The sequence below is a fragment of the Chionomys nivalis genome, chromosome 7 (genome assembly GCF_950005125.1).
Source record: "Chionomys nivalis chromosome 7, mChiNiv1.1, whole genome shotgun sequence".
NCBI lineage: Eukaryota > Metazoa > Chordata > Mammalia > Rodentia > Cricetidae > Chionomys > Chionomys nivalis.
Window position 1 is genome coordinate 10,993,661 of NC_080092.1, and position 142,246 is coordinate 11,135,906.

The 142,246-nt window shown below is 44.6% G+C and overlaps 7 protein-coding genes across 14 annotated transcripts; 2 read left to right on the plus strand and 5 right to left on the minus strand.

The window, feature by feature from the left end:
- Nucleotides 1-6,427: 6,427 nt before the first annotated feature.
- Nucleotides 6,428-41,637, minus strand: Cluap1 (clusterin associated protein 1). 5 transcript variants are annotated; one of them, XM_057774659.1, is made up of 13 exons: nt 41,505-41,637; nt 37,145-37,256; nt 34,681-34,765; nt 33,287-33,466; nt 28,561-28,656; nt 26,783-26,866; nt 22,831-22,964; nt 19,173-19,314; nt 17,764-17,836; nt 13,742-13,849; nt 10,068-10,123; nt 9,808-9,864; nt 6,429-6,846 (listed from the first exon to the last, which is right to left on the minus strand). In XM_057774659.1, exons 1-13 carry the CDS (start codon nt 41,524-41,526, stop codon nt 6,697-6,699), a joined length of 1,299 nt encoding a protein of 432 aa, XP_057630642.1. In that variant the 5' UTR covers nt 41,527-41,637; the 3' UTR covers nt 6,429-6,696. The 5 variants fall into 5 exon arrangements, with proteins under 5 accessions (XP_057630644.1, XP_057630642.1, XP_057630640.1 ...); XM_057774657.1 differs by lacking the exon at nt 41,505-41,637 and adding an exon at nt 40,334-40,476; XM_057774661.1 differs by lacking the exon at nt 9,808-9,864 and having other exon boundaries at nt 6,428-6,846; nt 10,068-10,119.
- Nucleotides 41,638-42,991: 1,354 nt separating this feature from the next.
- C7H16orf90 (chromosome 7 C16orf90 homolog) lies at nt 42,992-44,624 on the plus strand. The gene is made up of 3 exons (XM_057776862.1): nt 42,992-43,037; nt 43,454-43,807; nt 44,467-44,624. Exons 1-3 carry the CDS (start codon nt 42,992-42,994, stop codon nt 44,622-44,624), a joined length of 558 nt encoding a protein of 185 aa, XP_057632845.1.
- Nucleotides 44,625-48,667: 4,043 nt separating this feature from the next.
- Naa60 (N-alpha-acetyltransferase 60, NatF catalytic subunit) lies at nt 48,668-67,823 on the minus strand. Its single transcript, XM_057773777.1, has 6 exons — nt 67,628-67,823; nt 56,221-56,336; nt 53,355-53,484; nt 50,779-50,875; nt 49,853-50,088; nt 48,668-48,950 (listed from the first exon to the last, which is right to left on the minus strand). Exons 2-6 carry the CDS (start codon nt 56,328-56,330, stop codon nt 48,795-48,797), a joined length of 729 nt encoding a protein of 242 aa, XP_057629760.1. The 5' UTR covers nt 56,331-56,336; nt 67,628-67,823; the 3' UTR covers nt 48,668-48,794.
- Znf597 (zinc finger protein 597) lies at nt 67,799-86,299 on the plus strand. Of its 4 annotated transcripts, XR_009057382.1 has the most exons (4): nt 76,013-77,084; nt 77,846-77,972; nt 80,162-81,375; nt 82,107-86,299. XR_009057382.1 is itself a non-coding variant. In XM_057773776.1 (3 exons), the coding sequence occupies exon 3, from the start codon at nt 80,212-80,214 to the stop codon at nt 81,274-81,276; it is 1,065 nt and encodes a 354-aa protein (XP_057629759.1). In that variant the 5' UTR covers nt 67,799-68,117; nt 77,846-77,972; nt 80,165-80,211; the 3' UTR covers nt 81,277-86,299. The 4 variants fall into 4 exon arrangements, 3 of the variants coding, with proteins under 3 accessions (XP_057629759.1, XP_057629756.1, XP_057629758.1); XM_057773776.1 differs by lacking the exon at nt 76,013-77,084 and adding an exon at nt 67,799-68,117 and having other exon boundaries at nt 80,165-86,299; XM_057773773.1 differs by having other exon boundaries at nt 80,162-86,299.
- Nucleotides 86,300-90,728: 4,429 nt separating this feature from the next.
- Znf174 (zinc finger protein 174) lies at nt 90,729-98,424 on the minus strand. The gene is made up of 3 exons (XM_057775930.1): nt 97,405-98,424; nt 96,245-96,461; nt 90,729-92,084 (listed from the first exon to the last, which is right to left on the minus strand). The coding sequence occupies exons 1-3, from the start codon at nt 97,804-97,806 to the stop codon at nt 91,486-91,488; spliced, it is 1,218 nt and encodes a 405-aa protein (XP_057631913.1). The 5' UTR covers nt 97,807-98,424; the 3' UTR covers nt 90,729-91,485.
- A 5,981-nt stretch (nt 98,425-104,405) lies between these two features.
- On the minus strand, nt 104,406-105,344 carry LOC130878043 (olfactory receptor 15-like). The gene has a single exon (XM_057775803.1). It carries the CDS (start codon nt 105,342-105,344, stop codon nt 104,406-104,408), a length of 939 nt encoding a protein of 312 aa, XP_057631786.1.
- A 15,960-nt stretch (nt 105,345-121,304) lies between these two features.
- LOC130877766 (olfactory receptor 15) lies at nt 121,305-122,243 on the minus strand. The gene has a single exon (XM_057775328.1). It carries the CDS (start codon nt 122,241-122,243, stop codon nt 121,305-121,307), a length of 939 nt encoding a protein of 312 aa, XP_057631311.1.
- Between the last annotated feature and the right edge of the window lie 20,003 nt (nt 122,244-142,246).

The window sequence follows — 142,246 nt, forward strand, 5'->3', positions numbered from 1 at the left end:
ATATGCAAGATATTCATCAGTGTGGCTATAGGATAAGGCTAGTTAAGGCACCCTTTCCTCTGCTGCCAAAGAACAAGCTGGGGACATCTCCTTGAGCACCTGGGAATCCCTCTAGAGTCAAGCTTCTTGCCAACCTAAAATGGTTCCCTTAATTAAGATATCTACTTCCCTGCTCCCATATCCACCCTTCCTCCATCCCAACCATCCTCCCCTTCCCCCTTATCTCTCCCCATCTCCCCTTACCCCCACCACACCCCCACCCCAGTGCTCCCAACTTTTGCCTGGCAATCTTGTCTACTTTCAATATCCAGGAGGGTAACACTATATTTTTCTTTGGGTTCACCTTCTTATTTAGCTTCTCTACGATCACGAATTATAGACTCAATGTCCTTTATTTATGGCTAGAATCCACTTATGAGTACATACCATATTCATCTTTTTGGGTCTGGGTTATCTCACTCAGTAAAGTGTTTTCTATTTCTATCCATTTGCATGCAAAATTCAAGATGCCATTGTTTGTTACTGCTGAGTAAAACTCTAAAGTGTATATGAGCCACACCTTCTTTATCCATTCTTCTATGGTTGGGAGGTTTTTGACGAAAGCTTCTATTTCCTTGTGGCTTATAGGTCTATTTAAATTGCTCACTTAGTCTTGATTTAACTTTGGTATATGGGATCTATCTAAAAAAATTTTCCATTTCTTTTACATTTTCCAATTTTTGTAGTAAGACCTAATGATTCTCCGAATTTCCTTAGTGTCTGTTGTTATGTCCTTTTCATTTCTGAGCTTGTTAATTTGGATGTTCTCTCTCCACCTTTTGATTAGTTTGGATAAGGGTTTGTCAATATTGTTGATTTTCTCAAAGAACCAGCTCTGTGTTTCATTGATTCTTTGTATTGTTTTCTGTGTTTCTATTTTGTTGATTTCAGCCCTCGATTTGATTATTTCCTGTCTTATACTCCTCCTGGGTGAGTCTACTTCTTTTTTTTTTTTCTAGAGCTTTCAGGTGTGCTGTTAAGTCACTAATGTGAGCTTTCTCCGTTTTCTTTATGTGGGCACTTAGTGCTATGAACTTAGCACTGCTTTCATAGTTTCCCATGGGTTTGGATATATTGTGCCTTTTTGTTGAATTCAAGGAAGACTTTAATTTCTTTATTTCTTCCTTGACCCAGGGATGGTTCAGTAGTTGACTGTTCAGTTTCCATGAGTTTTAGGCTTTCTGGGAGTAGTATTGTTGTTAAATTCTAACTTTACTCCATGGTGATCCAATAAGATACAGGGGGTTACTCCAATTTTTTTTTATATCTGTGGATGCTTGCTTTGTCACCAAGTAAGTGATTAATTTTAGAGAAGGTTCCATGAGGTGCTGAGAAGAAGGTATATTCTTTTGTGTTTGGGTGGAATGTTATACAGATGTCTGTTAAGTCCATTTGATTCATTACATCTGTTAGTTCTCTTATTTCTCTGTTAAGTTTCTGTCTGATTGACCTGTCCATTGGCAAGAAAGGAGTGTTGAAATCTTCTATTAGTGTGTGGGGTTTGATGTGCAATTTGAGTTTTAGTAATGTTTCTTTTACATATGTGGGTGCTCTTGTATTTGGGGCATAGATATTCAGGATTGAGACTTCATCCTGATGAATTGTTCCTGTTATGAGTATAAAGTGTTCTTCTCCATCTCTTCTGATTGATTTTAGTTTGAAATCAATTTTGTTAGATATTAGGATAGCCACACCCACTTGTTTCTTAGGTCCATTTGATTGGAAAACCTTTTCCCAACTCTTTACTCTGAGGTAGTGTCTGTCTTTGTGGTTGAGGTGCATTTCTTGTAAAGAGCAGAAGGCTGGATCCTGTTTTCGTATCCATTCTCTTAGCCTGTGTCTTTTCATAAGTGAATTGAGTCCATTGATATTAAGCGATATTAATGACCAGTGGTTGTTAACTCTGGTTATTTTTCAGTAGTGTTTGTATGCTTCCTTTCTTTGGGTTATGCTGGTGGGGGGTTATCAGATGTCTGTGCTATTGTGGGTGTAGTTAGCTTCCTTGGGTTGAGGTTTTTCTTCTAGTACTTTCTGTAAGGCTGGGTTTGTGGATACGTATTGTTTAAATCTGTTTTTGTCATGGAATATCTTGTTTTCTTCATCGATGGTGAATGAAAACTTTGCAGGGTATAGTTGTCTGGGCTTGCATCCATGGTATCTTAGTGTCTGCAGCACATCTGCCCAGGACCTTCTGGCTTTCATGGTTTCCATTGAGAAGTCAGGTGTAATTCTGATAGGTTTACCTTTGTTACTTGACCTTTTTCCTTTGCAGCTCTTAATATTCTTTGTTCTGTATGTTTTGTGTTTTGATTATTATATGGTGAGGGGATTTTTTTTTGATCCAGTCTATTTGGTGTTCTGTAAGCTTCTTGTACCTTCATAGGGATATCCTTCTTTAGGTTGAGAAAGTTTTCTTCTATAATTTTGTTGAATATATTTTCTGGGCCTTTGAGCTGGAGTTCTTCTCTTTCTTCTACCCCTATTATTCTTAGGTTTGATCTTTTCATGGTGTCCCAGATTTCCTGAATGTTTTGTGTTAAGAATCTGTTGGATTTAATGTTTTCTTTGACCAATGAGTCTATTTCTTCTATAGTATTTCCAGCACCTGAGATTCTTTCTTCTATTTCTTGTATTCTGTTGGTTATACTTGTCTCTGTAGTTCCTATGGGTACGTAGATTTTCCATATCCAGAATTCCCTCGGTTTGTGTTTTCTTTATTCCCTCTGTTTCAGTCTTCAAGTCTTGAACTGTTTCCTTCACCTGTTTGATTGTTTTTTCTTGGTTTTCTTTGAGGGATTCATTCATTTCTTCCAATTTTTTGTTTGTCTTCTCTTCCATTTCTTTTCTTTTTTCTTTTTTTGTATTTTCGAGACAGGGTTTCTCCGTAGCTTTTTTTGGTTCCTGTCCTGGAACTAGCTCTTGTAGACCAGGCTGGCCTCGAACTCACAGAGATCCACCTGCCTCTGCCTCCCGAGTGCTGGGATTAAAGGTGTGCACCACCACCACCCGGCTTCTCTTCCATTTCTTTAAGGGAGTTTTTCACTTCCTTTTTAAAGGTCTCCATCATTTTCATAAAGTTACATTTAAAGTCATTTTCTTCTACTTCTTCTGAGTTAGAATGATCAAGTCTTCCTGTTGTGTGTCCATTGTATTCTGGTGTTACCATGTTGTTTTTTTAGGATGTTGGAGGATTTCTTGCATTGGTGCCTACCCATCTCTTCCTTCAAATGAGGCCAGCAGTGTCTTGGTGTCTTGGTCCAATCCTTGCTGTGGCTGTTTCTTAGGTCCCCTCAGTATGGAAGCAAGCTGCGTTTCAGGGTTCCATGAGCTTGCAGGCACTTAGGTCCCCTCAGTATTGGAGTAGGCCATGTTTCAGGGTTCCACGGAGCTCACAGGCAAATAGGCGGGTTTGGGGGTGGGGTGGGTTGGGGGCTAGCCCAGTCACGGGAAAACTCGCTGGTTGGCTAAAATGGCTGAGGGAGTTGGGGAGGGTCCCCTAGGTTTTGTCCCACTGGGGAGGTCCCAGGGAGTGGGGTCTGGCCCTCTGGCAGTCCGGCCCTCTGGCCGCTGACTCACCTCTTAGGTCCCCTCAGTATTGGAGCAGGCTGTGTTTCAGGGTTCCATGGAGCTCAGAGGAGAATAGGCCGCACCTTGCTACTCTTATCTCATACTTTTCTATCTGTTGGGGAGACACTCCAGTGGCTCCTCCAGCTTTACTGTTCCCGTCTGTTTCCCACAGCACTGAAGTTGCCATCCACTCTGACAGTCTCTGCTCTGGTTCTGGGTAGTCTGTAGATTTACCCCCCAAGGAAGCTTCCTCTTCCTCCCCATTTCTTCTTTCCCCTTTTCTTCATTCTCCGTCTCTGCTCCCTTCCTCCCTCTGGTTTTACTAGAATTTGAGAAGAATGTATAGAGAAATGAACACATTCTGCCCAAAGGTTTCTCTGGAAAGAAAGTTTGTGTATTTACAGCCATTACTAGACATCACTATGCAGACGCTGGTTATCATAGATTTCCAAAGAGCCTCCACCACTTGCTACTCCCACCTCCTGATTTGCTGTATCTTCTTAAACAAATGCCCAACTGGGATGCCTCACTTCAAGGAACTTTTCAATACAACTGTCCCCAAAGCCTCATCATCCTGCCAGCGTCTCTTCAGACCGGAGCAGGCTAGCCAACAAGCTCCAGTCCACCATGCTGGGGTTATGGGTATGTGTAGTCACACTCAGATTTTCACTCTTATTGTTATATGTGTAGTCACACTCAGATTTTCACTCTTATTGTTATATGTGTAGTCACACTCAGATTTTCACTCTTATTGTTATATGTGTAGTCACACTCAGATTTTCACTCTTATTGTTATATGTGTAGTCACACTCAGATTTTCACTCTTATTGTTATATGTGTAGTCACACTCAGATTTTCACTCTTATTGTTATATTGTAGTCACACTCAGATTTTCACTCTTATTGTTATATGTGTAGTCACACTCAGATTTTCACTCTTATTGTTATATGTGTAGTCACACTCAGATTTTCACTCTTACTGTTATATGTGTAGTCACACTCAGATTTTCACTCTTATTGTTATATGTGTAGTCACACTCAGATTTTTACTGTTATTGTTTGTTTTTGAGTCAGGATCTCACTGAGTAGCCCTGGCTGACCTGGAACTTCCTGTGTAGACCAGGCTGGCATTGAACTCCCAGAGATCAGCCTGCCTCTTTAAAGATAGGCAGTAGCAGGCCTGGCCACACCCAGTTTTTTTATGTAGATTCTGCAGACCCAAACTTAGGTCCTCATGCTGGCATAGAAAGTGACCACACCCACTGAGCCATCTCCCCAGCCAGTGTTTGAAGAGTAAAGTTAATTTTACTTATCTCTTGCTTTCTTTTCACATGGAAATATTTTGAGTACCACTTTACCAAATTAGTTCGGGTTTATTTTTCAAATAAGAAACACAAATCAGTACTGGTGCTTTCCCTTTCTGATGGCTCCTTCAGGAAGACATTCAGGCGCAGGACAGCTACTTGCATCTCTATGCCACAGACTAGCATCTTGTTAGACTTTAGACAAAGCTCCTTTAAGAAATAGCAGCTAGCCAGGCCATGGTGGCACATGCTTTTAATTCCAGCACTTGGGAGGCAGACGCAGGTGGATCTCTGTGAGTTCAAGGCAGACGCGGGTGGATCTCTGTGAGTTCAAGGCCAGCCTGGTCTATAAGAGCTAGTTCCAGGACAGCTAGGGCTGTTACACACAAAAACCCTGTCTCAAAAAAACAAAACAAAAAACTAACAAAAAAAAAAAAAAAAAAACAAGAAAGAAAGAAAGAAAGAAGGAAAGAAAGAAAGAAGAGAAAGAGCGAGCTGGTGGATGAGACACTAGCTGGGAAGGCATTTGCTGTCCAAGTACAAGGACCTGAGTCTGAATCCTCACAAAACTACATAATCTGAATCTCATAAAACTACAAATTCTATATAAAACTGAATGTAGTAAAGTGTGTCTGTAATGAGAGGTGGGGACTGGCCCCCTAAAAGTTTGCGGCCAGCTGGCCTGCACTATGCAACAGTGAACAAAAAAGGTGAAGAATGGGAACTGGCGAGAAGTTGCCCTCCACCGTCCATACATGCACATGGCATTGCACACCAGGAGTGGCGCACACCTTTAATCCCAGAACTCTAAGGCAGAGGCAGACTGGTAAGTTCAAGGCCAGACTGGTCTACGTAGGAGCTCTAGGCCAGCCAGGGCTTCATAGTAAGTCCTTAGGAAACAAATGAAACAAAATAAGAAAGGCCAACTGGGCTGAGGATAGAGTTCATATCCTCATCGTTTATATAGCGCTTGCCATGCAAGAATGAGGGTCTGAGTGCAGTCTCCAAAACCCCCACAAAAATTTCAGGACACTGTGGATGTGTCCTCAAAATCCTGGGTCTGGGAAGGTGGAGACGAGACAGATAAATAGAGCAGACTGTCTAGTCAGTCTAGGCTAACTGGTGACCTCCCAGGTCCCCAAAAGACCCATCCCTACTCCCCAAAAAGGTGGACAGTTCCTGAGGAACAACCAGAGGTTGTCTTCTGGCCTTCACACACACATGCATTCATATCAGCATAAGCATGTATACCTGCTCACACATGAACATGTGCACATGTAACACTCATGTACACACACACACACACACACACACACGGTGGGTGCCTGCTAGTAGGAGTTGGAGCTGCATTTGCTGAGCCGCCCAGCTAGTGGTTCCCGTACAGCCCAGGCTGGGGACTGTAAAGGCGGCATGTCATTTGAAGTGAATCTGCCTCCCAGAAGAATACCAGCCCTCTGAGAGAAAACAAAAGATTAATAATCTAGAGCCTTTCTGTGACCTGAACGTCAAGAAAAATTAATTTAATAATAACAACAGCCAAGACTTACATGGTGTCAGTTTATATTTCTCCTCAAAGCTTTTCTTGTGGATTTGAATTACTTAGAACACATGCATTGCCCAAGTATTAGGAAATAAGATAAAGAGTATCTTTGATGGGCTTGGTTTTGATAATGGTTAAGCCCAGATGATGTAGTGAACAAGATACATGTCACCTTTCCAGTCTGCTGATTCCCTGTTTACCTATAGCTCTGAGGCTCTGAGTCTGCCTGGGTCCCCTGGCAATAAGGTCAGAAGTCATTGTCACTGTCGTCCAGGGGCTCAGGCTTGCGGACCCGTCGCCTGGGCTTAGCTGGCGAGAGAGCGATGCTTTCATCTTCCAGATCGTCGTCATCCTCCTCGTCATCTTCCATGTCAATCTCACTGTCCTCCGAGTCTTCCTGGAGCAGAAAGAGGGCAAATGCAGCTGTGATGCTGGCTCCCCACTGAGTCTTGTCCTTAGAGACCCCACTTTGCTCTCTCAGGGACAGTGCAGTAACAGGGGAAGGTTGTGGGAACACAGCACACTGCCAGCTGGACAGCTCCACTGGACTGGGGATAGAACCAGTAACTCAAACACCAGCCTTTACCAGGGTTGTCCAGCAGGAGGTGGCTTTCCATGGATGTCTCGGGAATACTCTTAGCTCATGCTGAGGAACCTAAGGCTGAACGGCTCCTGCAGTGTAGAGACCCAGCAGACAGCAGACAGCAAGAAGGGCAGGAAAGGGAGGCCAACTCCAGCAGGAGATGGGAAGCAGCGCACAAATGGGTAAGAGGGCAAGGTAAGGGTGCCCTAGCTCCTTCATGCTCTGGATTCAGGGAGCATCAACTCTTCCACTCCATGTATACCAAGATGGCTGGCCACCCAGTCTAGACTATTCCAAGTAGTACATACTCGTTAGAATGTATCTTCTTTGAAGAGCTACCACCTTCTCTAGCTATCCTTCACTGTCTGCTTCTCTTCCAGAAGAAACTCCTGGGAAAGCCAGGCCTATGGTGGTACAAGCCTACGATGCCAGCACTCCAGAGGCTAAGGCAGGAGGATGACTATGAATTTGAGGCCAGTCTAAGCTACATAGAAAGACCTTGTTTCACATGAAAAAAATAAAGAATGAACTCCCTGAATAAATTGCTATACTCAAGTGTCCCCAAGTGTCATATTAAGCACAACAGGCTCTATCCCATAAGCCCAACCTTATCAAGACGGAAAGGATGCCAATCTGGTGGGTTCCACAGAGGTGGGAACCTGTCACCAACCCACCCTTCTTTCCTGAAGTCCACTTCTCCATCTTCCATGCCACTCTGCCCTCTATCCTTAGCTCTCTGCAGAGTACGTTCCAACTCCTTTGCCAGATCCTCTTTAATTCTCTGGCCTCTGCAAGACAGAGGTAGCTCAGGACTGCAGGCCTCCTCTTTTCTCTTCCTGTTCCCCAAACAGTGCAATCACATCTTTATCACGACTTCCATCTAAGTATGGTTGGCTCCCAAGTTCCACTTCTGGCCCAGCCCTTTCTTTTCTTTTTCTTTTTCTTTTTTTTAATAAAATTTATTTATTTATTATGTATACAATATTCTGTCTGTGTGTATGCCTGCAGGCCAGAAGAGGGCATCAGACCCCATTACAGATGGTTGTGAGCCACCATGTGGTTGCTGGGAATTGAACTCAGGATCTTTGGAAGAGCAGGCAATGCTCTTAACCTCTGAGCCATCTCTCCAGCCCCACCCTATTTCTTAAATTCCAAACTTTTCCTAATCTGCCCTCTAAGCTGCTTCAAGTCACCTCTGTCTCAGGAAGTTAAAATCCCAGGCTTTCAGTTAGTTCCACCACTGAAGCATTCTGCATTTCTCTTCATTACCCTGGGTGCAATCAACTAACAAAACAAGATGGGTCCAGTCTCAGAAACACCCAGACTCTGCCTGCTTCTCAGTACTAACACCATTGTGGCCTTGGATAGAATACCCTCCCCTCCAACATAGGCAGTTACATTTGGCACCTCAGTTTCTACCTCCCTGGGCTGACAACTCCCCAACATGGCCTGTCTCCCAGGTCCTCATGGCATCCTGCACATGACTCTGCATTGCCCTGCTGTCTCTCACCTCTCATCAAGTGCCCTCCATCCTGACACCGCCTCACTGTAGGTGTCCACCCCTAGGTCCAGGGGCTCTGCCCACCTCAACATGGCTCACCCTTTCACTCATACAGGTCTGCTTCAATTTCTCAATAGAGGCCTTGCCTGGACGTGTGAAAAGATCCCTTGTCTCTGTGGAATGTCTGCTGGACTGCTACTAGAACACACGATCCCAAAGGCAAGGACTGGTGTTCTCCCTGCTGCACCCAGGACCTGGCACTGACGGAACCCAACTATTCATGTTGAACAGACACATGAAGTCAAGCCCATGACAGAGGAACTGTGTGAACACAGTCTCCATGGAATTAGCAGAAGACACAAGCCACTGCAGACACATTCATCCTGAAGAACATGCAAGCAAATAAAACAGAGCAGACACCACTTTCCACGAAGCACTGGTTCCTGTAGGCCAGACCCTCTCTGTTTCAGACCCAGGTGGACAGGACCTTATGATGAGCCTCCTCTGTTAAAAGAAAGTTATTGTTGAGCTGTCTCTCTATCGACTGGCCCTTGGGAATTCCAGGTACAAGTTTCTCTGTATCCTGCCCAGCAGGATGGGGGCTAGCTTGTTCCTGTGAATCTAGGCAACACCGTGCTGTGGTACTTATTAGCCAAGCCTCATATGAGAGTGTACGTTCCAGTTCTGTCCCGGTTCAGGCACCAGTGCCATGCCCCAGACATAGGTCTGTACCTTACACTGGCCTGGGATTGGTGTCTCTCCAGTAACCTGTGCTACATGGGCCAAGTAACACTGCCAGGGACTGCAGCAGAGCAAGGGCTCGGGAGCCGGCAGGGCATGCTCAGCTTGCCATCCTGAGAACCCCGACATCGCTTTCTGGCTAAGTTCTCTACTCAGTTATCTGCTTGGTGGAGCTCAAGGCGCCAGCAGCCAGGCCTCTCTGAGGCACTGGTCCGAGGAGAACACCTCTTGCCCGTTCCTGCTCCAGAGTTGTGGGATGGTGCTGAAGAAAGGCCATGGCCCTGGCACCAGACTTCATTTCTAGGCTATGGTTCAGGGCCTGACGACTGCCCTGTCTTTCTCATCTTTGGTCTCAGTGTTTGACCCTTCTGTGTGGTAATAGAAGAGGCCACTCCATCTCTCTCACCATAGCATCTACTGAGAGGGCTTCTTGCCCGAGAGAGGAAGCATCGCCCTGCAGGAGAGGGGCTCTGCTGACCCCGAACAGGCCAGCACACACCAACAAACAGATGAGGCAAGAAATGAAAACCAACCTGCTTCCTGGAGCGGGGATTCTTGCATTTACCTAAGAGGGCTGGTGCTGCTTCCGTCTTTGGAAAGCGAGAATGGAAAGAAGAGTGAGAAGGTGGAAAAAGGGCGAGCATTTGTGTGAAGTGAGCAACAAGCAATCACACTGTCACATTGAGGGATGTGTGGGAAAGGTCGTCTCTGACGCTGGCAGACCTGAGCCAATCTACCAGGACAGCCCTAGGACCAAGAGGCAGAGGAGTGGCGAGAAGGTGTTGGGACTTACATCTTCATCAGAGTCTCCACCTTGCATTGTGCCCACGATGCGTTTGCTGGGCCTTCCTGAGAAAACAAAAACATGAATTATGAGATTCTTGGAAAATAAGGCAGGCAATGACATTTAAGACTTGCTTTCCCTTGGAAAACTGGGAAAATACTAAAGTACATATTAAAAAATGTACTTAAGTAAGCTCCAGCTAATTAGAATTACCAACAAATAATAATTTCCTGTAATTCCTACCCCTCTACTTTGAGAAAGAAACTCACTATAGAGATGAGGCTAGCCTTGAACTCTCGATCCTACTGCAGCCTCTAGAGTGCAGCATCACAGGCTGTGCCGCCATGGCCAGCTCTGAAAACCTACCCTGACAGATAAAAAAGGGCAATAAAATTCAGTTGTGACAGTGTACATCTGTAATCTCAGCACTCGAGAGACTGAGGCAGGAGCATTACTTGGAATTCAGAGCTAGCTTGAGGTACACAGTGAGCAGTACTATGTCTCAACAACAACAACAGACCCTCATGGGCTGGCCAGACGGTTCAGCAGGTAGAGGTACTCGCCAGAAAGCATAATGGCCTGAGTTCAATTAGCAGAATGTACACGGCAGAAGGAAAACACTGAGTCCCAAGAGTTTTCTTTGGGTATGGACCCATGCGTGCACATGTCTGTGCACACATACAAATGAATTAATAAAAATTTACATTCAAAAATTATACATAAAAGCTGGGGTATAAATAAGTGGTAGAACATTAATCTCTAGCACCACAAAACAACCATGAACCAAGAATGCTTGTTTGTTTGAGACAGGGTTTCTCTGTGGTTTTGGAGCCTGTCCTGGAACTAGCTCTGTAGACCAAGCTGGTCTCAGACTCACAGAGATCCGCCTGACTCTGCCACTCGAGGCGTGCGCCACCACTTCCCAGCAATCAAGAGTATTTTTAAAACACATCCTCTGAGTAGCTGAGGATACTGAGGGCTCCATTATTAGTTTACATGCAGCAGAACTTCCACGGTATCAGTTGAAAAAAAAAAAATTCTTTTATGAAGCAGTGCCTCCTGTGCTTGAATCTAGGTCTAAGTTTCCAAGTAAAACTTAGGGCCCTTGCCATAGTTTTTGGAACTGGACTACACGATTTTGCTCTGCAAGTTCAGAACTTAAGCAGGGTTTGGAAGAATCATTGCCTTTCTCAGGCTAACACTGAGTCGGCCACACACCTTTTTCTAGTATGGCTCCCTCCATCAAGTGGGAGACACACCATAAACCTCTGCTTGTGTCATGAGACCGTGAAAAAGGTGAAAGGTCACAAAAGAACCCACAGCAACTAATTACCCAACGGGAATCACACACAACAATGACGACCACTGGGCCCAGCATACATAGAACAGCTAACAACAAAAGATAACACAAAATGATGAAAAGGTGATTACACCTCTGAAATTTATTAGGTGTAAACAACTCTCTTTTTGGGTGGTGGGTAAGAAATGTATTTAAAGGCCAATATAGGGCAGTTGAGTAGCAACCGAAATTAGAGTTTACAGCTGGGCACGGTGGCACCTGCAATCCAAGCACTCAGGAGTCTTGTGCTATAAGGACTCTGAATTTGAGGCCATCCTGTGCATGACCTTGTACCAAAAACAAAAATTAAAGTCTATTTAAAAAAAATAGAATATTTGACACAAGAATCCCATTTGAAAGACGTGCACTAAAGAAATATTCACATATATGCAGAAAAAAGTATATACAAGAAAAGGAGTAAAATTAAATATCTAACCCCCCAAAAATTAAGGTTACAGTTATGCAATGGAATGTGATATAGCCATCAAAAGGAATAGGCACATCTATTTACAGTTACTGTAACAGGGCCCCAGGCCTTAGCACAATTGACTCCATGATGGAAGTGCCATTTAGGCTGTAAAACTCAGCAGACAGACAGAAACACCTGCCAAAACTAAAACAAAACAAAACCTAATTCATCAAAGTCCATAGTTATGTGAAAACCTCTAAATGTACTAACCTTGCTTTCTGGCTTCTGTAGTTCTGCTTCTAAGCTCACCCTGAGGAAGGCTCAGTGCTACGCTGGGATTCCGAACACCCAGTGTGGTTGCCGGCCACCTAGTAAAGACTTTCTACTGGCTTAAACCCATGTAAACCCATGTCCAAGCAGTCTCGTCTGGTTAATATCCCACAACAGTTACAAGACATTTAATTTGGGTGTGAGTCTAGTATATGTGTGCTACATGTTCATGTGTGCGAGTGCATGACCATCTGTATGTGCTCATGTGCAGGCCAGGTTGATATCAGTGTCTTCGTATATCACTCTCCATATATATATATTGAGACAGGGCTTCTCTGTGTAGCTCTGGCTGTCCAGGTTGATATCAGTGTCTTCCTATATCACTCTCCATATATATATATTGAGACAGGGCTTCTCTGTGTAGCTCTGGCTGTCCTGGAACTCACTCTGTAGACCAGGCTGGCCTCGAACTCAAAAGATCTACCTGCCTCTGCCTCCCGGGTGCTGGGATCTAAGGTGTGGGCCACCACCACCCAACGAGTCAACAGTTTTAAAGAGAAAAAAATTTAGACAAATATTTGTGCCTTTATGTAAGAATATGTTTTTTGTTTTGTTTGTTTTTTGAGAAAGGGTGTCATCATGTGGCCCTAGCTAACCTGGAACTAACTATATAGACTCAGATGGCCTCAAATTTAGAGATCCACCTGCCTCTGCCTCCCAAGTGCTGGAATTAAAGTTGCGTGCCACCAGCACACGGCTTCATATTTTTTTTTTTTTTGAGACGTGATTCAGTAAGACTGGTTGGTCAGCAAGCCTCAGTGATCTTCCTGCCTCCACCTCCCAGAACTAGGATTTCAGCTAGACACTGCGACATATGGCTTTCCACATGGGTGCTGGGAATCTGAACCCATTTTTTTCATGCTTGCACAGCAAGCATTTTACTGACCGAGCCATCTACCCAGCGTTAATGCATTTAAGTTTCAAAATAAAAGTAAGTTATAGAATTATGCAACCTGGTCTTATTCAGGTTAAAGAATTTTCAGATGATCTTTTTGCCTATGTTTGGTTGGGCAGTATGTGTAAGTGCACCTCACATGTGCATGGGAAGTCAGTGTGCAAGGACAAAGGACCCTCTAGGTTGAACTGGAACATGAGGAAGACCCCATTTTAACATGTTCTTTACAAGAGGCACTCATGTGATTCCTTTATTGTGCTAATTCCTTGGCCACAGGGATGTCACTGCACTGACCCCAAATGGGCATAATACAGAGCTCAGTTCCATAGGCCATTTCTGAGGTATCTGCGGGAAATTTCAGGCCACGAATGTCATCAGCTATTCCCAGGGCCACAGAGAAGAACATTACAGGAGCTGGGCACAGTGGTGTAAGCTGTAATCCCAACACCTAGCTGGTAGAGCAGGAGGATTGGGTTCAAGGTCATCTTGAGGTTGTGAATTCACAGCCAGCTTAGCTACTTGAGCAAAAGAAGTGTTAGAGGCAATGACTATCAATGGGCAGTTTGAGAGAAGATCCAGAGGAACAAAATAAACTGAGGCTGTAGAAATGACTTAAGGGACCTGCACAGTACCCTGCGGATCGCAACGCTAAGCAGCACTCACCCGACCTCGCCCTTGGTGTTCTGAGGAAACAGAAGGAGTTACAGTACCTTGCATGAGCACCTCCATGGCCGTTCGAGGTTTAGACAGCCGTCTCTCCTCCAGCTCACTATCGGACTCATCGTCCTCTTGGATGTCTATGTCTGAGTCATCGTTACCTAGCAGGAACAGCAGAAGGCAGAATGAAGGCCTAGCTCTTTTACTACAGTCGGAGCTCTCCTGTCTACTAGGTGTCAGTGCAAAAGCAGCTGCCTTTCTTAGCCCATTTTCATCTACTAGATCTTACGAGACCCCTGATTTCCTCAGGTACTTTTGAAGTGTTAGCGCAGATCACAATATGCTGTATTTACTTACAGCAATTTTTTAAAGCAAAAAGAATGTGGACCAGATGCCTTAAAAGCATTGGCAGGCTGAATTTTTCACCAGCTGAGCAGCTGGCTGTCAGGGTAGCTGGAAGCCATTGGTTAACGGGGTAAAGCCCTCTGTCCTGTGCCAGGCTGTTACTAACTCAAGAGCCTCGGCCTTAGCAAAGATAAACAAGTGGAGCTGGATGAAAACGAACAAAGCAGGTGGGAGGTAAGGAGGGGGCCCAGCCTTGGCAGCAGAGTGGGCTGTCCTGAGACAGACATTCTTCACTGGGAAAGTTCTAGCATAAAGGCATGCACTGGGTGGGGCTACAGCTCAGTGGTAGAGCATGCCTTATCTTCTGCAAAGCTCTGCAGTCAATCCCTAACACCACACACAGAGAACTAATTAGACAAACTGTTCCAAAGAAATTTTATTTGTTGGGGGGCGTTCATGCATGTAGTCTATAAAAGGCTATTTCAGTGCCATCACTTTTTGTTTTTTGTTTGTTTGTTTTTGTTTTTTTCAGAGACAGGGTTTCCCTGTAGCTTTGGAGCCTGTCCTGGAACTCGCTCTGTAGACCAGGCTGGTCTCAAACTCACAGAGATCTGCCTGCCTCTGCCTCCCGAGTGCTGGGATTAAAGGTGTGCGCCACCACCACCCGGCCACTTTTTCTCTCTCTCCTCTTTCTGTGTATGTGTGTGTGTGTGGGGGGGGGCAGGTCTGTAGAGACCAGAAGAGGATGTTGGGATCCCTTGGAGCTGGAGTTAAAGGCAGTTGTGGGCTACGTGGTGTGGACACTGGAAAGTGAACTAGTGTCTTTTGGGAGAGCAGCAAGTGTTCTTAATCACTGAGTTAACCTCTCCAGCCCTGAAATTATTTACATGACAAAAATACTTGTTTAGTCTTTGTGCCTGTAAGCCGAACATTTTCTAGAAAGAACCAACAGAGGGAGACTAGAATGGGAAGAAAAAGCTCTCATTGCCACAGTGCCTTACTAAACCCAGGGAGTGATGGGGGTTGGGAAGGAGGGACTTGGAGGGGTTTGCAATTGCTGCTCTGACACTGATTTAGAAGTCAGCTTGGAAATCCAGCAGTTGTTGGTCTTTCAAAAGGCTTAGCTTTGTGCCTGTATCAGATAACTGTATTCACCTGTTACGGGATACAGTGATGGGAAGGGAACTTGTTTTCTTTAGTCAGAGAAAGAAGAGCTGTGTTCTTCAGCTCAGGAGGGAAAGCCTGGGAGCTGGTGACAGTGTCATAAAGAACATCCTTCAAGATCACCAACATCTTCTAAAAGTCTTTATACAGAAAATTAATCCATATTAACATAATTTAGTAACTATAACACAAAATTACCACTCATTCAGTTTCCCTCTTACTTCATCCATGAAAATTAGAATACTAAATGCTTACTCCATGCAGTATATAGATCAATTCACTGTCCCACTGACTTCTGTCTTGACTGGCCTAGAACTAAAGCAGCAGGAGCTTCTTGGCTGGAGACACTTTTTAGGTTTTCTAAACCTGCTCTTAGAGGATTCCCAGAAGTCCTTGTTCGTTTTCTTTTTTTTCTTTTTTCTTTTTTGGTTTTTTCGAGACAGGGTTTCTCTGTTGTTTTGGAGCCTGTCCTGGAACTAGCTCTTGTAGACTAGGCTGGTCTCGAACTCACAGAGATCCGCCTGCCTCTGCCTCCCGAGTGCTGGGATTAAAGGCGTTCGCCACCACCGCCCGGCCCCTGCTCGCTTTCTAGGGCTCTCTAAGAGCAGGTACAAAGGGAGACAAACACAAACGGGGAAGGAGCTAGAAGACCAGGTGTATTGTCTTGACCACAGGAATGAAAACATCTCATAAAGAAAACAGAAAGAGCAAGAGAAGTGAGTCAGAAGAGTGCAACTGTGTTGTGGTAGGAAGACCACACAACACAACACAACTATGGTGTGGCAAGAAGACCACACAACACAACACAACTGTGTTGTAGTAGGAAGACCACACAATACAACTATGGTGTAGCAGGAAGACCATACAACTGTGGTATAGCAGGAAGACACACAATACAACACAACTGTGGTGTAGCAGGAACACCACACCACACAACACAAAACAACTGTGGTATAGCAGGAAGACATACAACACAACACAACACATCTGTGGTGTAGCAGAAGACCACACCACACAAGACAACTGTGGTGTAGCAGGAACACACAACACGACTGTGGTGTAGCAGGAAGACCACACAACACAACTGTGGTATAACAGGAAGACACACAACACAACACAACTGTGGTGTAGCAGGAACACACAACACGACTGTGGTGTAGCGGGAAGACCACACACTGCTATGGCTCCCAACGTTGAACTGATGCCCTGGTGTCACCCTGGTAAGCAATGTGAGCTCGTCATGAGGAGTACCTTTCCCAGAATCTAGGCCTCGTGTTTAGCACATTTTTCTATAGCCGAGAGGCTTGCTGAGCACTCTTGGATGACTGTGTACAAGGTTTGCCAACAAACAAGTGGCCCCTTTATTGATACTGTATGCAACAATTGAGTTTTTAGCTTACCCTAAAATGGGACCATTCATACTACTAGGAACAATTTGTCTTTCATAATTATTGATTACATAGAATTCAATCTAACTGAAGCATTTAAACAGACAAAAATGTTAGAGGTATCATTGAAGAATAGACTCTAGTCTGGCAGTAGTGACACACGCCTTTAATCCCAGCACTCAGGAGACAGAGGCAGGTGGACCTCTGAGTTTGAAGCCAGCCTGGTCTACAGAGTGAGTTCCAGGACATCCATCCAGAGCTATATGGAGAAACTCTGTCTTGAAAGACAAAACACCAAAATCCAAAAGCAAAACAAAAAACCCCCAAAACAAAATAGAAGAAAACAGATTCTTCTCTCATACAGTATATCCCAAGCACAGCACAGCTTTCCCTCCCTCCATTCCCCTAGCTCCCTCCACCTCCCCAACCCCATCCATCCCACCTTCATTCCTTCTTCAGAAAAGAGCAGGTCTCCAAGAGCCAAACAGGACACAACAAGACAGACACAAGACAAGGGGAAAGCCCTCATATCAAGGCTGGACAAGAAAACCCAGGAGGAGAGAGCGACTCAAGAGCAGGCAAAAGAGTAAGAGCGACACCCAGCTCCCCCTGTTAGGAGTCTCACAAAACACCCAACTACAGCCATAACATATGACATTTATGCAGGACCTGGTTTAGACCCATGTAAGCCCCGTGTCTGCCATTTCAGTCTTTGTGAGAAGCAAGCTTTTTGAGCAAACTCAAATGGTACCTAATATAAAAGCTGTGAGAAAATTGCTTTCAGAAAAATTTTTTGCATTTCTAGTCAACAATGACAGATTTGCTAGTGTTTAAGAGGGCCAATTACATCTATTGTTCTTATCACAATAAAAATTTGAGAGAAAAAATTTAAAAAATATATATTTTTAAATGTAACTCTACCAGAGAAATACAACTTATTGCGTACCTCCCACACAACCTGCTGACCTGAATTTAATTCTCAGGAAGGAGAAAGAACCAATCACAAAGCTGTCCTCTGATTTTAATGTGTGCTCCAGGGCATTCCCACAGCCGCAACTGCACACTTGGTATATGAGTGTGCATGCACCCCCACCCACCCACCCACCCACCCACATACTGGATAAAAACCTTAAATACACAGTAACTTTCTCAAAGCTGAAAACACTAGTCAGCCTTACTTCCACTCTTGAGCAACCGCTTTTCCTCCTCCTTTAGCTTATTCTGCATGAGACGGAGAGTATTTTCAGCTTCCTGTGGAGGAGAAGGCCCAGATTCAGAATGGTGACCTTTAGTAGACGATCTGATTCTTCACCACTGTGGAATACTGCAGCGTTTGTCATACAAACCAAACAAATAAGACCTTAGGAAGCTGCTTAAGGAGACTGCAGAGATGGCTCTGTGGTTTAGGGCACTGGGTGCTCTTCCAGAAGGCCCTGGATCAATTCCTTGCCACTCATACAGTGGCTCACAACCATCTGTAACACCAATGATGCAGGGAATCTGATGTCTTGTTTTGGCCTCTGGGGGCACTGCATATGGTGCACAGACGTATATGCAGGCAAACACCAATACACAAGATAGACACTCATAAATCCTTAAAATAGTTTTAAGAAGCTTGCCTAGGCAACCTGTGAGGTCCCTAAAGCTGTGCTCTTCCTCTGCCACCTCCCTAGCAGCCTGTGGGAATGTCCCAGCCGTCTGATGCTCTGGCCCCATCCCTCCTCTCACTACCACTTAACTCTGAAAGAAACGAGTGGCACAGCAGAAACCACCACATGTGCCTGCAAGGGCAGTGGGCACAGAAAATACGTCTAACACAGATGGGCAAAGCTCTCTGCTCAGAACAAAAGAAAGTAGAACTTTCTCCATGTTTCTGCCTGTGCTGTATCACCACTCTAATCTAAAGGTGCTAATGGGCAGGTCAGGAAGGCAAGACAACAAGGAGATACTGGCCTTAGTTCCTGGTGTACAGCTAGAAGCAGGCAGAATGTCAGGTATGTTGTCAAACGGAGCCCTGATTAAGCTAGGCATGGTGACATGTATGTTATAGTCCCTGCACTTAGGAGGCTGGAGAAAGAGGCTGGCCTGGGCAACATAGCAACATATTGGCCTCCCCAGCCCCCAAACAGGCAAATTTTGGATTCAAATATAGACTCTGCCTCAATATGTAAGGCAGAGAAGGGAAGATACCAGATGTAAATATCTGGTCTCCATGAGACATGAATGAACATACATGTATACACAGAACACATAAACATGTACACAAGCAAAACACCAATGAAGCTAAATAACTGGCTTTTAAATTTTGTTTGGTATTCTAAGCATTAAAAAAACACCCTTGGATTAGGCATGGGAAAGATAAAAGCAAACATGGGCCCTTCCAGATCACCACACAAGTCACAGTTGACCCATTTCCACTTCTCACTGCCCAAACCCTGATAACACATCAAATATCTGACAACCAAGAATGCATGCCGTGTAGCCAGCTAAGGAGAAGAACTGGAGGAGTCTGTGGACCTGCAGGTTCATACCATATGTGCAAACTGACATGGCTCAGAGCACAGACTAACACGCTAGAAGGACTCACTTCAAACCTCTCCTGCTCCATCCGGTGATGATCTTCAAGTTGCTGCTCCAGGTAAGCCAAGTTCCGGAATTTCTCTAGATAAATGTCGTACTGCTTTTGCAGCTCCTCCTCAGTTTTCTCATACTCGTCCATGAAGGCCGGCCTAAAAGGAGCAACGGAATGAAAGAGAGCTAATATCTACTGTCGTCTGTCACCTGTAGTTCTCCCCAGCTGCAGCAGAGACGGTCCTCCACTCTGACCACCTTCCTCTCCACCCACCAAAGGAAGCTTTGCTTTTAACCATGTGTTCTTTATAACCCTCACCCCCAAAAAACTGAAAGTAGGGGAATTAAGTAAAAGATTACTTATAAACCATCAACTACATGCATTGGATGTAACACACATTCTCCCTCCCCCCACTTTTTTAAAGATAGGGTCTCATGTAGCCTAGGCTGTTCTTGAACTCATGAATTCCTGATCAGGTTCCTGAGTCCTGGGATTTCACATGTGAGTTACCATGTTAAGCCCCTTCCAGATTTCCCCAAATATAAAGATAGAAATGTGTGTGTGTGTGTGTGTGTGTGTGTGTGTGTGTGTGTGTGTGTACTTTGGAGATGGGATTTTACTATATAGCTCTGACTGGTCTGGAACTCACAAAGATCTGTCTACCTCTGTCTTCCAAGTACTGGTATTAGAGGCATGTATCATCATGACACCCAATCAGGAAAGCATAGTCTTAATAAAAATTAAAGAGTAAATCTATTAGCAGTAGTTTTGCAGATTTCATATCAATGGATTACAGGGTCTAATAGGGTTAATATAGTCATGTGCCATACACATTTCTCAAAATCAGTTATTTATTTATTTAGTTTTTCGATGCAGGGTTTCTCTGTGTAGCTCTGGCTGTCCTGGAACTCGCTTTGTAGACCAGGCTGGCCTCGAACTCACAAAGATCCGCCTGCCTCTGCCTCCCAAGTACTATGATTAAAGGCGTGCGCCACTACTGCCTGGCTCAAAAATCAGTAAGTTAAATATATGCATGATCTTAGCTGGTATAATACTCTACTATGGATATGATAAAATGTAGTCTTCCAAATAGGTAAATAGGCCACTGCAAATCTTAGCTGTTTTAAAACAAAATAAAGTTTAAAACCTGCAACATAAAGCCCAATTTCAACTGGCTGGCTAAATCTTCTTTTTCTTTTTTCTTCTTAGTATTAATTTTCCCTTCTCTTTCTCTTTCTTTCCTTCCTGCTCCCCCACGAGCCGGGATTACAGGCATGTAAAATCATGTCTGGCTTTGTTACTGATCTTAATGGCAATGCTCTGCTCTTAAAAAACACGAGGGGTTAGCTATCTTAGCAGTGAGGGCACTGGCTGCTCTTCCAGTGATAAGGGTTCAGTTCCCACCTCCCGCCTGGCAGCTCATGATCTGCGACTTCAGCTCAACGGGCTCTGAAACCTTCTGCCGGATTCTGCACCAGGCGTGCACACGGTACACAGGTATACATGCAGGCTAAATGTTCATACACATACATTTTTTAAAAATGAGAATTAGCTGTAGAGGTATGTGCCTATAGTCCCATCTCCTCTGGACACCCTTTAGTCCAGGAGTTGGGAGACTGAAACAGTTTCTCCCCTCAAAATCTTTTATTGAAAAATCCAAGGCAGGACTGGAGAGATGGCTCAGTGGTTAAGAGCACTGGCTGCTCTTCCAGAGGTCCTGAGTTCGATTCCCAGCAACCACATGGTGGCTGACAACCATCTGTAATGAGATCTGGTGCCCTCTTCTGGTGTGCGGGCATACATGGAGGCAGAATGTTGTATACATAATAAATAAATAAATAAATAAATCTTTTTTAAAAAAAAGAAAGAAAGAAAAGAAAAATCCAAGGCATACACTGCATCTCTTTTCAGAAAAGCTGCTTCTCCTACGGATCCACCTGAGCTGAGTATGTTCTCTTCTCAGATTCAAGTTCCCCTGAGTACACCACAGCCTAGACTTGGGTTAAGCTCTTGGTACCAGTGTCCTAATAGGAATGTTGGATGTCAGCAACCAAGTAAGGCACAGACTTATGGATAGATGTTTGTCCTACACAGCTCCCCAAATTCTTTGGTCCACTTTCAATTTTGTCAGTTTAACTGGAATATCAGTTCTGGCTTCTGAGATGCTTATTCATGGCATCAAGAGAACACATGCCAGTCAGGCGGTGGTGGTGCACACCTTTAATCCCAGCACTCAGGAGGCAGAGGCAGGTGGGTCTCTGTGAGTTCGAGGCCAGAACACATGTCTAAAATATGGAACCATCCTTGTGCAGGGCCATGCTCATTCTATCGTTCCATTTTAGTATATGTGCTGCTGAAGCAAACCCTGCACGGTTTCTAGAATGACACAAGGAGCCCCTAGGGAACGCGGTGTGGGAATGGGGACGGCCCCCACAGCTTCATATATTTGGACACTTGGTCCCTAGTTGCTGAGACTGTTTGGGAAGGATTAGGAGGTGTGGCCTAGTTAGAGACAATGTGTCACTGGGGGCAAGCTCTGAGGTTTCAAAAGACTTATTCTATTCCCAGTGTGTTCTCTTTCTCCTGCTTGTAGATCAAGATGTGAATTCTCAGCTGTTTCTGCTGCCATGACTTTGCTCCATCATGGACTCTAACCTCTGAAACTGTAAGCCCAGTTAATGCTTTCTTTCATAAGTTACCTCGGTCATGGTCACTTTTGTCACGACAGTGGAAAAGTAAGACAGAGAATGAAATAGAGAGGGAAAGAGAGCATTAATCTTTTAAACTAGAACAAAGCAACTTATCTATTAAAAAGGACTTTCAGGGTGTGGTGGTATACACCTTTAGTCCCAGCACTTGGGAAGCAGAGGCAGACAAACCTCTGTGATCAAGAGGCCAGCCTGGTCTACAGAATAAATTCCAAGATAGCCAGAGATACATAATGAGACCCTGTTTTGAAAACACAAACAAACAAACATGATTTCGGGTTTAACTAGAATGAATTATGCTTTAAAGATGATTCTGTTAGTGAGTCCAAGGACTCTCGTGGCAGTGATTTCAGCAGCAGAAACAGCAAGTCCCTGACATGAATGGGAGTGCTCTTGGTGCCTACTGTTTGCCAATGCTCACTCCCAAGACTATGAAAGAAAAGCAAAAAACACTGAGGCCAAGGAGGGAAGATACAAACCAAGTATAGGGAAGAGCACAAAGAAAATATGAGGAATACACAAAGGTTCCGTTGCCATAGGCAATGCTCTGGGCCACTATTACACTTCTCTATTCCCCGGGCCTGTTTTTCCACTGAGTCAGTCATAAGGAAGATAAACTGTTGACAGGTGAGGGATCATCAAAGTGAAAAGTCTAAAATCTATTCAAACCAAAAGATGGATGTATGCTCTGTTTCAATGTAATTTATGATGAGATTTTAGAAGGCCAAGCCTCATACAACTCCCACCATCTGGGTTTACTTTGTCTTATGTTCCAAGACAGCACAAAAACTTTCAACAGGGCTCCAGAGTTCAGCCACGCCGCAGACATACTGAAGGCAGTAAAGAGAGTGAGCGAGTGTAGCACAGGCAGCGAAGAAACTGTGACTCTCTGTGCATGAGGCTGCTTTTTGGTGCTCTCAGGGTTAGTCCCACTTTCGCAGACACCCGCCACTCACGCACTCTACCTGACACTCTGCAGGGTCTGGAGTCGCTTCCGATTTCTTTCCAGTTCTAATTTTCTCTTCTCAATTTTGGCTTCTAAGTTAGCTTCATCAGAGGCCACATTATTGAGCAGGTCTTTAGTCTTCTGAACCTGTGCCTACATTGAATAGGAAATTTAGTGAGATAAAGTGCCAGGGAGGACTGTCACCTGACCCTGGGCACAGGACTCCTTAATATGCTGGGCAAAGCAACATCACACAAACCATACACAAAAGCAAACCAACAAAACACTTTTCCTCCCTGGCTGCAACTTATCTAACAATTTCCAGAGTCAGGAGTGAAAGGAGGATGACCCAGAGGGGAAAAATTACAATTCTTTTCATAAAAAGTGGGTGTTTCTGTCCATGGAAGCAAACAAAAGTGGAAAAAAAAGAATGTTCTAATAAAGACGAGAGGCCTAGGATCTGTGTCCAACCTGTTTGGTTGGACACAGACCAACCTGTACTACCAGCCTGCCTTCACTTGGGCAGCTCCCTGGTTACAAACTACCAACCTAGGGAACAGACACACACAAAGACACACATACTGACACACACAGACACACAGACACACTCAGACACAAACACACACACAGGCACATAGACAGACAGACAGACAGACAGACAGAGACACATACACACACAGATAGACAGACACACAGACACATAGACGCACAGATATACAGACAGACACACAGACACATAGATGTACAGATATAAAGACAGACAGACACAGACACACACACACATAGAGACACACAGATACAGACAGACAGACACATACACAGACAGACAGACACAGACACACAGAGACACAGATACAGAGACATATACACAGAGGGTTGGTTCAGGAGGGGACCAAAACCAAAACCCTCATGAACCAGCCTCAGCTCTGACCCACTGTCTGCTTTGATGGACAAAGACGATTCCTTTTCTCTCTACAGTAAAGCAGCTTCACTAAAAACTAAAACTAAACGGAGAAACTGTTTAACTGGTGAAGTCAGTGCAAACGTGGCTCGCACAGCAGTAACTAGACATTCTGGTGAGGCGGAGCTCTGAGAGAGGGTCCAGGCACAATGGGACAGAAGCTCTGGGCTGCTGGCACCACAGGTGTCAAAGACCCTGGCTAGTCCACAGACATTCCTGTCTTTCCAAGAACAAGCTCGGCTGAAGTGGACATGGTGAGAACAAAGGTGCTGGCCTCTTATTTACACTGTGAGAAGCTGGCTGTTGGGAGCCTCGTGGTTCAGAGCACTGAGTCCACAGGAAGCAGGAGCACAACCTGGGTGTGGACGAACCTCCTCCCCATGTTCTGGCTGTCCAACCCTGCATGAAGTTCTTGATGGCGAGGTGGATTCCACTCTGGTACTCTTTATTACAAATGCATTAAAAATTCTAATACAACGCTGGGCGATGGTGGTGCACGCCTTTAATCCCAGCACTCGGGAGGCAGAGGCAGGCGGATCTCTGTGAGTTCGAGACCAGCCTGGTCTACAGAGCTAGTTCCAGGACAGGCTCCAAAGCCACAGAGAAATCCTGTCTTGAAAAAACCAAAAAAAAAAAAAAAAAAAAAAAAAAAAAAAAAAAAAATTCTAATACAAATGTGAATTAATTCCAACAGGAAGGTGAGTCCTTTGTCAACAAGATTAAAGGAAAAATTATGCACATTGTATATGTACATGTTTATGAGCATGTGAGTGCAACCTATAGAGGTGCACATTGTATATGTACATGTGTATGAACATGTGAGTGCAGCCTACAGAAGTCAGAACAGAGAGCATCAGATTCCCTGGAGTTGTGAGCTGCCTTGTGGGTGCTGGGAACTGAACTTGGGTCTCTGGAAGCGCAGTATGTGTTCTTAACTGCTGAGTCATCTTTCCAGTACCCTTAATCAACAAACTTGCTGATAATGATGACTCTCTGATTCAAAGTCATATTATAGCTTAGGGATTATCTGACCTTAAAGTCTTTAATCTAGTCCTCAGGTAAGAAAGATCAATTATAAACGATTCCAGTCTTCTGAGATAACTGGCCTCTGCACCACAATCCTAAGTACTTTGGCTTTTAGAATTACCAGGCATCAGGGGCAAATACCTTCTGACATTCAAGGTCCTCTAAAGAGCAGACAGTGCCCCTTCTAGAGGACCAGTTTTCTTTTTGTTTTTTTCAAGACAGGGAGTCTCTGTAGCTTTGGTGCCTGTCCTGGAACTAGCTCTTGTAGACCAGGCTGGCCTCGAACTCACAGAGATCCGCCTGCCTCTGCCTCCCGAGTGCTGGGATTAAAGGTGTGCACCACCACCGCCTGGCTTTAGAGAACTAGCTTTTATAATTCAGTGCTTATAGCATGTCTGGCCATGTTCATGTGATTCAGTTAGAATATTGGCATGCATAAAATATGGTTATTTACAGGTTTTTAAGTTTAGAAATAATCATACATTTCAAGAAAAGATGGACTATGATATAATACAAAGCATTTTCCTCTGATCTAGGTGAGGAAACTGCCAGTCACTGATGCCCAATCACTTTCAATCCCTTTGTACTTCCTATTAAGTACATGAAAACCAGGCATGAGCACAGCACGCAGCCATTGTCTCATCTCAGGCTCATTTCTGTCTCGCTGCTTGCACTAGGGAAGTCATCCACAGCAGACAGGAACCACCACGGCAATCTGCTGCCACACTTCTGTGCTGTTCTAGTTTCGAATGCTCTTCAGCTTCCCCTGGATTTCAAAATGTTCTTTTTTTGGAAAGCACCAGCCAACTAATTGATAGCATGATTCCCAGTCTGGCTTTGTCTGACCGATTCAGATTATGCATCTTTGGCAGGAATACCACAACACAGAAGAGACTTCATCCTATGAGGTGTCATAATTACAAACTATTTACTATGATGCTTCATTTCCTTGCTTGACTAAGGAGAGACGCTAGGATTCTACACAAGAAATGGCTCTTTTTCTCTTTGTAATAATAAGTATTGTAAAGTCAGGTGTGGTAGCACATGCCTTTAATTTGAGCACTCAGGAGGCAGAGCGGGTGGATCTCTGAGTTTGACATCAGCCTGGTCTACAGAGCAGGTTCTAGGACAGCCAGGGCTACACAGAGAAACTGTCTTGAAAAACCAAAAAAAAAAAAAAAAAAAAAAAAGTATTGTACTGGTAGTTTTCTTGAAGCACTTTTTAACTTGAGAATTGATTGTTTCCTATTTCACTGATCTATAAGACATAATAAACTACTGTAATTCATTTATGTTGATGTGTAAACAGTCCCTGGCTTGGTCAGAAGGACCTTATCAAGTTGGCATCATGTCTCTCCTACAGACTCCTGATAACCTTTGAACGCCCCTGTTCCTTCTGGCACAATAAGAGGTTGTGTTTCTCCCAATCGGCTCTGAAATGAGTCATTTTTCGTGGGTTCCCTGGCTCCCGCTAGTGGAGAGCAGCATTTAACAGTCAAGATCCAGGTACACTCAGAGCTCAGAAAGTGAGATGGCGGATATGTGCATACGCGGGTAAAGGATGTGTCATAGTCGTATGCGTCTCTAACAAAACTGACAGTGGGTGTGGGTGAGCGGGAGAAGAATGAGGGCTGCAATGTAGTTCAGAGGTAATGTACTTGCCTAGCATGCACAAGACCCTGAGTTCTAACCCTCCTCTGCACAGAGACAAAAAAGAAAGCCTGGAACTTGTTTAAATGCCCAGCAGCAAGGAATTGGATAAATAAAATTGGATAATATTTACCAAAATATTGAAGTAAGAACTGTTTAACTGCTTTAAAACTGATGAACTGTTAACAACTCGAGAAACTGCTGGAGAAGTAGTAGCTAAAATATAGGAATCCTAACTGTCCTCCAACTTCCCCTTGAAATATCTCATTTCTAGGCTCCCTACTCTGCTGAGCCCCACATGTAAAAACAACAAATACTAGCAGCGTAATCTTACCAAAATATCTTTTATTGCGATTCTCATCACTTTCTCAGTCTCGTTTATCTCTAGAGGTCTAGCAATGGCTTCTGTTCTCAGTTCCTAGGAGAGATAAAACAACTTACACATTTCGCAACAAGGAGTTCAATTTTTAGTTTCTATTAGCTGCCAATTTTTTTTTTCTTGAGAGCCTTGCTGTTTCCTAAGATGTGCTTGAACGTGGATATCCCCATCCTCAGACTCCCAAACTGCTGGGATTACAGATGTTCACCTTCATGCCCATTGATGCCCCCCAAAAGTACGGGATACACATCACACTAATTCTCTAACATTTGACATAGTGGTAGAGACTATGGCTCACCATGTACAAGGCTTAGAATTCAATCTCTGACATCCTAAGAAAATTAAAAGCAAAATTTTACACTAGTGCACATCTCTGTACAAAACATCTCTTGCCATCACTTTCTCTAAATGTCCTCCGAGGCCTACCTTGATTCTCCAGATTCAGTCTTCATTTTTAGCTCAAGACCCTGCATGCCCCTAATGCCAATGGCAAACATGAAATTACTATCCATTACCTTCATTCCTGAATTTGCTCCTGTTCAGATGACCCACCCCGTGAAAACTAAGCATAAGATAGCTGCTATCTGTGGACCACCAGCCCATATAACTAAGCTCCCACTTCTGCTGGTCCCTAGAGTGGAAACAGCAAGAGAGCAATGGAGGCTGACGTACTTGAAAGAGTAAGGAAATGAAGTCTGTTTAAAGTAAAAACAAAGTTAGACTGAGAATGCACGCCTTCAACACCTTCAGTGTGTACACACTCACTGTTTAAGTACACACGAGTACTTTCCTTCTTAACCTAGCAGTTCCCAAACTACTGTTTGTCCAAAGCTGATGCTGCCTTGTGATGGTAAACAGCCTGGACGTGGGGTTGTGTCCAGTGCTCACCCAGGTTTGGGAACCGTGCTTAACAGCTGCCTTCAGTGGAGCAGATGGTGCACATTATAAGACTGAACTGGACTGCACGTTAAGTTGGCAGCAACATCTTCTTCCAACTACCCGGAAGTGCTACTCCCATCAGTGGCCACAAACTTTTGTTATAAGCATCTGGGAAACACTTGAAACTCCTAATGCCCGGGGTCATATTCCACAGTAGTGACACCAGCAAAAAAGTCACTGGGGAAGGCTGGGGACAGTGGTTCTGGGAGTCAGGGAGTGACAGGTACACCATTGAGAACAACACAGAGAAGAGGCACAAGGGAGAAAGTCACAGTCTCACACCATATATTCGCTAATCCTGAACTAGGAGCTAAAGATTAACAATCACAGTATAGAGAAGGGAAGCGGGCACAAAGTCCCACTCCTAACCAAGGACTTCTTTGCAATCGATAGCTCCTAGGTGGAGTGACACTGTATCAGCCACACTCCAGGGCAGGCCTCATGCTCATGAGCAGTTGGCCAACGCAAAATGGACTCCATGCTTTTTGTTTTGCTTGTCTTTTGCTTTTTAGAGAGAAAAAGAACATAAAGTTGGGTATATAAGGGAGGGGAGATCTGGGAGAAGTTGGAGGAGGGGAAAAACACGATTAAAACATATGGTATGAAAAAATATTTTTAATTAAAAAAAGATTAAAACCAGTTGGCAATTCCATTATAATCAGGAAAGTGTTCATATCCTACACTAACTTCCCATATGTTTACCCAGTCAATCAGATACTGTTGAGTAAAAATCAGAAGAACTGTAGAGCAGGAAGCAAGAGAAAACCTTTATTCCTTAATTGAACACTACTCACCCTCAGCTCAACCTCTTTGCCCAGCAAGTCATACAGAGACGCTCCTTTGGCAGTGATTTCAGAAGCAAGCTGCCTGGCTGCTTTGAGATCTGCAATCTGGAAGGAAAATTGCAAATACAGAACCCGCATTTTCAACAGGCACTCAGCTGAACCCCAACTACTTCCTTCAGACAGGTGTATAACTACAGAGCACGTGTTTCCACAGGCTTATTTATTGCTGTAGAACACAGCTCCTAGGACACCAACTTAGGACACACTAAGTTTGAATGGGACCTATTTCAGGACATCTGGTCTCTCAGAAAGCCAAATGTGAAGTCAAACTGAATTCACAAGTAGAGGTCCAAGCAACAGAAAGCAGACAAGCTTCCCCTATTTGTATTGGGTCCCTAATAAGATGACCAGAGGTAGCCTGAGATATAGGAAGATAAGGCCTACAAGGCCAAGAGATGCCCAAGAGCCTAGCAACAGTCGCTGTCAGAGGTCCTAATAGTGTCTAGCCAATGAGGGATGACCACACACTGTCAACTAAGGCAGCGTGGGTGCTGGGAGGAGGCTGTAGAAGGCTCCCCCCATTGCTGAATAAAACAGTCTGCTTGGCGACTTGCCTGACTCCCAGAGTCTATGCCGTTGACTCCACACCTTCTCAACCCCTCCCGTAAGGAAGCCATTTGGACTCAACTACTTTGAGAGATATTCCTTCCCCTGCAGTACCCAGGGTCAAGGCCTTCGCCTTTCCTCCAAAGAGCTGTGATGATGCCAGGGGAGACCAACTCTGCTAAGTACTTAGAGTCTCCTGGGCCGCCCTGGGGGACTGTTGGCAGGAAGGTGATCGCCAACAACTCTGATGATGACTCAGAGTTCAGGTGTGCACGTCCCCTTCTTCCTTCGGTATGTTAAATTCCCAAGGAGCCGAGACACCAACAGGAATCTTTGCTCTCTCTCCTTTCCATGAACAAGTAACCCTTACCATCTCTCCTGACCTTTAACCTGCCAGCAACAGCTCGCTCGCCTTGTCGCTCTCGGCAGACTACTTTCTTCCTTTCCTCTGGTCCCACCTGCACCACCACCCTCCAGCTTTACTTGCTTTTCCTGCCTGCCTGGCAGCAAGTACCCACATTTTCCTCTAAGATTTTCCTGACCGTTTCCACTTCTCGACAACAGTCCAGTCTCTGGCATCTCTGTTCTGACAGACACTTCTAACCCTGCAGTTCTAATCCCCTGCATGTTGGTGCCTCCTAATGCCCAGCATCACATACAACTGTAGTCTAGTGAGGCATCTTCTCTGGGACATCCAAAGGGACTGAAAGCTTAACACGTCTACAGCCAAACTCAGAACAAAAATTTTACTAGCCACACTGGCTATTTTCATCTTTAAATTACTTAAAAGTTACATAATACTAGAGCCCATTTCCTTGATTATTAGCTACTTTGGCCAGTGGCTTCTGAGGAATACAGCCAGGTGCAGCCCTTGGCACATCAGCACATCATCTGGAAACACAGTTTGAGGATCTTCTTCATGTTGTCTCATCTACCTCAATTCATACCCAAAACCCGTAACAATCTATCATTAAAATACGTCTGGGCTGGTGAGATGGCTCAGCTGGTAAAATCTACTTGCTACCAAGCCTGATGACAAGGACCTACATGGTGGAAGGAGAGAACCAAGTCCCAGGTTAACCACTAACCTTCCTGTCCACTGTGATGCTACACACATAAATTAACTTTTACAATATCTGAACTTTGACTGTGAGCTCTGGCTCCTAGAATGTGTCTGTCAGGTGCAGGCATGGCAGCCACAATGTTTCCTCTGGCAGGCCTCAGAGAGCTGTCCCGGCACCAGATTGATGTGGATTGATGTGTGTTCTCAGCTGGGCCTTTTCCATTCCTCAGTTTCCCAGCTGAGCCTTGTGCTGGGAAACTCTTTGGTTGCTTCTGCAAAGACCTTTTGATGGCAGCAGAAAGCCTGAAGATATTTTTCCCATCCTAACATGTGGCCTTGTAGTTTTCTACTTTTCTTTCTTTCAAGACAGGGTTTCCTCTGTGTAGCTGTCCTCAAACTCACTCTGTAGACCAGGCTGGTCTTGAGCTCAGAGATCCACCTGCCTCTGCCTTCTGAGTGCTGGACTTGAAGGTGTGCACCACTACCACCTGGCTTAGTTTCCCATTCTTGACCCCTTTCCGCATCTCAGGTTTGTGGAATTTCCAGAATCTTCTGTTGGGGCGTCTGGTCCTAGATGGATGGGCACCACTCCATGGGAAATGATGAGAAGACAGCTGCTGTCTCCTCTAGTCTGAAGTCCTGATATACCACCGTGGTAAGTGACTAGCAGCTTAGCTTTCTTTGGTTTGTTGCTTCCATAAGCTGTTCAGAGACCTGGCTCGGCCCTGAGAGTGAGTTCTACCACCGACATCCCCAGATCTTACCTTCTCTGAGATGGGGACTTTCTAATCCCAAGACTGGCCTAAAACTCTTGTGGGCTCAAAGGGCCCTTCAGTCTCAGCCTCCCAATCAGCTGAGAATACATGTTCGGCTGAGAAGAAGCCCAAGGCCTGTACATCTCTGCTGCAAACCCCATTTTCCACCTCAGAGTAAAGCCAAAGGCTTTTCCCAGGTCAGAGTTTGCTTCTACCAGGGGCTTCTGCTCTTTTTCTCAAATATCCAAAACACTTTCTCATCTTGGGACATAGTCCCCATTCCTACTTTCATGGCCTGTCCCTTCCCTCTCTCTTCTGCTGAGAAATCATCCATGCCGTGTGTCCTGACGTAAGAACATCAGATGGTAATTATTAGCCAAGGTGTCAGCTCACCAGGAGGAAAACTCTCTGATGGGAAAACCTTGTTAGGCAAGGCCACAAGGCTACAGACTCGGGAATATCTCTTGCTTCTGTCTGTCACCTCACATGGGCATGTGCTACCGCAAATGCCCCTGTATCACACACAGCGTGTTCATCTCGGGAATACCTCCCAATCTACTGGGCACTTTCATCTGCGCGTTGTCAAGGTGATTCACCTTTAAGCTGTATTGTCTAACTGATATTAGTAATGGTAGTTTATATATAGTTCTGATGAATAGAAATGAATACAAAGAAATCCTATATGGTCAGGGTTTATAAGCTCCCCTTAGGAGCTGTTTTAGACCACAGCTCAGGCTGGCACTAGGAAAATAGTTGTATTTCCCCAGCTGCCAAGATAGCTGTGCTCTATTACCTGATATAAAGCTTCAAGATAACTTTAGGTTAGACCAGATGCCTTATTAATGGCTTTTAAGATAAACTATCCCCAGAAAAGCAACCTAGTTCACAAGAACATATAGATGAGCTGTCTGATTTGTTGAACCAGTGTTAAAAGTGCAAAGCAACCTAATTGCTGCATGCGGTTTCCTTGCTAGGTCTGTCCGATAACCTAGGAAAACGATTAACTCTGCAAAAATTCCTAACCTCAGTTTTATGATACGGGTATGTAACCTGAAAGTTCAGTCAACTAGCTTTTTATATATAAAAATGTCGGGTCCTGAAATCACACAGGTGACATTGAGTAATTAACCAAGGTCTAGAAGCAGAAACAGCTTTTATGCAGATACATCTCGGGAAAAGATTTTCTAACTGACCAGGGCTACAGAAAATGATTTGACTTCATAACTCCAAGTAAAAGCTACAAGTTTCTTTTTTATGGTCCAGGGCTGCACACAGGGCAGAAAGCACATTGGGATTTAAAGGGCTGTGTCTTGGGAGTGATATTTGAGCTGATACTGAAGGTCCATGGTAATTCTGAGCCCAAACTAAAGAACTTCTGACACACCTCTCCCTGACTAAACAGCATTTTCTGAGTCCAAGAAAGCCCGGCATTTTATGATCTTTGATCACAGAATGTTAGTTCAAAATGTTGATGCACTCAGAAGTATAGGATACAGTATACAATTTCCTTATTTTTTCTTAGACTCCTCAGAAGTTGGGTTTATAATGCTTTTAAAATTCCTTATAAGATGACCTCTCTGGACAGATAACAAAATGATCAATTCTTTCTTTACCACTGCAATTTGCAGCCTGTCAATTAAAGAGATGATTAATTAAAAAAATGCTACTTCCTTGCTGCATGACAAGATATTTAGATTTACTGCAGTGAGTTGTTGGGTGACTGTTTTTAATCATTTACGTAAGAAACGGAGTGTGTCCTTCTGTGTGGCTGCTCTATTGCCTGGAAGGTTTCGTTGGATATTTAAGCTGTGGAGAACAAAGGAAGATGGAATGTCATGACAGGAACATCATGAGAGAATAAAGAAAACCTTCAGAAAAGGTGGATCTTTTTCCTAACCTCCTTGGATAAAAAAAGTCTCAGTTTGTGCTACGCTGTGGACCTTCCCTTTGAGCCCTGTCTGCAGCCTGGTTCTTCTGTTCTGGACTGTGATACGTCCACCCCGGGAGGCCCCAAGGCTGGCCCTGTGTATGACAGCCCTGCCCCTCACAAACTCCACCCCACACCAGTCTGCTGTTCTCCACGGCTGACTCGCCGCTCTTTGATTATACCTATATCCTCACCATCTGATAAAAGCAGGCTTTCAAACAACTAGATTTATTGTGATTTTGCTCTCATCCCCACACTAATGAGAATAAACTGTTACCACAGATGGAAACGCCACGAGTCCACCAGGAAGGAAAAGAGTCAGGCACATTCTACCTCCAAGTCTGAGAAAAAACATTCTCTAGGCGCAGACGTCCCCATCCTTACCTTAGAGCCAAGGTCAAACTTGAACTTGCTGATGTCTTCCTCTCCCATTTTAGAACCCTCCATGCCCTTGGTCTTCATTGCATTATAAAGAACGGATGTGATCTTCAACAGTTCTTTCACGGCATACCCATCTGCTTGATAAAGCTTCTTAGTATTGAGTTTTATATGTGCCTTTGTGGCCTGTTTTGAGACAGACAAAGTTCTGTTTGGTTTGTTTTTCTTCAGACAGGGTCTTACTATGTAACCCAGGTGGGCCTGAAACTCACTATCCAGATGTTCAGGTTAGATGTGAGCTCTCACTTCTTCCTGTCTTATCTAAGCAATGGGATTAGAATGTGCTCTACCATACCCAATTCAAGGTTAGGGCCCTGTCCAAATCCCATGTAGGCAATTTGAAAATATCTCTGCCACCAACTGAAACAACTCAGTGATTAAGGATAAAACATACTGCAAATGTCTCATATTGTGATAAAGACATCCAAACTACAAACACATGTATCTTAGACCCAGTAATTTCAATTTTAAGAACTAAAATCACAGCTAAAATTAAAAGCATAGGCTATTTATTACAGAATTCTTTTGAACAGCAAAAGTTATAAACTGTGTAAATACCTATACAAATAACATAATTGTGAGATACTCATGTAAGCAATAATAACTCAAGTGAAAGGGGAAAATTCTATATGCACTGGAAAGTTCTTCAAAATAAGCTACTAAATAAGGATGGCAAGATGCTACACAGCATGAGTTAATGGGAATATATATGTATATTGTTATTGCTTCTATATGTAATTAAATATAAATATTAATATATGTATATATTATTACGATTTGTTTAAACATGCATGAGCAAACTCTGGGCTGAGTTTTAAACAGTGGTTATTATGACTGGAACTCAGCCTAGGGCAGACATGGCAGAGTGTCATTTTACTCTGTATAAGTTTGTGATCTAAAAATTTATGAACCATAAAACATATTACTTATCCCAAAATAAACAAGTCAGGGGTGGTGGTGCATGCCTTTAATCTGAGCACTCAGGAGGCAGAGGCAGGCGGATCTCTGTGAGTTCGAGACCAGCCTGGTCTATAGAGTGAGTTCCAGGACAGGCTCCAAAGTTACAGAGAAACCCTGTCTCAAAACACACACACACACACACAAACACACACACACACACACACAAACAAACAACAAAACAAAAACCCCAAATAAAAAAATAAAACCATATAAGCAATGAGTCAAAAAACACAGAAACACACACACATACTTTGGCGAAATGGTTCCACAGAAACCTGGCAGTGGGATGGTTTTAGAAAGTAAATTCAGAAAACAGTACCAAATAAGATTCATCTTCTTCTAATTTATTTGATAATTCTATAAAATAACTGTGAACTAACCATGAACTGGGCAATTGCTTTAATGAAGAAAACTCGGTCTTGTTCGGTCTCAATGTCAGAAGGGATGTCGGTCTGTGGCTCATATCTGTCAGAAAAAACAAACAAGAGCCAATCCAATATAAAATCCTTAAAATCAGGTGTGGTGGTGCACACTTACAATCTAGCACTCAAGAGGCAGAGGCAGGTAGATCTCAGTGAGGTCCAGATCAGTCAGGCTTATACAGTGAAACCCTAACTAAAATATAACAAACCAAAACAAAGCCACTAAACAAACAAAGCAAAAAAGGCCCATTAAAGAGAAGGCAGACGATTATTGCTAACATGAGGTTTTTCAGGCTCCAACCAAAGCCCCAACCAAGGCAATGCGATTAAGCAAAAACTTCAAGAGCAAACAAAATATTCAGGGAGTAAATTCCAACTCAAGAATGAGATCAAGTGGCAGACCACAGACGGCTCGGTGGGTAAACAGGGTTACTACCAAGCCTAGCGATTAGAGTCCAATCTCCAGGGCTTACACAGTGTAAGAGGAGAACCAACTAGTTCTCTAACCTCCACAGGCATGTGGTGGCTAGCGTGAACCCATATACATACGTGTATTCACACATACTTAGCAGGTAAAGGAGTTTGCTGTGTAAGCCTAGAAACCTGAGTTCTGACCCCAGAACCTGTATAAAGATGGAAGGAGAGAATCAGCTCAACAGCCTTGTCCTCTGATCTCCACACCCGTACGTGTGTGCCACGATACGAATGTGGAGACAAGTGAAAAATAAAGCAATAAAGATAAATAAAGTAATAAGATACAATAATAAAGTAATAATGAATAAGTAAACAAACAGATACAGGACCCAGATTACAAACTAGGTCCATCTCAAACTTCCAACTTTTATGAAATAACCAAGATTTTGACTCAGGCTAATAGCCCTTTGCCCAAGACAGACACGAAGGTTAAACAGTTCACTCTAGAAGTGGCAGGGTTGTTGAAATTACTTATTTACTGCTAATTCACCAGGGCTCAGAAGATTTGTGACTCACAGCTGTAGCTGTATAGTCTGAGAGATAAGAATAGCTTTTACATTTTAAAAGCAAAGAAGAGGGGCTGATGAAGTGGCCTAGTGGTCTAGAAACTAGGACTGTTACACTGAGAAACCCTGTCTTGAAAAAACAAAAACAATAACAACAACAACAACAACAAAAAGAGCATATATTGTTCTTCCAGAGGACCTGCCCTTAGTTCCTAGCACGAATGTCAGGTGGCTTACAACTGCCTATAACTCCAAAATATTCAACAGGCATCTCATGTAGACTAAATTTTATGTGTAACAACATATACAATATTTACCCTCTGATTTTTAACACAAAATATTGCCAATCCTTATCACATAAGACTTTTAACACAATGAAAAGTCTATGTTTATTGCTTTATATACATACATACATACATACATATATATATATATATATATATATATATATATATATATATATTTGTTTTGTTTTGTTTTTGTTTTTCGAGACAGGGTTTCTCTGTGGTTTTGGTTCCTGTCCTGGAACTAGCTCTTGTAGACCAGGCTGGTCTCGAACTCACAGAGATCCGCCTGCCTCTGCCTCCCGAGTGCTGGGATTAAAGGCATGCGCCACCACCGCCCAGCTATTGCTTTATATTTTTAGTATTGTATTTGTAAATATGTGTGTGTGGGTCTGTGTGTAAGCATGTGCACATTACTACAGTGCTCACTGACATCAGAGGTGTGAGGTCTTCCTAGAGCTGGAGTTATACACAGTGTGAGTCATCCAACGTGACTGCTAAGAAGGCCGGGCGGTGGTGGCTGACGCCTTTAATCCCAGCACTCAGGAGGCAGAGGCAGGCAGATCTCTGTGAGTTTGAGGCTAGTCTGGTCTACAAGAGCTAGTTCCAGGATAGGCTTCAAAGCTACAGCAAAACCCTGTCTTGAAAAACCAAAAACAAAAAACCCCAAAACAAGGTGCATGCTGAGAATCAAACTCAGGTCCCCTGCAAGACCAGTACAAGCTCTTAACCTCTGAGCCGGTTCTCCAGCCACACCTGCAGTATTTTTAATGCAGTACATCCTGAGTGTGTAAAGTCCCTGCCATTGTGGTGAGGGCTGAAGAGCCCATGCCAGCATTCCAATAAGGATAATCCCACCCTCCATGTTCTGTAAACTCTTGTGATTTCTTTCTTTCAATTTTTAAAATTTGAGAGAGGGTTTCTCACTATGTAGCCCTGGCTGGCCTGGAACTTGACATGTAGCCCAGGCTGACCCTGAACTCACAGATATATACTTGCAGTATCATGCCTGGCAGCTCTGATGACTTTTCACAAATTACAACTCAGTCCCTCCTGCATGAATTGCACTAATCTCTTCCTTTTGCATCTTGACAGTTCCCAGTTAGCCAACAAACAAAGCACTATTCATGCTAAGACATGAATAAGGTGCACCCTCACCTTTTCACAAGCCACAGGAGGACTTCAGAGACAAGCCCAAAGTTGGGCGAGCGGAAATTCTCCATGGAGATATGTCGTGGGTATCCCAGGGCTCTCATCATCTCTGTGAAATCTGTCCAATATAAAACACAATTCCATCAGTCCTTGTCAGATGGCAGCACTTTGGAAAGCAGTTAATCTCACTGTCTCTGCTTTCCCTTCCTACTGGTTCTCCCCACCTTAGTGAAAGCCTGAGGGCCCAATCCATCAACTCTGTGAGAAGACAGGCAGGGAGACACAACTGACAGTACCTAAGCCATCACCTGGAAAACATCTAAGTTCAATGGAGTAGACTTTCTTCAGGGAAGCGGGTTCTAGAGATTAGTTGAGGCTTTCATTTCTTTTGTTATCTGCCTTTTTACTACCCCAAATAAAAACTATCCAAATGGATCAAAGACCTCAACATAAATCCATCCACACTGAACCTCACTGAAGAGAAAGTGGGAGGTAGCCTTGAATGCATGGGGCACAGGAGACCACTTCCTGAATATAACCCCAGCAGCACAGACACTGAGAGCAACAATTAATAAATGGAACCTCCTAAAACTGAGAAGCTTCTGTAAAGCAAAGGATACAGTCAACAAGACAAAATGGCAGCCTACAGAATGGGAAAAGATCTTCACTAACCCCATCTGACAGAGGACTGATCTCCAAAATACACAAAGAACTCAAGAATCCAATTTAAAAATGGGGTATAGATCTAAACAGAGAATTCTCAACAGAAGAATCTCAAATGGCTGAAAGACACTTAAGGAAATGTTCAACATCCTCAGCCATCAGGAAAATGCAAATCAAAACAACTCGGAGATAGCATCTTACACAGATCAGAAAGGCGAAGATAAAAACACTATTGACAGCTTATGCTGGAGAGGATGTGGAGTAAGGGGAACACTTCTGCATTGCCGGTGGGAGTGCAAGCTTATACAGACACTGTAGAAATCAGTATGGTGAATTCCCAGAAAATTAGGAATCACTCTATCTCATGATCCAGCAATACTACTTTTGGGCATTTACCCAAAGGAGGCACACTCACACCACAAGGGCATTTGCTCAACTATGTCCATAGCAGCATTATTCATAACAGCCAAAACTTGTAAACAACCTAGATGCTCCTCAACCAAAGGATGGATAAAGAAAATGTGGCACATTTACCCAATGGAGTACTACACAGCAGTAAAAAACAGTGACATCTTTAAAATTGCAGGCAAATGGACGGAACTAGAAAAAACCATCCTGAGTGAGGTAACCCAGACCCAGAAAGACAAATATAATTTGTACTCACTCATAAGTGGATACCAGACATAAATCAGAGGATAACCAGCCTATACAGTCCATAAGAGAAGCTAGAACTCTTCAAGAAACAGATGGAAGCGGATGCAGAGATCCACAACTAACCACTGGGCCGAGCTCCCAGAGCACAAACCAAGTGAGGGAGGAGGGAGAATATGAGCAAAGAGGTCAAGACCATGATGGGGAAATACACAGAATGAGCTGGCTTGAGCTAGTGGGAGATCACTGACTCTGGACTGGCATCTGGGGAACCTGAATAGGCCTGAATTCAGACCCCTGAATACAGGTGACAATGGTGTGGCTTGGACAGTGTGTGGAGTCACTGGCAGAAGGACCAGGAACTAGCTCTATGTATAAACCGACTTTGTGGAGCCCGTTCTCTATAGAAAGAAACCTTGTTCAGCCTAGGCTCTGGGGAGGGGGACGAGGAGAACCTTGGTCCTGCCTCAAGGAGTTGATGGACAGACTTAGTTGACTTCCCAGGGAAGGACTTACCCTCTTGAGGAGCGGATGAGGAGTGGGGTGAGGGGAAGTGGGAGAAGATGAGGGAGGGGAAACTGGGATTGGTATGTAAAAAGAAATAAAATTAATTAATTAATTAAAAACAAACAACTAAATAAAAACTACCTAGCCTCATAAAACATCATGAGAAAAAAATTGTTCAAAAATCATACGTTCTTTTCAGAGATCCTATAGTATTTTCATGACATAAATTTCAAAAATCAGTTACCTCAATTCACAGAAATTTTAAGAAAATGGTATTTATATTTACTGTAAAAACATATTAGTAAACAGTGTAAGTTGGAAGCACCTAAAAAAGCTACACTGCTTGAAAGAAAGTAGAAGAAAACAATCAAAAGCCAGGCGGTGGTGGCGCACGCCTTTAATCCCAGAACTCGGGAGGCAGAGGCAGGTGGATCTTTGTGAGTTAGAGGCCATCTTGGTCTACAAGAGTTAGTTCCAGGCTCCAAAGCCACAGAGAAACCCTGTCTCGGAAAAACAAAAACAAAAACAAACAAAAAAAGAAAAGAAAAGAAAGAAACAAAACAAAAGAAAAAGAAAGTGGAATTTAGAAATGAACACAACAGGCCAGGCGATGGTGGCGCACGCCTTTAATCCCAGCACTCGGTGGGCAGAGGCAGGCGGATCTCTGTGAGTTCGAGACCAACCTGGTCTACAGAGCTAGTTCCAGGACAGGAACCAAAGCCACAAAGAAACCCTGTCTCGAAAAACCAAAAAAAAAAAAAAAAAAACCAAAAAAAAAAAAAAAAGAAAGAAATGAACACAGCTGCCGGGTGGTGGCGCACAACTTTAATCCCAGCATTCAGGAGGCGAGGATAGGCGGATCTCTGTGAGTTCAAAGCCAGCCTGGTCTACAGAGTGAGCTCCAGGACAGCCAGGGCTACACAGAGAAACCCTCTTGAAAAGAAAAGAACACAACCAGAGGCAGGTGGATCTTTGTGGGTTCGAGGCTAACCTGGTTTACAAAGTAAGTTCTAGTCAGTGAGGTTTTTGTTACACAGAGAACCCTGTCTCGGCAAATCAAAAGGAACACAACAGCATCTCTGAGTTCCCACAATATGCTGAGCTGGTGAACAGTTTCCTGGCGGTGCGATGTCTACGCATGTTTCCTGAAGACAGCTATTCAAAACGTCCTGTTTGCCGGGCGTTGGTGGCGCACGCCTTTAATTCCAGCACTCGGGAGGCAGAGGCAGGCGGATCTCTGTGAGTTCGAGGCCAGCCTGGTCTACAAAGGGAGTTCCAGGACAGGCTCCAAAGCTACAGAGAAACCCTGTCTCGAAAAACCAAAAAAAAAAAAAAAAAAAAAAAAAGTCCTGTTGACAATTCCAAATAAGCTACCTGAACGATAAAGCGGGGCGGACTGCAGCAGATGGTGGAAGAGAAAGATGGTGGTGAAGAAGTAGCAGCCTCCCCTCCAGTCAGGCTTCATCCAAACACTTCCTACTGCTAAGGGGAAGCTAGCATTTCTCCACTGTTGGATAGGGACAGTCTCCATTACCCAGCTATATAGTATTTATTTAAGATAAACATTCTGAAACACTCTTCTGGAATACTCTTCAGTACATCGCTTTTCAACGACCCTAGCAAAGTGCTGGCCTCATCAAAAACTCCGTGGGACCGCCATCATGACACTGTCTAGAACACCGCCAGACCCCAGAAGACATGACACTCGAGTTTGATCCTAATAGCTGCTACTCCGCCGCGAGGGAGGCAAGCTTTTGGGTCACACAGTCCTGCCGCTCTCTCCAGCTGTGCGAACCATGAGAAGTTAGACTACTTGCAGTTAGATACAGAAACAAAAGGGGTGAACTGCAACAGCCTGACCCATAACAAACGGTCTCCGAAGAGCAGGGACTAATCTAGACACCCCACTTCCCCGCTCTCGGGCAAAGTTCTCTTCTCAGTATTTGGCGATCTGACAACCTGGATGCAAAACGCCCAAGCCGCTCGTTCTAGCCTTTTCTTGCCCAAATTACTTTGACCTGTTGCTGCCTGTTCTCACCTCTGGACTCAGGGCACAGGAACTGAATAGGAATAAACAACATAATGCCCCAAAAGAACAGTATGTGACAGATTGTTTAAAATATATTCTCAAAAATTAACAACAATCAACGACGATAAAACAAAACAAAACAAACAAACAAACAAAAAAACTAGCAGAAATAGCTATCCATCCAGTCACCTCCCTGACTTTATTGTTTCTTTCTACAAACTCTAACACAGAAAAAAAAGTCTCCATTTTCCATGACCTTTCTAATGCGGCTGCGAATGTGGCTGTGACAAACTGAGATAAAATGTGGTAAAAATTAAACACATTCAGTTCTTCAGCCGCTCGAAACACATTCCAAGTGTTCTAGCCACTCGCGGCCAGTGACGGGCAGAACTTTGCAAAGGTGCTGCAGAGTTCCGTCAGTCCCTGGCTAGTCTGGGGCCTACGGCTCAGAGAGGGGTCTAGCAGGGTAGCTCCGAGTTTCTGGGAAGCCCACGGGCAAGCCGGGTGCAGCCTTACTGCGGAGGTCGCGGAAAGACATGGCGGTTTCGTCCGCAAAAGTCCACCGGGGCACGATGCTCGCCTCTTTGGAGTTCGCAGGCCCAGCGCTCGCCGGTCTCTATAGCAACCTGCAGGGCACTTGGACAGCGTGCGGTCAGGGCCAAACAAGACAGGAAGCGAAGCGGTGCAATGCGCGCACGCGCACGACACAGACCAGCAGGCGGCGCTTCTCACCGTTCATCAAGCAGTTTTGAATCTGGTCCCTTTGTGGCTCCCATTGCCTCACTTCTATAGAGAGCACTATCACTTTAGTGACAGAGTCTCCTTCGTATTTGTTTAAAACAGCTAAACCCCACAGTCAAAGACGCATAAAGTAGACACAGAATGACAGGAACGAAGGTACGCTACCCTCGGCAGAATTTGAGAACTGCACCCGGAGGGATTTGTGTACGTACAGCTTGTCAGTCTTCACTACAGGCCGAAAACCAGCTTCCAGACCCATGAGCCAGAGGTTGTCCTGGAAACTGGATCTAAGATCGGAGTAGTAGTGCTGATGTATCACGCCCCAGTGCGGAGCTCTGCAGGGAATCCTCCCTGGTGGCTGCTACAAGTTGGGGACAACCGCGATAAAGGAGGACAGGGGAAAGAAGAGATGAGCTGGGCCAAGAAGGGTGGGAGAAGAGGAAGGCAAAGCCCCGAGATGGGGAAGCGGAGAATGTAAAGGTGCCCTTGACCGGGGCATTGTGGTGGAGATCAGGAGTAAGATGCTTGAGGACTTAGTATGTGGAATAGGGCCAACATAGGCGACAGTGCACTTAGACAAAGAGAATAGTCTGTGACAAATGGCTTTGGAACAATGAGAAATCCACAGCAAATAAATGAAACTCCACTATTATCTATATACAAAAATAATGGTTCATAAACCAAAACACAGAACGAAACGTTACGGTTTTGTGACTGAGTTGATTCCAAATTTAGTTGTAGTTTTATATTTCCACCACCAAGGCAAGAGTTCCAGTTTGTCCACATGCTTAGGGGGAAAATGGCATTATCTACACACTGTCTAACAACTTGCGAGAAGATGGACAACTGGATAAGGGTCACCCGGGACCACCTTTTCAATGTGATTCAGATCTCTCCAGGTTTGTATCCTAAACCCTCTTTCTCTGAATGACAGAAGAGGAAGCTGAAGCTCCCCAAAGGTCACCCCACAGAATGATTTTTCGGCATTCCAAAGTTAATTTTTTTTGTGTGTCTTCCTTTGAAATTGAGGAGCAGTGGATTTACCCTAAGTTTCTAACCCATCCCCCTGCCCTCCTCCCACCCTGCCCCCGACCTGACACCATTCTCTCCCAAACTAAGGGGGCCAAGAAGACTAGTCTTTACTGTGACATCATAAGAGCCAGTTGCCATGGGAGACCTGCAGACCCAGCCCCTAGGCAGGGGAGAGCAGGCCCTGCTGCACACAAGGCCTGGCCACTCCTCCCCCACCATACTGGCCCTCCATGGAAGCCTTGGTCTGTGCATTCTCTGAGCTTCGAATAAGAGAAGGTGCCTGGCTGCAGGGAGAAGCAATAGCAGAGATGCCATTCTGTCCTAACCTGGGTCCAAAGCTACGGGGGAGACCCCAGGGACATGCATGCTTGGGAGGGGAGTAACTCCCAATCTAGGCTGTATGACTGGGCCACTCATGCCCTCTTTTACCCTCTTTGCTTATATTGGCGCCAGCATATTCTTTCTAGGGTAGAGGGCACACAAAAAAAGGGCTTGAAGTGCTGAAAGAGATCTCAGTGCCAAAGTCCTGGGCTTCTTAGGCCCCTAGGGGAGCAAACAGGAAAAATGGGGATAGACAGGATCTGAGGCTGGGTAGCCTGGGGTGGGGAGTCTGCCATAGAAGCTGGTACTTGCATCTTTTTACCCAGATGCTGGTCACACTGGCCACCACCCTCCTGCTCTCTCTCCTGCAGATGGAGTGAGCTGGGCCCCAGGACGCCCCAGCCACCCTGACACACCACCCAACATCTACGAGGGAGGTCTGGGGGCGCAGCAGCAGCAGGGCCCTGGTGCCCAGGCAAGCAAGCCCAAGAACTTCCGACTGCGTCACCTCCAGAGCCTGGCTCTCTACCTGCCAGGCCACATGCAGCCTGCTGGGCAATGTGGAAGCCACTGGCTAGGCCGGCTCATGGCTGGGGGCAGCCTGCCACGGCCTGAAGGCTCAGCCTGGTCCCTGTCTCTGCCACAGGGGACCCTGGGTCCAGGTAACAGCCATTGCTCAACCCTTCTGGAAGCCCAACTGCCCAGGGACAGCCTGGGAAATACAGGTGAGCTCTGTTAAGGAAGGACTGGAGACACGAGGGAGAGATGCAGGGAACTAGATGAGCCTCTTCCATTCCCCAGCCTTCTTGCCAAAAACTAGGAAAGGACAACTGTGGCCAGGACACACTAAAGTAATGTCTTCCTCCGGGGGCTGAAATCTTGAATTTTTCTATCCGTGTGCCCCACTACTGATTCTGCACCGGGATGTACTCTTAAGTCTTATGAAATCTCAGGGTGGTAGTAGGCAGCTGGACCACAGCTGGAACCCGTTGGGATGGGGGGTGCAAGGCAGAGAAGATCTGGGACTAAGAGTTCTGGGTTCTAATCCTTGGGCAACTCTCCCTCAGTTTATTATTATTTTTTTTTTGGTTTTTCGAAACAGGGTTTCTCTGTGGCTTTGGAGCCTGTCCTGGAACTAGCTCTGTAGACCAGGCTGGTCTCGAACTCACAGAGATCTGCCTGCCTCTGCCTCCCGAATGCCCCTCAGTTTATTTTACAAGAGTTCATGACCCACTGACATCCCCCATCCCCCCACCCCCCAACTAGTTCTTTCAAGGACGTAGCACCAAGCTCTTCAATTGTCTTGAAGGTTATAAGGTCCTTACACCAAGGTAGGGTTTCAGATTGGGTCCCTCTGAGTGACTTCTCTTTCCTTTTTCCTCAGCTTCCAGTTCCAGCATGGACCCAGCCAAGGGTGTCCCCTCCCAGTCTGGTCCCCCTGATGGCTTGGGACTCAGGCCCAAGAGGTCCTGGAGAGCCTTGGAGGAGACCATGTGTCCCTTGTGCAAGAGAACCCGCTCTGGGGCCTTGGAGAGGACATAAGGATCCAAAGTGCCAGGGCTGGGGACATTAAGGGAAGGATGGCCGAGGAGGAGGCGGAGGCCAGGTTTCCTGAGGAAGGGTGCAGTCCCAGCAGCTGCCCTCCCACTGAGATGGCCCCCACAGCTGCCCAGCATCAGACCTGGGCTAGTCTGGGCAAAGTATGAGGGAGGGAGGAGGAAGTCCCTTCAGAGGGACAGAAGAAATGGAAGCATGCCCATGCCCTTGCAGCCTGCCCAAACTCCAGTCAGCCACGTGTAGCTGAGAGGCCAGGCTGAGCAGAGAATCTGGTTCCTGAGAGCCAGGGAATCCTCAGGTCTTCCCTCAGTAAAAAGCCAAGGCCTGCATCTTCTTGTCTGTCATCAAGTCAATCCAGTCAAACCCGCCCTGCATCCTTCCAGGGAGCTTTCCTGGGGTAATGGAGTCATGAGCCTGTCTGGGGAGGCTCTGTATGTAGGTGAGGGGCTACTGAACATGGTAGCTCTAAAAAGCAGGCAAAGTCTCATTGGGCCTGAACAGAGGGCATGGCATTGCATTCCAGGGACAAAGGGATGAAATGTGGGTTTGGTTTAAAGAAGGAACCAGGAGGGGACCAACCAAGGCAGGCATGTTGGCCTGGACCTCACACTGCTCCCACCAGGGGTTTAGATGAATTTATGGCCCCATAGAAACTTGTCAGGATGGCCATGGGACAGGCCTTCTTCTGGCTGCACTAGACTTCAGGTACATGGGTGTTGATGGCCTTGGGTAGTAACATTTGGGACTGGATCAAGTTTTTGTTGCAGGCCCATTCTGTACCCTGGAGGATGTTTTGTAGCCTCCCAATAATGCCAGCACTATCCTCCACATAAACTGTTTCAAGACAGCATTCAACATCCACCAGAGACATACTCACTCTGGATGGGAACAGAGCCAAGGCCTCCACTGACCTGCATTACCTTTGGAGCCTTCTCTAAGCTATGATGGAGATGGGGGACAGACAGGCTGGAGAAGGGAATTAATTATACAGTTTCCTACTTGAACCAGGTCCTAGCTCAAAGCTAAGAGCCACGCTGCTGGTGTGAATTGACAGACAGCTGCTAAGGATCGTTAAGAAACAGCCCAGTCGTTGCTTTCAGCATAGGCGCCTTCATCAAGTTTACACTCCTCTGCAGGACAGCTGCCTGCATGACTGGGCCACCAGGAAGACCATGGCAAGCAAGCTCCCCAGCCTTCACAGGCAGAGCACAAAATGTGGAGAGCCAGCTATTAGAGACAGGATGAGACTAGTGAAATGATTTATTTGTTTGTAATGAGACTACTACACACTATGATTTGTTCAACACTGGGCTGGACACTGCAGTAATTAGGAAACAGAAGGGAGGGAAAGACAGGTCGAGGCCTTTGAATTGGATTTAAGAATGTCCAAGTCAGAACCTTCTGGAAGGTTCTTCCTTGACCACACAGGGCAGAAATGAAAATCACATGATCACCACTGACTGAAAAGGGAAGGGACATGGAGCTCAGCCTCAGTACACAACCAAGACCAGTCAGGACACCAGCTACCTGCTGGCCAGTTCTGCTGAGGAAGGGGAATGCTTTTCCTGCCTTGGCCTTCCTGCTTTGTGAGGATCCTTCCTCTCTGACGCCAAGCAGCCTTGGGCTGGCTCTAGGGTCGAGAGCCCTGAGCCAGGAGATGCTGAGAGGGAAGCAGTCAGTAATGGGGCCTGTCAATAGAGCTGCTCCTAATCAGTCTGGCAGTGAGGGGCTGTGAGGATGCCCTACAAGGGCCCCAGTGACACTGCAGCAATACTGGGCAGGGCTCTGGCAACAAACATTTGGGGGCGCAAGGGAAAGGATGCTGCAAGTACAATCCACGGTACTGAGGAGAGCCTCTGCCTCGGAGGCCGAAGGTCCACAGGCACCGGCTGCCCTCTGCGCCCAAGGCCAAGTCCCATGGTCCACAGTAGCAGAGATGCCCAATGCAGAGCTCAGCCTCCTTTTCTTTGCATTTGGCCAGCTTCTAGAAGGATGAGCAAGGAAGGAACCCAGAAGCCAACAGCTAACTACCTGTCCTTGTCTCAGCTCCCAGTGTAGGTCAGCTATATGGAGAGCAAGCCAGGCAGGATGATCCTTCTGGACAATAGGAAGTGGGTAGTGGGAGGCCTGAGGAACAGGGGACTGTCCATCTAACTGTCTATGGCGAGGGCTGAGTCTTGAAGCTTTAAGTTCTCTTGAAGGGCTAGCCCTACTCCTTCTCCCCAGCCTCCAACCTTTCATGGACAACTGCTTCCACCGTTTAAGCTTCTTTAGGGATTCCTATACAAAGACCTGGTACTCTCTTTCCTGTGCCTCTTTATTCTAAGCTTCCTGTGTCTTCAGGGTCAAAGGTGTCCACATTCTCTTCACAGCGAAGTTCAATCCATTTTGAAGGGAAGATGGAGGAGGCAGAAGAGGCCTGGCAAGCCCTTTTCCAGTGAATGTAGCCAACACCTGCCAGGCCATTGGGATGGTGCCAGTGCATGGAGGCAGGACAGAGGCTCCTGGAGGAAGGAGAAGTTTCCAGAAGCAGGAAGGAGAGCCTGCAGGGAAGAGAGCAGGGCACATGAAGACACTGCAGGATGTTCACCTACGTCACCTGGCCTATGGGGTTTAGATGAGTCAGGTATACCAAAGCATGAGCCTTTCTCCAGCCCACAGTCTACCAGTGGCCAGCAAGCTCCTCGGAACGCTACACAAATACAAGCGCTGCCAAGCTCACACTTGGGTGTGTTATCAATGGAGTGGGCTCTGCAGTACCCAAACCTCTCCCACTTGTGCAATTCTGTTCTGTTGGCTTGGGAGACCAACTCTCAGCAACCAAAATGGTTAATCCAGGCTGAATATTATCATTTAAAATCTGTCAGCAGAGGAGACTCATGTGGGGTGTTGAGCAGCGCCACACAGAGATGCGCTGGCGACAGTCCGGGTAGTGAGAGGGGAAGTCGGGTAAAATTCCGAGGAGCAGACATGGGTTGAGATCATTGGGTACATCTCGTAAGGGAAAGCGAAGTTTCCAGTAGGAGCTGCTTGGTCTTTCTGTACCTTCCCAATGTTTGAATCACATGAATCCATTTTAACAAAAAAAAAGAAAAAAAAAAAAAAAGATCTGTTCCGGTCCTGGGGAGATGGCTCAGTGCTTAAGAGCATTTGTTCTTTCCAAGGACCAGCGTACAAGGACCAGGATCTCCATGGCACAACTGCCTATAACCCCAGTTCCAGGAATCCAATGCCCTTAAATTCTTAAGAGATAAATAAAAATAAAATAAAATAAAATAAAACAAAGCAAGAGCTGTATAAAACGAAGAACCTGAGTTTGAGCTCTAGCCCCCACACAAAAAGTCTGGGTAGGCAGCTGAGAGACAGAGACAAGAGGATCTCTGAGGCTCACTAGCTAGCCAGTGCAGGTAAATCAGTGAGCTACAAGTTCCATGAGAAACCCTGTCTCAAAAGTAAGGTGGAGAATAATTAAGGAAGATGACCCATGTTGAGCTCAAGGCTCCACAATGAGAAACCCTGTCTCAAAAGTAAGGTGGACAGCCAGGCGGTGGTGGCGCACGCCTTTAATCCCAGCACTCGGGAGGCAGAGGCAGGCGGATCTCTGTGAGTTCGAGGCCAGCCTGGTCTACAAGAGCTAGTTCTGGGACAGGCACCAAAGCTACAGAGAAACCCTGTCTCGAAAAACAAAAACAAAAAAACAAAAACAAAACAAAAAAAAAGTAAGGCAGACAATAACTGAGGAAGATGACCCGTGCTGAGCTCTGCTCCACAAACGCGCACATGTGCATGCAAATGGACAAAGTCCAGGGAGTAAAAAGAAATTAAAAAGAAATTCGAGTGGTTTGAGGTCTTTGGCCCCTTGTTCTTCAAACCACTTCTGAACCCTCAGTGAACTGCTTACAGTATCTGCCTAGAGACTTCTTGTCTCTGTAAGCACTAGACTCCCCAGGTCCTGCCATCTGTGCCTACCTGTTGAAGACCAGGCATCCACTCTGCTCCTGAGCCAGCATAGCACCGGGCCTGCACCTGGGGCAGGCTGATGGGCCGGCAGGTGGCTACCAGCTCCTTGCAAAGACAGCAGAAGTCAGACAGACAGGAAAATAGGCTCCACAAAGTGCTGAGGACAGAGGCCTGGGGGAGGCTGCCCCAATGGCATCACATGGTACGGCTGTATTCGATGCCACCTTTGGTGGAGATGCTGGACCATGGCAGAAAGCTGCAGAGCAGGCTGTGGGCCTGGCGGTAGATTCTGTGTGGGATGGAGCAGGGACTCAGGTTGGCTAGTGCTGAGCCCAGGTGCTGGATATAGTCTGTGGGTTCTGTCAAGGAAGGTACCGATATGCCCCATCATCTGCCTTGCCTGCCCACATGCAGCCTCCTTGGAGTTGGATCAATGACAGCATTGTTCAAAAATACCAGGAAGGCTCATTAAGTGAACCATCAATTTGGGAAATAGTGTACAGTAGAGCCATATAGGCAATCATCACAAAGACCAGGGCAGGATCTACAAGACAAGTGTTCCTCGTTCTCCAGAGGGACAGAGCCCACCCCAACAATGAGATGTATCAGCAGTGCCAACCCCTGGATGCCCATACATGCCCGACTTCATGTGAGCTAGGCCCTACGGAGCTTTGGCTCACTTCTTTCCTGTTTTACTTCCCTCTAAAATGAATCACTTCTTCAAAACACTCACAGGTACATGTAGTATATTCTGGGTTATTACTACCCCAAGGTGCTGGGACATTTCGTTTCCTTTCCACCTAATAAGGACACCATTAGAGGAGAGAATTGGAGGTGGGTGAATGCACCTTGGATCAAGCAGCTCCACGAGGAAGGTCTGAACCCATGTGTTCTGCCATTGTTCACTTTCTTCTCACCATCACAGGCTGCATATGGTGGGGCTTGTATCTGTGCATATACTGATGACCCCCACGAGAGGACACTTTCCATATTTCCTGAGTGGAGTAGAGTTAAAACCCAATCTTCCCGCTGGGCTGAAGTTGCCAGGGAGTGCCAGTTTTCCCAACGTATGCAGCCAATCAGGTGCATTAGATCTGTGCATACCCTGAGCTACTCAAGGAACAAGGCTGTGAGCTAAGCCAGTGACTGTCATCTAGGTGGCCACAGTTCCAGTGACTCTCTGGTTCTTCCAGCCCTCTAGCCAGGAAACCGCAACAAAGCCTTCTCCTGTTCCCTTACAGCAGTAAAGGATATAAGATGGTCCAGGGAGGGTGGCCGCCATTGATGTAGAGGACATAGGTGAAGCCATCTTTGAGGACCCCTCGAATGGAGTAGTAGTAGGGCAGATAGTGATGCTGCTTAAAGTCTCTGTTTTCATAGAAGTTTATTGCTGTGTTGTTGGTGGTGAGGACATGCAGGTAGATGGCTTTGCAGTGGTCCTGGGCAGTGGTTGAAATATGATCCTTTAAACTTTCTAGTAAAAGGGAACCTGGGGAAAGGAGAGGAAGGTTTCCCACAGCAGGGCAGTTAAGAGGACATAGATGAAGCCATGACATCTGCAGGAGTCTAGAGGGTTATGTTGCCAGATCTGAAACCAGCCTCTGGTCACTTCCCACTGTCGAGCCCCTCCCATGAGCTGCCTACCACTGTGGACTAAAGATGTATCCTGGAGGAGTTCTGGGTCACAGAGGATACCTACCAACCTTTCGGACAACAAGTATAAACCAGAACCCAGAGGGTGAGAAAGACAGGTCTGGGTAGAACAAAGGACTTCTACTCACTGCTGTGTGGTGGAGTAGGGCGAGACTCTGGTAACACAGTGTCTGGAAAGTGCGGTTTCTCTGTTTGTTTATGGTTCTTACTCAAAACAGAATATCTCGCCAGTACACATGACCATGTCTGGCAACACAGGCGAGGGAAGGGAGGTCTGTGCCCTCCTGAGGCTGTTCTAGGAGTTGGTGCTGATCTGTTCATGACAGATCTGGGAGGGATGGAAAACAATGAAGGCCAGTGGGGTGGGGAGACGCACTGGGAGGATATTATCTGTCCCCAAATTTGTACAAGGAAGAGACTGAGGGTCCTCTGTGAGCTGAAGATCTCAGAAGTAACTGACAGGGGCAGGGTGTAATAACTGCTTGGGGGGCAGCAGTGGTTCAAATATGAACTTTCTGCCTCTTACCTATGCCGTGCTTTCTGAATTCTTTCACCACTCCCAGACTTAGAATGTATGCAACTTGTGTATCCACAGAGAAGCTGGAGGCTAGAATATCTCCATCCTAAAGGGGAAGTCAGAGATAAAGTCAGGGCAACATGACGGCATATATAAGCTCAAAACAGAACCTACCTGGTTCTGTGTCCACTCTTCATATTCTGGCATGTGCAGTCACAAGGTGGGAAGGGGTAGAACACAGGAGACAAAGTACACCCCGCTGACCCACAGAGACAAGAGGGTGTAGGCCCTGTTGGCGGATGCTGCCACAATGAGAAGGCACCCCTAGGAGCTTTGTTTGGGATGGCGGACTAGGTTGGGACTTTTCGATAGAACCAGCAGCATTACAGTAGGTTAAAAGACAGCCTGAGGAGGGGGATATAGCTCAATAGTAGAGTGTGTGTCTGGCACACACAAGGTCATACGTCTGATTCTATCACAAAAGAACAAAAGAGTATAATTGTCCAGAGTGGTCACATATAGGTTGTCAACGAGTAGTAACACAGTCGCCATGACTTGCGACAGTGAGCAAGTGAAAAGTTGGGTAGGGTGAGCATGCATGTGCAGCATCGCTGTGTGGAGGTCAGAGGACAACTGGGGGAGCTGGTTCTCTCCCTCCACGTGGGTGCTGGGGACTCAGCCTGCCAGGTTTTTATTGCTCAACCATATCGCCAGTCCAAGGTCCAAGTGCTGTTTTAAAGGTTTATAAAGAGAAACATGCTGTCCCTGGTGACCATGAAGAGCAGGTTAAGACAGCTACTCACCCTGCTCTGCTGCCCATGCCAGGCGAGTGGCACACTGTGATGTGATAGAGCATGCTAAGGACACAAATGCCTCCTGAGTCATGACTCTGACCATGAGATAGATTCTCATGTTATTCCAAGGACTTAATAAAAAGGAACACTGCCATTTGTATGGTCTTCTCTTCCCAGAAAGGACACCAGGGACTTGGCTTTTCTGCTTCCCATTCACCAAGTAGCTCTATGTGCTATGCATGTGCTGGGCCAGGCCCTGCTCCCTGACCCTGCCCAGCATTCCATACTACAATGAACCTGGACACAGCAAACTGGGGGAGGGGATAAACTCACTGCTCTAGTTAACAGAAGCCCTAGCTAGCCAAAAGAAGGGCCCCCAAATATGTGTGGAAAGGGTAAGCGTGCTAGTCAAGAGAGCCTCGGGCAGTGTGCATGGTGGAAGTGGACAGTCACTAAGAAAAAGCCCCAAGGAGGGATCACGAGGAAACAGGTGTGGGCAAGTGAAACATATAGCAGATCCAAGAGGGACTGGCCCTTGCTTTCTCCGTATCTTAGCAGTGAGCAATGTGAGGAAGTGGCTCAGGAGGAAGCTGGGCTAGACAAAACAATGTGCCAGATAGAATTACATATAAAATGGGGTAACCTTTAGTGGTCTGGGTTCCTAGAAGAAATGTTTCTTCCTCTTCTACTACGACTGGATGAGGCAGGCACTCTGCCACTGAGCTGCAGCTCCAATCTCATGTCCTGAATTTTTAAAGGAATAATCTCAAGCAAGCTGGGTGTGGGGCACACACCTTGGACTCCAGCACTTGAGAGGCAGAGGCAGGGAGGTCTGAGTTTCAGGCCAGCTAGTACACAATGAAATCCTGTCCCTAAATTAATAAACAAATAGCAAATGAACAAACCAACAAACGGAAGGCAGGCAGGAAGGAGAAAAGGAAACAAGAAGGAATAACCTCAAGTCAAATCTAATCATTCGCTGGTTGATGGGATTCCCTTTCCTTAAGTAAATAATACTGTTCCATTGCCATGACCAAAATTACCAGGAAACTCCTAACAGAATTCAACCACAAAGAACGTGGTTTATAGCTGTGGTCTTACACTCTGCCCTGAAAGTGGTCATCCAAATCCTTGAGGGTTCTGAGGGAGGTAAGTTTGTGAGTGGTCTATGAAATTGGATAAAAAGAAAGAACATTTTTGCTAATCCCCAAGTGAAACCTAACTCCCCTCCACAAATTACAGTCCATTGATGCTTCTGTGACAACTCCAGCAGCAGAAATCCCGGGCATTTCCATGGCGCACAGCAACGGGGCAGATTCCCAACCTACCATTTCTGCTTGTTTCTGTTTGAAAATGGCCATCTTTATTAAACCCACTAGTAGGTTCTATTCATTATTCATATTATTCCATGAACACAAATATATGCCACTAGGGCTGGAGAAGTAGTTCAGCAGTTAAAAACATGTACTGCCCTTGCAGAGGACCCGAGTTTAATAGTGGGCAGCTCATAACCACCTGTGATTCTAACTCCTGGGGGATCTTCTTTGTTCTTTACAAGTAAATACTCCTATATAGTCACGCAAGCATACACATAATTAAATAATAAGTAAATCTTTAGGAAAAAGTCCGTGTATTCACCTCCATATAAATAACCCACTGGGCGAGTGCCGTTCGCTGCTCTGACTCCTCAGCTTACACGCTGCTGAGACACAGGCCGGAGTGGGCACCGACCCCACTGCAGCTTCCCTCTTCAGCGGCCACAAAGGCCAAGTCGCCGCGGCACAGACATACCTCTTTATGTATTTTGGTCCTATTCTTTATTTCAGCTACTATCATTCCCACGATGGCACCTCTGTAGGTTGCAGCAAGAGAGAAGAACTTCTTGTTGGATGTGATATCACGATACCATGAGTCTGGGTACCTGAGGGAGAGAGCACACTCCAGTGAGTCACCAGACCCATGCTGCCCTACCTATCACTTAGTCTCTAGGAGCCTCATAGCTGTCTTCTCAAAGTAACCGCCTGTCCAAAGGGGAATTTTTGATGTAAAAAAAAAATTATTTTTAATGTAAAAGAGAGGAACCCTCCAATCAAACTGTCTCCACAGACAGTTCCTGGAGGGACAGCACAAGGCAGCCTCAGTGTGAGCTGAGACCTTAGGGCCCTCAGTGACCTGAGTGGTCTATGAAGAATTCTGTGGGGCTGGAGGGATGGCTCAGAGGTTAAGAGCACTAGTTATTCTTCCAGAGGTCATGAGTTCAATTCCCAGCAACCACATGGTGCCTCCCAGGTACCCATAATGAGATCTGGTGCCCTCTTCTGGCATACAGGCATGCAGAACACTATATACATAATAAATAAATACATAAATCTTTAAAAAAATTCTGTGAGGGCTGGTGAGATGGCTCAGCAGGTGTGGGTGCTTGCAGTCAAGCCTCGAAACTTGAGTTCAATACCCAGGACCCACACGGTGGAAGGAGAGACCTGACCATGCAAACGGTCCTCTGTGAGACTTCAGCACTGAAGATCAGGAAAGGTGACTCAAGGAAGAGCCAAAGTTCATGGGTATGTACAATAGTTTACAATACCTTTCTAACACGGGCATGGTCATGACACATGCCTAAGGGACAGGAGAGGCTGACAGTAAGGTCCTTAAGGGGTGTATAGGTTACAACTCAGTGTGGATCTATCTAATCCCAGACAGTCCTCAGCAGGACCTCACTCATTGCTACACTTAACTGACCCCTATTTCCTAGTCCTCTTTCAGTAGTGGGTCACTAACTGGAAGGATAGTTTGTTTCATCTCATAAAGCACTGTCAGCCCACATTCCGAAGAAGCTGGCAATTTATATTTCAACAGAGATGCATGGGGAGGGGCCCCTACTTTCCTGCTGGGATGGAGTAACAAGTACGAGTGAGTCGAGGCGTCATGAAATACCAACAACTCAGGACCCTGCTTAGCTTTCAGGTTTTAAGGTCTGTATCTGTTTTTCTCACTAAAAAAACCTTTTTTTTCTTCGTATCATACAATAATCTAGAAACAAGGCAAGTAAAAACACAGGAACCCAAGGTACTAATAATCCACTCCACCTCAAAATGCTGGAAGTATTTAACTCAGTAGTACTCTGTGGTCTCGGTAAATGATCCCCACAACGAAAGTCCAGAAGCGAACCTCTCAGGCCTCCTGCCTCTTCCTTCTCATTTTCTCCCCTAAGGTCAGCCATGGCACCTAGAATTCTTCGACTCCAGTATAAATTACAGAAGCCAGAAGAGCCCCTTTCCTACAAAGCCAATCTGATTTTCTCTGTAGGAGGTGGCCATGAAGAATTTTTTTGTCCTATTTTGTCTGATAGTAGATCTAATAGCACTATAATCTTGATTAGACTGAGAGTGCCCATGAGATCAGGACAGCACATTTCTGAGCGTGTCTGCAAAGGCACTGACAGACTCCAAGTCTGCACTGGGAACAACTGCAGAACCATGGTAGGTGGAGCGGCTTGGAGGAAGCAAGTCACTGAGCGCATCATGCCCTTAAGGGCAATAGCTTGCTTGTAGCTTTCTCTGCCACTACTCTCCTTTACTTCCTGTCCACTGTAATGTGAGCTGTTCCCCCCCCCCCCACACACACACCTGTCACAATGGCCTGAAAACGGTGTAGAAAATAAACCTTTGTCATTCTTAAGTTGTTTCTGTCAGAGATTTGGTGACAATTGATAAAACTAAGACATCCTCATTCCAGAAGGGTCCTCCCTATACCCAGAGAGAGGGAGTGCTACAGGGAGTCTAAACAGAATCTAAGCAAATGGGCCTCACTGTGTTCTCCACCTTCAACCCATTAGGAATATATAATACTCTGTTCAATAATCTCTATATGACAGTCCACGCTTCATTGAACCTAAGCACCACTGGTCTTTGGATTCTTAATATGAAGGCTTCCATGTCAAAAGACTCAGGTCAAACAAATGTGTTGCTGTCATCTCCTGCTAACATGTCTTACTAAAGTGTTGGCCATGATTCTCACGAAGGGCAGGATCCACTGCCTTCCTCTACAGTATACCAAGGTTCTTATCCTGGCATGCTTCTAAGTGAAAGTGGAATATGATATGCATCTGTTCTTGAGTCTGCTTTCACTTAATATCTGGTAAAAGAAAGAGGAAGGAAAGAAAGGAATTGTGTCAGTAAATACATTACTTTAACAGATTTGTTCCTGGATGATTAATGACCCTTTTTAAAGACAGGGTCTTTCCCATATAGTCCACTCTGGCTTAAAACCTACTATGTAGCACAGGCTGGCCTTGAACCCGACCTTTTTCTGCTTCCATTTCCTGAGTTCTAGTACTCCAGGCATATGCTACAACATCATCAACACTGCATTTTAGATATACATATCCTGAAGAATCTAATCAGTTTTTTTATACTGAGGTTGGTCCTAAATTTCCTGATTGCATGCAGCACTGGGAATCTTTGTAAGTAACATTTCTCAGCAGGGCCTTTTAAGGAAGGTGAGCAGTGGGCCAATATGGAGGCCTGAGGCTCACTGCCTAGTTTGCCAACTTTAAACAGCAACTACGGACCACTATGGTCCCGCCAGACCCGTTGTTGCCTCTTCCAGTCTCAGATGCATCCCAGCCACTGGGGATACAGTGTCCAACACTCACTCAATGGGGAACCAGTCGCCACACAGGTGCTTCACAGTGTCTATGTCATCGTGGCAGAGGAGACGCAGGCTGACCTCGCTGAGGGCACTGGAAGGCACCACCTCTGTCATTCACACCTGTGGGAAGAGGAGACAGCATCACCTGAAGGCTTGCTTACCTGTTCTTTCTCTAAACTAACCCAGAAGGTGAGTGAGGTGGGGAATTGCTAAGAGCTTCCCGTGATGGAAAGAATGTTCTAGTGGTTGCCTGCACTCTGCACACGAAGAACAGCCGACTGCCTCTTGTCTATGCCTCTCCCCTCTCTGCTTGAGCTGCACCCCCACCCTTCAGCTTTCCCCCAGAGCGACCACAGCTCCTGTGTGGTTGGTCTTTTATCTCTTAACTGCTGTTCCTTCACTTGGAGGAGGCAAATGACCCCAACAAGTCTGACTCTGGCCCAGTGTCAGAGAAGACATGGGCTCAGCAAACTCTGTCAAGCAGATGGTAGGTAGAACCTAGAGAATAATCAGCTATTCAGGTCAAATGGCATTGGTTTCACCACCAGAGGGGAGGTTACATCCTGCTTCTCCTCCACGACTAGTAAGAGAAACTTTGATGCTAATGACTGTGGGGTAGTGGGGGCGGCTGAGAATCACACCCACGGCTCTGCTGCCAGCCGTGTCTTAGTTTGAGGCAAAGTCTCCCTAGGTTGTTCACCCAGGTCTGCAACTCATTCTGTATCCTGGGCCGAGGAAATCAAGTACTGAACTCTACCAAAAGGGAAAATAGCCTGTTTCTTTAAGTTGGAAGCAAGTATTTCAGAGGAATTAATTATCCTATCTTTTTGGGAGGGACTGTGTCTTAATTTCCCATGGCTGAGGAGAACTTTCCAGAACAACCAGGTGAAAGAAGAAATGCTAACAGATCAGGATCACCATGTAGAATCTCAAGAGGAAAGCTCCAAGTCCAGCAAAACTCAAAAAGTGAGGTCAACAGGTGAGGGCTGCCGAGGGGCAGGTGCAAGGCACAGACTGGAGGAACAGAGACCCAGAACTCAGTGTGTGCAAACAAGGAGAGACCCGAAGCCTACAGGCCAATCTCTCCAGAGCCCTGTGCCTGCAGCTATGACCAGTAGGATTCCAGCCAAGCCTTTGCAGGTTTGGGAAGTCACTGCCTAGACCAAACTACAGCCTTCAGACCCAACTTCCTGGTTGCAGGGGGTGCTGTATATATATCAATAAGGGAAGAGATATCCAACAGACAGATGTGTTACCTTTCACATCTGGTCTCTTAGAAAGGTCAATCATATCAAAGATACAAAAGTAAATAAATAAAAGAAAAATGAAAAAAATAAATGAAAAGAGAAAAGAAGATGGAGAATCAAATGTAATATCTAAACCTGTACGACGAAAAAGAAAATCAAAACATTTCAGTGACCCTTAAACACAGGCTGGTTGGTAGATGGAAGGTTTTATGAAACAGCTCTTAGTTTTCTGATGAGGTGGAGGTCTCACAGGACAAGGTGTCTCCTAGAGACACAGGCGGAGATATTCTGGAGCAAGAAGGCATCCTGATTTCTACTTCAAATGATTGATTTTGGGGGGGGGGGATTGTTTGTTTTGAAGTGTGGTGGTGCCCTGGGCCTCAGGGCAGCTGTATGCTTCAACTTCTCAGCCATGCCTTCAGGAAGATTCCAAAATCTTCTCAGAGTCGTGGCAACTATGACACAAGCTGGGAACTTCTACAAGATCAGTCGCACACCTTTCTCTCCAGCCCAGGCATGGCTCCTCTGACATCTGTCAACAGTAGCCTTCACAAAGACTCCTCTCTGGCAGGCTACAAACACAATGTGTGTGCCACCTCCCTCACCTTCAATATTACCGTCAATTTATGAACACCTGCTGCAAGGCCTCCTCCATACACCTGCTGCCCCCTGCTTTCCTCCACACACCTGCTGCAAGGCCTCCTCCATACACCTGCTGCCCCCTGCTTTCCTCCACACACCTGCTGCAAGGCCTCCTCCACACACCTGCTGCCCCCTGCTTTCCTCCACGCACCTGCTGCCCCCTGCTTTCCTCCACGCACCTGCTGCCCCCTGCTTTCCTCCACGCACCTGCTGCCCCCTGCTTTCCTCCACGCACCTGCTGCCCCCTGCTTTCCTCCACGCACCTGCTGCCCCTGCTTTCCTCCACGCACCTGCTGCCCCCTGCTTTCCTCCACGCACCTGCTGCCTCCTGCTTTCCTCCACACACCTGCTGCCTCCTGCTTTCCTCCGACACCCCTTCCTGCTCACTGCGCCCCATTTCTCCCTTGCTTGTAAGAGTGCTGTCTGGCCTCCTTTCCTCAGGACCCCTCTCATTATCTGTGCTGTTCCCTGCTCGGTCCAGCGCTTCTCAGACTCTCATCTCTTCGTTCAGAGGCAGCCACTGTCACAGCCTTTCCTCAAGCAAAGCATGAGACAAGGTTACTAAAAGCTCTCCGCATTCAAGGCAGGAACCACAGGCCCAAAGGGCCCTGTGAGAGTCCACAGACACAAGGCTCACTGATTTGAAAAGCTCACTCTTTTAGGAAAGAAGGAGAAAAAAAGGAAACACACACTACTGATAGATACAGGACACTGTCTAGTACATCAGTAATATGGGCTCAGGGCCTAAAAGGGGGGAAGAAGCAAACACTGTTCAGAGCTCATCTGTTCAAATGAGCAGCTGCCTGTGGGTGAGGAGCCATCTCCATAGCTGCCTGTGCAGCTCCAAAACCACAGAGTAGGAAACTGAATAATTTTCAGAGTGACAAGAAACAAACACCCGCCTCTCTATTTCCAAACAACATCCCTCTGAAAACCCAAGTCTTCATGCTCTGAAGGACGCCCGTGTCATATGATTCGAGACACATCACTTCAAACACAAAATAATGATACAGGACTCCACCTGGAGATTCTAGAACTGGATAAAAAATTAACGGTACTAGCAATCAAGCAATGGTCATGGGGGAGGAGCTGAAGAGGTGCTTAAGGGTTATCAAAACCAGACAGAATGCGGCTGAGAGTCTGGCTCAGGAGAGTGCTTGCCTATCAAGTACAAGGCCTTGGGCTCAATCTTCAGCACTCCACGAACAGGGCCTGGTAATGCACGCTAACGCTAGTCACGGCACTTCGGAGGGGAAGACAGGAGACTCAGGTGCTCAACATCATTCTTGGCTACAGGGTGAGTTTGAGATCAGTGTGGAATACATGAGACCATTTCAAGAACACCACCACACACATATAGAAGCCAGATAGGATTGTGCACACCTGTAGCCCCAGGACTCAGGAGGTCCAGGCAGGATAACAGTGAATTTAAGACCAGCATGTAATACAAAGCCAGACCCTAGCTCAAAACATCAGACAGTACCAACCAGCCTCTGACTCCCAATCCACCTACATCTAGTTTAGTAAGTACATATTTGGCCACATGTTGATTATAGCTCATGTAAAGATAGCATGAGATGGTGAGGTTCAGAGTCCAGACCCAATCTTTAACCTCTGCATCAAAAAGTCTCTGCATTTCAAACTAAAAATATCCCTAATCATTAATTTACTAGATTTGTATGACAAAATCAGGCTTTGCTCAGGAGACTATAGTCACAGCGATAAGCAGAGTTCAGAAATTGTTGGCCACACAGAGGAGGATGGCACACTCGGGTCCCATTTACAATACACTAAACTATAACTTGCTAGAGGAATCCCATGACAAAAGTGCATTAGTCAATGTGAGCAGTGCTCCCAAATGATCTGGGAAGGGCACCACTTCCTTCTCCAACCACAGAGACCACAAGGAAAACCAGCAGAAGCCCTTCTCCAGCATTCTCCCCAGGAGTACACAAAGACACACCAGGTTCCAGTAGAAGAGGTCTAAGTAGTGTCTGTTTCACTAGTTGGCAGCTCTTTCATGTTCAACGACATCAGGCTGGATGAGTAGAAAAAACAGGGACCCAGCTAGAAAAGAGCACACAAGACTGAGGCCAAAAGATATGGCACAGAGACCAAACCCTATGGCCGGATCACTCAAAAGCTTTGGGCAAGTCTATCTCAGGTTGCTTTCTATTGCTATGATCAACCATTCTGACCAAAAGCAATCTGGAAAGGAAAAGGCTTATTTGGTTGACACATTCTGAAGACAGGCCATGACTGAGGTAGGTCAAGGCAGGAACACAAGCCAGGAACCTGGAAGTGGGAACTGAAATGGAGACTGGACAGATGCTGCTTATTGGCCTTTCACGGTGTGCTCAGACTGTTTTCTTGTACAACTACGAACACCTACCCACGTGTGGCACCACCCCCAGTGAGCTGGGCCCTCCAACACCAATCATTACTCAACAAAGGTCCTGCAAACTTGCCTACAGACAATCTGATGGAGGCAGTTTCTCAATTGAGGTTCTTCCTAGATGACCCTTGCTTGTGTCGAGTTGTCAACAACTCTAAAAGGGCATCTCCTATTCTTGGTACTGAAAAATAAGCGCGGATGATTGTGTTCTGTCTGTCAGGTGTATGTCACTGCACAGCACGCACAGGACAAGGCTTGTTTGGATGGAGCAGTTTTAAGAATAAGAGAGCCCACGGAAGAAGAACACTGCTGGGGTCAGGGTAGGAACTGCCAGAGGGTGTGAGTGCTCTCAGAAGGAAATTCCTAATTCAATTCAGAGAAAGGGTTTTGAAAACATCTACCTAGAGATAATACTAGATTTCAGAATGTGGGAATAAAAAGCTAATAAAATATTGCTGAGAGTGGTGGCACACACCTATAATCCCCAGCATTCAGGGGGCTGAGGCAGGATGATAGGTTCAAGACCAACCGGAACTCTATAAAGGGTTCTAGGTCAGTCTGGGCTACATTTCAACACTCTGTTTCAAAAACAAACAAATGAAAGAACCCAGCACTTGGGCTAGAGACTCGAAGTTTAAGATCATCCTCAGATGCAGAGAAAGTTTGAGATCAGCCTGGGCCGCACAAGACCCTGTCTGAAACAGACAGGAAAACAGCTGCTTGGCATACTTGACTAACATCGAGGCTGGACTTCCTGTAGAGTTCATCCCACCTAAGAACTCTTCTGCTGCTGTAGAGAGAGCAGCTACAAGAACCCCTCCTACTGGTAGGGGACACCGGGGTGTGTGTGTGTGTGTGTGTGTGTGTGTGTGTGTGTGTGTGTGTAGGTGGAAAGCTAGCTACTCAGTTTAAGGGAGAAAGCAAGGGAACAGAAGGATTTGATTTCAGCACCTCTCCACTGCACCCTCTCTGCAGCAGGCCAGCCCCCTGTCTTATCAATCTTTCCATCTCTAAGGGTTGTTTTTTTTTTTTTTTTCCCTATGAGAACTAGCAGCAGGAAGCTTCCTTTATTTCTCCATGTTCTGTGATTAATGGGTGTGACATCTTCTGCTATTGGTGTTACCATCAAATCACATGGGTTACTGAAGGCGCAAGTCATAAACAATCCCACACCAGTTTGGAATTGTGATTAATAGGGTGGTATTTATTTAAAGGGGAATAAACTTACAGATCACCGTCCCAGACAACAGCCCTCTGCACAATTAGGAAGAAGTCTAGTCGCCGGAACCGGAGCAGGAAGTAAAGAGAGCAAGGAGGGAAGTAGCCACTTTTTTAAAGGGAAAGAGACCACACCCCAATGGGCTGGTATCTCAGCGGCTATTGGCTGGAGGAGCGGAAGGACCTCCCACAACAGGTTACAAGTTGCATATGCTATTTTCAAACATCCTTTGTTAGTTAGCTGTTGACTGAAGGTTTCTGTCCCGCCTGGTCCTGCAACCATCCAGTCCCAAAGAAATACACAGAGGTCTATTGCATTAATTATAAACTGGTTGGCCTGTTAGTTCAGGCCCATTAGTTAATTATTTTTTAATTGATTTTATTGAGTTCTACATTTTTCTCTGCTCCCTTCCCTGCCTCTCCCCTCCCCTTCAACCCTCTCCCATGGTCCCCACGCTCCCACTTTACTCAAATCTTGTCTTTTTCTACTTTAGTGGGAATTGTTTTTAAAGTGCTTTCTCTCTCCTGCTGTTTCCTTCCATTCATGTTCCTCCAGGATAAAACAAACAGATGACAGTGCTAAATTCTGTATAAATTACCTCCTGATCATGAAGTCAACTCGTTATTTTGGCACTCAGAATCAAACCCAGGCCCTAGATACCCTGGGTACCCATTCTACCATTAAGCAGAAGCAGCAGCAGACCTTTAAAGGACGACTAAAAGATCACCATGCACCTGTCTGAATTTTTCTCAACAATTATGGCAGATGCTTATGTTCTCCGTTACTCACTTTCATATTATCTGAGCCTTCTGTAGTGAGCTTGGGTTATTTTGTTAACAAAAATAAAGACTTCTGGATACAGTGAAAATTCTGAGCACGTTTTATATTAAAATAATCTCTGTAGACCAGGCATGGTGGCGCACACCTTTAATCCCAGCACTTGGGAGGCAGAGGCAGGCGGATCTCTGTGAGTTTGAGGCCAACCTGGCCTACTGAGCGAGTTCCAGGACAGGCTCCATAGCTACTGAGAAACCCTGTCTCAGAAAACAAACAAACAAAAAAACCAAAAAACCAGCTAAACCAACGAAAATCTCACGGGTTGCTAAATGACAAGGAAACTTTCCAGCATCTTCAAATTATGAGTGGAACTAAGACCTCCTAAGCGCTGCGGATGAAGAGCTGCCTTCTGAAGCCCTGAATGTCTGCAAGGCACCCGTGCACCGATGCGGATGAAGAGCTGCCTTCTGAAGCCCTGAATGTCTGCAAGGCACCCGTGCACCGATGCTGGGAATGACCGTTCCAGACACAGATCAAAGCCACGAGCAGGCACCTGGAGGTGGACTGCAGAGCAGCCTTGCAAGAACATCTTAAAGGGCTCCTGTGTAAACAGCGAACAGAGGGTTATACAAAATCCAAAATTAAAAGCTTTCACAAGTTTTAAGGCTTTTAAAAACTCTCCTACTTTTAGAAGTAAAGGGATGTGAAAATGTGTGGGTTGCAGCTCACTGGTGAAGAATTTGTCTAGTGTGTACAAGGCCTTGGGTTCAATCCTTCCTACTGCAAAAGAGAAAAAAAAAGAAAACAAGTACAGGGGCTGAAATGCTGGAATGCAGGCTCAGTGGTCAGGAGCACTGACCAGTCTTCCAGAGGACCGAGGTTCAGTTCCCAGCATCCTCACACTGACTTTAACCACCCTTACCCAAGTCCATCTCAGGGAATCCGATGTCCTCTTTTGACCTCTGTTGGCACTACACATGCCCCCACCCCCTCGCACACACAGATAAAATATTTTTTAAGAAAAAAAGTACAACAGAAGGCAGAAATTAAAATCCCTGTGCTCACCTCACCCCCACACAACTGTGACTAGCTTCCTGCGGGTCCTGTGGAGGAAACGGTTTTCCATAAGGAGAGGGCTTGCCTGTGAGCAGCCGGTGGCATCAACATGTGCCCAGACTGTTCATTGGCTAGGCAGTGCATTTTTACACATTTCAGTGAAAGTTTATCAGAGGCCAGAGGATAAGGCAAGTAATTGAAACCCAGGGCAGTAAAGGAGCAGCTAATGTCTGCCCTGGAGATGTGCTGATGTCAGTGCACGGGGGAAGCACTGATCAACACGTTACAGCTGTGGCTCCAGCAGGGTCTCTCAGAGACAGACATGTGAGCAGCTCGCCACGGCATTTCTGAATGCCACAGGAATGACAGGAACCCTATGGTATTAACCCTTCCCAGAAAAGAACACCTTTCAGTACTGAAGGGAAAAAAATCACACACCCATTTCCAGTCCTTTGTGTCCCAATCAACCCCATGTCAGGAACAATAAGGAAGTGCCCATTTGAGTCACAGCATTGCTAGCAGTCTGTGCCAGTTAGCACAGGTTGGCATCACTCTTGATTTTATGTATGTGGGTGTTTTGCCGGCACGTATGTTTGTGAACTCCGAGGGTGCCTCCCTTGGAACTGGAGTTACAGGACATTGCGTGAGTTGCCAGTGAGTGCCTGAAATCGGAATCTAAAGGGTCCTCTGCAAGAATAGCAAGCACTAGTGACTACTGAGCCACATCTTCAACCCCTAAGCCCCAGGATCAAAGTCTTAATCCATCAGAGCTGGGGCCACAGGCATGAGCCATCACACCAACTTCATTTTATTTATTTAAAAAGATGTATTTATTATTGTGCATATACCACTCTATGGGTGCTCAGGGCCCATGGAGGACAGAAGAGGGCAACAAATCTCCTGGAGGTGGAGTTTAGGTGGTGGTGAGCAGCCCATGTAGGTCAAGGATCAAACTCAAGTCCTCCGAAAGAAAAGCATTCTCATCTGTGAGCCTTTTTGCTCCAATCCTTTCATTTTTTTTTTCTTTTGGTAACAATAGCCACTCCACAAAAACAAAGAAAGCCAACCGGGAGCTTTCCAAACCAGTCCAAACCAGTCTATTTGCTTGTGTCAGGGTCTTGCTATGAAAACTTACTTACATGCTTACTTGAAAACTCATTATCATCTCAGGCTGGCTTCAAACTTGTGACACCCTCCTGCCTCCACCTCCCAAATGCTGGGATTAGAAATCTGTGCCTATGTCCTAAAAAGTCTTTTAAAGCAGCAAAATATCTTCATCTCCTATGGAAACAAAGGCAACAAACACTTTCCCCATGATCTGTTCTTAGTCTCTACTCATAACCACCTCCTCTTTCTTGGAACTTTGAATCTGTGTTCTGACATTTATTTCTAACATCAATGCCCAAGATACCATGCTATTCCTAGGATGCTGGCTTTTTTAAAAGGCAGTATCAAGGCCGAGTGGTGGTGGTACACGCCTTTAATTCCAGCACTCTGGGGACAGAGGCAGGCAGAACTCTATGAATCTGAGGCCAGCCTGGGTCTGCAGAGCAAGTTCCAGGGCAGCCAGAGCTGTTACACAGAGAAACTCTGTCTTGAAAAACCTAAATAAATAAATAATAAAGGGCAGTATTAAGAGTTTATTTTTGGACAAAACAGGCAGTTTTAAAAATAATTTGAAAATCTCTGTTGTAACACTTAAATTGAGTCTCATCACTCCCCAACTCTCCAACCCTCTAGACAAGGTCTCTTTATGTAGCCATTACTGCCCTGGAACTCACTATGTAGACCAGGCTGGCCTTGAACTCAGAGATCCACCAGCCTCTGCCCCTCAAATACTAGGATCCAGGCATGCGTTACCACATCTGGCTGAATCTCACTGTCACTCTGAGGGTGCTCTCTCTGCTGGCCAGTGGACTCTGACTGAGCTGAAACATGGACAAAGTTAACCTTCATTTGCTGTCACCGTCTTCACAGTCTTAGCTTGACCCACCTGAGGGTTACTGTTATGCTCCTGCCAACCTCTGAACTGAGGTACTCTAGAGCTACTTAAAGCACTGATCTGCATTACTCTAGATCCTAAACCACCTTCTACAGGAATTCCTTCTTCCCATAAATACTGAGCAACCTTCTTTGAGCTCAGAGAAGAGAATAAACTTGGTGTATTTGTGTTTGCTATTTACATGGGCCAGTAAGCAGTGTGAGTATCTGGGCTTCAGACAGATCCTTAACTGTCGGGACATCAGAGGCCAGGCTAAGAACGATGTGCAGGCAAGGAAATCTGCCCTGAAGTTACCAAAGTTCCTTAAAATCATTTGCTGAATCAAAGTCCGTGTTTGAACTGGGCCTGAACTCAGTTCTCACGAATTCTGTCTCCACCTGTTGACTCTCTATCCACCTGGGTGAGTTCTTAGGCTGCCACACCGTGCTGCATGAAGATGTACACTGAGCGCCCCAGAGTATCTCATCACCAGCATCTCCCTGGGCATCTATAACCTCTGCTTCCTGCTCTTGGTTCAGGACGATCTTTAATCCCTCAGATCTGACATCCAGAAAGCATCTTCCATTCCTGTCAGAAGCAACTTAGGCCAAATCTAAAGACACTCTCCACACATAGTGACCAAGTCTCTTCAAGGTACAACTAAAAGAGGTTAAAGATAGGACACACAGTCATAACAAACAAAATTGTCTATTTTATGTTGGTGCTGGTGCACTGACACCAGACCAGCCCTGATTTCGCAACAAATTTCAACAATTTTCATAGAAACTCAGCCAGGGAAGTCTGACATGGAGCTGTCTAGGTCTGTGAGTTGGAATTCTAGCAAACCACAGCTGTGCATCCCCCACTCTCAAGGGGCTTATGTCCTGCACATTATTCTTGTTGCTGTTCCAGTCAAACTACTCTAAGAGGAGGCGGGAAGACTTACGCTACCGCTTTGGAACGATGGCCCTTCAGATTCCTCTAGTGTTTAACCCTACCCGTACTAACTGAGCGCGTCACTGCTGGGCCGGTACGCATCTGTGTGTACTTGTTTGATTGTTTGGTTCCGGACCCCCTCCTCCTAACGTTTCACCTGGTAACGCAGTCACAGGGCTTATAAAACTTTCCTCCACGTCACATGGCTATGTGGACTCAAGTATTTGCATAAATGATCTCTGGTGCAATGTGACTTTGCCTGCTGGGTCAGACAAGCACTAATTCGGGGGTTTTGTGTTTTCAGTACTTTGACAAAAGAAAACCTCTCTAACTGGCAACTTTCTCTCTTGATTAGCACTCTAGACACCAGAGAGTCGGTCACCTTGGTAGTAGGCTGTTATTCTTTTCTTCTAAGCCCAAAGGGTGACAAGAACGACCCAAAAGCACATGGCTCAAGGACTTGGCAGAGTTAGCAGATCAATATAGCAGCCAAAGTTTATGTTTACTGCAGCCTGCAATCCCCAAGCTTTGGGTTTTGACAGTGGGGCAGGAAGGCTTTTGCTAGGGATGCAGGAAAGGCCTGGAGTCCCCCCTCCACAGTCCCGCCCCAATTTCCCCAGAAGACAAACAGCACCGGCCATAGATCTCCTCTTCTACTTGGCAAGTGGTTTTTCCAATTCAGAGTCGATTATGGAGGGTCAGTTTGGCTGGTAAACAGAAGTGGAAAGCTTCCGTTTGCCGGAATGCTAAAAGCACTGCTGGAATGAAAAGACGCAGAGGGACCCCAAGCAGGGTCCTTGGCTTTCGCGAGTGCAAGCAAGACGACAATTACCACCGGTGCAAAAAGTTCGCACAGAGAAGCGAGGCGACCAGACCCCTCACCTCCAGCAAACCCAGAGGATGCCGCCTTTCCACTTCCAATTCCTGAGATCACTGACTGAGGGACCCCGGAAAGATCAACTCCCGACGCCCCTCCGCGCCCCTCGCCGCCGCCACGGAAAGAAACTGGGCGCTAAGAAGCGCGGCCGCGCAGGGGTCTGTAGAAGGGCGCACTCTCCGGGAAACCCGGCCTCCCACGGCTGGCCAGTGTCCTCGGGGTCGCGCCTGCGACCTCCCCACCGCCCCGACTTGCACCCGCCGAGGCCCCGGCTGCCTCACCTCGGACGGGAGCCGGCGGCAGCGGACGGCGTCGCGGGGCTCAGCACATCCTGGGGGAGACGGGAAGCCGGACGTGGAACTGCGGGCCCCCCCACCCCGCGCGACGGGTTATGTAACCGGCAGGGGCCGCAGCCGGGACGGAGAAGGCGGCCCCGCGGCACTTCCGCCTCTCGTGCTCCGCCGGCGGCGCAGCCCGGAAGATCATTGGCCGCTGCACCACGTGGCACCGCCTTCCCTGACGCCGACGCCACCATCTTGGGAGCGGGCTCGGCCTGCTGCCCCAGGCTCGTCGGTTCCTAAAGTTGCCCGCGCCGGCTGCGGAAGCGCAGGACAACTGCTAGGTGCTGAGCCTCCCTTGCGTGCGTGCGTGCGTGGACGCGGGTCGCGGTTTCTGCGCCCTTCCGTGATCAAGCAGGTCAGAAGAGGCAGGAGGCCTCCCTGACGCTGAACCGCACGGCCCCGCCGCTGGACTGTTCTTCGCTCCCTAGAGGTTAGTAGACGCCGGCGCCTGCAATCGTGGAAGCCTTTACTCAATGGCACCGCCCCGCGCTCGCGCTGACAGCTTCGAAAGGGCAGTTTGGGGCTGTCACCGCAACGGGCAGGTGACAGTAGCCTTCAGGACGGGGGTGGGGTGGGAGTTCGATATCCAGTGTAATCCAAAGATAACTCAGTTCCTGTTACCAGGGAACCCATGTTGACAAACAGTTTATCCTTTGCTTTCAGATAATTACAATAATCCACATAACAAAAAACCAAAAAATCCAAAAGAACAGAATCTGTACAGGCGAGGGCTAAAATGACCCTGAAAAGATGTAATTTAACATCCAAGGTAACATTCAAATTTCGTGTCTCAAACTGTAAATCAGCGCTATCTTTAAAGCATCAAAGTCTTATTCTTTTAACATTTTAAAAAGTAAGGTGTTCCTTGAGATTTTAGAATTTTGGGATTGCATTTGTAGCTAAACGGTAGAAAGCTACCTACCTTATGCATGGGGCTGGGTTTCATCCTCCGTCACACACACAGCCAAGAGTAGTGAAACAAGATGATATAAATCAGCCACGAATAGTTAACTCTCTTGCTTGTGTAGCATGATGTGTATGGCTGGCAGAGTTTATGTAAAGCAGCCTGTATTTCTAGTTTCTTTTTGTGACAGTCAAGGAGGACTGGAAAATCCCTCGGACAAAATGGAGATTGTTAAACCTCCAACTTTGTGGAACAAAGTATTGCAACCATGCCGCTGTATCCAAGTAGCTCGGAAAAGCATGTTTAGATCCATTCAGGTCATTTTGAGCCTTCAAGACAATTACGCTTTGTGTGTCATTACTGAAATTATTTCTAATTAATCTTGCTGCAGAAAAATATCTAAGATTGGTCTTGGTGTGATCTTGGCACACACCTGTGACCCCAGCTCAGGAAAGGCCGAGGCAAGAGGGGTGTGATCTGTGCAACTTGTGTCATGCCCTTGAGATAACACTGCTAAAATATCAGTGATAAACCATGCTAGGTGCGTACTCCATTACTCAATATTCAGTTTGAAAATTTCAAAGTAAAAAGGTGAGGTTATGAAAAGGAAATTGCCTACGCCCCTCTTCCTCTCTCTCTCTCCCCCCCACTTCCTACTTGGTAGGATATAATGGGAAACCCATTCGGTGACAGAGAAGAGGCAAAATCCTGCCTGCATCCTCATCACATTATCTGGGCTGGGGTTCAGCATCCACGTCACCTTGGCGATTGTTAAAAATGAAGACCCTCTCATGCTGACTGAATTTGTATTTACCTCAGAAGTGGCGTCCCACAGCATTCACAGGTGATTAAAGACTGAGAAGCAAATCCTGGGTGATGACAGAGTAAAGACATTCTTTGGCTTTGGGTTATAAAATAAACTGACAAAGCCTTGGCTACACAAATTAGAAAAATTCATGGTGTCTGATGAGATCCTGTCTCATGCACAAGCATGTCTGAATGTGTATGGGCACACGTGTGTGCAGGTGCATGTGCCCAGGGTTGATGTCAGATATCTTCCTTGATGGTTCTCCACTTTCTTACTCAAGCAGGGTCCTTCTATGAAACCGGAGCTCACCAATCCCAGCTAACCCAGCTGGCCACAGGATTCCATCTCTCCTTCCGCTGTGCTGGGATTACAGGAGACTACAGTACTTGTCCAGCTTTTATATGAGCTCCAGGGACCTAAATTTCCTTCTCAGTCTTGTGCAGCAAGTGTTTTATTCACTAGGCCATCTCCCAGCCCTAAAACTCATTTATCCTCGGGACAAGTCAACACTTGCATTACAGTGACAGGAAAGGTAGCTAACTCCTAAAACAAATAAATAAATACATAAATGCATGCTACGCTCTCCCATGAGCCTTGGTTCTAAAGTCATCTTGAAGGTTTAATCAATTAATGTCATTCTGCTCTCCCCTGACCCAGTGATTAGTTCAGCTAACCCTAAGCAGGAGAAGGGGAGGGGGGGCATCTCTGGTCATTGGGATTAATCTGAATCAGCACGGTGCAGTACTAAGCAGCCAAAACTCTGCCTTCTAGTTCATTATCTTCCGGTGTGTTTGAACATTTCTCCTCCACTCACTAGCTTTGTAATGAATACCCCCTCCCTCCGTCTACTGAATTGAGTCTGCTAAAGTGTGAACAAACCTGCCATCTCCCTCCTTCAGTTTGTCCCATCAGGAACCCCTATGCCGAGTGCCGTTTCTTTCCCCTTCGGCTCCTAAGAACTTTATCTGGACTACTCACAGCCCCTTCACTTCTGGCTCCCCATCAGACAGACTGCTAGAAGTACTGCAGTGGGAACAAGCTGGCAAGCTGCCAGGCATGGGCCCTCAAAGAGAAATCCTCAATTCTGCCTCAATTCTCCCCAGCGCTTCCCTAGCCTTGGAGACAGGGATGGAATCGGGCTTCTCTGGCCCCGGTTCAGCAGCAAGCTTTCAACTAACCACATGCTTGGCTCTGTCCTTCTCTGAAGTCCCAAGAATGTCGAAAGTCAGAATCAGTAAGCATTTTAGTAGTCAGCCTTAGTCGTCTTCATGGTCCTCATGCTCTATCCAGCCCCTAGCAGAAGGATTCAGTACTACTCTCTTACTCCATCCCTGAGAGATACTAAACCTTCTCTGGAAGGTACCAGCCCACGGCCTTACCTCTGCTCTGGCTGAGGAAGGGAGTCAGTGGATGATGGGGAGAGACTGGTGATTATGTTATCCTAACACTGTTTAGGCATTGATGAGGAATATTCAAAGTCTGAAGACACAGCTACATACTTTGATTACTGAGGCTGCTCGATACACAATAAGGATACACTGATAAACCCATTATAAGATAAAAGTGTCATGAGCTAAAAATGAATTAGGGCTGGGGAGACGGCTCAGTCAGGGAAAGGCTTGCTGTGCAAGGATGAGGCCCTTTCAGATTCCTGGCACCCACATAAACCGGCGCAGTGTCGACCCCAGAGCCGCAGCATCAGGGGGGCTAGCCAGTCTAGCCAAAATGACAAACTCCAAGTTCAGTGAGAGACCCTGTCTCACACAAAAAAACAAAAAAGGGTAGAGAGCCATAGAGCAAGTCACTGACATCTGTCTCTAGTCTTCACAAGCATGTGTGTATATACCTGTGCAGATACTTGGGAGTGCACTCTTGTGTTCATACACAAACACACGATGCATTAACAGCTGGATGTGGTGATGCATATCTATAATTCCATAACTTTGGGAATTGGAACAAGATAGTCAGGAATTTAAGGTGATCCTTAGCTACATAGTGAATCTGAGGGCAGCTTGGGTTACATGAGACCCTCTCTCAAAAAAACCAAAATAATAAAAAATGAATTTATATCTAACCTACCAAACATCATTGCTTTGCCTACTTTAAATATGCTTAGAACATTTACATAAGCCTGTGTTATGATAGAATATTGACATCTCGTGTCATTTGTTGGTGGTCTATATCCAAACAATCTTGGCAATATAGTAAGTATACTGTAGTGTGCTGAATGATCGCTCTACTCATAGGGTGGACTGGATGCTGTAGCACCCACTGCTCAACACCTCAGCAAAGTATTGTATCACATAGCTTAGAAAATGACCAAAAGATGAAGTATGATTTCCACTAAATGTGTAGTGGTCTGTTAGCGAAAAGCTGAGAAACTGTTGTGTGGACGCATGCTAAGCTGGGGACCATGTACATTTCTTTAGGAAAAATTCCTAGAGTATTAGTTAAAATTGTTTTTAACTAGCCACATTTTAATTTTGGGAACAAACCTAATTGTCTGCTAGGTAGCTTTTTACCAATGACTTCTCATTCACAGCAGGACACATGGCCAGCGAGTGCTCTTGCCTAGACAACAGAGGTGGAAAAGGACCATTTACTTTTGTGTATAGCTTTAGTATGTTTGATTATTTTTCTCAATTTCTTCTTCTTCTTCTCAATTTCTTGTCATCTGGCCAAGTCTGACTTTGAATTCCTGATTCTCCTGCCTCTACCAAGTACTGGTATTATACAGATAGTTGCCAACATGTCCAGTTCCATCTTTTTTCAATTTAAAATCATATTTAAACCTCACATGATTTTTATAAAGTGTGTCCAAGATGTTTTAAGTCTGACTTCACACAAAGTAATTTTATGACATTAAGCCAGTTTTTAAAACGCAGTGCATGTGTGTGGCAAACATTTTAGATAGAATTAAAGAATGATTGGTGAAATTTTTCCTCTGATTCTACTTGAAATCTCTGGTAATCATGTTCACCAGTTTCCAAATATTTTTTTAATGGATCTTATTCTCATGCTAAAATACTATCAGAAATAAAATCCAAGTGTGTTCTGGACTGGGATGACACACACCTGTAATCAGGACTTCCAAGGTAGGGAAACCAGGAATTTGAGACCAGCCTCGGCTTAATAACAAGTTCTAGACTAGCCTGGAGGACCATGAGACCATGTTTCAAAAACAAAGTGGGGCTGCATAAACTTGCTGTTAAAGCACAAGAACCCTGAATTTGGTCCTTAGAACCCACATAAAAACAAACAACAAAAATAACAGGTGTGGTATGCCTGCAATACCAGCACTGGGGAAGTAGAGGAAGGTAGATCTCTGGGTCTGGATGGCCAGCCAGCCTAGGTAACTTCACAAGTGCCAGGCCAGTAAAAGATTCAAAACCCAAAACAAAAAGGGGAACAGCAGTTGAGGAGTGACATGCAAGGTTGTCCTGCGCCCTCACATGCATTCTCACTGCAACACACAAGTGTAGACACACACATACTAAAACAACACACAAGTGTAGACACGCACATACTAAAACAGAACACACAAGTGTAGACACGCACATACTAAAACAGAACACACAAGTGTAGACACGCACATACTAAAACAACACACAAGTGTAGACACGCACATACTAAAACAACACACAAGTGTAGACACGCACATACTAAAACAACACACAAGTGTAGACACGCACATACTAAAACAGAAGCAAAGAAGTTCAATTCTGTTCCTCACTTACAGAGGAACCAGGTACTGTGGATTCAGAACACATTCTGCTTTAAAGAAGATTTGCTATTACTCACGCATGCCTGAGAGAGGGAGGGAAGGAAGGAGGGAGGGATTTTAACAAGTGTTTATTGTGGAAACGGTAGGTTTTTAGCATTGAGTGAGTGAATATATAGTTGCCATGTTAAATACTCTGCTAGTCCTTCAAATATATTCTTTCATTTTCTTAACAACACTGAAAGGTGCTGTCCTCATTTTGCAATGAAATATCCACCCAGGGCCTTTATAGTATGCCAACTGTTGAGGACAAAAGCCAAGGAACAAATTGGTTTCAATGACACCATTCATCATTAAAATCCACAAGTCCTTCATTTGGATCACAATTTTCTTGGCAATACTTTTTCAAAAGCAGCCTTTCCAGGAAACACCTGAACACATCTTTTCCAGGACCTAGTAAACAAACTTTAAAAATAAGCTTCTTCATGGTAAGCTCAGCGGACAGACAGTTTATTGACCAACATCTACTTCTGCCTTTGAAGCACTAGTAGTAAAAGCTCAGGGTCAGAAACTGGGGTTCAACCTGAAGATCTGAAAAGCAAAACAGCCACTGGCTCTTACCTCAACCTCAGTCTGAAAAGGCTTTCCTGCTCCTGGAATCTCAGAAGGAGACTGCATGTCTAAGAGCTGTTTTCTCCCATTTTATAATCCTCTCTAGGGCTGGGATTCAGGGCGTACAACACTGTCATTAAAGGCATGCACCACCCAGTTTCTGTGGCAACTAGTGTGGCTACTGGGATTAAATGTGCGTGTCATTATGGCTACTGAGATTAAAAGTGTATGTTACCATAAACTGGTTTGTAAGGCTAAGCAGTGGGACTGTTTTACTCTCAGATCTTCAGGAAGCCTTTATTTATTAAAATACAATTGAAATGCCACTGCATTTCCCCCTTTTGTCTAAAATAAAAAAGGCTATAACTAATATAAGAAACCTATATACAGTAAGTACAATGACTGTATACAATAAATACAGGGAATAAATACATCAATAATGTCTAGTCCATTTTCATTTGACAAATTCAGAGAAAATATTTTATATCTATATCTTGGTGAGTCCAAAGTCTTGTACCTAATTTACTTTCGAACATAACTTTCTGTGTCTGGTAAATTATAACTATAGCTATCTAATCTTCAACTCCCTTAGAGACCCTGGTTTTCTGCCCCGCTCAGTTTGTAAGGTACTCGTTAGTAGAGGGCACGTGCATCATCACACCTGAGGTGTGGAGCTGGGGACCACACCATGGTAGGCAAGTACTCTACTGGTTCCCATCTCTGCTCACCACAGACTTTCTGTCTCATCTCTTTAAGCAAGTTCCAAGTTTGCATGTTTCATGCTTCTTGCTCCACTTGTTTGGCCTGGCACTTAACACAAGGGCTGAGGAAAAATTTTTTTGGCTCTTCAAGGCAGGGTTTCTCTGTGTAGCTTTGGCTGTCTTGGAACTCGCTCTGTAGAGCAGGCTGGCCTCACAGAGATCCACCTGCCTCTGCCTCTGGAGTGCTGGGATATTAAAGGTGTGCGCCACCACTGCCCAGGTGGGCTGAGGACAATTTTGACTCACCCATTTCAGGGCTGACCTTTTCCCTGGTTAGAGACTAAGTTATTACTTTCTGGTTATTGAAATTTGCTTATATCTTTGTAATAATCGACACAGGATTCAATAAAGGACCATAGCTCTGTATCAAGAGATTCTTCTTAGCCCAAGTGAGACATTTATGGAAAAAAAATGGCAAGCACAAAACGAGGAGAAAGATGGGCATGAGTTCCATCAAGACATCCCTTTGCTTTAGGACCCTACATACTTCCTCAGTATATTTTTTGTGTTTTGAAATGGTCTGTAGGGGAGTTTGCTCTTATTCTTTTGCCTGTCATTGAAGCATTTTTCTCTTTTATCCTGGGGCCCTTTATGTAGCCTCTCTAGTGATCCATTTTCAGACAACTTAGTTATCAGTAGATGGTCCTTTAATAACTATTGGTGATGTGTAGGGGTTTCTACTTCCATTTTTTCTTCTCCCAGAGCACTGCACTGAAGCAGGGAGGTCAAGCCCTAGTGAGTCTTCATTCTTGATAAATGTGGGATGGACACACAAGACAATAAAACTTAGCATGTATCATCTGTATCCCACTGTTATCAGGATGCTAAATGAAATTATGTTGACTGCTGGGCAGTGGTGGCGCACACCTTTAATCCTAGCAATCAGGAGGTAGAGGCAGGCAGAGCTCTGTGGTTTTTGAGGCCAGCCTGAGCTATTATTACACAGAGAAACCCTGTCTCAAAAAAAAAAAAAAAATGTTGGTGCTGGGCATGGTGGTGCTCTCCTTTACTCCCAGAAGTTTGGGAAGCAGAGGCAGGTCTCTCTCTATGTTGGAGGCCAGCCTGGTTTAACAAGTTTCAGAAGTTTTAGAGCAGACAAGGTCATAGAGTAAGACCCTATCTCTAAAGAGATAAAGTGAGAGAGAATTGGGAGAATTTGCAAGGTACTAATCCTGTTGTTGCTCTCCTCCCCAAAACACCTTCATAAACTGGCAATTTTTTTTAAAAAAAATTATATTTTAAATTACCAACGAGAAGCACCATGGACTCTGCAGTTGAGGAGAGCAAAGTTAAAAGCTGTCCAGTCTGGGTGGCTGCCCACTACGAGGGTTACTGAGGCAAGACGATCCTCAATTCAGAGCCTGCTGGGGCCACACGGTGAATTCAAGCCTGAATCAACATCTTTTAAAGTTTAAAAAGAAAGGGTGGGGCCCGGAGACATCTGCTGCGGTGGAGTGTTTGTCTACGCTGTGTGAAGCCATAGGTTCACCCTCAATACCATAAAGGAAACATTTGGGCACAGTTATCCAATTAGCGGCAGTTCTGGAAAGAGCGACTTTCTTATTTTGAATCTATAATTCACTACTCAATGTCAGTTACAAGACATTTGCTTGAAGCAGGTCCAGTGTGAGGTACAAAACGATGGAAATCAGCTCGATATCAGCTAAGGGTCCCAGTCATTCTATTGAATACGTCTGTGGGGTACAATGCCCGGTGCCCCTAAAATACTTTGGGTCGGACACTAGCAACCGGGGTAACCTGGCCTGAACTTCCGATTGCACAAGGCAACTTCTTAATAACCGTGACCCCACAACTCATCTGAGACACAGGGCTCGGGCCCAAGCTAGTCCTGGAGGCCTCTCATTCACCTCACCCGCTCTGATAAAAACCTCAGGCCCACAGCGTCTGTGTGCTACATTCCGTGACCGACTCCACGGTGTTCCCGCCTCTGTTCTGGCATCACCAGGTACCTCGGACGCCATCCTACAGCTCCAATTGAGCCCGTCAACAGGCCGGGCACTCACCACGGAGACCCAGCCGATGGAACCGGAAATAGCTTCTTGTAGAAGCTCAGGAATAAGTAACGTCTCTCAGTTGCCCGGTGCGACGCTGGTCCTCAGGAAGGTGCTCAATTGGTCCATTAAAGAGGGACCGCCGCCTTGGGAGCACGCTGACCAATCAGGATGCAGGATGGTGAGCCGGGGGCGCGTCGCTTCCGGCGGTTTCCCCACAGCTTCTGCGTGGGGAGCATGGGAGCGTGGGAGTTTTGTGGTGGCCTCCGCCTCCTTTGTCGCGTCTCGGCTGGGCGTGGCTTCGGGCCGCTTCTGCCGGGCTGGGTGAGACTGTCTGTGCCCCCGAGCGGGTGAGCGGGTCCGTTTCAAGGCTGCTTTGGAAGAAGCCGTCACCTCCGATTCTCAAAGGAGCTTGAGGGTTTCGAGGAACCTGAGGGGAGAGTGGAAAGGCCTGGCAGCCGAGTCGTAGATTCTAGGGACTGTTCTCTCCGCTTGATGTGTTGTCCCATCGTGGGGACTTGAAGAAGTTCCCCTTAGCTTCCCCAGATGGCGTCCACGCGCCCCACGTCAGATGACCAGGTGAATTCTGTCGTTATTTTCCTACAGCTGCCTGGCCTCCTCGGAGCTGGGTTAGACACACAGGTCCCGACTCGTGGCTGCCTCCTCAGCCCGTTCAAACCAAGCTGTCTTCGTTCCTAGGCTTACCAACTTCCTCTTCAGAGTCACCAGATGGGGAGCAGAGCTCTTGACACGGGCTCTGTAACAGTCCTCAAAGTGTCTTGCGGGAATGCTTCTTCAAGTGGCAGATTTCTAGGCTCCACACCTGTTGAATAATGATAATAACGTCTAGGTGATTTTTTAATCACCGCAACGCGCCGATTAAAAATTAGGAGCGAACTAGATCTTGAAGTGGTGGGAGGGGCTGAGCAATCACGGTGAGGAGGAAGACAGACAAGACTGCAAAGGATGGAGGAAATTCCTGAAAACCATCTCAGGCTTCTTACTGGGCTGGCCAGTCTCCCCCCCCCCCCCTTCCCCTCTTCTCAGCGCACCGTTACCTAACTTTCTCCACAAGAATTGTTCACTCGTTTTTGTTTTTTTGTTTTTTGTTTTTTTCGGGAAAAGCTACATTCTCACGGTGTACTGTCTTGGTCCTCACACCACTGTCTGAAAATTTACGTTTATGATTTCCCTCCTAACCCTACTTGTAGAATCCCTCGTCGAGGAATATTTTACACCAAGCCCTTTTTGGTATGTGAGGGTTTAGCTCTTCAGCATTCCTAGATTAACACTTGAACTGACTGCTAGCTTCTTGTACTAACAGGGTTCTCCTGTTTTAGGGACCGTTGCTGTTTGAAGATCTGGATGTGTATTTCTCTCAAGAGGAATGTGTGAGTCTGCAGCCTGCCCAGAAGACCAACAGCGGAGAAGCCTCGTTGGAGCGTTTTGAGGATTTGGACTCGACAGGTAAAACAGTTTTCCTGAATTATGGAACTCTCATCAGTTCTAGGATGAGAATTTCTTGACTTGTCCACATTGGTGGTGAAGTGGGACATGTGTGTGTGTGTGTGTATGTGTGTGTGTGAGAGAGAGAGAGAGAGTGTGTGTGTGAGTGTGTGTGTGTGTGTGTGTGTGTGTGTGTGGAGGCCAGAGGATGTCACGTGTTCTTTCTCAGTCACTCAATACTCTTATTTACTGAGTCTAGCTAGCCAGCTTGCCTTGGGATCCCCTCTCCACTTTCTGAATGCTGCGGTCACAAGTGGACCACATCAACCTTTTATTGGTGCTGGGGTTCAAACTCCTTAGTTAACACAATGAACATTTTATCTGTCGAGCCATCTCCTGAGCCTTTAAATGATTTCTTGAAAGAAACCCAGTCTACGGTGGTGACCATGGTTTCATATACTATGTACCAATACCTTGTAATTTCCTGAAATAATTTTTAAAGTCAATTTTACTTGAAAAACTTGATTAGGTATAGATTATTGTCATTTGCTAAAAATTGGGAACAAATTTTCTTTTAAGGGGGTGTTTTGACTTTTCTCACTGAAGGGTAACCATGTGCAGCATCCTTACGCCTGAATAGACAATATGTCTTGTGGAGGGTTGAGTACCTAAACTATTTTTCATAATTCATGACTTATATTTTCCACTTTTGTCATGTTCATGTTCTTCTCCACCTTCTCTTAAATGTTTGTTTTATAAATTTATGTTTATAGTTATAAATGTATTATAATATAAATAAATATATTTATAAATATGTAGTATATTTGTAATAGCTACTTTCTTTGCTGATTTTTTTTTTTTTTTTTTTTTGAGACAGGGCCTCTCTGTAGCCCTGGCTGTCCTGGACTCCCTATATAGTCCAGGCTGGCCTTGAATGCACAGAGATCCACCATCTCTGCCTCCAAGTGCTAGAATTAAAGGCATGTGGACACACTAATTATAATCATATGCCATTTCTGGATCTATTTTTATTGACTGGTTTTTCTCCTTGTTATGAATTGAGGATTCCTATTCTTTGCATGCCTCGCAAAGTTTTACTGGAGTTTTAGATGTTGATTATTTTTTGTTTTGATTTTTTAAAGGTTTATTTTATTTTTATGTGTGTGAATATTTTGCTTCCATGTATGTCTGTGTACCGTGTGCATGCCTGTTGCCTGAGGACATCAGAAGAGGGTGTAGGATCCCATGGAGCTGAAGTTACAGACAGTTGAGAGCTGTCATATGGGTGCTGGGAATTGAACCCAGATCCTCTGGAAGAGCAGCCAGTGCTCTTAACAACTAAATCATCTCTCCAGCCCCTATAGATGTGATTTCAAAAAGAAATAAAGAAAATCTTCAGTTTGCAATTAGTTGAATCTGCAGCTATACACCTATGGGTATTTAGTGATGGCTATGTTGGGAAAATATTTAAAAAGAATTCTTTGTGCTGGGTTTAGGTTTTGTTAGCCCTCCCTGAGATAAGAATATTTCCCTGAAGTCTACACAGCACCTTTATTATCATTCTTCCACGAAGGATGAAATTTTATAGACCCTCTAGGATATAAAACTATTTTTAATATTTGGATGTTTATTAAAGTAGAAAAATAGTTTGTTTTCTTTTTTCTGATATGTCTGATCTCTAGTAGTTTTGACTACTCAACTCTCATTTGAGTTTTCTTTTTTTTTTTTTTTTTTTGGTTTTGGAGTCTGTCCTGGAACTAGCTCTTGTAGACCAGGCTGGTCTCGAACTCACAGAGATTCGCCTGCCTCTGCCTCCCAAGTGCTGGGATTAAAGGCGTGCCCCACCACCGCCACTCAACTCTCATTTGAGATGAAGAAAAATTCCTAAAACCTAAATAAACAAAAAAACTCCATTTCTAGGCACCGCCTACCAAGACTATCCTCAGTACCCATCTCACCAGACCCTTAGAGTCATTCTCTGCTCCTTCTTTTTGCAGATTGACCTGGAACCTTGCAGTCCACCCACATGGACAGACTTTTGATTTTTGGAAGTCAAGAGAGCCTGTTGGCTCCTGATTTTTGTATTTATTAGTGTCTGGGTAATTAGCTAATCCGTGTTCAGTCTCTGCTCTTCAGAGTAACTAACTTGTTCTTTCTTTACTGTCACATGAAGGTGGTGTCTATGTTTTCCTTTGTTTTGCTTTTATCAGCAGGAGGGGAAGACAAGATTGAGACCAATCAGCAGTTAAGCCTAGAGTCTATGGAACTTGAAGAGCTGTCTCTAGAAACGTACTCCATTGCCTCACCCCATGGCCACTACTCTGAAAAATCTGAGCATGACATTGGAATGCATGAAAGGAAGATGTCAGGGGGAACTTTGACTTGTAAGACCAAGGTTATAAGCCTCTTAGTTACCATTGAAAACCAAACCCCATTAGTAGAATTATCTCAGTGTTTAGGAGTCAAAACACTTTCTGACATTATTGAAGTTCCCTGGGAAGAAGCCACAAATGTGTACAAGTGTCCTGACTGTGACCAAAGCTTCAGTGATAACACATACCTTGTTTTGCATCAGAAAATCCATTCAGGAGAGAAAAAGTATAAATGTAGTACCTGTGAGAAGACCTTCAGTCACAGAGCCAACCTGAGGACACATAAGAGAATCCACACTGGTGAGAAGCCTTACAAGTGTACCAAGTGTGCTGCCAGCTTCCGGCAGCAGTCACACCTGTCCCGGCACATGAAGAGCCATATAAAGGAGAACCCATATACATGTAATGTATGTGGGAGAAGTTTTATGTGGCTCCCAGGATTGGCGGAACATCAGAAGAGTCATACTGATAAAAAATCTTATGAATGTGCTGACCGTGATCAACCATACTGTCAGGAAACAAATCTGGCTTTGCCTGAAAACACAGGCTCATCAGACACCCCATACCAGCACAGCCAGTGTGAGAAGAGCTTGGAGCACCCCTCGTACCCTGCTCTCCCTGAGAAGGATCATAAGGAGGACTCTAAGAACTGCAGTACTGATGATGAAGACTTTTTTTCATTCTCCAGATTCAAACCCTTACAGTGTCTTGATTGTGACATGACCTTTCCTTGTTTCTCGGAGCTTGTTTCTCATCAAACCATTCATGACATGGAAAAACCTCATAAGTGTAAGACATGTGGAAAAACCTTTGCTTTAGATTCAGAACTTGCATCCCACGAGAAGCAGCACATCAAAGAAGAACCCTTCAAATGCACGGTGTGTGGGAAGAGCTTCCGAGTGAATCTGCATCTCATCACTCACAAACGAACCCACAGGAGAAACACCAAGTAAATACAAGCTTTGCCACTGTGTGAGCTTCTCAGTGTCTTTATGATGGGAAACCGCTTATGTGCAGCATTACGCTAAGCAAGCACTTTACACACATTCCAGGTAACGTAGGCAGTATTATTTATTACCTCTGATTAGAACTGAGGCGACATAATGTTACATACATAGCATGTGAAGCGAGGATTTGAACTCAGTTCCTGATCAGATTTCATTTATATGAGCCAGAGAAACAAAAAACTTTAAAATTTGGCTTTTGACTGCTGGGTGTGGTGGCACACACCTTTAATCCCAGCACTTGGGAGGCAGAGGCAGGTGTGAATCTCTGAGAGTCTGAGACCAGTCTGGTCTACATAGTTCCAGGACAGCCAGAGCTAAATGTGGGACCCTGTCTCAAAAACCAGAATAATTCAGTTTTTGTTAAAATGAAGGTTATTTCTACATTTTTTTTAAAAAAAGTTGGTTTCTAAGAATTTTAGGAAGAGGAGATTTATTTATTTTTTGCCAGTTCTATACATTAGTATCTAGGAAAATGAATGTATTTATATTTGTTTTTGTACTTTTCTTGTTAAAATTATTTCAGTGAAATGTTTGTATGGACTATTTTGTTTGAACTGTGAATTTCTAGTTAAGGACTCCATATAAAGTTACCAAATGGGCCACTTTTGTTTTCTTAAGTGTGTGTGTGTGTGGGTTCTTGCTGTGTAGCCCAGGCTGGCCTCAAAAATCGTCATTTTCCTGTTCACATCTCCCAAGTGCTAGGATTACTGGTATGTACCATCATATGCAGCTAGTTAACAGCTGGGTAACATTATTTGTGCATTTCCCATTTTCAGACCTGATGGCAGGGGCAGGCCCTGACTTCTCTAGCAGTTAAACTTCGTGGGAGTACTTGCTCCTCTCTGAAGGGATCTGCCTCTAGATCTCCACTGAAGCACATCCTGGCTGGCTATGAGTAATTAGAACTACTTTTTGAAGAGAGCATGCTAAATAGTGTGGATATATTATTTTGTTTAATCTTCAACAGAATCTGAGAGAAAAGGACTGTCCACGTTTTACAAATAAATGGAAGCTTTCAGAAGGTAAAGTCAATGCTTTGCTACACACACAAAACGTCACACTGGTGAGGGTAACATCTAAATTCAGGTGCTTTCTAATTCCCAAGGCCACTCATTTTGTGACACTGCACTATCTGTTGGTATTTGTGCCACAGGTTAACACTAGGAGACAAGGATGCTGGGGAGGGAGGGGAACTGCAGGCATGGAGGCTGCCCTGGGCCTTACTATCTGAAGCCCATTATGTCCGTATTCTTATCCAAAACTAGATTTCGTTGCTCTTAAAAAGCAACAGAAGACTCTCTACAGCTTCATGCTTGAAATTCTTGTCACTGTATCAAACCAGAGATTTGGGGTTTTTTCCATTTTGAGATGGGGTTTCTCTGTATAGCCCTGCTTGTCCTGGAACTCCCTCTGTTCACCAGGCTAGCCTCAAACTCAAGAGATCTGCCTGCCTCAGACTCCTGAGTGCTGGAAGGTGTTATGACACCACGAAGTGGCTAGAGACTATTAAATTGTAACATTTCCTGTCCACTTCCAAAGAAAAATACAATAGGATTATTGAGTTTTTAACCAAAATAACTGATAACACATATGTCTTTAGGTACTGGTATCACAGATAAATATTAGAACAAAATATTGTCATATAGTGTGGTTATTAAAAGAACCAAAGAATGTTGTAAGTATACATTCTTACAGAACTACACTTTACAACAAAATTGATTATATACCTATCACTAAAACTATATGGTCTTTCGGCTAATATGCATTTATGATTGATTTCATTCTGTCTAAATAGACTGTAAAAATGTAGTATTTACTAAAATGGAATTACTGCTAGGAAATTTCATGCACAAAAATAAAGCCCTCTTGAGGGCCAGTGGCTAAAATGTAGTACCTGGGAATCGTCTCTTCTACAGAAGAGCAGGTTGAGGGTTTTATGTACAAAAGATGCCAGCTGCGCAACTAAGCACTCCGTATTTACTAAAGACAGGAAGGTCGCTGTTGCCGAGTGAGGAAAACTGAATCAGCAGCCTTGCCTCACTTGTCGTCCCTCTCCTGGAGATCACTATTTCAATTTATCCACAGTTGAGACGGTGTGATCTGTGTGTCAAGGTCAGACCTGGCTGTTTCTCCAAATTTAGGATATAAACCATCATTCTGTCAGGGAGTTGGGGGTCTCACATTTAAAATAGCCTTCTGGTCTCTTCAGCCCTTCGTCGGAGATGCTTTGAATTGTATAGGAAGGTTCTCTGAAGCCTTAGCTAACTCTGGGATATGGTTGTTGTGAAACAGCCACAAGAGTGTTAGTTTCCCACTGTCTGTTTCTCAGAGCAGGGACGTGGTGTGCTCCTGCATAGGCTCTAATATTTCAGTGAAGACCCTTGAGTTATAGGATGGGGAATGGAACTGGCAAAGAGGCCCTTACAAAGAACAAAAGAGAAATGTGTCAGAAGGTACCCGGACAAATGTGGCTGACCTAAAGATGGACGTTGTCACCCTCTTTTTTTGCTGCTAGGGAAACAAAAACAGGTGAGTCTATGCTGCAGGCACTGCTGCACATCTTCACGTGAAATTCACAATTTACCTCTCAGTGTTTGTAGTTTTCTGCATTCTCCAGACTTTGAAGATTAGAAAAAAGACACTTTTATAAAAATCATTACTATATGTGAGAGTAATTAAATGGCCTGTGGTATATTATTGGTGACTGGTAAAAAAGGAAAAAACAGTTACTGTGAAATAGGCACATTTTTAGTTGTTTCCTTATTGTGTACTTATTTCTAAAAACATTAGTTGTACGTTATTCTCAAGCTGCTCTGCACCCAAGGAATTGAAGGAAGAGCTGCAATGGTATTTCAGCTCTTTTCATGATAATGGCCTTTTCATCATCCTAACTGTATTGCCCACTAGGATAGATCACATAAGAAATCTCTTAACCCAGGATAAGTTATGTTAGGTGCTAATAACATATTGGAAACAGTCAATATAGGGATAAAAATGAAATGTATGTGTATTGCTCTGAATGGTTGGCTAACTACATGTAGGAGGGGTGTTGACCCCCTGAATGGTCAGCTAACTACATGTAGGAGGGGTGTTGACCCCCTGAATGGTCGGCTAACTACATGTAGGAGGGGTGTTGACCCCCTGAATGGTTGGCTAACTACATGTAGGAGGGGTGTTGACCCCCTGAATAGTCGGCTAACTGCATGTTGTAGGAGCGGTGTCGACACTATGAAGTGTGGAAATTTGTACTGAAAAAATGACTCAAACTTGGTGGGTTTTGCTGATGTGATGATGTAAATGTGACTAAAACAGTTCTTTAATATGATTCTGTGCATACCGAGTTGTGTTAAACTGTCATCATTGATGACAACAGCATTTCCCAGTGGAAGTTAGATGCCAGTGTTTGCACTTTAAGTGATGTCAGATTGTGTTGTTGAATCATTTTGTCGAGAACTGTGCTGCTACAAATAACAATCTGTTCACATGCTCTGCGACCCTGAAGACAGCTGGCCAGTAACTCAGGCAGTTAAAACAAATGACATTTTTGTCTTTGATGCCTCAAGTTCCAGAAATTTAAGTAGTAGCTGGAGAGATGGCTGGGAGGTTAAGAGCACCGACTGCTCTTCAGAGGACCCAGGTTCAATGCCCAACACCCACATGGCAGCTCATAAGTGATTGTAAATCCAGTTCCTGTGTGATCTGACACCTTCACACCATTGCACATAAAGTTAAATCAATCATAAAAAATTCTTTAAAAAAATTAAGTAGTAGTGTCCGGTGACTGTAATGTAAGATGCCAATCTGAAAAGATACTTTGCTTTAAATAATCTGATTTACTGTATATGTATTCAAAGGGAGATGTAGGGTATAGCTTTTATGAAAAAAAAAACCTATTTTGAGTGTTGCAGTGATTAGGAAACTGCTTTTGCTTTGACTATTTGTTAAAATGGAAAATTGTATATTTAACTGTTTTAGTCTTGTATATTAGAACTATTTATGTAATATAAAATGACTATTATCTATCTCTTTAAGGCTAACTACAGGTGTTTGTCTCTTTGAACTGAGATTCTCGTCTGTAAGAACGGTCTAGGGAGAACTGGGATACAACCTAATTCATTTATAGAAACCTAAAAATACTTTCCCATGTCTATTTATTTTGATGCCTAGTTAATGCTTTCCGTATGCGCTTTCTGTGTTTCTTTCAGCTTTACTGTTTCTGACACATTCCCATTGGTCTTAGCTCTAGATTGGAGTCTCTCAACTGTGACTGTGTGCATTTGATGTGCAATTTATCATCCAATAAATGTTATCTTGTGATGATGGCAAGGTTGTAAACTTAAAATGTATATGTCAATGACTTTAGATTGTAGTAAAGGTAAGTTCAAAAAAGTTAATTGGATAATAGTTTAGAAAATGTGAATGAATTACTTTACCCCACTTGATAAAGGAAATAACGTGTCTCGTTCCCTGGAATTCAGTATAAAGTTTTAGCATTATTCCAAGACAGCACTCCAGTCTTAGCTGCAAGGTAGCGGTACAGGACCAAGTACCTCTAGCTCCACCAGGCAGTGGTTCTCTAACAGACCAGCCCAGCTGGGAAGGAATATGGTAAATTCTCTCTTCTGGTCTCCCAGGCCTTGGAGTGATCGTAGGCTGGCCAAGCAGCTACCAGTGGTACAGGTTGGAGCTCATGTCTACCAGGTGCCATTTGCCTTGCCAGCGGACAGGAAGCCGGCACCTGAGGCCACTTCTGGTGTCTGCTTCCATCAGTGCTTGTGCACTGCACTGACTGTTGGGGCTGGCTATCCAGCGGTGGAGTTAGGTGAGGCATGGTCTGTCGAGACAGGGTTTCTCTGTTAGCTTTGGACCCTGTCCTAGAATCCACTCTATAGACCACACTGGCCTCAAACTCACAGAGATCCACCTGCCTCTGCCTTCCGAGTGCTGGGATTAAAGGCGTGTGCCGCCACTGCCCAGGTAAATGATCTCCTTTCTAAGTTGCCATGGTCACGGTGTCTCGTCACAGCAACTAAGTGACAGTGACTAAGACAGAAACCCAAGAAAAAAATAAAATAACAAGTGCTTTTTTCTCCAGATACCCAAGAGGCTGAAGCAGGAGGATTGCTTGAGTCCAAGAGTTTGGGGCCAGCCTAGGCAACACAGAGAGACCCCATCTCAAAACATCAAATTATACTAACGAAAGACCTAAGAAACTAAAGAAACAATAAACGGTAATCAGACCTACTGCTAATTGTCTGGCTGGCTATAAGATGTGGTCTAGAGTATCTGAATTCTGAACATTATGGTTTTCTTCTCCCTAAAATCGCAACACCAATAGAAAAATAATCTCTGAGTTCGCTGGATTAAATGAGTTCAATCCCTATGACTGGGAAAAAAATGTATGCCAGGTACTTACCAACATCTGTTGCTTATGAAGTAACTAATACCATCTTTATTTCAGTGGGAACGTATTTATTCCAAAGCCTAAACAACAGAATGATCTCAATAGATATTTAAATTTCCCTTAGGGACTGCAAGCCATGCATGGTTGACACAGAGAACTGTGAGGAACTGGTATAAACTGTGTTCCAAGGATCTTAAACAACTTTTTGGTTTTTCGAGATAGGATTCTTCTGTAGTTTTGGAGCCTGTCCTGGAACTCGCTCTGTAGACCAGGCTGGCCTTGAACTCATAGAGATCTACCTGTCTCTGCCTCCTGAGTGCTGGGATTAAACGAGTGTGCCACCACTGCCCAGATGATCCTAAACTACTTTATAAAAATATATTTTTTTTTATTTATTTATTTTTTATTATGTATACAATATTTTATCTGTGTGTATGCCTGCAGGCCAGAAGAGGGCACCAGACCCCATTACAGATGGTTGTGAGCCACCATGTGGTTGCTGGGAATTGAACTCAGAACCTTTGGAAGAGCAGGCAATGCTCTTAACTGCTGAGCCATCTCTCCAGTTTCCGATCCTAAACTTTTTAATTCATAGGAATGTCAGGCTGTTTTGCTGGAAATTAGGAAACTGAAAATTTGGTCCCTTGGATTTTGGCAAGTGACAGCCGTTTTCATTACAGATGTGTACTGCTGGGCATGAGTGTACACGAATAATCCCCTCATCCCACTGGTTAAGACAGGAGGATTGCAAGTTTGAGGCTATCCTGGGTTACACAGGAGTTTGTATCAACCCCCACTGCAAAACAACAATTATACAAGAATGTATTACAGGCTGGGCAGTGGGAGGGCAGGCCTCTGATCCCAGTACTAGGGAGGCAGAGGCAGGTGGATCACTACAGAGTGAGTTCCAGAACAGTCAGGGCTACAGAGAAACCCTGTCTCAACCAAAACAAACAAACAGACTGTATTACAAAAGAACGGGAGAAACTGTTGGCAAGTCATACATCTCATAAGGACATCATTCCAGAATATTTAAAGAATTCTTACAACCCAGCAACAAAAATGACAATCTATTTTAACTGGCCACAGAGACAGTTATGGTGGCTCACACCTGTAATCCTAGGACTCAAGACTGAGGCAGGAGGATTGCTGCAAATTTAAGGTAAGCCTAGCTGGCTTATCCTACAGAGGAAGACTCTGTTTCAAAAACAACAAAACTCAAAAGGTTTGGGAAACAGAGGCAGCATTATCTCAAATTCATGGCCAGCCTGATCTACATAGTGAGTTCTATACAGCAAGATGCTGTCTCAAAACACCAGGAAGGAGGGGAGTTTTGAATAGCCATTTCTTCAAAGCAAATAAACATATAATAACAGATACGTCCTTAGGGAAAAGGAAAATCAAGATCATGACACAGACTCCACACTGACTAAGATAACAATAATCAAGACACATTCCAGGAACACTGCACATGGTGACACATGCCTGTAATCTTGACACTTGGGAGGTGGAGACAGATCAAGAGTTTAAGATCATCCTTAGGATTATGAGTTGTATGCCAGCCATGAGACCCTGTCTCAAAACAAACTAACAAAAGGCAGTAATAAATCATGTTGAAGGAGTGGAGAAACTGGAACCCTTATACACTGCTGGTTGAAATGTAAAATGTGCATCCACTTTGGAAACCATTGATTGTTTCCTAGAAAAGTTAAACAGGATTATCACATGACCTAGCAAATCAACCTTTAGGCATATACCCTAGAGGAATGAAACATAAAAACTTAAATTTCAATGTTCATAACAGCATTATTCTGCTCACATTAGCCAAAGTGCAGTTCCACAATGTCCATCAGTCAGTGGCTGAGCTGAATGCCCCTTCATGTAATGCAAGGCTCCTAGGAAATAAAAGGAATAAAGTGCTGACATGTGACACAGTGTGTACGGACAGGATCCAGAGGCATAGGAGTGGGCACCAGGGAGTGACTGCTAACGTTGAAGAGTACTTTCCCTGTGATACTGACAGTGCCCTAACGTGAGCTCGCAATGACACTTGCACAGCGGTGAATACTATACTGTCGCCACTGCGCTGTGTGCTACAAATGCACAAGTTTTCTGGTATGTGCAGTGCTTCAGTGACGCAATAAGAAGGAAGCATTTCGATTTCAGGAAGAGTTAGAGGAAAATATTTAGTCTATTCTGTGAGGAGTCATTGCCAGTGTTATTGAGAGGGACAGTTACATTGTGAGATTGGTTTGCACCTTATCCGCTGTGGATGGGAACATGCTCTTCAGATGTGCAGACCTCCACTGTCTGCCAGTACTTCCTTTCTCCGTGGGTCTCCCTGGGGGTAACTCAGGGATCAAACCCTGAAAGCAGGAGTCACGCCTAACCTGACAGCTGCATGTGTCAGGCAGAACCAACGGCATGCCTAGGAGCAAGCGATGCATGTGAGGGGAGAAACGCTATTTTCTTATTTTGGGGTCCTGCAAAAGGAAGCTGGCTGCAAGGAAAGTCGATCAAGACTGGTTGCTGAGGCTCTGGTGAAGCATGCATGGGCAAAGGAGACAAGGGGACCCCACATCTGAGCACAGACTTTTACTGCCATCAGTTGTCTGAAGTGAGCCCTATGCAAAAGGAAACGGGGCTAGAGGCAGGGAGGCAAAGTGGTGTCATGGTCTTGACACCCCTTGGAAAAGAATGATGTTGACTGTGAGTTTGTCTACAGTCAAACAGGTACCCAAAGACATTAAAGAAGCACTGATGTGTAATCTGAAGAGAGGAAACATACTAACTCTATAAAATATCCCAAGACGCAAAACTCTAGGAAGTCTCCTATGCCAACCCTTGTAAATAACTCTAAGTTCCTTCTCGCCCCTTTGGGTGACCAAGTTGACCCAAGATACAAAGACATGGTATGTAGGGCAGATGATGGTCCTCCACATATATTCATATCCTAATCCCTGAACCAGCGAATGTCACCTTAAATGGCAAAAGGAACATTGGTGGGTGTTATTAAGGATCTTGAGATGGGGAAATTCTCCTCCTAGGCCAAATATAAGCACCCTTCTAAGAGAGATCCAGGAGGGCCAGAGTCAGACAAGGTTAGGCAAGATGGAGAGTCAAAAAATGTACTTTGAGGATGAAGGGGCCATGAGTCCAAGAATGTTGGAGGCTGCTAGAAGCTGAAAAAGTCAAGGAAGCTGATCCACCTCTCAGGGTCTCCAGAAGGAAAGAAAGCCCTGCCCAAGGTGATTCTGGCCGAGTGAAGCTGATTCCAGACTTTAGCTTCCAGTCGTACAAGAGAAATTTTGTGTTAAGCCACCAGTTCGCGGTCATTTGTTACAGCACCTATAGAACAGATACAGACCTGACTGAGACTCAGAAGTTACCCAGAGACAACAGTGAAGCCAGCCTCGAGGGAAGGGTGTGTGTGCTTGGTGGAGAGAACTACAGGGGTTCCAGCCAGTACTCGTATGCGGGCTGGGGAAGAAGTAAGGACAGGCTGAATACTGAGGATAAAGGCAATGACTTGGTATTGCTGCCTTCAGGACGGCCACCTCCTACTGTTTGTACAAAGTATGCATCGTGTCTGCCTGACCGAGGAAGAGGATGCCTCGCCTAGGGTGATACTGACTGGGTTCTACTTTCTACTTTGAGGAAACAAGAGTTTGGCACAGGGCTGGAGAGATGGCTCAGAGGTTAAGAGCACTGACTGCTCTTCCAAAGGTCCTGAGTTCAATTCTCAGCAACCATATGGTGGCTCACAACCATCTATAATGAGATCTGGTGCCCTCTTCTGGCATGCAAGCATACATGAAAGGAATGTTGTATACATAATAAATCTTAAAAAAAAAAAAAAAGAGTTTGAAACAGGATGGTGTCCCCGACCCAGTTTTGAAACACTAACACTATATAAATATAGTATTCTGTCATTTAAAAATTATCAAGTGCAAGTACTTATCATAAATTAACCTATTTCAGTAATTTTCCTGGAGTCACTGAGTTTATAGTCATCACCATAATCCAATTGTAAACACTGAAAATGCCAGTCACAGTCTTAAAGCTAATGTCTTACTTGAGAAAGAACAGGCAGGATTCCCCTGTCTACCAGAACACTATTTACTTCTCCCTGGAGCTTTTCTTTGTATCCTGGACTGAAGTAAATCAAAAGTTTGCTATAAAAAGAAGATCCCTCAAATACAACTTTTTAATAAAGGTGCTATCTACCACTTCGTGGTGCACGCCTTTAATCACATCACTTGGGAGGCAGAGGCAGGCAGATCTCTGAGTTTGAGGCCAGCCTGGCCGACAGAATGAGTTCCAGGATAGCCAGGGCAGAGAAACCCTGCCTCAAAAATAAATAAAAATTAATGAAAAACCACCACCAACAACAAAAAGGTTAGTTGCAGAAAGACTATTAGAGGTCTCCCCAGTGGGTGTTTTCTTGAAATTCTAGGGAACTGCTCAAGAGTGCACATGAGAACTGTATTTTATAAGACAAAGCAACATGAAAAATTTAATTAAGGAGCGATTAAATTAATTAAAACCGCTTGTGGCTCAACCTAACTATTCTCAGTAACTAGTCCCCAGTCTACTGAGAATGCAGTTCTTCCCCAACACCCAGATCAGGCGGCTTTGCAGACAGGCTCCATCACTCCCCAAGAGCCCCTTGCTCTGTGATTTACCTGCAAGTAAGGACAAGGAGAGACAGGTCCGCCCTTCCCTGGGCCTCTAAAGCACCCAGCACCTGTTTAGTCCCCATGGTGGAGCCTGTGGTGCTGATGGAGATTTGAGCTTTGGCGAAAGCTTTTCCCACACTGGCTGCACTGGTATGGTTTCTCCCCAGTGTGGATTCTCTGGTGCAGTTTCAGAGTTGACTGCCTCCCAAAGCGGTTTCCGCACTCCCCACAGACGTAGGGTCTCTCTCCTGTGTGTACTCGCTTATGTCGCTTCAGCTCTGAATTCCACGTGAAGCTCTTCCCACAGTCATCGCATTTGTAAGGTTTCTTTGCCGCGTGGGCTGCCTGGTGGCTAAAACACTGCAGAAGGCTGCTCAGGCCTCTTCTGCCTCTTTTGCTTTTCTTTAACTCTCTCAGTGGGTAGCCTCTGAGGGGGTTGCTGATATAGTCCAGTTCTCTGCAATGCCTCTGGTAGTGAGCAAATGCCTTCTGAGCATTTGGGGGTCTGGCCTGCCTCTGTGACAATCGGGGTTCACTCGTGCTCACCCATCTTGGCTCAGGGCCGTGCAGACTGCCCACTTTGGATCTCGCGGGTGACACCGCATGTGTCTCTGCTCCTTTTGCCCCTTCCTGTTGTGGGTTTTCCTTGTCTCTTCTCGTCTTGGAGGCCTCTACAATCAGAAATAATGTGCTTCATTTTCTGTGCTTAGAAGAAAGAGCTTCAGCAAAAGAAGTATGAAGTCTGTTGGGGGGGGGGGGGTTGTCAGGGTAGGCCGCCTTCTGCAGGTAACATACAAGCCATCAGACTCCTCTGAACCATAAAAAGGTTCCTCACCCCTGACATTGGTGAGTCAGAATCTGAAGGTTAGGCCTGGAAGTCTGCACTGTTAACTAGTTCCCGAGAGTGCCCCTAATCTATAGTAAAGTTAGGAACCAAATTCTCCTCTGTCCTTCCTATTTTGGGGGGGAAGGTATAGGAAAATAGCAATAGCAAGGAAAAACTACAAACAAAAAACAAAAGACATTGGAATGAAATATCAACAACAAAGAAGACAGTGACAAGTTCATTTACTTACTGACCAGGCCTATTGTATTGTCTAGGTTGGCTTCAAACTCTAGGACCTAAGTGATCCTCCAAGTTTCTGGGACCACAGACATGTACTGCTGTACCTGGCTAATGGGTAAAATTCCAGTACTTAAAGATTATCTGAATAAATCTCCCTCCCTTACAGGGACTAAGATGGACAACCTCCCTCACTTCAAAAGAATAATAAAGCCAGTGACTGCTGTGTGTTTCTCATTACAGTGTTGACAGCCTAGGTGTACAGAGACTGAACTATATAGTAGGTACGTAGCCGAATTAGAGACGCTGTTCAGCTTCCGGGGGAACTGAGGATCAAGACGGCTGTGAACTAGAGTGGACCAGGGAAACTGGAGAGTCAGAGCAACACCACTTTCCAGCAGGACCTCGAATGGAAACTGTGTTTTCATGCTACACACACCATTCAACATGGCACTGCCAGGCAGATGTGATTGTTGAGTGTTTGAAACTGAGCTAAGGTGGTTGAGGTGGTGTGGTGATATTTGTGATCTAACAAATGAAGCTTGCCTGAAGATCAGAGGGCGGAGCCAGCCACTAGTTAACTTGGAGGCAAGACAGTGGTGGTGCACAGCACTTGGGAGGAGGACACAGGAAGTGATATGGCTGGGTGGAGAGAGGAATGTAAGGCAGGCAGAGACGGGAGGGTGCCCCTCTTCAGGCTGAGGATTTTGTGAGGTAAGAAGTGGCTACGGTTTGCTCCTTTGTTTCTGGTCTTTCAGCATTATCCCCTATATCTGACTCCGGGTTTTTATATTAAAACCAATTAGAATTTTGCACTGCCGAACTGAATTTTGAATTTTAATTCATTTAAAATTTAATAAGGAGCTCAAATAGTTATTGCCAAGTGATTTTCATCAAGGTTTTGCTTTGCTCATTTTTTGAGACAGGGTCTCATATAGCCCAGACTGGTCTCAAATTCACTATGTAACTGAAGATGATTTTAAGCTCCTGATCTTCTGCCTCTACCTCCCAAGTGCTGTGTTTACAGGCATGCGTCACCATGCCTGGCTTCATTGAGGTTCTTAACAACAATTCAATGGGAAAGGAGTCATTTTTCAGTAATCCAGTGATTCAAGGGTGTTAGCATGTGTGAGTATGGTGCAGGTGTGTGTGTGTGTGTATGTGTGTGTGTTAGAGTGTGTGAGTACGGTGCAGGTGTGTGTGTGTTAGAGTGTGAGTGTGGTGCAGGTGTCTGTGTGTGTGTTAGAGTGTGAGTGTGGTGCAGGTGTCTGTGTGTGTGTTAGAGTGTGAGTGTGGTGCAGGTGTCTGTGTGTGTGTTAGAGTGTGAGTGTGGTGCAGGTGTCTGTGTGTGTGTTAGAGTGTGAGTGTGGTGCAGGTGTCTGTGTGTGTGTTAGAGTGTGAGTGTGGTGCAGGTGTCTGTGTGTGTGTTAGAGTGTGAGTGTGGTGTAGGTACTGTGTGTGTTAGAGTGTGAGTGTGGTGCAGGTGTCTGTGTGTGTGTTAGAGTGTGAGTGTGGTGCAGGTGTCTGTGTGTGTGTGTTAGAGTGTGAGTGTGGTGCAGGTACTGTGTGTGTTAGAGTGTGAGTGTGGTGCAGGTGTCTGTGTGTGTGTGTTAGAGTGTGAGTGTGGTGCAGGTGTCTGTGTATGTGTTAGAGTGTGAGTGTGGTGCAGGTGTCTGTGTGTGTGTGTGTTAGAGTGTGAGTGTGGTGCAGGTGTCTGTGTGTGTGTTAGAGTGTGAGTGTGGTGCAGGTGTCTGTGTGTGTGTGTGTGTGTCTATGTAAAGCACAAGTGAAGAAAGCAGAAGATATCAAGCATCTTGTTCTATCACTCTTTGCCTTATTCTCTCGAGACAGGGTCTCACTGACTCTGGGGCTAAATCCTCCTGTCTCCTCCCACCCCCAAAGCACTGGCATTACAGGAGCTGACAACTAGGCCTGATTTTTCATGGGGGGAGGTTCTGTGGATTGAAACTCAGCAAACACTCTTATCCACTAAGTCAACTCCCCAGCTGACCTTGGACTTAATTTTTAAAAGTGTTAGCAATAAATTTGTTATTTATTGCCCAGCCTAAAGGACTTTGTTATAATAACCTTAATAACACATAAAAAACATCACATACAAAAAACTAACTTAAAATGAACCAAAGATATAAACACACAAGAGCTAAACTTAACTCTTTAGAGAGAGCATACCTGCAAATCTGAATCATTTGATTGCCAATGGTATTTTACCATGACACCAAAAGCCCAAGCAAAGAAAAAGATTAGAGACTATCAAGATGAAAAACATTTGGGCTGGTGAGATGGCTCGGTGGGTGAAGGCAGCTGTGGCCAAGCCTGATGACCCGAGTGTGACCCCTGGGACCCACACAGTGGAAGGAGAGATGTGAGTCCCCAAAGTTTCTTCTGTCTTCCACATGTGCACAGATGCACACGAAATATATAAAAATTCATAACATCTTTCAAAAGCATTTGTGCTTCATGGAACACCATCAGAAACTGAAAGGACAATTCACGGAACGAGAAGGAAAACATTCATGAATTATCGTCTGCGAGGTCTAGGATCCAGAACAGTTATTTTAACACTTAAAGCTCAACAATAAAAAGACAAGTAGCCCAAATGAAAAGTGGGTCAAGTATAGGGCTACAATTTCCCCATAAGCTGGGAGTGACGGCAAAGGCCTGTTTTCACGGGATTTAGGAGGTGGATACCGCAGAATCAGGAGTTCAAGTTCAGCTTCAGTTAAGTAGTGGCTTTGAAGCCAGCCTAGGCTACAAGATACCTGATAACCAACAAAAGACAAGATATGCAATTTCCTTTTAAAAACGTCTAATTATGTTTATTGAGTGTGTGTTGGGGTAGCTGTCTGTATGACAAAGCATGTGTAGTGGTCAGAGGACAGCTTGCAGAAATATCTCTCCCTCTATCGTGTATACCCCAGGGATTGAACTCAGGTTGTCAAGCCTGGTAGCAAGGGCCTTTACCTACCAAGCCATCTACTGGCCAAGATATATAATTTAATAAACATATGAAATAATGCTTAAACATAACTCATTAAGGAAATGACAATCGAAATCTCAGGGGATATTACATCATCATAATAAAAGCAGCTGGGAATAAATGCTAGCCAGGATGTGGACAAGCACCCTCACACTTTGTTGATAGGAGCCTCTAATGGTGCAGCCACTTTGCAGACTAATCCAATAGTTCTCCAAAAACAAACAAGCAAAAAACCAAACAGCCTAGGCACAGCCATGCAGACCTTTAATCCCAGCATTTGGGAAGCAGAGGCAGATGGATATTTGTGAGTTCAAGGCTAGCCTGGTCTACATTCTGAGTCCCAGACCAGGCTGGGCTGCATAGTGAGACCCTGTCTCTAAAATTTTAAAAGGTGTGCACTGGCCAGGAAAATGACTTGGTAAATAAAGGCACTTGTTTCTCAAGCCCAGAGACCAGAGTTTGATCTCCATAACCCAAATAAGGGTAGAAGGTAAGAAATGACTCCACAGAGTTGTCCTTTGACCTCCACATGTGCACTGTGGACAGACCTCTCTCTCTCTCTCTCTCCTCTCTCTCTCTCTCTCTCTCTCTCTCTCTCTCTCTCTCTCTCTCTCTCTCTCTCTCCTCTCTCTCTCTCTCTCTCTCTCTCACACACACACACACACACACAGAGTAAACTTTTAAAAGGTGGTCACATGCAACACACATTTGCAGAATCATGTATGATGGAAACACAGAGCTGATGAGGGGCCCAAGTATAGAGTGTTTACCTGTCTCGGTCAGTTTGGGAACAGGTTCCTGGTAGAAGGGATATTTCTCCCAATGATGGGGACTCAGCTGGGCATGAGAGCCTTCCCAGGAAGGCTCTTCCAGGGAGTGCTCTTGAATATCTCTGCTATGAGCTTGGGGCTCAAAGTCTGGAAGTTCTCCAGGCTGAGCTGCTGTTCTCTCCAGGAGCACCTTCTGCCCTTGCAGACAAACAGCCACCTAGGAAAAGGGCTAGCCATTAATTTTCCATTCCTTGATGGACTGGGGCAGCATGCCGCTCACTGCTACAGCGTGTTCCCTTTACAACCTGGAGTTCAAATTTCACGGATACCACCAAGACCTTCAAAGGAGATACATGAAAGGAAAAGGGGCTGCTTCACAGCCAAGCTCCTCAGAAGAGAGCTGGTGAAAATGTCATACTCAGTGATGACAGTGCCGTCACCACCACTGTTCCCGCCCCATATCCCAACCCTCTCTACTTCTGCTAGAGACAGACCCCTGGGAACAGAAAACAATACCATAAGGGGCCACTGGAAAACATTCCAACCTGGTAGGTTTTTCTGCTGAAGAGGTCCAAGGTACTCGGATCTAAGAAGACGAACTCGCCTGTTCCCTCACAGTGCCATTTTCCAAAGCATGTCTGACTTGCTTCCTTCAGAGGCTCCAGCTTTGGGGGGCTGGCTTTGGGGATTGGGGATGGAGTCGGGCAGCAACACCAGGGAACTGAGCTGAGACTTCCCCATTCAAAGGCAATATGGTAGACTCTTCACTGGAACAAAGTCCACGGAACTTCACCCCAAATTAGTTCCCTATTGACCAGACTAGACTGTCAGACAAGAATTCTGATTGTAGCAAAACTTCACCAAGAATGGATCAGGGAAGATCTGACAGTAGAGATTCCAGAACCTTAAAACTCCTCTCCTAAGGTCATGAAGCCTATGAAGGAATATCTTAGTCTTCTACCTCCTCACTGGGTGCCAGTGGCTGGGTTTACTGAAACCCTGTTACAACGTTTTTAGGGGGTACGGGAGTTCCTGGAGGCTGGGTGCGACTTTGAAGCCATCCATTCCTCTGGAATCTCTAACTAGCTGGGATCATGAGACAAAACACTACCCCAAAAGTCAGAGAAACCCTGGGACACAGAAAAAAGGACCCTCCTTACCCATTGCTTTGGTTTTTTGGATGCTCTGTGCAAATCTTCCACCAGAGTCACAATCTCCTTGCCGCTCATTGGATATCGATGCCTGACCTGCGCCTGGATCTCTGGAGGAAGGATGACCAGAAACTGCTCCATCACTAGGAGCTCCAAAATCTGCTCCTTAGTGTGTAGGTCAGGCTGCAGCCACTGTCTGCAGAGCTGTCGAAGGCGGGAGAGCGCTTCCTGGGGTCCAGATACCTCCTGATAACAAAAGTGTCTGAAGCTCTGGCGGGAAAGCTCAGGATCGGGGCTGGCTCTTTGCTGAGCGGGCCCACGTTTCTCCTCCAGCTTCATTATGATGTGTCTCTCTTGCCTGTCAGAATCCTCAGTGTGGGTACTCAAAGTTATCTCCATTTTAGCTGCCATTTTGGGGGCCCAGGAAACAACGTCACTCTAATCAAGTCTTCTGGGTCATTGCTCTGGAGAAATCTCTCTGAAGGCTAGAAAAACGGTAGGAACGAAGCTCCTCTGGGAGCGTTAGGGGTGGAAGGACCGCAGAGACATAGATAGCTTTCTCATTTGCAAGCCCTTATCCCAGACTCTGAAGACAAGATAGTTCCTGACAGTGGGAGGAGTTGGTCTTTTCGTCAGTTTTTAAGGAGAGAAATCAAAATATTCCAAAAGGGCACTGGAGGGAATATTTAATTTTGTTATCTGGTGACATGCACGACACGATCTAACGGGCTGGTAGAGGAATCCCCAAGAAAGTTCAAGCTGTCATGCGCATAGCTCGCACCAACTCTCCAGCATTCTGCAGACTCCGACCTCCAGTACCTCTGAGAGCAAAAGCGCAGAGCTAGGCGAGGCCACAGCACGCCAAGGGTAGCGAGTGCAGCTCCGCAGCTCAGCCAGGCGATGCTGCAGCAAGGGGGCGCGCAGATCCACCGCGGTGCTGGGTGTCAGCTCCAGTAGCCACCTGCGACGAGCTGAGCCAGCTCAGAACCCTTCGCCCGCCAGCGGGCTACCCACCCCTCCGGAGCCTGAAGATCTGGACCCCAAGAGCACGGGCTGGGGGCGGGGCTGGAGCCGGGCCACGGAGACACCCACTGGCTGAGAGAGCAACCTTGAGACGGGTCTACGTGATTGGGTCCCTGTAACATTTTCAATTGTTTATTGGCTACGTGATCTATCCAGTCGCAGTGCTTCCCGGGAGTCGTAGTCCAGTGACTAGTCCTGGAGCATGCGCAATGTCCTGACTCGTACCACAGACTGTTAACTACATTACTCGGTTGGTTGGAGGTAAGATTGGGGTGCAGGAAGTCTGGACTCCAGCGGTCCTCCGCCCCCTCGGTTGCGGTGTTGAGGGCTTAAGGTCAGGCCTTACATTGGCTGGAAAGTCGTACCTCTTCGGATCCGTCCGTGGGGTGCTGGGAAGCTGGACCTGGGCGGTGGATACGCCTTGAAATTCTCATCCAGAGCAGGACATACCTTGGCTTTCTCTGACCTCACCTCTAGGATTTTTCCTACTCTCCTTGGTCTAACTCTCACATTGACTCAGCCAGCATGTGTCAGCATGAACTAGAAAACTTTTTAATTAAATTTTTTTCTTGAAGATGGGCGTTAGCTCAGTGGAAATAGCGCTTACCACAGAAGCATGAGAACCCATGTGAAAAAAAACCGGATGTGGTAGTGAGTTGTTACAATTCCAGTGCTGGGGAGGTGGAGGGAGGGCAGGGGGGCCCCTGGAACTCCCTGGCCACTTAGCCTAGCCTAGGTGGTAATTTCCAGAACAATGAAAGACCCTGCCTCAAAATAACAAGAATGACAAACAAAACAAAAAGAAATAATAATAATAATAATAATAATAATAATAATAATAATAATAATAATAATAATATAATAATAATATAATAAAAAGCCCAGACAACAAACGAAAATGCAAGAGGCCTGGAGAGACATCTCAGTGGTTAAGCGTTTGCTGTTTTATTCTAGAGGATTCGAGTTGTATTCGCAGCTCAAAACCGTTTGTGTCCAGGCGCTGCAACAACACCTCTAGCCTCCAGCTGAGCCAACACTCCTGCACCCGCGTGTACATACCCTCATACAAGCACACACATACGAATAATTCAAAATAATAAACAAATCTTTAAAAAGTTTAAAAAAGCAGACAGGCATAGTGGTTCGCACCTGTATTTCAGCACTCAGGAGGAAGAGTCCAGGCTGATCTCTGTGAGTTCAAGGCCAGTCTGGTTTCCCTGTAAGTTCCAGAAGGGCCAGAGCTACACAGTGAGACTCTGTCTTGGAAAAACAAAACAAAAACAACCAAAAATGTTTAAAAAGAAAGTAACAAACAAAAACCTAATCAAGATGTCCACTACTGAATTATTTAAAAATAATTCTTACGTTTCTGCCCCAGCACCAGGAGTGGCAGAGGGGACGGCAGGGTCACAAGGATGAGGGTGACACAAGGTGAGCAGCTCCTGAGAAATGCCCTCCACAGCTGACCTTTGGCCTACCAAAGCATGCACAGGTGCACAGGAACACAGAAAATTTTAAGTAAAATTTCACACCATATAAAAGTAAGTGATATAGAGTGAGCAATTCCACTGTTATTTACAGTGCTGGATGGCCACTCTATCTAGTTATTACACTGTTATGTACAGTGCTGGATGGCCACTCTATCTAGTTATTAGACATTCTCACCACCCTTAAACAAAACCTGTGCCTGTACCTGGCTCCTGTTCTGTCTGCATGTACTCTCCTCACATAATACTCCACTGTATGGAGAGACAACACTTCCAGGTTTCTATGCTTTTATATCTTTTTTCCAGGAAGCAGTTTGATTGGATATATTTCTAGACAGCCTTAGACTTACTTACTTAATTGTAATGGCTTGTGTGGGTTGCTAAGTAAATCCCGAGTTCAGATGTAGAAGAATGAGAATAAACCCTGACCTTGCAGAAAATTCAACTCTAAATGGACCAAAGACCTTAACAAACTGAAAATGCTAGAGGAAAGGGAGATCGTGCGGCGATGTAGGCACAGGGCTACTCTCTTCGAGCGCTTCAGTTGCTCAGGAAATACATTACCGACAGATGCGACCTCATGAAATGAGAAGGTAAGGCAGCTGCCACTCAAACAGCTATCACTTCCCGTTGTCCTGTCCTCACAGATGCTCGAAAACCTCCAGTCCGGTCTTGGGTAGTCCATGGGAACTTCTGCTGAGGTTCGGATGCCCAGAGAAGACTTCATTATAGCTTAGAAATTGCCCCTCTGTCACCACAGACAGCTGCAGCTTTAGCCTGGGAGGCTCTGCTAAGTCAGAGCTGCTCCAGGGACCCCGTGGCTCGGAAAGGTGCTCCTCCCGAGCAGGGAGGGATATGATGTTCCTGGGTGGGGTCATATAAAGGCCTACCTAAGTAGGCTGCCCCACTATGTCTGGTGATGTAGTGCAATATTTTTGCTCATTTGGCTTTTTGGGGGGCCCATGATCCATCTCCCAATTAAATCACACAAGGGGGCTTATTTTTTTGTTATGAATGCCAAGCTTGGCTTGTTTCTTGTCAGATTTTTAAAAATTATTCTGACTGCCTGTTACCTCTGGGCTTTTTCCTTTTTTTACTTCTGTGTGTCTTACTTTCACTCTTGCTCTGTGGCTGGATGGGTGGCTGGGTGGGTGGCTGGATGGGTGGCTGGGTGGGTGGCTGGATGGGTGGCTGGATGGGTGGGTGGCTGGATGGGTGGGTGGCTGGATGGGTGGCTGGGTGGGTGGCTGGGTGGGTGGCTGGGTGGGTGGCTGGGTGGGTGGCTGGATGGGTGGCTGGGTGGGTGGCTGGCCCCCGGTGTCTTTCTCTCCTTGGTCCTCATTTTTTCCTTCTATTTATACTCTCTGCCTGCCAGCCCCGCCTATCCTTGCTCCTGCCTTGCCATTGACCGTTCAGCGCTTTATTAAACCGTCAGGTGTTTTAGACAGGGAAAGAATCACAGCTTCACAGAGTTAAACAAATGGCTCACAAACAAAAGCAACACTCCTTAAACTAATACTCCCCAACATGGCGGTGCTGACGTTGCAGCTGCTGCAGGATCTTCAGGGGCTGCTGGAGTAGTTTACAACTCTCCACCAGCTCACCCCACCCGACAGTTGTTGGGGTCTGTTCCTGTCTACTGCCACTGAGGCTGTGTTGGATGGGTTTGACATCTGCCAATCAAACACTCTTACCATCAAGACAGCCACAATATTTATTTGTTTATTTGTTTATTTATTGTAGAACTAGGGATTGGACCTAAAGTCTCATGTATTCCAGGCAAGTGTCCTATTATATCACTGAGATGAATACGCAGCTGCAATCATTTTCTTTTGAAAGGTTTAGGTTTTTCTTTTTTTAAAAAAGAAAACAATCTTTTTTTCTTATACATACCAATCCAAGTTCCCATCCCTTCCCTCCTCCCATTCCCTCCACATACCCTCCCACCCAATACCCATCCAATCCTAAGAGACTGTAAGGCTCATTGCTTTGGGGAAGGTCCCAGGACCCTCCTACTATATCTAGGCTGAACAAGGTATCATCTAAAGAGAATAGGTTCCCAAACAGCCAGGATATGCAGTAGGAATAAATCCTGGTACCACTGCGAGTGGCTCCCCAGTCTGCTCCAGCCATGCAACTGTCAACCACATTCAGAGGGACTAGTTTGGTCCTATGCTTTTTCCTTCCCAGTCCAGCTGGAGTTGGTGAGCTCCCATCAGCTCAGGCAAACTGTTTCAGTGGGTGAACCCATCACGGTCTTGACCTCTTTGCTCACATTCTCACTCCTCCTACTCTTTAACTGGTCTTTGGGAGCTCAGCCCAGTGCTCCACTGCAGATCTCTGCCTCTGTTTCAATCAGTTGCTCGAAATATATATATATATATATATATATATATATATATATATATATATATATATATATATATATCACTTATTACTTAGCTTCTCTAGGATCATGAATTATAGGCTCAATATCCTTTGTTTATAGCTAGTATCCACTTATGAGTGAGTACATACCACATCTTTTGGGGTCTGGGTTACCACATTCAGGAAAGGGCTTCCTAATTCTATCATTTGCATGCAAAATTCAAGATGTTATTGTTTTTAACCACTGAGTAGTACTCTAATGTGTAAATGTGAAACATTTTCTTTATTCATTCTTCGGTGAGGGGCATCTAGGTTTTTTCCAAGTTCTGGCTATTACAAATAATGCTGCTCCCTGACTGCTCTTCGGGCTGATGAGAGAGGGGGAGTTGATTGGGGAGGGGGAGAGAAATGGGAGGCGGTGGCGGGGAGGAGACAGAAATCTTTAATAAATAAATAAATAAATAAACAAATAATGCTGCTATGAACATAACAAATGTCCTTGTAGTATGATTGAGCATCTTTTGGGTATATGCCCAAGAGTGGCATTGCTGGATCCTGAGGTAGGTTTATTCCCAATTTTCTGAAAAACCGCCATACTGATTTCCAAAGTGGTTGCACAAGTTTGCATTCCCACCAGCAATGGATGAGTATTCCCCTTACTCCACATCCTCTTCAGCATAAGCTATCATTGGTGTTTTTGATCTTAGCCATTCATCCAGGTATTAGATGGTATCTCAGAGTTGTTTTGATTTGCATGACCCCAAACCTCATGTATTCCAGGCAAGTGTTCTATTATGTCACTGAGCTGTAGACACAGCTGCAATCATTTTATTTTCTTATAATAATTTCTTTCTTCAGCATGGATTGATCGATTTCTTTTGGATTTTCAAGACAGGATTTCTCTATGCAGCCATAGCTGTCCTGGAACTGGCTCTGTACCCCAGACTGGCCTTGACCTCAGAGATTTACCTGCATCTACCTCCCAACTGCTAGGATTAAAAGTGTGTCCTAACAACCACTCAGCTGAGAATTTCTTTTTTATTTAATTAATTACGTTTTATGTACTCGGGTGTTTTGTCTACACTTATGTCTCTGCACCACATCTATGCCTAGTGCCTTTGAAGGTCAGAAGAAGGCATTGAATCCCCTGAAACGGGGGTTAAAGACAGTTGCAAGCCACCGTGTGAATGCTGGGAATCAAACCACATCCTCTGGTATAGTGGCATTTCATTTATAGTTTTATAAAAAAAATTTGCCTGAAGTTCAGAGAGTAAAACAGCCACACCAGTCAGTCTTACAGACCAGGCAGTGGTAACACACACCTTTAATCCCAGTAGCCACACTAGTTTTCCATAGAAACCAGGCTGTAGTAGTGCACACCTTTAATCCTAGCACTTGAAAGAAATATAAGACTGGAGGAGACAGCTCTCAGAGACAGTCTCACTCTGAGATTCCTGGAGTCAGGATCGCCATTTTGGACTAAGGTAGAGGTAAGAGCCAGGGACTGGCTGTTTTGCTTTTCTGACCTTCACTGAGCAGATGGGTAGCAAAACTGATGACTCTGGCTGTTAGCTGGAATGATTTAAATGAAGCCAAATCAAGGTTCATGGGGCTAGCATTGAAAGGCAAGTAGTTTTGCTGAAGTTTTCTCATTAATTATTAGGTAGAAGGCAAATTTTATGTGCACATACCGAAGGGGTTAATCAGGTGACAGAATGGAGAGGAAGAACAGCCTGTAGTATTGAGACTAGACAGAGAATTGGACCAAGATGATGGATGGCTAAGAAATAGAGATGAATTCTGTTTTCATCTGAAGTTGATAACGCAGGACCTGAATTCATGGGAATATAGTAAACTTCATGCTTTTTTTCCTTAGAATGTAAAAAATTCAATAACGTGGATATTAGAGAAAGGACAGAGAAACAGGTCTGTGCTAGGGCAATAACCTTCTGACCAGTAAGAGTCCATATGTACCCTGTTGTCTGTGGTAAATAAACAGAATGTCTCAATGAGACTAACCATCTTCCTAAAGTATAGTATGTCAGGAACATGCCTTGACTTCACTGAGACAAAGCTTCAAATAAGGAATGCAGGGAAAACAAGCAGTATCGAATGAAGAAGATGGCTCTCTCCTCATCTGGCTTCTCTTCCTTTCCTCAGCAACCTTCCCAGTGCCCCCTTCACTTCTTTGTTCCTCAGAGTATAGATGAGGGGATTCAACATGGGTGCAACCACACAGTAGAAGAGAGAAATGAATTTCCCTTGATCCTGATTACTGCTCTTAGGTGGAAGCAGATACCCATAGATAGCTGAGTCATAGAAGACGAAAACCACTACCAAATGGGAGAGGCAAGTATTGAAGGCCTTCCGTCGTCCCTCCACAGAGCGGATCTTCATCACTGCCTGAGCAATGAAGCAGTAGGAGGTCAGGATGACGCTCAGTGGGACAACAGTGAAGAAAGTACAGACACCATTGAGCACAGCCTCATTGAGACTCGTGTCTCCACAGGCCAATTTAATCATGGCGGGCACCTCACACAGGAAGTGGTCTATCTTCTGGTGTCCACAAAATGGGAGCTGCAGAGTGAAAGTTGACTGAATTACTGAGTTGCCTAAGCCACACAGCCAGCAGATAGCAGCCAGCAGCCAGCAGAGCCGTGGATTCATAACAGTCATGTAGTGCAGGGGCCGGCAAACTGCTACATATCGGTCAAATGCCATCATGACGAGCAATATGCCCTCTGTGGCCCCCAGCCAAAGGAAAACATAGAGCTGAGTTACACATCCACCATAGCTGATGGTCTTGTCTGGCCCCCATAGATTTTTCAGCATTTGGGGGACTGAACTGGTTGTAAAGGCCAGGTCCAGGGAAGAGAGGTTGCTGAGGAAGAAGTACATGGGTGTGTGGAGCCGGGCGTCAAGACGGGAAAGCAGGATGATGGTTGAATTCCCAACCAGGGTCAACAAGTAGGAGAAGAATATGGCTACAGAAAAGACCCTCTCCAGCTGGGGATGCTCAGATAAACCCATCAGAATGAAGCTCCCAGAGGAGCTGTTGCTGTCCACCCCCATCCCTGGCTGCTTCAGACACTGGAGGCTGCTCTGGGAAACTGCCGGGGGGGAAAGAAGGGGAGAGGCAGCTACTGCTGAATCTGCATCCAGAATGTTCTTCAGGCTCCACAGTTAAGGAGCCTTCCAGCCTCTCCAGACCCAAGCTTTCAGCGACCCCTGGTTGTCAGATGAGTGGGCGTGTCAACAGGGACCTAGCACAGAGATGAAGGAGTGTCTTGTGAAGACGGACAATGGGTAGGGCTCAGTAGTCCAGAGCAGTGGGATGGCAGACAGCGGGAGCTGGCAAGGTAGAATTAGATACAGACATTCTCTAAACACAGTTTCTGCAGTAAAGATTTCTGTGCTCTGGGCAGGGAAAACACACTCTGAATTTGGACAAATCTTACCGGATATTTCTGATAATTTTGTTTCTCAGGCTGGAGAGATGCCGCAGCACGTAAGAGTACATACTCCTGTTGTAGATGACCCAAGTTAGGTTCCCACTTCTCTCATCTCACGACAGCCTGTAAATCCAGCTCTAGGGGATCCAACATCCTCTTCTGCCAACTGCAGTTATAAACATTGGTTTGGTAATTCTTGTTTAGTTCCTAAAATATTGGTTGCTGTGAAGGCCAAGTCAGTTGATATGAGTACAAAGAGATAAACCTTACTCTAGAACTTACTATAGAAGTTACTGGAGAATATATTGCCATTTTGACTGATAAGTTATAATCCCAAACTTAACTAGAACAGATAATAGAGATATTCAACAAAGGCAGAAGAATTTAACTGACAACCAACCTCTTCATTACAGTTTTACATAAAGGAACAGCTCAAGTTTGTCAAACAACTAACATTAATTCATTCATTCACCTTATGTGAACAACTCCCAAATGACCTGCATCCCCAGGACTGTGTAAAAACTGGCTGGATTCCTGTGGAAATGTTAGATTTCAAGAGATTTAAGGAAGTGATAATCTCATATGGTCCAAATTTGCCTTTTTTGAAGCAAATGTTAAATTCATGGTTAACTAGTAACTGAATTGTCCCACAAGACTGGAGAGATTCGGGTACAGCAGTATTGGAACCTGGTCCTCAATTGCAGTGGAGGGCCTGGTGGAAAGATGAGGCTAGGACTTTTCAACAACAAAGTAGGGCCAGAGGTATTGACATTTCCCATGACTGACTTCTTGGAGGGGGAAATTATGCTGACGTACAAAGTCAGTCTTTATATGATGATCATACCCTGGCTCTATTTCATTCAATAGCTTTGAATGCATGGGACAGAATTGAAGAAGTCAGGAAGAATGGAGTCATTTACTATAGTTAAACAAGGCACAAAAGAAACCTTCACTAATTTTTCCTTTTTTTTCTTTTCTTTTTTTTATTGGAAAGATTGACTTCATCTGTAAATAGAATGATACCAAATTCAGAAGGTAGAAAAATAATAACTGAGTCTTTGGTTTTTGAAATTTCTAATTCACAATGCCAAAGGGTAATTAGGGCATTAAAGGTAAGATCAGCACCCATAGAAGAATGGTTTTGATATATACATATATATGTATATCATGATATGAGATTGAATATTGACTATATATATGACTATATATGTGTATGTATGTATGTATGTATGTATACATCATATATATATATATATATATGATGCATGGATACGAAAGGTGACTTCAACAGGCTTGAAGAAAAATCAAAATGTCAAGTGTTTTAATTGTGGCAAACAAGGTCATCTAAAAGGAATTGTAGTCATGGTATTCCTAGAAGCAATGTTTCTTCTATTCCAAACAAAATGAATGCAGATCAACAAGGGGCAGACACCTTAACTCGTTGTCATTGGGAATTGCCTTGGAAGGCCTCTCAGAGGCTTCCATGTCTGTGGTGGTTCAGTCTTTTCTTGTCATCATGGGGGAAACTCTTCCTCAGAGCAATTAATGGATCTAATGTTATTGGAAAACACCATACTGCTCTGGATGATAGAATAGCTTTAGAAGATAAAAAAATATATATTTCAGGAGAAACCATAATGTAAATATTTTGTCAAACTTCTATATATGATCATAGATCCAAGCTAAAACTATGCATAAATGATATTGTAATTGAAGGTCTTATAGACCCAGGGTAACAATAAATGCAACAGAATCTTTGCATCCAAATTGGCCTCTTTAGGAGGTAAATTTCAGCTTTTGGGGATTGCAACTTTATCTCAGGTAAAACAAAGTGCAAGATGTGTTGAATGTATAGGGCTAGCAGGACAGAGAGGAAAATTAAAGCCATATGTGTCTAATATAGCAATGAATTTATGCCGATGTGATTTGTTACAGCAATGGAATACCCATATTTACATTCCTCCAATTTCAGAAGCAAACCATAAACTAAGATGTCTCTGGGGAAAACACTAAAGGTTTTATAAAGAACAGTCCCCTGCCATTCATGTAGAAGGACAGAGCACAACAGCTGCTGACCTTTCAGAGGTGCCAACAGCCCCACCTTGATCATGGTCAAGTGACAAACCTTTCTGGTGGAACAGTGGCCTTCGACATCAGAAAAATCACAGGCCTTAGAACAGCTGGTACAGCAATAGCTGAATGGTCAACATATTGAAGAATTAATCAATCTTTGGCATTCTCATGTATTTGTTATTAAAAAGAATTCTGGAAAATGGAGAATGTTAACAAATTTGAGATCCATAAATAAAATAATTTAGCCAATGGTCTCTCTGCAGCCTGGAATTCCCATGCGTTCTCTATTATCTAAAGGATGGTCTACTATGGTTATTAGTTTAAAAGATTGTTTCTTCACTGTACCTTTACAGGAAAAGGATTGAGAAAAAAATTGTCCTCATTGTGCCCACTTATGTCTCTCAGTTTCTTAAGAGATAGCAGTGTAAGATCCTCCCTCAAGGAATTTTAAACAGCCCGCCCTGTGCCAATATTCTGTATGACATTGTTGGAAATGATTCATGTACAGTTTCCTCAATCTATGATTTACCATTGTACGGACAATATCTTACTAGCTGATTGAAATGTAGACACTTAGATAAGAACATTTGGCCTTGTTGGGGAATATTAGTTGCTTCTGAAAAAATACACAAGATGAGATTCTATTAATTACCTAGGATATAAAATAGGTTTACAAAAAAAATTAACCCCAAAAGTTACAAACCAGCAGAGATCAATTGTGGGCTCTGAATAACTTTATAAAATTGCTGGAAACCATTAACTGGCTACAGCCTACAATTGAATTGACAACTCAAGAATTAAATAATTTATTTCAATCCTTACCAGCTGACAAGGACTTAAATAGTTCAAGAATATTATCAGCTGAGGCTGAGGGAGAATTGATTTTGGTAGAAAAGAAGTTACAGGATGCACATACGGATTGTTTGAATCCAGTACTAGATTGTATTCTGGTTATTTTACCATCTACACATTTCCCTACAGGAATTATAATGCAGAAAGAAGAGAACATCTTAAAATGAATATTTTACCACAAAAAGAGTAAATAATTAAAGACCTATATAGAAGAACGGTTCTGAGTTTATTCTAGAAAAAAAAAAAATAAAACCTGAGACTTCATCAATCACCAGGAGTAGACCCAGCTGAAATTGCAGTGCCTTCAATAATGAAGAAATTTCTTCTTTATGGGCAGAAAATGTACACTGACAAAGAGCTTGCGGTATTTTTTGGAGAGTTTAACAACAAATAGCACAAAAGCAAAAGAATTCAATTTATTATGAGAACTAAGTGTATCCTTGCTCACATTATATGGGAAACACCATTCTCTGGAGCCCGACATTCATGCAAACAAATCAGGAAAGGCACGTTATAAATCAGAAAAATTGAATAAAGTGGCTCAAATCCCTTGTGATTCTGCTCAAAAGTCAAAATTATATGCTATTTCATTGTATTGTTATATTTTCCAGAACCTCTTATTACAGTTACTGACTATCAAGATGTCAGTAACTTGAGGGGAAGATAAATGAAGCCCAATTGGGAAGCCCCGTCCAGCCCCACTCCTCCCATTCCAGAGCCTGGCACCTGGCAGCTCCTCCCCTGGAGATGCCCAAGACCCCACCCATAGATCTCCTACATACCCAACAACCAAGAATCCAATACTTATCAGCTTCATTAAAATTTATTCTACTGTGGATAAAATCCGTGGTGTTAACAAGATTGCTCAGTGGATAGAGGGGTTTGCTGCCAACCCGGATACCTGAGTTGATCCCTAGGACCAACAGTGTAGAAAGAATCTACACCTGCAAACTGTCCTCTGACTTACGCAACACACAGTACAATGTGTTCCCCCAATAAGTAAGTAAGCAAGCAAAAGTTGGGGCTAAAGAGATGGCTGAGTGGTTAAGAGGATTGTCTGTATTAGTGTTCAGGCATCTGGGTTGGCCTGCCGTTGGGGTCCTGGTAGGATATGTCCTCAGCTGCAGCCACTGAGAGCATCCTCTGTGACATTCACTACTTTCCCTTCTAAAAGATGGGTCTTTCCCACCTCCTGTCTCTTTTTCTAGGAACATTCAACACTGCAAACTCAGGATGCAGGCAGCAGGTAACCCTACCTTTGCAGGAACAGGTCTCCAGATTACACTGCAGTTTGCAGAGCTGTCTCAAAGAGAAACAGGCATGAGGATTGTTCCCTGACCTGTCTGCTGTGTGCTGCCTTAGCTCTTCCTTCTTCAGAGGGTCATGCCTGACTTGTCATTGGGAAGGGATAGGGAGAATGTACTTTTTAGAGAAGGGCGAGTAGGAAGAACAGTCCTGGAAGGGAAGCCTGATGCTGTGGGTTTGTTAGGTGCTAAGGGAGGGTTTTGTTTGCTCTTTGTCCTGGGAAAGTCTCCACTATTATAACGGGGTTTTAAAGACCCAAGATTGCTGAGGAGTGCCCTCCTGCTTTATCACAACAGACGGAGAATTAGGAGAAGGTGTGATTGGACATTCTGAGATTCCACTTCTGACACAGCAGAAATTCTTTTTGCTCAGCTGCAGTCCTTTCAGAAGGTGCTGTCCCTGCCTTTGAGTCTTTACTGCCTTAGGACTCTAAATCTAGGGCCGGGTTTTACAATCAGATAGGGACTTTGATTACCTGTGTCTATTTTGATTACCTGTGTCTATTTTTTTCTGTTATTCATATTTTTGTTTGTTTTGTATTTTTGACACAGGGTTTCTGTTTTACTGGGACCCTGTCTGTACTCCAGGTTGGCCTTGAACTCACAGAGATCCTCCTGCCTCTTCATCCATCCCAAGTGCCGGGATTAAAGGCATGTACCACCACTGCCTGACTTGTTTTTTTTTAATTGTTATTATATTCAATTTTCTTTCCCAGTTGTCTACAGATGAGTTTTGCTAGAGTATTGAACAGAGCCAAGTTAATATTTTCCTTTTCAGCTCAAATATGTTCTTTCCTGTCTCTCCTCCTAGTTGGCAGAGGTGATGCAGCTCTATACCACTAGCCTTTCTCCTAAAGGAAACAACACAACATATTTAAAAGCCTTTGTCACTCCTGCTCTCTCCTTCCAGTTTCCCTGGACTCCGTCCCCTCCCCTTTTGCCTCTCCTCTCCCCTCCTCTCGTCTCCTTTCCTCTCGTCTCCTCTCCTATACTCTGGATTCTCCAATAATGAACGCTGAGGAGTTGTCTGCAGAACTATACCTGTGACTTCCAGATCCCTCATCCTTCTGCCAGGTGCTCAGTGGATGCGAAGGACCAGCCTGTGAGTCCAGAGCACTGTGAGCTGTTCACTGTGCCCCTATGCTGAGCCCTTGGCTTTTAACCTGACACTGGTCCTGACCTTCTGAGTGGCCTGGATCTACCACCCAGAGGCCCGACTCATGGGGCTGACACCGAGGGACCTAAGAGACAGGGAGCCTCAGTCCCTTCTCATCCATACCACCTCCACCCCAGGCAATTAGCACATAGGGCCTGTGTGGCCAGAACACAGGAAAGAGGTCCCCAAAGAACCAAATTAGTCTTTCGTCTGACCTCTCTCCCCAAACACAGAGAACTAATTGAGCTCAAAAGAGTAACTGTGTCCCATAAATAATTAGTGATTTCCTAGAGTTAGTTTTTCTTTCTTTTGTTCTATGTCTTAAAAGTACTTTATATGGCAAAGGGAGTCCGATGTCCTACCCCACTGACAGAGAAGTAGACAAAGCATAAAGTAATTGCATGGCTTCGCACGTTAAGTCACTGCAGCCCGATGAAGACTTTTCTTACTAGGCATCGAGAAGTCTTCCTCTCCGTGATGCACTTTTGAGATTTTGGTCAGGGCCAGGAAACTTCCACACACACACTATGCCCTGGTAAAGTAATAATTCATTACCACCACTGTAGAAATATTCCACTACCGAACTGTGTGGGACATGACTGGGAACGTGGTGAGGTCATGAGATGTTATATGAATTGAATTTTTCCACAAACAGGTGAGAAACCTCATTCCTTCAAGAAATGGACACTGGGCTGAGGACGCAGGTCAGTGACACAGACTTGCCCTGCCTTGGGAGGTCTTGGGGACAATCCTCAACACTACGGGGGTAGAAATACTAAAGATGTCCAGCGGAGGGTTATAGCCTAAGCAGGATTAGCCTGACCCTGCCTAGTGTGAGCACTGTCCTGTGGGCAGCCAAGTGGGAGCACTGTCCTGTGGGCAGACCGCAGCATCTCAGAATCCTCAGAATATCTGCAGCTTCTGCTGCCAATCATGTGCTCAGGAGCTGGCAAGCATGATCCAATCACACGTCACCAAGAAGCATCATTTGGTCTTTTGTACAGAAGAGGAACCAAATTTTACGTAATTTGTCTAAAGGGACAATTATTACATGAAGGTCTACAGGGCTAGGGACATGGTTCATCTGGGAAGTGCCGGCCATGCAAGCACGAGGACCTGAGTTCCTATCCTCAGTCCCCACATTCAAAGCCAAGTGTGGCTGGGTGGTTGTGTCACACACCTTTGATCCCAGCACTTGTGAGATAGACGCAGGCAGATCTCTGTGAGTTCAAGATCAACCGGGTCCTCAGAGCAAGGTCTAGAACAGTCAGGACTACACACAGAAAATCTATCTAGAAAAATGAACAAACAACAACAACAAAAAGCCAAGTGTGGAGGATGGAGAGAGAGTTCAGCAGTTGAGAGCCCTTGTTGTTCTTCCAGAGAACCCAGGCTCAGTTCCCAGCACCCACATTGTGACTCACGATCATCTGGATACCAGATCCAGGGGATCGGATGCCTTCTTCTGGACTTCATTGGTACCAGGCACACACATGGTACACATATATACATGCAGGGAAATACTCATACACGTAAGAAATAAAGGAAATAAATCTAAAGATACATTTAAAAAATCAAGCTATGAATGTTAGCACACATCTTTAATTTTAGAATTCAGGAGGCAGACGCAGGTGGATCTCCATTAGTTTGAGGTGAGCCTGATCTATATAGCAAGTTACTGGACTGTCAGGGCTACAAAGATGGAGTTTGTCTCAAAACTAAAATAATAATAATAATAATAATTTTTTCCAAGACAGGATTTTGCTATAGCTTTGGAGCCTGTAGTAAAACTAGCTCTTGTAAACCAGAGTGGCCTCAAACTCACAGAGATCTACCTGCCTTGGCCTCCCGAATGCTGGGAATAAAGGCGTGTGTCACCACCGCCCAGTGGTAATAATCAGTTTCATAGTTTTGTTTTGTTTTTTTAAAAAAATTCCAAGTATAGTCCCATTCAGCTATAACTCTGGGGAAAACGGTTACAGAGATATGTAGATACCAGGACCATAATGGCCAATCGGTCCGGCCTGTCGGTGAGTGCCAGATTCAATGAGAGACTCTCCCAGAATCTAAGGTGAAGATCAATCAAGGAAGACACCTGAAGTCACCTTCTGCCCCACTGCTCTTGCATACACATGTACCTGCATGTGCAAATGCACACACACATAGTCTACATGCACGCACATACACTCATTGCTGGTTCACACTATACTCACAGCAGCCCGGAGGCTAAGGCAGGAAGAATGTGAGCTTTAGGTCAGCCTGTGCTTCATAGAAAGACTCATGAAAAACAAAAATTAGGTTCATTTCTTTAGTCCACACTGAGAAGAAACTGGCAAACGTCTGTTTCCATCAGGGAATTAATAAGATGACTCTTGTGCAGAATCCTGTGCACACAGCCCTTGTTCGCTGCCAGACAGGGCTCCTATCAGTGAACTATTATCATTTACTTTCCAACCTTAATCTCAGTTCCTACTCTCATTCTTCTGTGTTCATTCTAAGACATCTACTTTATGTAATGTGTTTGGTGTATCAGCCCTTAAATGCATATTTTGTTGTGGAATATTCATGTACACTCTGTGACGTTGTGTGGCTGTGAACAGTTTAATAAAAATTCTGAACGGCCATTAGCTAGGCAGGTGAGGTTGGGCGGGACTCTCTGGAGAGAGAGGAGCTCAGGTTGATGAATCTAGGCATAATAGAGACTCCAGCATTACTCGGAGAGAGTTGGACATACAGAATGGAGGGGAGGAAATAAAACTATGTGGCCAAACATAGACTAATAAAAGCAGATTAATTAAGTTTTTAAGAGGCAGTTGGGACCAAGCCTAAGCTAAAGGCCAAGCTTTCATAATTAATAATAAGTCTGCCGGGCGGTGGTGGCGCACGCCTTTAATCCCAGCACTTGGGAGGCAGAGGCAGGTGGATCTCTGGGAGTCCGAGGCCAGCCTGGTCTACAAGAGCTAGTTCCAGGACAGGCACCAAAGCTACAGAGAAACCTTGTCTCGAAAAACCAAAAAAAAAAAAAAAATTAATAATAAGTCTCAGTGTTATAATTCTGTTGGCCTTTTCTGTAAACTGGGTACCCTGTCCCTTTAAGAGACAAGTACTTCCAGGTTGTGGTGGTGCATGCCTTTAATACCAGCACTCAGGAGGCAGAGGCAGGCGGATCTCTGGGAGTTCCAGGCCAGCCTGGTCTACAAGAGCTAGTTCCGGGACAAGCACCAAAGCTTGTCTCAAAAAAAAAAGAGAGACAAATACCACCCATCCCCAATCTCCCTTGCTGATCTGGTGTTCCTCTCCTCTCCTCTCCTCTCCTCTCCTCTCCTCTCCTCTCCTCTCCTCTCCTCTCCTCTCCTCTCCTCTCCCCTCCCCTCCCCTCCCCTCCCCTCCCCTCCTCTCCCCTCCCCTCCCCTCCCCTCCCCTCCCCTCCCCTCCCCTCCCCTCCCCTCCCCTCCTCTCCTCTCTCTGTCTATCCTTCTGAAGAGACAGCCTTTTCCTATCCCTTCCCTGTTCTCTTTCTTCTGTTTCTCTGTATGCCTACTCTTTCCCTCTCTCTCTTTTTCTCCCCTCTCCATAACCCTTTACACTTATACCCAACCTAACACCCACTAAATGAACTCTGTACCCAAACTCTCTCCACATGGCATATCTGTCTGTCTCCCACCCACCAGGTGACCTGCCAGGGTTTCTCCACCATGAACCTTCCAGTGGTTCCATGACTCTGATGGCTCTCCCTTGCAGCTGAGGACTGCTAGGGATCCTATAACCTTTAACCCTTGTATATGGTTGTTTTTCCGATTCAAAATCACTGAAATTCTACACCTAACATGGAATGGTAGCTTCCTCCCACACATCAGGCCATGCCTCCTTGAGTGTGCAAATCACTCTGAGGTGCTTCCCCTGTGTAAAAAGACCCTGTAATGATCAACCACTTGCCTGTTGAGCTTATAGCCCCTCACCAGGGTCCCCAACTCAAAGTGGTCATGTAGGGGTCCGGTTTGTGTCTACCCGTCTTCTGGACCATGTAAATGACGACTCAAGGCCAACCTGAACTGCGGTCCATGCTGAACCTCTGGGACGCTGGAGTTCAGACTCTGGGCATTCTTCTTACCACACTCATGGAAACTGCACCCCCCCCTCAGATAAAAGCTACATAGCTACCTATGGTCAGCTTGCATTCGGCCAGCGATTGTTAGTTGGGAATGCACCCTCCTTTCTCTGGGTTTGTCTGTCTGCCTTTTGCTCCTGGAGGGCAATCACAGCCATGCTAAACTCTGTCCTCTGGTGCCCTCCTCCCTCCCTGATGTTTCCCACCATGGCTAAGCTGTTTGCAGAGGAATCTCTGTCTCTCTTCCATTCATGGAGCCCTGTTTGTACCACTGCTGCATCATGGGCGTCTGGTCCAAGGCACAGGGGGATCTTGGACCTGGACCTGCTGCCAGCCCACTTCCCAACGCTTCATCTCACTGGGACAGTTGGTAAGATTTCCTTCTCCTGGTCAGCTTTCCTGACAATCACCTCTGTCACTTCCCAGGAGCTAGGTTCTCAGGCTCTGCCCTAGCTCTGCACTCACTGAGCCCTGCATTCATTTTCTGGTCCCAAGGCCCCTCAGATCCATGGATCCTTTTTGGGATAGGGTTCCCCGCTTAGCCTAGGGCCTCCTGGGCAACTGCCCTGTCTCTGACCTGTTATCTTGTGGATGAATGGGTAACCCTGAGCCAGTCATTTATTTTTCTGTCTCACCTGTGGGAAACCGATTGGCAAAACCATATACGTTTCTAACTTGTACCAGTGGGTGGTTAAATGTAAAGAGTTGCACCACATGGGCAACCAAGGCTGCTGCCATGTTGTATGAGCTTAAGAAAGGGAGGAGCCACAGACTCGTGAGGTTCCGCCCCCAGCCAAAGTGCGCCTCCAATGGGTTCACCACACGACCTGTGTTAAGCTTTTAAAAATTAGTATGCTCTGCTACAAAAGGTTGTGTCTGCATGATGGTTCACCTTGCAGGGCCCTCTGAGGCACCCATTACACACAGAGCTCTGTTCATTGTATCTCATTCCAGGCTAAGAAAGCAATAAGTCTCATATACTTTAAATTACATGCTTTTAAATCCCTTACAATATACTGTATATGTGACCCAACCCTGCTTGAAGCTGTTCTCCACTAGTGTAAGTTTCTATTGCAAACAGTTTTTTCTTCTTGTCCTTCACAAGTATAAATCCACCTGTTAAGTTGAGTGCCAGTACAGTCAAGCTTGGATCCAGCTCTCCAGGCAGATTCTATGCTGTAGTCATAACGTATCTATACCTGATAAACAGCCCGCAACTGCTCAGAGATCTGGGAAATATGGTATTTAATTGTTTAATTATTAAAAGACTTTTCATACCAGAGAGTCAGGCTGGCTCCTAGCGGCAGCACTCTACTTCCTCCAAAGAAGACAGAAGGCAGATGGGCACAGAACAGCGTCCATCCGCTATTCGCTTCGTTAAGTGAGAGCTCTAACCACTGGGAAAAACTGCCTTTCATCTAAACTCCTGAAGATCTCCAGACAGTGGACAGAGTCACTGGAATCGACTGCCTAGCTGCTCTGGCCAAGGTAGGTTTGGCTGCCTACAGATTTCCTAACCCACAGGATGTTCTAAAGCATGGCAGGCCTTGTGCTGACAGAAGACGGCTATAGCCCTAATGCCCCTGCCCTTGATGACCGTGGAGGACCCTGAGGAGTGGCTCTAGGCCACCAGTTGAGTAAGTTCTCTGTAAAAATTTATTCTTCTCAAAGATCTCTGATGCAATTTGACAGCTGAGAAGTTTGGCAGTTTAAATAGGAAAACCTCACCAAACAAATTTCAGCATAACTTCTTACTATGTTCTAAATAAAAGATGTTTTAAGTTATACAAATGCAAGTTACTAAAGTCTGAGGACAAACACACGTTTTCAAATTTCTCTCTCCTTATGCTGCCATTCATAGTCTTATTATTATCAGGAAAATGGAGATCTAACTCTGGCTGAGAACTATACTGCAAGTCAAGATTTTAAAGTCTCTGGTCATTTTCTAAAGATGCTGTTCATTGTGCAAAAACATCTGTCACAGTCATTCTGGCATAAATATGCTGCTGTTAATACAATGTTTATGTCTAAACCTTATGTTTTACAAACTCAAAGAATTCTTGTGTCAGGAAGCCCAATTAAAGAACTGACATGCAACAGTCAGATACACCCCTCTCCTACCTTCAACAGTCAGATACACACTTTTCTCACCTCAACAGTCAGATACACCCCTCTTCTCTCTTCAACAGTCAGATACACACTTCTCTCACCTCCAACAGTCAGACACAACCTTCTCTTAATTTCCTGGTTCTGAAACCCTCCTCCTCAATTACCAGGACCTAAAGAAACATTTTTTTTCTTCCTAAACTTAACCTTGTCCTCTGCTCAGCCAACACCTTTCTGGGTCCAAGAGACACCGGACAGTTCCGTACCACAAACCCTGGACAGGAGTGAAGCAACCAGCTATCCCAGGGTGTGGCCAACACCAAGCTTTCGCAGGTCCCCCGGGACTCCAATGACCACAAACCAGCAGGAAGCAGTCTTGAGGACTCGGTGCCCCCATCCCCTCAACCTGCCATGCCTACCTAACTCCTTACATTTTTATTAAAAGAGAAAGATGGAAATGTTATAATTCTGCTGTCCTTCCCTGTCAACTGGATACCCTATCCCTTTAAGAGTCAAGCTACACCGACCACCAATCTCTGCTACCCCCCATTCCTGCTGAGACAAGGTGACCTGGTGTCTTCTCTCCTTTGTTCCTATTTCTGTGCTCATCCTTCTGAAGAGGCAGTCTCTGCCTCTCCCCCTTTCTTTTTCTTCTCTTTCTCTGCCCCGCCCTCTTTCCCCCTGTCTCTCTCTCTCTCTCCTTCCCCCTCCATATTCCCTTACCCCATATACCCTTTCCACTTCCCACTAAATAAATTCTTTACCAAGCTCTCCCTGGATGGCATATCTGTCTGTTTCCCACCTGCTACAATCTCCCACCTACCAGGGGACCTGCCAGGGTTTCACCCTGTGATTCTTTCACTCAGAGTCATTATTTGGGAGTTGGCAGTCCCCAAAAGATGTAACAACAAAAAAAAGTCCAACAAGGTAGTCATACTATAATATTTACCATGGTAAAATATATCATGTGTTTTGTGTTTGAAAATGTTTTTTATTTATCACAGGATTTCTTCCCTTTTGCGTCTTCTCTTCCACTGCTTTGTTGCATCACTGTTCATTGTTTTAAAAGACACTTATGTTGTAGTAGTTAATGTCTTCTTTTAAAAATATTTTCAAACATTTAGTTCCATGAACAAGGGATGGGGGCTGTATGCACCTGTGAGTGCAGGTCCCACAGAGCCCAGGAGAGGATAGCAGATCCCCAGAGCGGGGTTAGGTCATTTCAGCTACAAAGTAATGGATGGGTTAACCTGCTATGAGTTTGGCATCCTCAGGTTTCAGTCATTCCCCAAAAACCAATTAGCTGGCAACAAGTCCTCTAACATACAAGCCTTGTGGGTCCCTGCCATAATCACAGGAAGAATCACTGCACCTGTGTGTGTCCTACCATGGTGACAGCAGTGACCACTGCAGCTGTGTGTGTCCTACCATGGTGACAGCAGTGACCACTACAGTTGTGTGTGTCCTACCATGGTGACAGCAGTGACCACTGCAGCTGTGTGTCCTACCATGAGGACAACAGCAATCACTGCAGCTGTGTGTGTCCTACCATGGTGACAGCAGTGACCACTACAGCTGTGTGTCCTACCATGATGACAGCAGTGATCCCTGCAGTTCTGTGTGTCCTACCATGAGGACAACAGCAATCACTGCAGCTGTGTGTGTCCTACCATGGTGACAGCAGTGACCACTGCAGCTGTGTGTCCTACCATGATGACAGCAGCGACCACTGCATGTGTGAAGACATGCCCAGATGTAGGCACAGGGCAATGTTCTCTGAATGCTCCAGTTGCTCAGGAAATACATTATCGACAAATAGGACCTCATGAAATGAAAAAGTAAGGCAGCTGCCACTCAAACAAATATCGCTTCCAGTTGTCAACATGACAGCCACATCTGTCTTGACAGCATACCTCACAGATGTTCAGAAACCTCCAGTCCAGTCTTGGGTAGTCTGTGGAAACTTCTGCTGAGTTCGGATGCCCAGGGAAGACTTCATTACAGCCTAGAAATTTCCCCTCTGTCACCACAGACAGCTGCAGCGTTAGCCTGGGAGACTCTGCTAAGTCAGGGCTGCTCCAGGGACCTGTGGCTCGGAAAGGTGCTCCTCCCAAGCAGGGAGGGATATGATGTTCCTGGGAGGGGTCATCTAAAGGCCGACTTAAGTAGGCTGCTCCACTCTGTCTGGCAATGGCGGTGCTGCAGCTGCTGCAGGATCTTTAGGGCTGCTGGAGTAATGTTTACTACTCCCCACCAGCTCACCCTCACCTGGCAGTTGTTGGGTTCTATTCCTGTTCACAGCCACAGAACCTGCAGTAGAGGGGTCTGATAACTGCAATCAAACACTTTACCCCTTAAGACAGCTATAATTTATTTATTTAGTGCAGAACTAGGGATTTAACCCAGACCTTCATGCATTCCAGGCAAGTATTCTATCATACTGCTGAGCTGTAATACCCAGTTGCAAACATTTTATTTTTTTATAATAATTTTTTCTTCAGAATTTCTTGCTTTTTTTCCCTTCCTTCCTTCCTTCCTTCCTTCCTTCCTTCCTTCCTTCCTTCCTTCCTTCCTTCCTTCCTTCCTCCCTCCTTCTTCCCATCCCTTCCTCCCTGTTCCTTCCTTTCCTCTGTTTGTCTTTCTTTTTTCTTTCTGTTTTTCCAGACAGGACTTTTCTTTGTAGCTGTAATTGTTCTGGACTGGCTCTGTAGACCAGACTAGCCTTGAACCTAGAGATTCACCTGCCTCTGTGAATCACATCTATATCTGCTTCCTTTGGTGGCCAGAAGGACTGATGTTAGAGACAGTTGTGAACCACCATGTGGGCGTGGGGAACCAAACAGGTCCTCTGGAAGAGCAGCTCCTTAACTGCTGAGCCCCACTGTTGTTAGCTTCTTACTGTGGACAACGAAACTTGATCAGATTCAGTCCTCAACCTTTTCTAAAGGAGAAGAACAATGGGACCTAGAGGTGCACACCTCTCATCTATGCGCTTTGAAGGCTTCTAAAACCCACTGATTTCAGGGTTTTTTTTTTGTAGTGTAGCTGCCAAACAATTGTCCCATATTATCCTGGTTTCTATCTGGGCACAGGGTTTGTGAACTCTGGTGGCAGATGAGCATTCTTTTGGCCATTCTAGCCATGGGAAGAGCCATATGGGTGTTATGATTCCAATACCTGAGTTCCTTGAGATAAGTTTTGTTCTAAACCAATTGCTGGATTCCTGGAACAGTGGTGATAGAAGACTGAAAATCTTGAAGCAGAGGACATGAATTATGGATGGATTACCCTTGGGATCTAAACTTGCTTGAGGAATCATAGCATCTTCCATAATCCACTGAGCAGATGGGAAGCAAACCTGATGGCTCTGGCTGTTAGCTGGAATGATTTAAATGAAGCCAAATCAAGGCACGTGGGGCTAGCATTGAAAGGCAGGTGGCTTTGCTGAAGCTCTTTTCATTAATTATTACATTAGGTAGAAGACAAATTTGTATATGCACATACAGAAGGGGTTAATCAGGTGACAGAAAGGAGAGGAAGAACAGTTAGCCTGTAGTATTGAGACTAGACAGAGAATTGGACCAAGATGATGGATGGCTAAGAAATAAAGATGAGTTCTATTTTCATATGAATTTGATAATGCAGGACTTGAATTCATGAAATTATAGTAAAATTACCCAAGAAACTTCATTTTTTGTTAGAAAGTAAAAAATTCTGTAGAAATATGTCATAATAATTACCATGGACATCAGAGACAGAGAGACAGGTCTGTGCTAGGGCAATAACCTTCTGACCTGTAACAGTACGTATCTTCCCTGTTATGTGTGGTAAATAAACACAGAATGTCTCAATGAGACTAACCATCTTCCAAAAGTGTAGTACCGTCAGGACATGCCTGGACTTCACTGAGGACAGAGCTTCTCACAGGGAAAAGGATGCAAGGCAAAGAGACAGTACGAAGTAAAGAACATGGCTCTCTTCTCATCTGGCTTCTCTTCCTTTCCCCAGAAACCTTCCCAGTGCCCCCTTCACTTCTTTGTTCCTCAGAGTATAGATGAGAGGATTCACCATAGGTGTGACCACAGAGTAAAAGAGAGAAATGAATTTCCCTTGATCCTGATTACTGCTCTTAGCTGGAAGCAGATACCCGTAGATAGCTGAACCATAGAAGAGGAACACTACTACCAAATGGGAGAGACATGTATTGAAGGCCTTCCGTCGTCCCTCCACAGAGCGGATCTTCATCACTGCCTGAGCAATGAAGCAGTAGGAGGTCAGGATGACGCTCAGTGGGACAACAGTGAAGAAAGTACAGACACCATTGAGCACAGCCTCATTGAGACTCGTGTCTCCACAGGCCAATTTAATCATGGCGGGCACCTCACACAGGAAGTTGTCCACCTTCCGGTGTCCACAAAATGGGAGCTGCAGCGTGAAAGTTGACTGAATGAGTGAGTTGCCTAAGCCACCCAGCCAGCTGAAAGCAGCCAGCAGCCAGCAGAGCCGTGGATTCATAACAGTCATGTAGTGCAGGGGCCGGCAAACTGCCACATATCGGTCAAATGCCATCACCACAAGCAATATACACTCAGTGGCCCCCAGCCAAAGGAAAACATAGAGCTGAGTTACACATCCACCATAGCTGATGGTCTTGTCTGGCCCCCATAGATTTTTCAGCATTTGGGGGACTGAACTGGTTGTAAAGGCCAGGTCCAGGGAAGAGAGGTTGCTGAGGAAGAAGTACATGGGTGTGTGGAGCCGGGCGTCAAGACGGGAAAGCAGGATGATGGTTGAATTCCCAACCAGGGTCAACAAGTAGGAGAAGAATATGGCTACAAAAAAGACCCTCTCCAGCTGGGGATGCTCGGATAAACCCATCAGAATGAAGCTCCCAGAGGAGCTGTTGCTGTCCACCCCCATCCCTGGCTGCTTCAGACACTGGAGGCTGCTCTGGGAAACTGCCGGGGGGGAAGGCAGTGGAGAGTCACCTACTGCTGAATCTGAATGTGCTTCAGGCTCCACAGTTAAGGAGCCTTCCAGCCTTTCCAGACCCAAGCTTTCAGCGACCCCTGGTTGTCAGATGAGTGGGCATGTCAACAGGGATGTAGCACAGAGATGAAGGAGTGTCTTGTGAAGACGGACAATGGGTAGGGCTCAGTAGTCCAGAGCAGTGGGATGGCAGACAGCGGGAGCTGGCAAGGTAGAATTAGATACAGACATTCTCAAAACACAATTTCTGCAGTAAAGATTTCTGTGCTCCGAGCAGGGGAAAATACACTCTGAATTTGGACAATTCTTTCCCAGATGTTTCTGATAAATTTGTTTCTCGGGCTGGAGAGCTGGCCCAGCAGTTAGGAACATTACTGCTCTTGTTGATGACCCAAGTTAGGTTCCCAGTTCTATCATCTCACAACAGCATGTAAATCCAGCTCCAGGGGATCTGATATCCTCTTCGGCCGATTGCACTTATGTGAACGCCTACATATATAATTTATAATAATGACTTTGTTTTTGAGAGAGGCCCTCATTATGCAGCCCTGGGTAGACTGGACATTGCTATGTAGACCAGGCTAGCCCTGACTGACCAAGATCTCATCTGCATCTGTTTTCTGAATGTTGAGATTAAAGGCAGCTGCTTACTTGCCCATTAAAAAATAAAATCTTTGAAGAAATTTATTTTCCCTCTCTTTGATAGTCCTTTCTTCTCAAGTTCCAACTCCTGGTCTCTAAAGGTCATCTTGGGTCTATCCAGTGCCAAACCCAATGAGCTGACTGCGATCTGGGGAGATGGCTCAGCAATGAAAGCATTGGCCTCTCCTCCAAAGGACCAGGGTTCAATTTCTAGCACCCATCTGGGGGTCCACAGCCATCTGTAACTCAAGGTCCAGTGGATGTGATGTCTTCTGCCTGTTATGGGCACTGCATGCATGTAGTATACACATATACAAATACCCACACAAAGAAATTTTTTTTTTTGAGACAGGGTTCTCTGTAGCCCTAGATGTTCTGGACCTCAGTATGTAGAACAGGCTGCCTTCTAAATGCTGGAACTAAAGGCATGCACCGCCATATCCACCTGATGCAAGGTCTTACACAGCCCAGTGTGTTCTGAAAGTCTCTATATAATCATATATAGGCTTAAACTCTTGCTCTAGCTTCTGAATGCTGGGCTCACAGGCATGTACCACCATGTGTGGTTTTATGCTGTGCTGGGACTTGAACCCAGAACTTCGAGCATGTTAAACAAACATTCTAGCAACAGATCTACACCTTAGGCCTGTATGTGCCATTAATGGTATACTTTAGACACAGAAGCATAGGTTACAGGACCCTGCAGGGATAGATATAATTTTTAGGAATAGCTTACATGAAACACAGATGATCCTGGCCTTTGCCTGTTTGGAAATTTAGTTTGAAAATGTCACGTACTGGGAGTAGCTCACAACTGTTTCCAACTCCAGCTCCAGAGAGTCCACTGTGCTCTCCGGCCTCGGAGGGCACCTGCATAGATATGAACGTGTCAACACACAGATGCACATACATAATTAAAAATAAATATAAAATAAGTGCCACACGCTGAGAGAAGCAGCCAAGGTTTGCTTCTTCAAGAGAATCTTGGGTTTGGGAGTGTAGCTCAGTGGTAGAGTACCTGTCTAACAGGCACAAATCCCTGGGTTTGATCCCCAGCGAAGCAAGGAGGGACAACGTGGAATCTTGTATCTTGTCTTTCTGCCTTTCCCCAGCTTCCTGCCCACTTCTTTCCCTAAACTTCACAACCCTCTTTGACCACCTGTGGGTTAGCTGCCTGCAAATCTGACGTTTGGGTGTGGCTTTCTCGTCTGCAGAAGCTGTTCCTGGCTTGTAGGTATTTCCTGAATGTGGGTGCATGAGTCAAAGTCCAAAAGCTGCACTGACATTCATGCCGAGACCAAAGGTAAAGGAATCATTAGAAATAAAAAGCACCTGTATCTACCTAGCAAGGTCAAGGCTAAGCTGTGCTGCTGAGACCCTGCATCAGAAAGGAAACAGAACAAAACACCTACACACCAACCTAATTCTGTACTCCTAGGACTGCTAGAGTTTTAAAGCATGTCTGATTTTTAAATATTTTATTTATTTAAGAAATGAATGATGGTAATATTCCCAAGATACTTGCACCTAACTATTTTGTATAAAGTAGTCTAAATTAATATTATCTTTAATTGGTCAGAATGAGTATATGCCTTTCCAAACACATTACTATTATGGTAGAAAGGCAGGCAAGAATCACAAAATAAAACAAATCTTTTTTTCTAGAAGGAATGAAATCTACATTAGATTGCAACCGATTGTCAGGTCCAAAGAAACCTGGGGGCAATGTCTAACTTCTAGTGCCCTGTCTTGGCCTCGGGTTCACTAAGAGGCCTCTCCTCCGCTTCTCTCACTTTGCAGCCTGCCCTAGACTTCTCCAGCTTGCCAGCTTCCCTTCCCCCAGCTTCTAGTTCCTATAGGACCCTGCCATTTCGGGCCATGTGCTCGCTCTCTTTGCCCTCTTGTACCTCTCTCTTGGTCCTTGCTTCTCTTTGCTCTCTCTCTCTCTCTCTCTCTCTCTCTCTCTCTCTCTCTCTCTCTCTCTCTCCCCTTCTCTTTCCTTTCCTCCCTCCCTCCCTCCTTCCGTTTCTCCCTTCCTTCCTCCCTCCCTCTATTCTCTCTTCCATCCCTCTCTCTTCTACTGGGCAAGGTTAGTTTACCTTCTCCTCCTGCTCTGGACCCTCCCAGAAGCCTCTGGCTACGCTCACCTCAACCATACCTTGGAGTCATTATGTCTTCATATTATATACCAATCACTCCATAAATAGAAAGATTTAAGATATTAAACAGAGTAAACATGAATTTTCTTCCCTAAATCTTAGAGAAGGGAGTGTCTGGGTCCTAAAAGAGATTAATTTAAGACTAATAAAAATTTAGTATTAATTGTAAACTCATAGAAATGAATCCTCCCAAGTAACATTTCCATTTTAATATTTAAATTTAAGCATTAGTTACAATGATAAGTTGGGGGAGTCAGTCTGTTTCGAAGGGAAGATTAGTGAAGCTCCCTATTTTTATTCTACTGTGGATGATAAGATATTCGGTGTCTGCGAGATGGGTCAGTGGGTAGAGGGGCTGGCGGTTAATCCTGATGGCTTGAGTGAGATCCCTAGGAGCCACAAGGCAGAAAGAATCTATGCTGACTTATGCATGCACACAGCAGAAAGTGTTCCCCCAAATAAATGAATAAATAAATAAATAACAAGCAGTTGGGGCTAAAGAGATGGCTCAGAGGTTAAGAGGATTGTCTGTTCTTCCAAAGGACCTGACTTCGGTTTCCAAAACCTACATGGTGGCTCACAATCATTTGCTCCAGAGGAACTAACATCCTTTTCTGGCCTCTATAGGCACCAGGAATGCATGTAATGTGTTTACTTACATGCAAGCAAAAAACACATATACATAAAATAAAGATAAAGTTTTAAAAATCCTATTTGAAGGGACCATGAGCTAGCCCTGGTAGCAGTCCTAAAGAACACGGGGTTTTTAAGGTAAGAGGGCTAAGTCCACAACAGAGCACGGGATAACTAGGAACATTCAACACTGCAAACTCAGGATGCAGGCAGCAGGTAACCCTACCTTTGCAGAAACAGGTCCCCAGGTTAAACTGCAGTTTGCAGAGTTGTCCCAAAGAGAAACAGGCATGAGGATTGTTCCCTGACCCTGTCTGCTGTGTGCTGCCTTAGCTCTTCCTTCTTCAGAGGGTCGTGCCTGACTTGTCATTGGGAAGGGATAGGGAGAATGTACTTTTTAGAGAAGAGAGAGTAGGAAGAACAGTCCTGGAAGGGAAGCCTGATGCTGTGGGTTTGTTAGGTGCTAAGGGAGGGTTTTGTTTGCTCTTTGTCCTGGGAAAGTCTCCACTATTATAACGGGGTTTTAAAGACCCAAGATTGCTGAGGAGTGCCTTCCTGCTTTATCACAACAACAGACGGAGAATTAGGAGAAGGTGTGATTGGACATTCTGAGATTCCACTTGCTGACACAACAGAAAATCTTTTTGCACAGCTGCAGGCCTTCCAGGAGGTGCTGTCCCCTGTCTTTGAGTCTTTGCTGCCAGAGGACTCTAAATCTAGGGCTGGGTTTTAAAATCAGAAAGGGACTTTGATGATTTGATGGAGGAAGGTCATTGGTTAAAAAATAAAGAAACTGCCTAGGCCCATTTGATAGGCCAACCCTTAGGTGGGTGGAATAAACAGAACAGAATGCTGGGAGAAAGAAGCCGAGTCAGTGAGTCACCATGATTCTCCCACTCCAGACAGACGCAGGTTAAGATCTTTCCTGGTAAGCCAGCTTGTGGTGCTACACAGAATATTAGAAATGGGCTAGATCAATATGTAAGAGCTAGTCAATAAGAGGCTGGAACTAATGGGCCAGGCAGTGATTAAAAGAATACAGTTTCCGTGTAATTATTTCGGGGCATAAGCTAGCCGTGCGGGTGGCCGGGCGCCAGGAACATAGCCCCGCTGCTGCCTACTACAATGACTACTGTGTCTGTCTGTCTGTCTGTCTGTCTGTCTGTCTGTCTGTGTTTTGCTTTGTTTTTTATTTCTATTATTTTTTTATTATCTTTACCTGGTGATGATTTTTGCTAAATGGTTCTGAGCAGAGCCAAGTTAAACTTTTCCTTTTCAGCTCAATTATATTCTTTCCTGTCTCTCCTCCTGGTTGGCAGAGGTGATGCAACTCTATACCGCTAGCCTTTCTCCTAAAGGAAACAACACAGCGTATTTCAAAGCCTTTGTCACTCCTGCTCTCTCTCCTTCCAGTTTCCCTGGACTCCGTCCCCTCCCCTTTTGCCTCTCCTCTCCCCTCCTCTCGTCTCCTTTCCTCTCGTCTCCTCTCCTATACTCTGGATTCTCCAATAATAAATGCTGAGGGGTTGTCTGCAGAACTATACCTGTGACTTCCGGATCCCTCATCCTTCTGCCAGGTGCTCAGTGGATGCGAAGGACCAGCCTGTGAGTCTAGAGCACTGTGAGCTGTCCACTGTGCTCCTATGCTGAGCCCTTGGCTTTTAACCTGACACTGGTCCTGACCTTCTGAGCGGCCTGGATCTGCCACTCAGAGGCCCGACTCATGGGGCTGACACTGAGGGACCCAAGAGACAGGGAGCCTCAGTCCCTTCTCATCCATACCACCTCCACCCCAGGCAATTAGCACATAGGGCCTGTGTGGCCAGAACACAGGAAAGAGGTGTCCCTGAAGAACCAACTTAATCTTACATCTGACCTCTCTCCCCAAACACAGAGAACTAATTGAGCTCCAAAGAATAACTGTTTCCTATAAATAATTACTGATTACTTAGAGTTTGTTTTTCTTTTTTTCGTTCGATGTCTTTAAAATCCTATACCCTATTGATAGAGAAACAGATAACGCATAAAGTAATTGCATGTCTTGGCTGATATTAAGTCACTGCATCCCAGTGAAGGCTTTTCTTACTAGGCACCAACAAGTCTTCCTCTCCGTGATGCACTTTTGAGATTTTGGTCAGGGCCAGGAAACTTCCCCACATATACTGAAAGCAATAATTTATTCCACTACAGAACTGTGTTCCATGACTGGGAACATGGTGAGGTCATGAGATGTTATATGAATTGAATTTTTCCACAAACAGTTGAGAACCTCATTCCTTCAAGAAATGGACACTGGGCTAAGGACGCAGGTCAGTGACACAGACTTGCCCTGCCTTGGGAGGTCTTGGGGACAATCCTCAACACTATGGGGGTAGAAATACTAAAGATGTCCAGTGGAGGATTATAGCCTAAGCAGGATTAGCCTGACCCCTGCCTAGTGTGAGCACTGTCCTGTGGGCAGACCGCAGCATCTCAGAATCCTCAGAATATCTGCAGCTTCTGCTGCCAATCATGTGCTCAGGAACTGGCAAGCATGATTGCAATCACACATCACCAGAGAAGCGTCATTTGGGCTTTTGTACAGAAGAGGAACCACATCGGGGCATTTTACGTAATTTGTCTAAAGGCAGATGGCTAGCAACAGAGTTATTACATGAAGGTCTACAGGGCTGGGGACATGGTTCATCTGGGAAGTGCTGTCTTAAAACAACAACAACAACAACAAAAAGCCAAGTGTGGAGGATGGAGAGAGAGTTCAGCAGTTGAGAGCCCTTGTTGTTCTTCCAGAAAACCCAGGCTCAGTTCCCAGCACCCACATTGTGACTCACGACCATCTGGATACCAGATCCAGGGGATCTGATGCCTTCTTCTGGACTCTTTGGGTACCAGGAACACACATGGTATACAGATATACATGTAGGGAAACACTCATACACGTAAGAAATAAAGGAAATAAATCTAAAGATAGATTTAAAAAAATTCAAGCTGGGCATGTTAGGACACACCTTTAATCAGGTGGATCTCTATTAGTTTGAAGGCAACCTGGTCTACATAGCAAGTTATCAAGGACAGCCAGGGCTACAAAGATAGAGCTTGTCTCAAAACTGAAATGATAATCAGTTTTAAAAATAAAATACTCAGTTTTAAGTTAAGACTATCCAAGTGTGGTCTCATTCATCTATAACCTCGGGGAAAACGTTTGCAGAGATATGTAGACGCCTGAACTACAATGCCAATCAGTCCGGCCTGTCGGTGAGTGCCAGATCCAATGAGAGACTCCCAGAATCTAAGGTGAAGATCAATCAAGGAAGACACCTGAAGTCAACTTCTGCCCCACTGCTCTTGCATACACGTGTACCTGCATGTGCAAATGAACACACACATAGTCTACATGCACACACATACACTCATTGCTGGTTCACACTATACTCACAGCAGCCTGGAGGCTAAGGCAGGAAGAATGTGAGCTTTAGGTCAGCCTGGACTTTATGGAAAGACTCATGAAAAATAAAAAATTAGTTCCATTTCTTCTAGAGTCCATGCTGAGAAGAAACTGGCAAACGTCTGTTTCCATCGTCAGGAATTAATAAGATGACTCTTGTGCAGAATCCTGTGCACACTGCCCTTGTTCTCTGCCAGACAGGGCTCCTATCAGTGAACTATTATCATCTACTTTCCAACCTTAATCTCAGTTCCTACTCTCATTCTTTTGTGTTCACTCTAAGCATCTACATCATGGAATGTGTTAGTGTATTAGCATTTAAATACATATTTTTGTGGGATATTTGTCTAAACTGTGCGTAGTTGTGTGGCTGTGATTGGTTTAACAAAAAGCTAAGGACTGGGCAGTGGTGGCACATGTCTTTAATCCCAGATCTTGGGAGGCAGAGGCAGGCAGATCTCTGTTTCTGAGCCACTTGGGCTACAAAGCCAGTTCCAGGACAGCATGGACTTGTACACAGAGAAACCATGAAAAATCAAAAAAGATAAAAAAGAATTACATAGCTGAATGGCCATTAGCTAGACAGCTGAGGTTAGGCGGGACTTCTGGGAGAGAAAGGAACTCAGGGAATGAATCTAGGCACAAGAGAGTCACCAGTCAACTTCCTTAGCAATCAGGGAAATACAAATCAAGACAACATTAAGATACCATCTTACACCTGTCAGAATGGCTAAAATCAAAAACACCAATGATAGCCTCTGCTGGAGAGGTTGTGGAGAAAGGGGCACTCTCATCCATTGCTGGTGGGAATGCAAACTTGTGCAACCACTTTGGAAAGCAGTGTGGCGGTTTCTCAGGAAAGTCGGGTTCAGCCTACCTCTCGACCCAGCAATACCACTATTGGGAATATACCCAAGAGATGCCCAAACATACAACAAAAGTATATGCTCAACTATGTTCATAGCAGCATTGTTTGTAATAGCCAGAACCTGGAAACAACCTAGATGTCCTTCAATGGAAGAATGGATGAAGAAAGTATGGAATATATACATATTAGAGTACTACTCAGCAGTAAAAAACAATGACTTCTTGAATTTTGCATACAAATGGACGGAAATAGAAAACACTATCCTGAGTGAGGTAAGCCAGACCCAAAAAGAGGAACATGGGATGTACTCACTCATATTTGGTTTCTAGCCATAAATAAAGGACATTGAGACTATAATTCGTGATTCTAGAGAAGCTAAATAAGAAGGTGAACCCAAAGAAAAACATATAAGCATCCTCCTGAATATTAACCTTCATCAGGCGATGAAAGAAGACAGAGACAGAGACCAACATTGGAGCACTGGACTGAAGTCTCACGATCCAAAGGAGGAGCAGAAGGAGAGTGAGCACGAGCAAGGAACTCAGGACCGCGAGGGGTGCACCCACACACTGAGACAATGGGGATGTTCTATCGGGAGCTCACCAAGGCCAGCTGGCCGGGGTCTGAAAAAGCATGGGACAAAACCGGTCTCGCTGAACATAACGGACAATGAGGACTACTGAGAACTGAAGAACAATGGCAATGGGTTCTTGATCCTATTGCACGTAATGGCTTTGTGGGAGCCCAGGTAGTTTGGATGCTCACCTTAATAGACCTGGATGGAGGTGGGTGGTCCTTGGACCTCCCACAGGGCAGAGAAACCTGCTTGCTCTTTGGGCTGAGGAGGGAGGAAGACTTGATTGGGGGAGGGGGAGGGAATGGGAGGTGGTGGCGGGGAAGAGGCAGAAATCTTTAATAATTAAATAAATTAATTAATAAAAAAAAAGACACAGAAGGAGTTGTACGTATGGAATGGAGGACAAGTAAAAAGCCATGTGGCAAAACATAGATGAACAGAAATAGGTTGATTGAATTATGAGAGCTAGTTGGGAACAAGTCTAAGCTAAAGGCCAAGCTTTCATAATTAATAATAAGTCTCAATGTCATTATTTGGTAGCTGGAGGTCCCCAAGAGAAAGTCTGACAGGAAAGTCCTGCTACAATATGGACTGTGGTAAAATATCTACCATGTGGGTGCTGGGTTTGAACCTGATTCCTTTGAAAGAGCAGTCAGTGCTCTTGACGGCTGAGCCATCTCTCCAGCTCCAATAAACAATGTCTTCTGTTTGCAAATGCTTTTATTTACCACACAGCATTGCTTTCCTTTGGTGTCTTCCCTACCACTGCCCTTTTGCATCACTTTTTCATTTTGTTTTAAAAGACACTCAAGTTGTAAAAGTTAATATTTTTTTAACACTTAGTTCCATTTACATGGGATCAGAGCTATATGCACCTGTGAGTGCAGGCCCCACAAAGCCCAGGAGATGAGAGCAGATTCCCAGAGCTGGAGTTAAGTCTATACAGGTATGAAGTCATTGATGGGTTAACCCACTATGAGTTTGGCCTCCTTAGGTTTCAGTCATTCTCCAAAAACCAATTAGCTGGAAACAAGCCCTCTAACGTACAGGCTTTGCAGGTTCCTGCCATGAAGGTGGCAGCGATCACTGCAGCTGTGTGTGTCCTACCATGATGACAGCAGTGACCACTGCAGCTGTGTGTCCTACCATGATGACAGCCATGATCACTGCAGTTCTGTGTGTCCTACCATGGTGACAGTAGTGATCACTGCAGCTGTGTGTCCTACCATGGTGACAGCCGCAATCACTGCAGCTGTGTGTCCTACCATGATGACAGCCACAATCACTGCAGCTGTGTGTCCTACCATGATGACAGCAGTGACCACTGCAGGATTGTGACCCACTGTGTAGGAGACTTATTGGCTGATTTGTTAGCCTGCTTCCCACGAGGGCTGTGTCAGTCTGCACCCCGCCAGAGGTGTACAACTCTTCCTAGCTGTTCTGCATCTTCCTTATATCTGGTATTGCTGTTTTCAATTATAGCCATTATAACAAATAGTTCATCTTGTTTCCAATTACATTTGTCCAATAACTGATGTTAAGGTACAAACTATTGTGTATGCATTTGCTAGCACCACACCCGTTTTGGTGAGCTGTCTGTCATGAAGTTCACCTTTTCTTTTTTGTCCAGGTCTCATGTAGCTCAGGCTGGCCTCAGACTCACCATGTAGCTGGAGTTGGCTTTGGATTCCTAACCATTTTGATTTTAAAATTTAATATCCAATTACAATTCTTTTTATTTCATAAATTAATACAAGTAGAGCCATACAGTGCTTGTCCTTTCATCTCTCAGTACAATTCACTGTGAAGGGATCTATTCAGCTTGTTTCATGTATCAGCTCTTTGTTCTTTTTTATTGCTAACTATGATTCCATAGAAGATCTGTACCAGTGTGTTTAAATCATCATCTATTGGATGACATTTAGGATGTGTTCCAGCTTTCTTTACTAGGAATACAATTATTGTGAACATTCACTTTCTGGATTTTGTGTGAATGTTTGTACTTCTCAGTGTTTGAATGAGAATGGCTTTCCCAGGCTGATGTATTTGATGTTTGGTTCCCAGCTGGAGGACTGTTCAGGATAGATGAGAAGCTGTGGCCTTATTGGAGGGGGTGTGTCACTGGCTGTGGGGTTGAGGTGTCAAAAGCCACTCCTGGCCCAATCTCGTTCTCTCTGCCTATAATTTTTATATCAGATGTGAACACTGAGCTACTGCTCCAGGGCCATGCCTGCCTGCTGCCATGCTTCCCAGTGTGATCATGGGCTAGCCCTTGGCAACTGTAAGGAAGCCTCCAATGAGATACTTTCATTTTGTAGGTTGCCATGGTCATGATGTCTCTTCAGAACAACAGAACAGTAACTAAGACCAAAAGAAAGGCCAAGTCTTTAATCAGGAGTGTAGAACATAGTTCTATTGGCACACACTTTTCATTCCAGCGACTTGAAGTATGAGGCAGGAGGATCAGGATCACAAGCTCAAGACCAGCTGGAACCCTAGAGAGAGTTCAAAGTCAGCCTGAATAACTTAGTTAAAGATAGTCTCACCTTCTTTAGGTAAGTTTAGCAGTCATTTTTCTGTGGGTTCTGCATGTCCAGTTTATACAGCATACCATCAAGCAGTTCAGGCAAGAGCAGTTTTTTGCCCAAATGGCTAGCTCTGTCACATTGAAGGCAAATTTTACAAGGAGTTTCTTTAGTGACCATCAGCTTCTCTGAAGTAATTGGTGCTTCCAGAAGCAGATATGTCTCACTGTCAAAAAAGTCTAAGCTGGGAGGTGGTAGTACACACCTTTAATCCTAGCACTCCAGAGGCAGAGGCAGGGGGATCTCTGTGAGTTTGAGATGAGCCTGGTCTACAAGAGCTAGTTCCAGGACAGGAGCCAAAGCTACACAGAGAAATCCTGCCTCAAAATAACAACAACAACAACAACAACAACAACAATAATAATAGAGCTTAGACCTTTCTTCCTTCCTTCCTTCCTTCCTTCCTTCCTTCCTTCCTTCCTTCCTTCCTTCCTTCCTTTTTTTTTTTTTTTGAGATAGGGTTCCTCTGTGTAGCTTTGGTACCTGTCCTGGAACTAGATCTTGTAAACCAGGCTGGCTTCAAACTCACAGAAATCTGCCTGCCTCTGCTTCCCAAGTGTGGGAATTAAAGGCGTGCGCCACCACCACATGGAAAGTCAAGTTCTTAAAAACTTTTAAAGGCCATATTCTATAGTTCTTTGAAGTATTGAAGATTATCTACTAACTGAAATATATGGGTGAAGTATTTTTAGGGGTGCATGGAGACCTTTCAGGGGGTCTTGTTTCATCAAACTACATTAGCTTGGAAAGAATCTGCAGGTTCCCATCCTCTATGGAAACAAATGCAGAACCTCTTTTCCAAAACAACATGTCTTTAGACACAAATTTTTAAGTCAAAATACCTTTCTGTTGGTTTAGGTTAGCAGGTCCCACAATCAAATGTCTCTCAGCAGTTAGTATATTAACAGCAAAAAAAATAAAGAAAACACAATAGAATACACAATCCATATTCTCTGTGTATTTTTAATCTTTACTTGACTTTATTATATTGCTTTTACTGTCTCTTTAAAGACTTTTAAAAAACTATTTCTTTCTATAACTGCCTATACTCTTTTTCCTCTCTCTCCAAAGCCTACACACATTTTAAAAACACATTATGAACTGTCTAGAGGTTTATTTTTGTCCGAATCTGTCTTTATTGCATTTCTGTAATCCTTTTTTGATCATTGTTGTAAACTATTAAGCAGTCTTGGCTAGGACCAGAGCAGTCACTGTGACTGTTGGTTCCACCCTGCTTGGCTTTCCAACATGGCAGAGGTCCATTTGTTTACCATCCCAACTCTCAGAAGCAGTTGTCCTGTGCTGTCACCAAGTAACTTGCAGCATGCTGCCCACAAACCTCATTCAGAAGCTCCAATTGACTCACGTTTTTATGGGTCTAGAAGCCCTCTTTTTTTTAAAAAAAAAAAAAAAAAAAAAGTTATTTTAGGTCTTATGGGGATTCAGGCCCCATGTTGGGTGCCATTTGTATATGGAGATTGTACTTTTGTTTCCTAGCCTGGCCACCCAGAGCTGAGTAATCAATCACACAGAAACTATATAAATTACAACACTGATTGGCCGATGGCTTAGGTGTGTTCCAAGATAGCTCTTATATCTTAAATTAACCCACTTCTATGTATCACCACAAGGCTTACCAATATGGTTCTGGAATCTTTCTCCTTTGGCAGGTACATCGTGTCTGCCTGACGCTGTCATCTTTCTCCCTGCATTTGCTTTAGTTTTCCCACCTAGCTTTATTCTGCTATGTCATTGGCCAAAGCAGCTTCTTTATTAATCAATGGTAATAAAACATATTCACAGTATACAGAGGAGCATCCAACATCACTTGGTTTTTATTATTCATGCTGCATTTAATGCACAACATTTGGAGTACAAATTCCCAAAAAGTAATAAAAAAAATTTACCTGAGGCTTTTTAGCCATTGGTACAGGCTAGAGCTATACGTGGGGCTCCCACTGGAGCTAAACGTTGGGCTGCTTTCTTTTCTTTTTTCCCCAAGCCTCTGAGATAGTTTGGGATTTTCTGCTGTGGACTTTCAGGCAGTCCCTCAAGCACACATATTTTTTCTGTACAATTCCCTGTGCATTGTTTAGAGAGGAGAGAGTTGGCGCTCTCTCTCTCTCTCTCTCTCTCTCTCTCTCTCTCTCTCTCTCTCTCTCTCTCTACTGTGGAGTGTGGGCTCTCCTTGAATGTCTTTCTTGGACTGGTAACAAGCTAGATAGCTGCTTTAAAATCCATTCAGGCTTTTACTGTTCTATGCAGCAAGAATAAGGATCACATCTTCATCAACATTGTCAGCAGATTTGGTAAGACAATTGGGAATTATTTTTTATTGTATAATTTGGGGCATTTTAATTTTTTATTTTTTAAAATTGTTTTTATCAAGGTATATATTTTTCTTCATTTCCCTCCCTTCCCCTCCCTTTCCCTTCTATCCTCTCCCAATGTCCCCATGCTTCCAATTTACTTAGGAGATCTTGTCTTTTTCTTTATCCCATGTAGGTTAGATCTATGTATATCTCTCTTAGGGTCCTCTTTGTTGTCTAGGTTCTCGGGGATTGTAAATTGTAGGCTGGTTTTTCTTTGCTTTATGTCTAAAATCCACTTATGAGTGAGTACATATGATATTTGTCTTTCTGGGTCTGGGTTACCCCAACTTAATATGATGTTTTCTAGATCCATCCATTTGTCTGCAAATTTCAAGATGTCATTATTTTTTCTACTGTGTAGTACTCCATTGTGTAAATGTACCACATTTTCCTTATCCATTCTTCAATTGAGGAGCATTTAGGTTGTTTCCAGGTTCTGGCTATGACAAACAATGCTGCTATGAACATAGTTGAGCACATGTCCTTGTGGCACAATTGAGCATCCTTTGGATATACACCCAAAAGTGGTATTGCTGGGTCTTGAGGAAGGTTGTTTCCTAATTTTCTGAGAAATTGCCATACAGATAAATCCAACGGGGTTGGACAAGCTTACATTCCCACCAGCAATGCAGAAGTGTTCCCCTTTCCTCACAACCTCTCCAGGATACGCTGTCATCAGTGTTTTTGATCTTGGCCAATCTTTTTTTTTTTTTTTTTTTTTGCCATTCTTACAGGTGTAAGATGGAATCTCAGAGTTGTTTTGATTGCATTTCTCTGATGGCTAAGGATGTTGAACATTTCCTTAAGTGTCTTTCAGCCATTTTAGATTCCTCTGTTGAAAGTTCTCTGATTAGGTCTGTACCTCATTTTTTTTTATTGAATTATGAGTTCTTTTGATGACCAATTTCTTAAGTACTTTGTATATTTTGGAGTCAACCCTCTGTCTGATGTGGGGTTGGTGATCTTTTCCTATTCTGTAGGCTACCATTTTGTCTTGTTGACCATGTCCTTTGCTTTATAGGAGCTTTTCAGTTTCAGGAGGTCCAATTTATTAATTGTTTCTCTCAGTATCCATACTACTGGGGCTATATTGAGAAAGTAGTCTCCTGTGCCAATGCATTCAAGTATACTTCCCACTTTCTCATCTATGAGGTTCAGTGTGGTTGGTTTTATGTTGAGATCTTTAATCCATCTGGACTTGAGTTTTGTGCATGACAATAGATATGGATCTATTTTCATTCTTCTACATGATGATATCCAGTTATGCCAGAACCATTTGTTGAATATGCTTTCTTTTTTCCATTTTATTTCTTTGCTTCATTGCCAAAACTCAGCTGTTCATAGGTATGTGGATTGATTTTCGGATCTTCAATTCTGTTCCATTGGTCCTTCTGTCTGTCTTTATGCCAATACTAGGCTGTTTTCAGTACTGTAGCTCTATAATAGATTTTGAAGTCAGGGATTGTGATGCCTCCAGAAGTTCTTTTATTATACAGGATTGTTTTGGCTATCTTGATTTTTTGCTTTTCCATGTGAAGTTGAGTATTATTGTTTCGATGTCTGTGAAGAATTTTGCTGGGATTTTGATGAGCATTGCTTTGAATTTGTAGATTGCTTTCAGTAAGATTGCCATTTTTACTATGTTAATTCTGTCTACCCAAGAGCATGGAAGATCTTTCCATTTTCTGGTGTCTTCTTCAAAGATTTAAAGTTCTTGTTATATAGGCCTTCCACTTGATTGGTTAGAGTTATTTTGTTATTTGTAGCTGTTGTGAAGGATGATATTTCTCTGATTTCTTTCTCAGCCCATTTATCATCTGTGTAAAGGAGGGCTACTGATTTGGGTTTTTTTTTTTTAGTCAATCTTGTATCCTGTTTACATTACTAAAGGTGTTTATGAGTTGTAGAAGTTCCTTGATAGAAATTTTTAGATCAGTTATGTAAACTACCATATCATCAGCAAATAGTGAGATTTTGATTTCTTTTTCAATTTGTATCCCCTTGATCTACTTTTGTGGTCTTATTGCTCTAGCTAGAACCTCAAGTACTATATTGAATAGATATGGAGAGAGTGGACAACCTTGTCTTGTTCCTGATTTCAGTTGGGTCACTTTGAGTTTCTCTCCATTTAGCTTGATGTTGGCTGTTGCTTGTTGTATGTTGCCTTTATTATTATTATTATTTTTTTTTTTTTTTTTTTTTGGTTTTTCGAGACAGGGTTTCTCTGTAGCTTTGGTGCCCGTCCCGGAACTAGCTCTTGTAGACCAGGCTGGCCTCGAACTCACAGAGATCCACCTGCCTCTGCCTCCGGAGTGCTGGGATTAAAGGCGTGCGCCACCACCACCCGGCCCTTTATTATGTTTTATGTATGTTCCTTGTATCCCTGTTCTCTCCAAGACTTTTATCATGAAGGGATGCTGTATTTTGTTGAAAGACTTTTCAGCATCTAATGAGATGATCATGTGGGTGTTTTTTAAGTTTGTTTATGTGGTGGATTACACTGACAGATTTTCATATGTTGAACCATTCCTGCATCTCTGGGATGAAGCCAACTTTATTATGGTTGATGATTTTTCTGATGTGTTCTTGCATTCTGTTTGCCAGTAGTTTATTGAGTATTTTTGAATCAATGCTCATGAGTGAGATTGGTCTATAATTCTCTTTTTTAGTAATGTCTTTCTGTGGTTTGGGTATCAGGGTAATTGTAGCCTAATAAAAAGAGTTTGGCAATGTTCCCTCTGTTTCTGTTGTGTGGAACAATTTTAGGAGTATTGGTATTAGTTCTTCTTTGAAAGTCTTGTAGAATTCTGAGCTGAAACCATCTGGTCCTGGCCTTTTTTTTGGTTGGGAGACTTTTGATGATTATTTCTATTTCTTTAGCAGTTATAAGTCTATTTAATTTGCTTATCTGGTCTGTATTTAATTTTGGTAAGTGATATTTATCCAGAAGATTGTCCACTTTCTTTAAGTTTTCCAATTTTGTGGTTATAGGTTTTCAAAATATAAGCTAATGATTCTTTAGATTTCCTTTGTATCTGTTGTTATGTCCCCCTTTTCATTTCTAATTTTGTTAATTTGGATATTCTCTCTCTGCCTTTTTGTTAGTTTGGATAAAAGTTTGTCAATTTTGTTGATTTCTCTTGAAGAACCAACCCTTTCTTTGTCTCAATGATTCTTTGTATTGAATTCTTTGTTTCTATTTTGTTGATTTCAGCTCTCAATTTGATTATTTCCTGCCATAAAGTCCTCCTGGGTGAGTTTGCTTCTTTTTGTTCTAGATGTTAACTCACTAGTATGAGATTTTTCCAGATTCTTTATATAGGCATTTAGTGCTACAAACTTTCCTCTTAACACTGCTTTTTTTGTGTCCCATAAATTTGGGTACATTGTGTGGTCATTTTCATTGAATTTTAAGAAGTCTTTAAATTCTTCTATTATTTCTTTCTTGATCCATTGATGATTCAGGTGAGCTGTAGTGAGGAGCTGTGGGCAGGCCTACTTTTTGTCCTGCCTGGCTCCTGCATGGCTAGCTTAGCCCCGGAGATAACAACACACAAATTGTATTCATTTAAACACTGCCTGCCCCATTAGTTCTAGCCTCTTCTTGGCTAATTCTCATATCTTGATTAACCCATTTCTATTAATGTATGTAGCACCACAAGGTGGTGGCTTACCGGGAAAGATTCAACATGTCTGACCTGGCAGCTTGATCCATGGTGTCTCTGACCCAGAGAGGAGACCTGGTGATTGCCTCACTTCCCTCTTCCTCCCAGCATTCTGTTCTGTTTACTCTGACTACCTAATTTTCTGTCCTATCAAAGGCCAAGGCAGTTTCTTTATTAACCAATGAAATCAACACAAAACAGAAGACTCTCCCACATTAGTGAGCATTGTTTAATATCCATGTGTTTGTTTGCTTTCTGAAATTAATGTTGCTGTTGAATTATAATTTTAAGCATGGTGATCCAATAAGATACATGGGGTTATTCCATTTTTTTGGTATCTGTTGAGGTTTGCTTTGTTACCTAGTATGTGGTCAGTTTTTGAGAAGGTTCCATGAGGTGTGCTGAGAAGAAGTTGTATTCTTTTATGTTTGGATGGAATGTTCTATAGATGTCTATTAAGTCCATTTAATTCATAACATCTAATAAGTTTTCTTATTTTTCTGTTAATTTTCTGTCTGACAGACCTGTCCAGTGGTGAGAGTAGGGTGTTGAAGTCTTCCACTATTACGTTGGGTTTAATATGTGATTTAATCTTTAGTAGTATTTCTTTTACATATGAGGGTGCCCTTGTATTTGGGGCATAGACATTCAGTATTTAGATTTCCTCCTGATGGATTTTTCCTGTGACTAATATGAAATGACCTTCTTCAACTCTTTTCATTGCTTTTAGTTTAAAGCCTATTTTGTTAGCTATTAGGATAGCTACACCAGCTTGGTTTTTAGGTCCATTTGATTGGAAAAATTTTTCCCAATCTTTTATTCTGAGGCGATGTCTGTCTTTGAGGTCAAGGTATGTTTCTTGTATGCAGCAGAAGGATAGATTCTGTTTTCATATCCAATCTGTTAGCCTATGTCTTTTTATATGTGAGTTGAGTCTATTTATATTAAGGAATATTAATGACCAGTGATTGCTAGTTCCTGTTACTTTAGTTGTCATTGTTGGTAATGTTATTGTGTGTTTTTCCCTTCTTTGGGATTTGCTGCTGTGAAATCATCTATTGTCTGTGTTTTTGTGGATGTAGCTAACTTCCTTGGATTGGAGTTTTCCTTCTAGTACTTTGTGTAGGGCTGGGTTTGTGACTAGGCATTGGTTAAATCTGGTTATGTCATAGAATATCATGTTTTGTCCTTCTATGGTGATTGAAAGTTTTGCTGAGTATAGTAGTCTGAGCTGTCATCCATGGTCTCTTAGTGTCTGCATAATGCTTGACCAGAACCTTCTGACTTTCATTGTCTCCAATGAGAAGTCAGGTATAATTCTGATAGGTCTGCCTTTATATGTTACTGAATTCTTTCCTTTGCAGCTCTTAATATTCTTTCTTTATTCTGTATGGTTAGTGTTTTTATTATTATGTGGCAAGGGGACTGTTTTTTGATCCATTCTTTTTGGTGTTCTATAAGCTTTTTGTATCTTCATATGCATATCTTTCTTTAGGTTGGAAAAGCTTTCTTCTATGATTCTGTTGAATATATTTTCTGTGCATTTAGGTTGGACTTCTTTTTCTATCCCCATTATTCTTAAGTTTGATCTTTTCATACTGTCCCATATTTCCTGGATATTTTGTGTTAAGCTTTTGTTAGATTTAATGTTTTCTTTACCAATGAGTCTATTTTCTCTATTGTATCTTCAGTGCTTGAGATTCTCTCTTCCATCTCTTGAATTCTGCTGTTTATGCTTGCATTTATTGTTCCTGATCATTTTTTCATGTTTTCTGTTTCCAGAATTCCCTCAATTTGTGTTTTGTTTATTGTCTCTATTTGGTTTTCAAGTCTTGAATCATTTCTTTCATCTGTTTGATTGCTTTTTCTTGGTTTTGTTTAAGGGATTTGTTGATTTCTTCCAATATTTGTTTGTCTTTTTTTCCATTTCTTTGAAGAACTTTTTCATTTTCTCTTTAAGGGTCTCAAACATTCTCCTAAAGTTATTTTTAGGTAATTTTCTTCTGCTTCATCTATATTTGGTGTTCAAGTCTTATTGTTTTAGAGTCACTAGTTTTTGTTGGTGTTGTGCTTCTTTTTTTGGTGTTAAGTGTGTTCTTACCTTATCTACCTGTCCTTTCTTATGATTGGTATAGTTGGGGCTGTATCTCTGGTGATCAATCTTCCAGGAACCAGTAGATTTACGGTTTAGACAGTTGTTCCTTGTGGTGCAGTAAGGTCCATGGTTCCAGTCACTTGGAGCTTCTCCGTGTTCCTGGAGGTTGCTTGGTGCTACTGGGTGACACTCTACAACCCCGTAAGTTGCTAGGGCCTGTTCCTAAGGAGGTTGATTGCTTGGGGTTGCTCCTGCTGAGTTTGTTGCCTTGGGCCTGCTCAGGCAGAGACCACTGGCTCTGGCCTGATCCCTCAGAGGTACCAGACTCATACCTGGTCTTACAGAGGTCCCTGGCTCAGATCTGCTCCTTAGACAGTCATTCTCTTGTACCTGCTTCTGTGGAGGTTGCTACCTTGGGCCTTCTCTGGTGGAGATCACTGTCTCAGGCCTGTTTCTGCAGATGTTTATGCCTTGAGCCTGCTCCTGGTAAGGACCCTGGCTTGGGCTCAGTCTCACAGATGTCTATGACTCGGGCCTGCTCCCTCCGAGGTCCCTGAGTCATGCCCGATCCCATAGAGATCTCTGGATTTTGCCTGCTCCCTCAGCAGTCACTCCCTTTTACCTGTTTGACAATTGAGAATTCTTAAAAGAATAAATTAGTTAAAAGAGAGATCTCACATTAAAAATGGGAAAAACCATTATAATGGAAGGATTTGGATTTCTGTATCATAATATAATACACAGTTTGAAAATGGAATGATTAAATGAGTAGATATATAATTTAGATGTGATTTATGTAATGTCAATTCTAAACATTATCAACATTATAATCTTATCCCTAAAAAGTTGGTTAATCTGAGTGCTAAGATCCAGGTCTTAGAGAAACCTAATAAAAC

Coding starts and splice junctions, on each gene's coding strand:
- Cluap1 (XM_057774657.1), bottom strand. CDS start 40,424: ATGAAGCCTGACTGGAGGGGAGGCTGCTACTTCTTCACCACCATCTTT. Junction 33,467..34,680: donor AAGCAATTGCCCAGTTCATG/GTTAGTTCACAG, acceptor GTCTCAAAACAG/GCCACAAAGGCACATATAAA. Junction 22,965..26,782: donor TCGCAATAAAAGATATTTTG/GTAAGATTACGC, acceptor TATTCAATGTAG/GCACAGGTTCAGAAGACTAA.
- C7H16orf90 (XM_057776862.1), top strand. CDS start 42,992: ATGGAAGCCTTGGTCTGTGCATTCTCTGAGCTTCGAATAAGAGAAG. Junction 43,038..43,453: donor TGAGCTTCGAATAAGAGAAG/GTGCCTGGCTGC, acceptor TCTCTCCTGCAG/ATGGAGTGAGCTGGGCCCCA. Junction 43,808..44,466: donor GGACAGCCTGGGAAATACAG/GTGAGCTCTGTT, acceptor CTTTTTCCTCAG/CTTCCAGTTCCAGCATGGAC.
- Naa60 (XM_057773777.1), bottom strand. CDS start 56,330: ATGACAGAGGTGGTGCCTTCCAGTGCCCTCAGCGAGGTCAGCCTGCGT. Junction 50,876..53,354: donor GGACCAAAATACATAAAGAG/GTATGTCTGTGC, acceptor CTTCCCCTTTAG/GATGGAGATATTCTAGCCTC. Junction 50,089..50,778: donor ATTCAGAAAGCACGGCATAG/GTAAGAGGCAGA, acceptor TCCTTTCCCCAG/GTTCCCTTTTACTAGAAAGT.
- Znf597 (XM_057773773.1), top strand. CDS start 77,052: ATGGCGTCCACGCGCCCCACGTCAGATGACCAG. Junction 77,085..77,845: donor GCCCCACGTCAGATGACCAG/GTGAATTCTGTC, acceptor CTCCTGTTTTAG/GGACCGTTGCTGTTTGAAGA. Junction 77,973..80,161: donor TGAGGATTTGGACTCGACAG/GTAAAACAGTTT, acceptor TGCTTTTATCAG/CAGGAGGGGAAGACAAGATT.
- Znf174 (XM_057775930.1), bottom strand. CDS start 97,806: ATGGCAGCTAAAATGGAGATAACTTTGAGTACCCACACTGAGGATTCT. Junction 96,462..97,404: donor CCAAAAAACCAAAGCAATGG/GTAAGGAGGGTC, acceptor CCCTTTTCCTAG/GTGGCTGTTTGTCTGCAAGG. Junction 92,085..96,244: donor TCCCAAACTGACCGAGACAG/GTAAACACTCTA, acceptor TTCTGATTGTAG/AGGCCTCCAAGACGAGAAGA.
- LOC130878043 (XM_057775803.1), bottom strand. CDS start 105,344: ATGGGGGTGGACAGCAACAGCTCCTCTGGGAGCTTCATTCTGATGGGT.
- LOC130877766 (XM_057775328.1), bottom strand. CDS start 122,243: ATGGGGGTGGACAGCAACAGCTCCTCTGGGAGCTTCATTCTGATGGGT.